This window comes from Hypanus sabinus, chromosome 14 (genome assembly GCF_030144855.1).
Source record: "Hypanus sabinus isolate sHypSab1 chromosome 14, sHypSab1.hap1, whole genome shotgun sequence".
Classification (NCBI taxonomy): Eukaryota; Metazoa; Chordata; class Chondrichthyes; order Myliobatiformes; family Dasyatidae; genus Hypanus; species Hypanus sabinus.
Window position 1 is genome coordinate 18,503,546 of NC_082719.1, and position 144,179 is coordinate 18,647,724.

General features: G+C 43.1%; 2 protein-coding genes across 2 annotated transcripts in view; one reads left to right on the forward strand and one right to left on the reverse strand.

Annotated features, from left to right (window-relative positions):
• Positions 1-26,468: 26,468 nt before the first annotated feature.
• Positions 26,469-99,281, reverse strand: LOC132405078 (uncharacterized; the record flags this gene model as incomplete). Its single annotated transcript, XM_059989812.1, has 5 exons — positions 26,469-26,566; positions 92,542-92,657; positions 92,722-92,831; positions 94,078-94,166; positions 97,145-99,281. Coding segments are annotated over 5 exons (2,550 nt in total), but the record flags the coding sequence as incomplete, so codon positions are not given.
• Positions 99,282-138,140: 38,859 nt separating this feature from the next.
• Positions 138,141-144,179, forward strand: part of LOC132405079 (uncharacterized protein C19orf44-like) — a 12,027-nt gene continuing 5,988 nt past the window's right edge. Inside the window, 2 exon segments of the mRNA XM_059989813.1 lie at positions 138,141-138,184; positions 142,323-142,900. Coding sequence (XP_059845796.1) covers positions 138,141-138,184; positions 142,323-142,900 — 622 coding nt within the window.

Below are 144,179 nucleotides of genomic sequence, written 5' to 3' on the forward strand. Positions count from 1 at the left end.
CCCCATTTCCAATACCTTTAACAATATTCACTTCAGCAGTTTTCGTCTCATCACCAAATCCCAAAACACTGTTCAATATCAGTGGCTGAAAAGCCCCAGTATCTCGCCAGACTGTCACTGGAACCGGAGTTATCCCCCTTTTACAGACACAAACACATCTGAGATGAACAGCTCAAATCCCTCTTGCACTCGGTCAGACCCCTTTTTTCTCTGTGGTGTCTCAACCGACTGAACGCAAGCATTTGGAATTGTCTCCTTTTTTTTCCTTTTCAGAGCAAAACAACTAGACACCACATGACCGGGCTTCTTATAAAAATGACAAGTAATACTGGAAAAATTTCCCTTTGACTGTTTTCCTTCCTCTTTCCTTTTGTCACTAGTTTTCAACTCTCTCTGGTTTAAACTGTGGGTTATCATTGTTACCGTTGTTACTCTTTTGGTAGCTCTTATTCGAGAAAAAAAATTAACCTTATGAGTTAAGGCATACTCCAATGCTAACTTAGCAGACTCTGTTGGGGTCGCAGCCTCTTTTTCGTTTAGACATGTCTTTATGTTATCAGGGACAAAATTTTTAAATTCCTCAATCAATATCAACTCTCAAGTTGTTAATATCCTCATTCGCCCCTTTTGAGGTACACCAACGATTAACATACACCTGTTTTTCATTAGCAAACTGCACACAACGTTTGGTTCCAAGACTTCCTCAGATCTCGGAACTTTTGTCTGTTCGCCTCCGGAACCATCTCGTGAACCTTAAGAACACATCTTAAGTGAACACATCTTTCACTGTGTTATAATCGTTTGCCTGTTCAAGTGTCAGAGCAGAATGTGCTTGCTGAGCCTTCCCCTGAATCCCACTTTGTAACAGAACAGCCCACAGATCCCATGACCATTTCCAATTCTGGGCCACCTTTTCATCAAATGGAGGAACCATTTGGTTTCATCAAATGGAGGAACCAACTTAATCTCTTGGCTGGCATTAAACTGTACCAGCTGCTCATTACCATGGCCTGCCACTTGATCTTTTCGCTGCCATTTCTCCCTCTCAAATTATCTCTGTTTCTTCTCTCTACCTTTACGCCTCTTATATCCCCTTTGCTGCCTCTTTAGCATCATACTGCCTTTTTCTTTATACTCGTATTCTACTTTAAGACTATCTACGTTTATTTGTTACAGTCGTAATTAGAACTCCTCTTTACCTAAAGGAAACCTCTTTAACTGCTCTTCCATAAATTGCTTCGTAGAGATATAGTATTCAACTATTGCCCGTCGAAGTTCTGCCTTTGTCATAACCTTCTTTACCTACCTAGTTTTCCCTCCCTTAACAACTTCCCACAATTCATCCGTTCTAGCTTTCTTTAAAGCCGCAGGGTCTGGCGATGCCAGAAATTTCCTAGCATCCATTTCTGCTGTTTCCATACAGGAGCCAATCAAGGGAAGATTAGCCAATAAGATTGATAATCACTCAATCAGCCACAAATTTTCATTCATATCCCGGACGCAGGCCCCAATTTTGGCACGTACCCCATAACGGGTTAAAAGAACCTACAGAAATGGCACAGACCTGGAGTCTGGTTTTCCTATTAATAATCACTATTTTATTATTAACTAATTAAGAAGGTTATATAAAAGAAGATACAACAGTTTAGCTGTGTTTATGCATATATAAGTGTGTGAATATAAAACCTAGACTTCTTCAAGCTTAGGTGGTAAGTGATACAGTCTGACAATGGTATATAAACGAAGTCAGTTCAGTTCGTGATGTTGAGTTGAGCAGAATTGAGGAAATAGAGAGAGGTGATTTGTTACCCAAGTAAGCTGATGCCATCAATCTTCCCGTTGTCCTCCAAAAGCCTTTTAAGGTCACTGGCTGTGACCACAATAAGGGTACCATCTTCACACGGTAAAGCTATCCACCCATGCAAGGTTTAAACAAACCGATAGCTTTGCACCAGTCACCCCTTTTTTCACACTGTGAGATCCACTGATCGATTGTCCTGATCGATCCTCTAAAACTCACCCTTTCGTTGGCACGCAAAGCTCATCCAGTGTCTGTTTCATCTGTGTCTATGTATCGCTGTGCACAGCATGAGAACGATTTTTGCGCTTTGGTGGGCTCATCATATCATTATCGAGACAATGAATAGAATTGGTTTCAAAGGCTAATGGAATGTTGGACAAAATAATTGCTTAGCGACGTTCACGTCTGGATGAATTCTCCTCAAGATGTATAAGGCACTTGAGAGGCCACACCTTAAATATACTGTACAATTTCGGTCTCCATATTGTGTGAGAGATGTAACACACTGCAAAGAGTTCATCCTGGTCTGCAGGATGTGAACTATGAAGGAAATTCAAAATAATTAATTATTCTTAGAGTAAGTTGCAGTAGAATGGCAAGAAATGTGTTAGAAGTGTTCAAAATCTTTATGGGTAAAAGTAAAGTGGATGTAGTTGCGACCTGAAAAATCAATCCCTCAACAAGCATACTGGTTTAATTGAGATTTCAGTCTAAAATCATTTCTTCGCACAGTAAGTCTTGGACACATGAAAGAAAATATCGAGTTGTGTAGTTGAGAGTAATAGAAACACAGAAACATAGAAAATAGGTGCAGGAGAAGGCCATTCGGCCCTTCGAGCCTGCACCACCATTCAGTATGATCATAGCTGATTATCCAACTCAGAACCCTGTACCTGCTTTCTCTCCATACCCCCTGATCCCTTTAGCCACAACGGCCATATCTAACTTCCTCTTAAATATAACCAATGAACCAGCCTCAACTGTTTCCTGTGGCAAAGAATTCCAGATTCACCACTCTGTGTGAAGAAGTTTTTCCTCATCTCGGTCCTAAAAGGCTTCCACTTTATCCTTAAACTGTGACCCCGCGTTCTGGACCTCCCCAACCTCGGAAACAATCTTCCTGCATCTAGCCTGTCCAATCCCTTTAGAATTTTATACGTTTCAATAACATCCCCACTCAATCTTCTAAATTCCGGTGAGTATAAGCCTAGTCTATCCAGTCTTTCTTCATATGAAAGTCCTGCCATCCCAGGAATCAATCTTTGTACTCCTATGGCAAGAATGTCTTTCCTCAGATTAGGGGACTAAAACTGCACACAGTACTCTAGGTGCAGTCTCACCAAGGCCTTGTACAACTGCAGTAGAACCTCCCTGCTCCTGTACTCCAATCCTTTTGCTACGAATGCCAACATACCATTTGCCTTTTCAGCTGCCTGCTGTACCTGCATGCCCACCTTCAATGACTGGTATACAATGACACCCAGGTCTCGTTGCACCTCCCCTTTTCCTAATCGGCCACCATTCAGATAATAATCTGTTTTCCTGTTCTTGCAACCAAAGTGGATAACCTCACATTTATCCACATTAAATTGCATTTGCCATGAATTTGCCCACTCACCTAACCTATCCAAGTCACCCTGCATCCTCCTCACAGCTAAAAGCACCGCCCAGCTTCGTGTCATCCGCAAACTTGGAGATGCTGCATTTAATTCCCTCGTCTAAATCATTAATATATATTGTAAACAACTGGGGTCCCAGCTTCAGAGTCTTTCAAATATAAACTCGACAAATTCTTTCCAATATTATTGAGAACTATGCAATTTACCTTTCATTGTTCTTCAGTACATATGCAGAGAACAATCAAACTGAATCCAATGCTGTACATTAATAATCAGATATGTACGTAGACACCTTGAACTGGGGGTCCAATTTCAGACTCAACGACTTTTGAAGTACTAAACCAACATCACCAGAATCGTTCAAACTGGAAACGTGCATAATGAACTTATGTATCAGATACACACAGCTTAATATAGTTCTGGAAAATGGAGTTGGAACAAAACATGTAGATAATTATATATGATGATTCAATGTCAGACTTTTGTAACAAATGTTAAAAAATAAAACCTATGAACCCTACACTTTCACACTATATCTGTCAGGAATAGGGCCAGATGGACCCACACGCAGGACGCAGACACTGAAGTACTAGGGGTAGGACAGGATAGGGATGCCATGGCATTTAAGGGTAGAGCTGGGATTCAGGTAGATAGAGTGTCAGGCGGGCAGAGTAGAGCGGGCTCCCGGAGTTGGAGTTCAAGCAGACAGGTCGCCGAGGTTCAGGCAGGCAGGCAGACAGGTCTAGGTGGCTAGATAAGGTGGCGGAGAACCCTCCCGTGTAGGGCCACCTCCCAGGCGGAAACACCGGAGGCCTGGGCAAGTCGCGGACCCCTAGGCGGGTGCGTGGCACAATCCCAGGGTTCGGGCGGAAGAGGAGGACGGGGCAGAACCCCCGCCGGGCAGTGGCAGACCGGCCGGGCCTGCCCGACGGAGGCAAGAGGTAGGAACGGGCATAGGTCTAGGGTGACCAACACAACAGCCATGATAGCAGGAAACTCGGGAAAGGCCGGCAGACAGCGCAACCGCGCAAACAAGCGGAGAAGCGGGACCAGCGCATGGGAAGAAAGGTGGGGTTGAAGACCATCCTGGCAGTACTGGTACGGGGCAGAGAAGCATGATGAGGAGTGGATCTGAGCCATGGCAGGATAACAGAATGCAGAGAAGAAGAGTTCGGAGCCGGCGGGGAAACAGAACAAAACAACCACCCGCCTGGTCCCAGTCCCAAGCTCAAGCTCCCTTATAAACACCTGCAGCTCAGTGAGTCACAGGTGTGCCTCCTTGAGCCAGGAGAGTCCTAACTAGTTCACGGGTGACGGGAGGGGCAACTGCAGGACCCGGAGTCCGGAGCCCACAGATCGGATCGAGACCTGGAACGTGGATTCCGGACCGTACCGGACCCTGACAGTATCAGAGACTGAGAGGACGGAATGAGCCCAATACGCTCACACTGTACTGGAGGCTGACAGGTTAAGAATGAACCCAACATATTCACACTGTATCATAGACCCCTGGTACAGAATGAACCCCACTCTCTCACACTATATCAGAAACTGACAGGTACAGAATGAACTCCACACACTCACACTGTAGCAGACACTAAGAGACAGAAGAGGAGTATCACAATCCTACATTCTACTCATCTGTCTCTGTCTGTCTGCCTCTTTCTCCTCTCTCTCTCTCTCTCTCTCTCTCTCTCTCTCTCTCTCTCTCTCTCTCGCTCTCTCTCATCAAACATTATATCTCACGCTCCTCTTTTTCTCGTTCACTTCCAGTCATCCTGCATCTTCTACTCGTTTCCCAATTTCGAGTATGATTCTTATTCTTTACCCGTTCTCCCACTCCTTTGCAGTTTGAAACATTTCTTCTCAATTTTCATTTGGCTTTTGATAGATTAGATTTGTTCATAAAAAAAACTATTACATCAGCAACATCACACACAAAATGCTGGAGGAGCTCACAAAGTTCATGTGTGTTGCTATGGATTTCCAGCATTTGCAGATTTTCTCCTAATTGTACATCAACAACGTGCTCATTTCACCGTTTCTATCCTGACTAGCTGTCTCCATTGTATCTCCGCTCGTGAATGTGTGTGTGTGTGTGTGTGTGTGTGTGTGTGTGTGTGTGTGAGAGAGAGAGAGAGAGTACGTCTATTAGCAAAACACTTCAGCGGGTCGTCTCTAGCGCACAGAAGATCATCGGGCACAGCTCCCAGCCCTGGAAAACACCTACAGTTTACGTTGCCAAAGGAAATCTACAAGCATTTGTAAGGATAATACACCCATTCATGCAATCATCTGCTTGAACTTTTTCCATCTGGCAGACGTTATAAGATTTTCTATGCCCGCACTTCCAGACAGAACAATAGATTTTTCCCCCAGAGCTATAATTGCTCTGAACCAATTGATCAAGCATCATCCATAAATTTATTATATTGCTACTTTTAATATTGGTTTTTGTAGCTATCATGCATTTGAGTTGCGCTTTTGTACTGCTGGACATTGGTTGTACTGGCTGGGTACTTGATTTTAGTTATTCTTTATTTATTTTATTTGTTGTTGAAAAACATTGAGTACGAGAGTTGCAAACTCATTTTCGCTGCATTGGTGCATGACAAATTGTACTATGCAATGACAATAAAGATATTCAATTCATTTCTTTTCAATTCATTTCATATTTGTGTGCAGCCAGGAAGGAGTTGAAGGACTGGATGACAGTTGAAAAACGGAAACTGCAGGAACAGAAGTAGGGCCAGTGTTGCTGGTCCATTTTTATAGCTGAGTAATTTCTCAACAAAAATATATAATTTGTATATGTAGACGCTCCGTTGGAAAGTTCAGTCTGATTAAAACAACCATTCTTATTTATCCCAAAGAATCTAGTGAGATAATGGCCGTCTTATGGTGTATTTAAGTCCAATCGTCCCAATATGTACATCAGAGACAATGGTGTTGAATTAAAGTGTTTGTTCAAGTGACTGTAAACTAAGAAAGTTAGTGAGGTCTTTCATCGTATGTCTGGAAACCGAATCTCGGTATAAATCAGGCATGCCGTGAAGCATCAGCTTAATGGCTGCCGGAGTGCAGGAGGAACAGAAGTCGGAAATTCTCTCTGAAATGATGCATCCCGCCGTGAGGCGAATACTAGAGGTTTACTATTCTTTTACTTCAGCATTTGTAATTCCCGGTAAGCGGCAGTGACAGCTGCGGTGAGTGGAAAATTATGTTTAATTCCAATGGTTTCTGTCCCTGTCACATTCAGGATCCATTGTTTCGCAATTCAGGGATGGAAAGGAAACACCAAAACTGTGTATTTTGAGATCTAGATCTAAAAAAATGGCACCGCAGGAATTTAATGAATCCACCAACGTCAATTGAATTGAACGGATCAGGAAGCGTTCTCCTAGCGGTTTCTGATCAATAATGGTATGTTTTGGTCTCTGTGCGTTTGGTCTTGTAGCCGCTACACTGCATCTGTAAATAATGTGTTTATACACCCTTCGAGCTTATAGCAACTGACTGTCTGTATTTGTATGTGACCGATTGCCTGAGTTAGGTGCAATAATCAAACGTTTGACTGGTAGTAACACATTCGCAAACGTGAAGAGTGACGTGCTGTAGCACGAAATGTTGTGGATGTTTTAGAAATGTGTTGGATATGACTGAATATAAGCAGTTAATGGACAACCTAATGAAATATTTGCTGAGCTCATTAACGCAAACTACGTGGTGCTTCATAGTTATCAACAGTGTGAAAGGTATTCTATTATATCTACATCTGACAACGTTACAAACATCTGATTACGGCACACAGTTTGTATATGGACATTGAATTCCACTTCCCGCTGCCTGTGATGGATTCAGTGCGAGGGGTCATGTCTGCCTGTGAGGTTGTAACCTTACAGGTACAGACCGCGCTGTATCAGTTGGAGTCAGTCAAAGTTCTGTTATAAAGTCAGTGAGGTGGCAAATGAAAGAATAGGAAACAAACTCGTGGAATGCTGGAAACACTAAGCCCTAAACAGCTTGTATGGAAAGAGAAATCAGTTAACTCGTGTCAGGTGTCTCTCTGAGAACAGTTGTAAGGAGAGATACTTCAACTGCTTAACCTTATTTTTTTGGGGGGGGGGGGACTGGATACCGTTTCCAGCATTTTCTGTTTTCATTCGGCCCCTCGGCTGTTCTGTCGCTGACGGGGATCACCATAGAAGTTAATAATTGTCTAATGCAAGAATCCCGCCATCAGCATCCAGATTTATTGATTTCATCCAAACCAGATGCAGAAGGCGTGGGTAAAAATATTCCATCTAGTATTGAATCTGCGAGGTGGTTACTCAGTTTTAAAATTCCGCTGCCACTTCACATTTCGGTCTGCATTAAGGATTCCGTGTTCAGATGGCATTGAATTTGCTTTACTCTGTCAACTCCTTTATTGTGTCTGTCAGCTCGGCGCCGTTCCTCGACTCTTCTACCGCTAAATACAACAATAAAGTGGAAATATTAGGATTCTCTCAAACTGCTGCATTGGCTTCTACTCAGTATTTTCTCCATTTTTTGTTCCCTTTCTCTTTTCCAGCGAACTTGGTGGTAAATGTGATCCTGTCCCGGGGAAAGTGCTGTCTCTCCAAATGTGCCACTCGCTACTTGGTGAGAATGGCAGCGGCCGATCTCCTACTCGCTATCTCGGATCCGCTGCTGAGGTGGACTGCTCGGATTTATTTTCGCCGAGCATTCCTGTTCATCACTCCTGTGTGCAGATACCGTTTATGGTTGATTTTTGCGAGCACTGCGATTTCAGACCGAGTGACTGTCGCTTTTACCGTCGATCGATTCGTGGCTATTTGCTGTGAGAAACTGAAAACAAAGTATTGCACTGAGAGAACGGTGGTTCCCGCGAAATTGAGTGTGCTAGCCTGTTTGAAGACTGTACCCTGGGGCTTTGTACTCGGGCCTGGAGAAATAATTGATGGTGTTCCCTGGTTTTGTGTTTGTACACAGCGCCTCAAATACTCTCCCTCATGGGCGGCACTTGAGTTGTTTAACCGCATTTTAACCCCTTGTGTCCCAATTATTTGTGATTTTGTTATATACTGACTGTCAAGCGGATTCTTGCGGCTATTCGAGCCCCCAGGGGCCTCCGGGGACAAAGAAGTAGAGACAATGACAAGGACCGGGAGATGAAAACCCGACGCAAATGCATCGTTTTGCTCTTCAGCATAACCAACAGTTTCTTATTGTTGTGGAGAACACTGCTGGTATTTTACATCTATTGACGAATTTCAAAGAGTTGTGTTTATTCTGTTACCGATCCCGTTACATCACACAACACACATCGACAATGCTACAGATTCTCATTTCCTGCGCCAACACAGGTATTTACGGCCTGACTCAGAGCAAATTCTGAAAGGAACTAAAAAATGTAGTGAAATATCCACTGAATCCGACTTTGATACTCATGAACCGTTGAATATAAATGCTGTAAAGTATTACAATTCAGCTGTTTTCATGGTCCCTATTCTATACCCCATTTGTGGGTAAATGGAAGCAACGTGATGAACAGAGTCTCAAAGGACACAGGAGAAAAAGTGCAGATGCTCAAAAAACAAAACAACACACACAAAATCAAATCCTGATGAAAGGTCTCGGCACGAAGCTTCTTTACACTCAAAAAGCAGGAGAAACTCAGCAGGTCAGGCAGAATCCATGGGAAAGAATTAATTATTGACGTTTCGGGCTGAGGCACTTCATCAGACTTCTGCCAATTATTCACTCTTTTCCATTTTGCGTGTGTTCCCGCCCAGTTAAATTGAAGCTTGAGGTGAAGCTGTTCCCCTAGTTCGCTGTTCTGACAACGCTGCCTGATCATATACTATAGGCTATCACCCTTAACAATAAGTACTCCTGTTTGAGTACTGCTGGGGGAAACGGCCTACTTGGGGGAAGCAACAGTGTTTGCGCCTCTGGCGCAGAGTCTGGCCATGTGGCTCAGAAGGGTAGGGAAAGGAAAAGGATGGCAGTTGTGATAGGGGACTCTATAGTTAGGGGTCAGACAGGCGATTCTGTGGACGTAGGAAAGAAATGCGATAGTAGTTTGCCACCAAGGTGCCAGTGTCCGAGACTTTTCTGATCACGTCCACAATATCTTGAAGTAGGAAGGTGAACAGCCAGAGGTCGTGGTAGATATTGATACCCACGACATAGGTAGGAAAGGGGAGGAGGTCCTGAAAACAGACTACAGGGAGTTAGGAAGAAAGCTGAGAAGCAGGCCCTCAAAGATAGTAATCTCGGGATTACTCCCTGTGCCACGTGACAGCGAGTATAGAAATAAAATTAAGTGGAGGATGCGCGGTTGAGGGATTGAAGTAGGAGTGAGGGATTCAGATTTCTGGATCATTGGCACCTCCTCAGAGGCAAGTGTGAGCTGTACAAAAATGAAGGGTTGCGTTTGAATCTGAGGGAAACCAATATCTTAACAGGGAGGTTTGCAAAGACTACTGGGGAGTTTAAACTAGAATTTCTGGGGGTGGGAACCGAACTGAAGTGACGGAGGAAAGGAGGTTCGTTCACAAATAGAGAAAGCTTGGAGACAGTACGAAAGGGAGGATAGGCAGGTGACAGAGAAAGGTCGCACTCAGACCGATGGTTTGAGACGTGTCTATTTTAATGCGGGTATTATGAATAAAGCAGATGAGGTTTAGAGCCTGGATCAGCAAATAGAACTGTAATGTTTTGGCCATTACAGAGACTTGGATAATGCAGGGGTACTTAAAGTGTCAGGTTTTAGATATTTCAGAAAGGACAGGGAGGGAGGCAAAAGTGCGGGGGGCGTGGCACTATTGATCAGGGATAGTGTCACGGCTGCAGAAAATGAGGAAGCCATGGAGGGATTGTCTACTGAGTCTCTGTGGGTGGAAGTTAGGAACAGGAAGGGGTCAATAACTCCACTGAGTGTTTTTTATAGACTACCCAATAGTAACAGGGACATTGAGGAGCAGATAGGGAGACAGATTCTGGAAAGGTGTAGTCATAACAGAGTTGTTGTGGTGGGAGATTTTAATGTCCCAAATATGGATTGGCATCTCCCTAGAGTGAGGTTTCAGATGGTGTGGTGTTTGGGAGGTGTGTTGAGGAATGTTTCTTGACAATATATGTAAATAAGCCTACAAGAGGAGAGGCTGTACTTGAGCTGATATTGGGAAATGAACTTGGTCAGGTGTCAAGTCTCGCAGTGGGAGAGCAATTTGGAGATAGTGATCACAATTCCATCTCCTTTACCATAGCTTTAGAGAGGAACAGACAAGTTAGCGAAGCGTTTAATTGGAGTAAGGGGAAATATGAAGCTATCAGGAAGGTAATTTGAAGCATAATATGGAAACAGAACGCTTAGGACAACGTAAAGGAGTGTCGCTAATGTTCAAGGGATACTAGCTTGCGGTTCTGCGTAGTTATGTTACAATGAGACAGAGAAAGGATGATAGGGTACATGAACCGTGTTGTACAAAGGCTGTTGTTAATCTCGTCAAGGTGAAAAGAAGAGCTTACGAAAGGTTCAAAAACTAGGTAATGATAGAGATCTACAAGATTCTAAGGCTAGCAGGAAGGAGCTTAAGAGTGAAATTAGGAAATCCAGAAGCGTCTATAAGAAGGTGTTCGCGGAGAGGTTTAAGGAAAACCCAAGGCATTCTACAAGTATGTGAAGAGCAAAAGGATAAGATCTGAGAGAATAGGGCCAATCAAGTGCGACAGTGGAAAAGTGCATATGGAACCGGAGGAGATGGCAGAGGTACTTAATGAATATTCTGTTTTAGTATTCACTACGGAAAAGGACCTTGGCGATTGTAGGGATGACTTCCAGTGGACTGAAAAGCTTGATGATGTAGATATTAAGGAAGTGGATGTGCTGGAGCTTTTGGAAAGCATCAACTTGGATAAGTCACCTGTACTAGGGTACTGTGGGAAGTGAGAGAGGAGATTGCTCAGACTCTGTCGATGATCTTTGCATGATCAGTGAGGACAGGAGAGGTTCCAGAGAATTGGAGGTTTGCGGATGTTGTTCCTTTATTCAAGAAAGGGCGTGGGGATAACCCAGGAAATATACACCAGTGAGTCTTACTTCAGTGGTTGGTAACTTGATGGAGAAGATCCTGTGATGCAGGATTTATGGACATTTGAAGAGGCGTAACATGATTAGACGTAGTTAGCATAGATTTGTCAAAGGCAGATTGTATATTTTGAGGATGTGACTGAACAGATTGATGAGGGTAGAGCCGTAGATGCAGTGTAAATAGATTTTAGCAAGGCATTTGAAAAGGTACACCATGCAAGGCTTGTTGAGAAAGCAGGAGGAATGCCATCAAAGGGGACACTGCTTTGTGGATCCAGTACTGGCTTGCCGACAGAAGGCAAAGTCTGTTTGTAGACGTGTCATATTCTGCATGGAGGCCGGTGACCAGTTGTGTGCCTCAGGGATTTGTTTCAGTACACCAACTCTTCATTATTTTTATAAATGACCTGTATGAGGAAGTTGAGGGATGAGTTAGCAAATTTGCTGGTGATACAACGGTTGGAGGTGTTGTGGATGGGGTGGAGGACCGTCAGAGTTTACAGTGGAACATTGATAGGATGCAAAACTGGGCTGAGAAGTGGTTGATAGAGTTCAACCCAGATAAGTGTAAGATGGTTCATTTTGGTAGGACACTCATGAAGACAGAATATAGCATTAATGGCAAGACACTTGGCAGTGTGGAGGATTAAAGGGATCTTGGTTTCCGAGTCCATAGGACACTCAAAGCTGCAATGCAGATTGGCTCTATGTTTAATAAGACATACAGAGCATTGGCCTTCATCAGTCATGGGATTGAGTTTAAGAGCCAAGAGGCAATGTTGGAGCTATATAGGACCTTGGTCAGACCCTACTTGGAGTACTGTGTTCACTTCTGGTTGCCTCAATACAGAAAGGACATGGAAACCATAGAAAGGGTGCAGATTACATTTCCAAGGATGTTGCCTGGATTGGGAAGCATGCCTTATGAGAATAGGTTGAGTGAACTCAGATTTTCGTCTTTGAAAGGACGGAGGATGAGAGGTGACCAGATAGGTGTGTACAAGATAATGAGAGGCATTGATCGTTTGCATAGTCAGAGGCCATTTCCAAGGGCTGAAGCAGAGTTTTAAGCAGAGGAAATTTCAGGAGTGTGTTGTGTGCGCTGCGGGCGGCGGTGGTGGAGGCAGAAACAACAGGGTCTTAAAGAGATTCCTGAATGGACACATTGCCTTTGAAAAATAGAGAGATTTGGGTAAGCCTAGGTAGTTCTAAGTTAAGGACTTGTTCGCCATAGCTTTGTGGGCCAAAAGGCCTGTATTGTCCTGTAGGTTTTCTATTTTTCTATATTTTCTCCAGTATCAACTACCCCAACTTTTGTCATAAGCCAACCTTCCCCTCACCCTCATTTTATTCTCTACCTATATGTTCGATATTTCTCTGCCACCTTGAACTGTCGTCGAATAACAGAACTTTTATTGTTTTCCAAAAATCAGCAAAGTACCATTAGCGTGTGTGTGTGTGTGTGTGTGTGTGTGTGTGTGAGAGAGAGAGAGAGAGAGACAGAGAGAATGAAAGATTGGTTTTGTGAATCCCAGAATAAAGACACGGTAGAGGTAAGTAGGAAATAATGTTGTCTAAACTGCTCCATATCAGTGTAATATACGGCTGTGCAAAAATTGAGCCAGCCCCGCACAAAGATGAGTGAATAACGGAATATTCTGGAAATGTCGTCTGCGAAAAAGGCAATCTAATAGATTGCATAAGGAGGAAGAAAGAGAACGAGAGAGAGTGTGACAGAGAGAGAAAGGGAGAGAGAGAGAGACAGAGAGAGCAAAGAGAGGGGAGAGAGAGGGGGATAATTGGCTGAGTGATATTTGAAGATCTGGGCCCCACTCCAACAATGAGCAGCTTGATTTAGGGAAGATATGTATTGTTTACATTTATGTACTGCTACCACTGTAGATATGTGTTTTTCTTTCTGTATTGAAATTGTACGAGTTCCAATAAAATGTTTTGTTTCAAGAAGTGGACAGTGCCTCTTCTGTTCAAGAATTCATATGTAAACATGCTGAGCTGAATCAAAAAAATAGCACTGAATGAATTTAAAAATATTCGATGAGCAGATGAATTTTCAAGGGATGGAACGATATGAATTGCATGCGGTAAGTTTTGCAGACGGGGAAAAATAGACAGCAGTGTTTGTGGAAATTAATGAGATTGCTGGATGGTGCGTTACCTGCACCATGTTAGGGCCAAGGATGTCCTTGAAAAAGTACAGGACATTTTGAAATGGCACCGTGAGCAGCCAAAGACCATGGACCTTATTAGAACTAACAGCAGAGAGACCAGGTCCTGCAAAGAGAATTTAAGGAGTTGTGCAGAAAATTAAGATATCTGAACTCTGGAGTCCAATCTCAGAATTATTTCCAATGTCACATGTGATTGAGGAAACAGATAGTGTGGCTAATAATCTGGCGTCGGAGGGAGGGCATTAGGTTCAAGGATTATTGGGTTCTCCTTGAGGATAGCTGGGTCTAGTGTAAGGAGAACGGATAACAAATCTGTAATAAAGGGGAAAGAATATTCTCAAGGGGAGTTTGCTGGAGCTACCCAGAAGAGTTTTAATACATGGCATGAATATGGGGGTGGGCAAGTAGCAAAAAAAGGAATGCAGATCCGTGGTCGAGAAATGCCAAAAAGAAGTGAAGATGGAGCATCTCCATTGAGCACAGTGGCACCGAGGGACTAAAATGTGTTTATTTGAGTGCAGGGTATAGACTAGTTAAGGCAAACTTACTAAGAGCCTGGAGTAGTACACAGTACATAGTAATACAGACATTAGCGAAATCTGGTGAAGAGGAAGGCAAGGATTGGTAGGTAAATATTCCAGGATACAGATGCGGTAGGAGTGGTTGTGGAGCTGTACTACAGACCAAGCAACATAACAAAAAGTCGAGGACATTCAAGAAGCTCATCATAGGCAATGTGCGTATAGCTCAAGAATAAGAAATCAAAAAGAAATTTTGAATCTCTGTAATGAGATTAAACCGTAGGCCACCAAATAGATAGTGAGAGAGAAGAACAGATATGTCAGCAGGTAATGGAGTGATGAAAAGAACAATGGAGTAGCTGTAGTGGGTGAATAATATCCCCAGAATGACCCAGACTCCCATTACCGCCTGATTCTTAGATGAGGTATTATTTTTTAGGTATGTTTAGGAAGGTTTCCAGAAACAGTATAAAAATAGTTCACAATGGAGGGAGACGTACCTCCTAGTCTTGTTAAATCAGCCTTGTGAAATGATTGAAGTTTTATTGGGAAAGAATGAATAATTATACTTCTCTAGGTTTTCAGATAGTTACTGATAAGGATACAACTGGACCAGCAGTTGGATGAATGGGCATTTGGAAAAGGCTAATTACAGCAAAACTGGGCAGGAAACATAGACAATAGTCTGGGAGCTGATGTTACTGGTTATGTCCATTTCTGACATGTAAGAGTTACTCACAGTCCAGCCAGTTGTAATTCAGGACTTCCTCATCCATTGAGAGAAGCATCTGGACATTCAGGAACATGGGGTGATGACAGAATATGTCTTGAGTTAAATGAATAAGAGGAGTGATATTTAAGATTTAGGAATTTTAAATTAAACAGGACATTGGAGGAACATATGGGGAACAAAAAATAAATCACACTGTGAATCAGGAGAGTGAACAGTGACCAAGAAATGTCCTCAGTGAGGTCAATCTACGAGAATCCCGAGGGATTTTATGCAGGCACTGAAAACAATAGTATACTGACCAGAGGACAGGACCACTCGAGGACAAAGGAAGGAGTTTCTGCGTGCAACCAGAGTTGACATGTGAAGTATAAAATAAATACTCTGCATTCATCTGTGTTCATTCAGGAGTAGGACAGGGAGGAAAGTGAGATCTGGATGTGAGTATGGTGACAGACCTAGACGTGTGAATAGGAGGTGTTGTTGCGTTTCTCAAAGAGCAGTAGGTGGGTAACTCCTCAGGGGAATTTAGTCTAGCGGATGAGACACATCACATGCACGAATGTTTAAACTGTCAGCACTACTGTAAGGACACACATCTTGTCAACATCTGGCTCATACTGCAAGGTGAAGGGTAGGGTCTATCTCTGGTATAAACATGCCTGGCATATGAGACTGTACAAGAAAAATCAGTAGTTAAATCTAGACTTTCGCTACCAGGACTCAGACCTATACAACTCTGTACTCTGTGCAGTGAGCACATAGACCTGTACGTAAACAGCAATGTACTCCACAATTAAACACTAGTACAGCCCCAGCGCATCAAAGACAGAGACCTGCACAACCCTGACACCAGACTGCAATTCACGGACACCGTCAATCACCTCACCACACTGGGCATCTTTCAGAATGTAACAGAGAGTTAATAATGGGGAACCCTGATATGTTGTGTACTTCAATTCCCAAAGGTTGTTGAAATTCCAGCAGGAGAAAGAGTAACAGAATGTAGGTAGGTTATGGGAAGTTGTAAAAGCAACAAAGTAGTGTGTGACTGTAATTTCCCCAATATTGACTGGGTTTCCTAGTATAGAGGCACAGAGGAGCCGAATTTGTTGGCATTCTGTAAATATTTACAAGCTTTTAAACCTACACAAAGTAAGCTCATACAGATTTAGCGTGTCATCGAAACTTTGACAAGCTTCTATAGGTATAGTGGAGAATATCCTGACTGGTTGCATCACCATCTGCTAAGGAAAACCCAATTTCCTTGAATGGAAGAACAATTGAAAAGTTGTGGATGCAGCCAGTCCAGCACAGGTAAATCCTTCTCCACCACTGAGCACATCACAGGAAAACAGAAACCATCATCAAGGACCTATCATCCATTTGATGCTTGCTTTTTGAGGTTGCTATCAATAAGGAGTTGTAGGAAACTCAGGTCCCTCAACACAAGGTTCAAGGATAGCTATTACCCCTCAACAATCAGGCTTTTAAAGCAGAAGGGATTATTTCACTCATCCCAATACTGGACACCCATTCAGGGAATCTGCAACTCATGTTCTTGACATTTGCCTCATAATTATTATTTTGTATTTCTTTTACTCATTTATTTTGCCTTTGTACATTGCAGTTTTGTCCATATTTGTGGAATTTGCTGCTAGGAGTGGAGATAGCGGCAGTTGCATTAGGGACACTTCAGAGACCTTTCATTAGGACATGATCCCTGCAATTGATGAACTTCACTGGTAGAAAATTTTGATAACAGTCATCGCTAATGAAAGACACAATCTTGGGGAAATTTGCTAAACTAAGGGCGAACTAAAGATCACTTTCCACCTTGTACTTCATCCTCACCTTCCTCATTCTTCTTCCCATGACTTGTCAGCTATTTTGTCCAGTCCTGATGAAGACCGTTGGCACAAAACATGCACACAATGCTGGTGGAATGCAGCAGTCCAGGCAGCATCTATAGGAAGAAGCACTGTTGACGTTTCGAGCCAAGATCCTTTGTCAGGACTAACTGAAAGAAAAAGAGAGTAAGAGATTTGAAAGTGGGGGGGGGCGGGGAGGGAATCCAAACTGATAGGAGAAGATGGGGGGGGGGGTGTGGGGTGAATCTGAGAGATGGAAAGGTGTTTTGCAAAAGGAATGCAGAGCTGGAAAGGATCATGGAATGGGAGGCGTAGGGAGAAAGAAAAAGAGGAGTGGTGCACCCGAGGGAGATGGAGAACAGGCAAAGAGTGATGGGCAGAGAGAGAGAGAGAGATAAAAAAGGAAGGGAGGGAAAAATAAATAAATCAGGGATGTGGTAAGAAGGGGAGGAATGGCATTAACGGAAATATCATTGTTCATACCATCAGGTTGGAGGCTACCCAGACGGAATATGTTATTCCTCCAATCTGAGTGTGGCTTCATCTTGACAATAGAGGAGGCCATGGATAGACATATCAGAATGGGAATGGGTCGTGGAATTAAAATGTGTGGCCACTGGTAGATCCTGCTTTCTCTGGTGGACAGAGCATGGCTGTTCAGTGAAATGTTCTCCCAATCTGCGTCGGGTCTCACCAATAAATAAAGGGCCGCAGTGGGAGCACCGGACACAGTATACCAGCCGAATCACAGGTGAAGTGTCGCCTCTCCTGGAAGGATTGTCTTGGGCCCTGAATGCTGGTGAGGGAGGAAGTGTAAGGGCAGGTGTAGCACTTGCTCCTCTTACAAGGATAAGTGCCAGGAGGGAGATCAATGGGAAGGGATGGGGGGGGGGGAGTTTGAATGGACAAGGGAGTCATGTAGGGAGCGATCCCTGCGGAAAACAGAAGGAGAAGCAGGAGGGGAAGATGTGCTTGTTAGTGGGATCCCGGTGTGGGTGGCGGAAGTTAGGGAGAGTTATACCTTGGACCGGGAGGTTGGTGGGTTGGTAGCTGAGGACAAGGGGAACCCTATCCTGAGTGGGTGGCAGGTGGATGGGGTGAGAGAAGATGTGCGTGAAATGGGAGAGATACGTTTGAGAGCAGAGTTGATGGTGGAGGAAGGGAGGCCCCCTTTGTTTAGCAGATGCAGCAAAGACGAAGGAACTGCGAGAAGAGGATGGCATTTTTGCAAGAGACAGGGTGGGAAGAGGAATATTTCAGGTAGCTGTGAGTGTCAGTAGTCTTATAGTAGATATCAGTAGATAAGCCATCTCCAGAGATGGAGACGGAAAGATCAAGAAAGGGGAGAGAGGTATCGGAAATGGACCAGGCAAATTTGAGGGCAGGGTGAAAGTTGGAGGCAAAGTTAATGAAGTCAATGAGCTCAGTGTGTGTGCAGGAGGCAGCGCCAATGCAGTTGTCAATGTAGCAAAGGAAAAAAGGGCGAAAATACCCATATAGCCTTGGAACATGGACAGTTCCACAAAGCGAACAAAAAGGCAGGCATAGCTGGGACCCATTCGGGTGCCCATAGCTACACCTTCGGTTTGGAGGAAGTGGGAGGAGCCAAAGGAGAAATTATTGAGAGCAAGGACTAATTCAGTTAGACAGAGGAGAGTGGTGGGGGTAGAGGATAACTGGTTAGGTCTGGAATCCAAAAAGAAGCGGAGAGCTTTGAGACCTTCCTGGTGGGCATGGAGTTTTATAGGGACTGGACGTCCATGGTGAAAATAAGGCAGTGGGGGCCAGGGAACTTAAAATCATTGAAAGTAATCAAAGCCTGAGAAGTGTCACGAACATAGGAGGGAAAGGATTGAACAAGGGGGAATAAAACAGTGTCAAGGTATGCAGAAATGTGTTTAGTGTAGCAGGAGCAAGCTGAGACAGGCAGGTTTGTGGATCTTGGGTAGGAGGTAGAAATGGGAAGTGCGGGGTGTGGAAACTATGAGGTTGGTGGTCGTGGATGGGAGATTCCCAGAGCTGATAAGGTTGGTAATGGTGTGAGAGACAGTGACTTGATGCTCCATAGTGGGGTCATGATCAGAGGGTAAATAAGAGGAGGTATCAGAGAGTTGTCATTGTGCCTCGGCCAGGTAGAGGTCAGTACACTAGGCTACAACAGCGCCCTCCTTAACGGCAGATTTTATAGTGAGGTTGGGATTGGTGCACAGTGACTGGAGATCATTCGGAAGCAGTGTGGCTGGAATTGGAACAAGGTGTGGTGAAATCGAGATGGTTAATATCCCGTCGGCAGTTAGCAAGGAGTGAGGTTAGAATTGGAACTGGGTGTGGTGAAATCGAGACAGTTGATGTCCCATCAGCAGTTAGCAATAAAAAGATCCAGACAGGCAGAAGACCAGAGCCTGGTGTCCTTGAAGAGGGAAAGGGTTGAAGATGGCAGAATGGGTCATCGGTGGGGCTGGGAGAGTCCTTGCCGAAGAAGTAGGCTCGAAGACGGAACCAGTGGAAGAAGAGTCCAGCATCATGGTGTAAGTGGAACTCGCTGAGGTGTGGGTGAAGGAGGACAAAGGTGAAGCTCTTACTGAGGACAGAATGCTCTGCCTCAGAGAGTTGAAGGACAGAGGGGATGGTAAAGACCCGGTACGGATGACTGCAGAGATCAGAGGGGAGACGGTGGCTGGTAATATCGGTGGAGCGGGGACGGTTGGGGTGAGAGGAAGATGGAGCTTCTGAGGGTCAGAGAGAGAGAGAGCGGATGCAGAGTGGTGGTGAGGGAAGGAGAGACGAGACTCACAATCGCAGCATGTGAAGATCCGGCCTGGAGTTCAACATCAATTGTTTTCTTTTCCATAGATGCTGCCTGGCCTGTTAAGTTCCTCCAACATTCCTCATGTGTTCCAAGCTAATAAGTGTGATGTTCAGCAGGAATCGAAGAGACTAGAAACTGGAGCATCATGACTGGATAAACTCGCATATGACACTTGGGAATTATTTGAAGACAAATGTCTCAGAATTCAGACTGTTTCTGTGAGGGAAAAGGACAATGATGCAAGATCTGAGTACGTTGGCTGATCAGAGACGTTGTAGATGCAGTCTGAAAGGAAAAAGAGTCACAAGGAAGTGGAAATTGGACAGGTCCCTTGATAAGCAGGAATATGCAAATTAAACAGAACATCAACATTGCTGTACGATGCTGGGGATGCAGAATGATTTTGCAGAGCAAAACTGGAGATAATACCAAGGCAGTTAGTACATACATTAAAAACAACAGGAGCCCTGTGAAGAACACAGGAATATAGGACAACTCAGCGGCAGAGGAAGGAACACATGCCTAAAGCCAGAGGAACTGGGAAAAGCACCAAATGAATATTTCATGCTAGTATCCTTCAAAGAGAAAATCATGGAGTATAGAAAGATCAGGGAGGATGCAGCAATATTCTACGCTATGTTCATAACAAGCTGATGGGAACATTTGGACTCTGAACGTACAATAAGGTGGGTAAATCACCAGGATTCAATGGGATACATCTCAGATTATTCAGTGAGTGAGGCAAGATTTCGGAGTGCTGGGACATTCACAGAGATCTTTTTAGCCATGTTTATAATTACATTTGGTCTCGTAGAGGAAACCAGATGAGTGACTATTCCTGTTTAACAAGGCCTATAGAGACAAACCAGGAAACAACACAAATGACACAAAACATGGTGTAGATGTGGATAGTGAGGAGGGTTGACAATAGATTCAGCAGAACATAGACCAGCTGGAAATGTAGGCAGAAAAATGGCAAGTGATGTGTTGCACTCTAGGAAGAAAAATTTAGAGGTTTTCTTCAGAATTTCTCTCCAGGCTGGAGTAGCAAGAATGACAGTTATGGCAGCGACATGCTCTGCTTCAGGATGTGGGAGATTAGGGAGTCTGACCCCGATAACTTCACATCAGTGAAGTGCACCAGCTACAGCTTCTGACTGAACTTGTGAAGGAAATAGAGGTGGTGATCAACAGAGCAAAGATTGGCTAGGACACAAAGACGAGATCATTAGTGCGGTCACACCTAAGTGCATGTTGCTTACAAGTTTGGTGACAACCACGAGAACAAAGAGGAAGAAACGGACAGTGTGGTTGCCCCCTTCACGTTTTGAATACTGAATGGGAATGACCTATTAGGGCACAACAACAGCAGCTGGACAGCTGACACCTACAGAGTCTGCAATGCCCAGCAGGGGAGGAAGAGTTCAGGCAGGACTGTAGGTGAGAGAAGACGCAATATTCTGTAGTTATAAAAGAGATATCAGGATGATGTGTTGCCTCCAGCGTACCAGGATCAGGAAAGTGTCAGAATGGATAAAGAACATTCTCAAGTGTTCTTGCTTCATGTAAGTGGGGAATAGAGGTCTGAAGCTCCTGCACAGCAAATATAGAAAGTCAGGAAATAACTTCCAAAGAACAACTCCAAGAGCAGCAATCTTTAAATAACACCTTGAGCACGTAATGGTGAGAATAGAAATAGAATGATGACTCAGGTGAATATATGACCAAGAGGCTGATGCAGGGAGCAGGATTTGTTTTTGGATCACTGCAATTTCTTCAGAAGTAGGGGGACTTTTACACAAGAGATGAAATGCTCCTGAACTGGAGGGGATCAATATCTTGCAGATTTGCTAGTGATGCTTGGAGTAGTGTAAACAGGAGTGGCAGGCAGTGTGCCCCGATGAGTGGGTAATACTGACAGCAATGAGAGAAAATTTGGTCAACAGTATAAACAGGAGCACATGCAAAGGAGGGGAAAGCCAGTTGGCTCAATCTGCATTTATGTCAATACAACAAGCTTGACAGGTCAGGTGGGTGAACTGAGGCATGACTGACTGGGGACTGCTGGATCACTTCTTCTCATGTTATAGGTGAATAATTTGGGTGACAGAATTAATGGTATTTTGTTTAAGTCGCAGATAAGTCCTAGATCAGTGGAGGGGCATGTGGTGTTGACGAAGTAATTAGTTTGCAGAATGATGTAGGCAGATTGGGAGAATGGGCTGATGGAATGCACTGCAGGGAAGTGTGTGGTCATGCATATAAGCTGTATGATATAAGCTATTTGCTAAGCGAGGTGAAAATTGAAATAAAAAGCAGAGCTGCAAAGGGATTTGGGAGCCCTGATGCAGGATTTCTAAAGATAAAGTTGCAGGTTCAGTCAGTGGTGAGAATGATAAATTTCATGCTACCATTCATGTCAAGAGGACAAGCATACAAAAGCAAGATGTAATCCTAAGGTTTGACAACGCATTTGTCACACCACACTTGCAGTATTGTGAGCAGTTATGGGCCACTAATTTAAGCACCAGAGGGGTCCAAAGCAGATTTGTGAGAATGATTGTGGAAATCAAATGGTTAATGTTTGAAGAGCGATTGATGACTCCGGACTTGTACTCGCTGGAGTTCGGAAGAATGAAGGGATCTCATTGATACCTATTGAATATTGAAAGGCATATACTGTGTATGTTTGGAGAGCATGATTCTTGCAGTGAAGATATCTAAAACCAAAGTGCACCATCTCAGAATAGAGGGGCATCCATTTAGGAGAGAAATGAAAGGGAATTTCTTCAGATAGTGGTATGTGAAACTGGGTTTGATTGCCACAGACAGCTGTGGAGGGAAGGTCATTGCGAAAAAATGAAGGGTGATAGTTCTTTCATTATTCAGGTCATCAAGCGGTTATGGGGAAAAGGCAAAAGAATGCTTTTGAGAGTGATAATAAATGGGCTATCATGGAATGGTGGAACAGACTCGATGGACTGAATGGCCTAATTCTGCCCCTAGCTCTTACAGTCCTATCACATTATAACAGAAACATGACTTTGCGAAGGGGAGAATGGACAGTTTAATGTTCCAGCATACAAAGATGCAGGTAAGATGGGAGGGAGTGTGGATCTCCAGATGGCAATTAACTTCTTAATGGTTGGTCGAAAGGGTATCATTCTTAGCTGAATCATCTAGTGAGGCCTTATGGATACCACTTAGATGTAATGAAATTCTGTTATAGAAACGCTTACAGTCAGGAGGAATTGGAATCTCTGATACGCAGAATCAAAGATACTGAGGCCGTGGTTGGCAAAGTGGCAATCATACAATACACGTGAAGAATTTTGGATGAGCTAATCTCTTAATAACTACTAATGTACAAGTGTTTTACATTTAAGAGGGTAAAATTGGATATGAAAATGATCTGGAAGACAAGGTAAGGCAAACGCCCAAGAGATTCTATGGGTTGTATGACATATTAAATGGATGGTCGAGAGAAAATGGGTGTTGTTAACGATCAACATGACCATGAGTGCATTGAACAAAGGAAATTGAAAGACTTTAAAAGAATATATCTCTTTATCTTTACTCTGGAGGAACTGATGGATGAGAAGAAAATACAGGAAATGAATACTGATGTCTTGGACCACACAGAAAGTATCAAGGAGGAGGTATTAGAGCATTACATTTTTTATGATGGATTAAAACCCCAGATCCCAACCAATTGGGACTTACTGGAAAACTGGTGAACATCTTTCAGAGTCCCTCAATGATTTTTGCTTCATATCTATCCACAGGTACGATTTCAGGCAATTAGAGGATGGCTAACAAACAACCACTGTTTAAAAAGTGTAGTGGGGATATAGCCAGAAAGGATTCCAAGGGAATGGATCAACCAACATATGGAGGAACATGGCCTGATTTGGAACAGATAGTTTGACTGTGTTTTGTGGGGTCATCTCTGATAAATGTCTTGAATTATTACGAAGAAGTAACTGGGATTTTAAAGAAGATAGCATGGTGGATGTTCTCTGTGTAGATTTTAGCAATGCCTTTGACAATGTCCCTCATGGCAGATTAGTCTTACAGGTTATATTGCAAAGGATTTAGAGGAGAGGACTGACTGGATTCGCAATTACTTCAGCAGACGGAAGCAGAGGATGATACTTGAATGTTATTTCTCAGATTGGAGACTTGCATTTATCTGTGAGCCAGGACCCAACATTTGGGCCACCGGTACCATCTGGGGTGAATAATTCTTATAGTGATTTTTGGCAAGGTATACACCCCTAGTGCTAGAAAATATGTGATAGCATTGCAGCAGTGGTAGCGTTCTGTGCATATAAAAACTGCTATCATACCCAACAAGATGATTGTACAAGTCAGTTCTTTATTCACCAAACTTGATTCTTTCATGCTATCTGGTGGAGTTACACTCCTGCAAGATTCTACAAGGAAGCACATCCGTAGGAGACTGGAATCTGATCTGAGCAATTTATTAGATATATTTCCAGATGACAAAGGAAAATTTTTAATGGTTCCTGAAAGTGCATCATTAAGGAACGTTGTCTTGGAATATCAAACTCTACAGAGTCTGGAGGGCCAAGGCAACTAATTTCAACAAGATCATAGATCAGACTTCATCATATATCAGATCAATCATTAGACAGGAGATGGCTGTGACTCCCTGGCCATTCCATCCATCTGATGTGAAAGATAGTTCTCAGACCTCCATACCGGTTCAACTAGAGTGGTTTCGTGTTGGAATGCTCACTGGAAATCCTGAAAACCAAGCTCAAACACAGAGGGTCACTGCTTCGGTTCAGTCATTTAGTCAGGAAATGATATATGCTGTGACATGTGGACAACATAAACTATCAAAGCACCTTCTGCTTCTTTATGCAGTAAAAACACTCACGGGTAACACTGAGCTCATCCAAACACTGAACAGGCTTGGGAATAGGGTGTCTTAAAACTTGAAGAGGACGGCACTACTCTGAGTCTCCAAAAGCTAGCAACAGCCTCCAACCAGAGAGTTCTATTGCCAGCCTCCATCAAGCCTCATGTCTTCACAAATCTTGTATGGGGTAATATCGATAGACTTGAAGAAACTCTCACTGGATAAGGTACATCACATAGAGTCAATGGCACAGGCCAATGTCTATAGACCACATCTGCCAAGTGTTGAGTTTCCACACAGTGAGACACTGAAGCAGAATCAGTCACCATTGAGGACCAAGAACTAGAAGTATATGTAGCAGGTGCATGCATGGGACCACAGTCTCTCCCAGCCAGGGAATGCTGTGTCCCGGAAACCAAGGAAGCTGCTATACTTGCCTGCAAGAAGAACCAGGTGTGGACACTTGTAAGACAAACAGATCCAGAGAATCAAACAATCCCAAGCAGGACTGGTTTTAATATCAGCACCAGGATATTAATTGCACAAGATATTGTTGGGTATCTGCCAACCATTAATTCAACAGCCACAGAGTTGATCACAGTATTTCAATTCCTCAAACAATCAGAGGTAATCAGGAAGGAACTTTATCTATGAACAATTGTGGCAGTAATGGATCAAGCACTCTACACAAGAGCCACTGAAATTGCCTGGAAGCAGAAAGACCGCTTCTCCAACATTTTTCTCAGGATGGGGCCATTCCATACCATATGTAATGCCGTAGACATCCTAGGAAAGCGATTTGGGGATGTTAATCCAAAAGGACGTAAGCATAGAGGCTGGAATTGTCACAAAGGGGTCCATCAATGGATTCTTTGATGGTAAACACTACGATCCTGCTGCCAGGGTCCACAAGTACATCCATGAAGCACTGATGAGACTCACATGGGCAGAGTTCACACCATGGGTTGAGGACAACGTTCCAATGAGGAGTGGGATGATCAAATCATTCTTAGACCATGTGAAAGACATGCCCAGTGACTTGAACCAACAGACATTGAACAAACTGCTGAAAATTCCACTCTTACTGAGCTGATAACACTGAGGACAGACTTTCTGGAACACCTCCGTCACAACAATGGAGAGTAATCCGCATTCTGGATATCATACATTGACATGGTAGAGAATGTACTACTTGGGCTTCTTCGTGCAACTCGTGACAGTGATGGGAGTTGCACTTCCATGCTATATGAACCATGATCCCAAGGTGTTTTGCCTATGATAATATTAACTATCTGTCCCCTTACTTTGTTCAGATGATGAACCTCCCAGAGAAGAATACTTCTGTGTATCTGGCCTTCAAGACAGGCCAATTCTCAGTTCAGCTGTCAAGTAACAACCCCTGTGGGCAGATCCCTGAAGACCAGGCTGTTGAATCGAGAGTGAACAAAAACACACAGACTCCTGGAGGGACATCACGGTTCAGCCTGAATGCTGGAGCTATCAAGAGTTACTACGTAACAGCTGAGCACCACAGTGCATTCCTGGGACAGTTAAGGGAGATGGTGCAAGGCAACAAATCAGAGCTTTGTCATGCAGAGCTACAGGAGCCAAGAATACAGAAAGATGAGGAAGCAGTTTCAGCAGAGGTTAGCCTCATACATGAATCGGTCAACCAATTTGCAGAGAGAAGCATCTCTACAGAAAAGGAAGCCCTCAATGGCATTGCCTCTGACCTGATGAAGGCATATGAGATTGGTGAGCAATGATATGCAACCTTCAAGGATGAAGGACTAGGGGAGGACCCACCAGCAAAGAAATCCCATGACCCAATGAAAACCAACAGGCTGAAAACATTCAGTGATATGTATAAGAAGAGAGAAGTGAAATCAAATGGGAGGGTGATCATCCTGAGAGAAGACAGGTCTTTTTTTTGGACGCATCATTGTGATGGCACAGGGGCGCAGTCTACGTATGGAGGATATCCCTTCTCATCCCCTTGGACCATTGCCCTGGGCACTGTGCACACCAGAAGGATTGCTGAAGAAGACAAATAAAGCTACTTTAGCCACAACCTTGCAAAAAAAAATGTAGCAGTAGAAGAGCAACTCACAGCAAGATCTGCTGCAATGGTTGATGGAATGAACTTGGTCCAAAGAGTGAAAGACCATCAAGTTACTTTCGGAGATGTTGCCACAACAATTCTAGGTATGGCTCTGAGGGAAAGCTGTCAGAGTAGCAGAACAGAAATTGTGTTTGACACATACAAGGAGAACTCTATCAAGAATAGTGAAGATCTCTACGGGGTAAAGAGACTGGTTATGAGTTGCAAAGTATCACAGGAGCAGAGATGGCGAGACACAGGAGGAGCTTCCTGACCAAGTTAGTAACAAAAACAGTACATTAGATTCATAGTCCATGAATGGAGGTAGGTGGAGTATGGAACAAAGCTACAGAAGGTTCTGCATGCAACTGTGAATGACAAATGTTACAGAATCACATCTCAAGATAGTGAGGAGGTGTTAGCTCAACAGTTTCAACAAAAAGAAGCATATGACCACCTGCTTCTCCATGCTGTCCCATGCCTTAAGAGATGAACACCAATTTGTAGTGATCTACTCAGAAGATACAGATGTCTTTATCATGTCATCAGCATTTTGTGAAATGATTGAGTCCCCATTGTTCCAGACGTGTGGCACTAGAACCTGTACAAGGCTTACAGACATAAGGACAGTTGCTGCTACTGTTGGCATAGAGGGTTGTTGTGCCCTCATCAGGTTGCACGCAAGATAGGATGTGACACTGTAAGCGCTTTTGCATGCAAAGGGAAGACAAGTGTCCTAAAACTTCTGACCAGCAAAAGGGAAACTCAGGACACATTCTTGGAGTTGGGTCAGGAATGGCACCTCTCCACAGAACTGATGGACAAATTGGAGGTATTTACATGTCTCCTGCATGCCCCATAGCATTGACCACCAAGGTTAATGAGCTTAGGTATCACATTTTCTGTGCCAAAAAAGGTGAAATCGAAAGTCATCAACTCCCACCATGCAAGGTCTGCTTAACAAAACATTCACAGTGAGCCAACTACCAGGCTGGTATATGGAGAAGATGCTTGGACAGGGACCCACAAGTGCCAAGCCCTGTTGGCAGAGGACGAAAAATGGAGAGAGAAGAGGAAGCTGAACATCTAGTGGTGCACTGGATGGAAGGTCCGATGCCATCCTGGATCAACTGGCCTGTAACTGTCCAAAAGTATTCACTCCTAAGATGTATTTGTGTTGCAAATGGCCTCAAGTGTACTGACATGTTTACACTGAGATGACATGTTTACACTGACAGTGAGAACCAGCCATCCACCTCAGAGAGTGTGGAAAGTTCAGATGAAGATGTGGAAGACTTAGAAAATTTTTATGATTATTAATAGGTTAGGAAAGTATGGAAAATAGCATATGGAAAGCAGTCTTTAATTAAATACAATCAAGACAAGAGGATAACTGGGGAGAGGGTAGGACCCCTCAAGGATAAAGATGGAAACATTTGCTTGGATGTGGAGAATATGAATGAAATACATAATAAGTACTTTGTTCCAGTATTTACCAAAGGTAAAAGATGTGCTGCATGCATAACAATGTTAGGGCATTTGGAGATCAAGGAGGAGGAAGTATTGGGTCTCCTAATGAGTATTTAGGTTAATAATATCCTGGGGCCTAAAAAGGGTTTACAGCAGGTTTTTGAGTGAAGCAAGTGACGAGATTGCTGTCGTCTTGACCAGTAGCTTCGTATCCTTACCAGGCACAGAAGAGGACCCAGAAAATGCATGAGTGGTGAACGTTATATTTGTATGTATGAAGGGAACAAGGAAAAATCTGGAGAACTGTAGACCGGTAGGTCTCACATCAGTACTGCGGAGATTGCCACAGAAATGTCTTCGGGATAAGATATATTAGATTTTGGAAGCCAGGGCCGAATTAGTGAGAGCCATTATATCTTCGTGTGAGGTAGGTCCTGTCTTAACAACTTGATCGAATTTTCTGACAAATTTACGAAAAAGATTGATGGAGGTAGAGCAGAGGATATCGTCTACATGGATTTTACTAAAGCACTTAACAAAGCCCCTCTTGATAAAAGACAGAGAGTAGTTTTTGAAGTGACTTATATGAGCTGGAGGTCTGTAAACAGTGTTGTGCAGGTATCTGTGCTGGGACTTCTGCTGTTTGTGAAATATTAAAATGACTGGGATGAAAATGTAGATGGGTGGTTTAGTAAACTTGTGAATGATACTGTGAGAGGTGCAGTTGTGGACAGTGAAGGAAGACTGACAAATAATGCAGCGCCATGTAAAGCATTTGCAGATAAAGACAGAGAAATGACAGATGGAGCTGAACACAGATAAATGTGAGGTTTTATATCTTGTTAGGCCAAAGGCAAGTCCTTAAAAAATAAAGGGAAGACCCTTAACAATGTTGCTGAGCAGAATGGTTTGAGGTAGAAGTTTATAGCTCCTTGAAAGTGACTACACAGGTGAATCAGCACACAGTTCTGGTTGACCCAGTATAGGAAGGATTTTGAGGTATTGGAGAAGGAGCAGATGTTTACCAGGATTCTGTCTGGTTTAAAGGATATTTGCTAACATAAGAAGCCTGACAACTTGGGCTGTTTTCTTTGGAGTAGCAGAGGCTGAGAGGAGATCAGATAGAGGTTTATGACATATGCGATGCACAGAGCGAGCAGACGAGTGTTTATTGCAGGGTAGAAATGTCTAACACACTGAAGGTGAGAGGGGGTAATTTGAAAGGAGATGTGAGGGGTATGGTTTTTACTCAGACAGCGCTGGACACTGTGTGTGGTGTATGGTGGTGGAGTTAAATACATTAGGAGCTTTTACATTAGTTGAGATAGGTACATGAATATGAGAAAAATGGAGTGAGATAGATTATGTGCAGGTCAGAAGGATTAGTTTTGCTGGGTTTACTGATTTTCTTTTCAGATGGTTGAGCCAAACTGTCTATTCGTGTGCTGTACTTTTCTATGATTTGTTCTATATACTGCCAGCCAGTGTGACAGAGCTGCGCATAGTCCAGCAGTGTACAAGTAGAAGGTCCTGATGGAGTACTTGGTAAGGCTCTGAAAATCTGTGCCAACCAACTGACGGGAATATTCAAGGACATTTTCAGCCTCTAACTGCTATGGGCAGAAAATTCTACTTGTTTCAAAAAGGCAACATTTACAACAGTGCCTAAAAAGAATAATGTGTGTTGCCTTAATGACTATTGCCCGGTAGCACCAACATCTGCAATGATGAAATGCTTTCAAAGGTTGTTCATGACTATTCTGAACTCCTGCCTCAGCAAAAACCTTGACCCGTTGCAATTTGCCTATCACCACAATAGGTCAACGACAAATGCAATCTCAATGGCTATTCAGACGGCTTTAGACCACGAGGACAACATAAATGCGTATGTCAGGATGTTGTTCATTGACTATTTCTCAGCATTTAATTCCCATAATCCTGATTGAGCAGTTGCAGAATCTGGGCTCTGCTCCTCCTTCTGCAACTGGATCCTTGACTTTCTAACCGGAAGATCACAACCTGTGCGGATTGGTGACATCTCGTCCTCACTGACAATCTACACTGGCAAACCTCAGGGATGTGCATAGACCACTGCTCTACTCTCTATATACCCTTGAGTGTGTGGCTTGGCATAGCTCAAATGCCACCTATAAGTTTGATGATGATACAACAATTGTTGGTAGAATCTCAAGTGGTGATGAGAGGGCGTACAGGGGTAAGATATGATAACTAGAGGAGTGGTGTCGCAGTAACAACCTGGCACTCAATGTCAGTATGATGAAAAACTGATTGTGGACTTCTGGAGCGATAATACGAAGGAACACATACCAATCCCCATGGAGGGATCAGAGGTGGGTGTCAAGATCTCTGAGGCTCTAACCTGGTCCCAACATATTGATGCAGTTTTAAAGAAGGCAATACAGCAGCTATGCTTCATTAGGAATTTGAAGAGATTTGGTTTGTCACCAAATAAATTCAGAAACCTCTATAGATGTACCATGGAGAGCATTCCCACAGGCTGCATCACTGTCTGGTATGGAGAGTTGGGGTGGGGCTGAGGAGTCTGCTGCACAGGACCGAAAGAAGTTGCAGAGCATTGTAAACATAGTCAGCTCCATCTTGATTACTAGACTACAAACTACCCAGGTCATCTTCAAGGAGCAGTGTCTCAGAAAGGCAGTGTCCATTATTAAGGACCTCCAGCGCCCAGGGCATGCCCTTTTCTGACTGTTAACATCTGGTAGGAAGTACAGAAGCCTGATGCCACACACTCGGCGATTTAAAAAAAAACCTTCTTCCCTTCTGACATCCGATTTCTCAATGGATATTGGATCCCTTGGATCATACCTCACTATACATATGTATCTCATGACTTTAATCTATTCAATATACATGTAATGTAATTGATCAGTTTATTTATTTATATATGCATGTTTGTGTGTATTTATGTATGTATTTATTTATGTTATTATATTATAAATAATATATTATTTTTTCTCTTCTGTATCATATATTGCTTTGAACTGCTGTTGCTAAGTTAACAAATTTCACGTCACATGCTGCTGATAATAAAACTGATTCTCATTCTGATAATAAGGGTAATGACACAATTGTATGTGGGACTTCAATATCAAAGGGATTTGGGAAAATCAGGTTGGTGTTGAATCACAAGAGAAGGAATTTGTTGATTGCCTACAAAATGGCTTTTTAGAGCTGTTTGTTCTTGAGCTGCTCGGGAAAGCCATGGTCTCATAAGGGAGAATATAAGTGAACCCTTAGGAGTCAGTAATCATAATATGATTGAATTCATACTGCAGTTTGGGAGGGCGAAGCACAACTCACATATATATGTATCGCAATGGAATAAAGGAATTTACAGGGGCAAGAGAAAGGACCTTCCTCAGGTGGATTGTTGGAGGATACTGACAGGGATGACAGCAGAGCAGATATGGCTGAAGTCTCTGGGAATAGTTCACAAGGCGCAGGATACATAGATATTTTGCACAGGGAAAGAAGTACTCAAATTCACAGCCATACATATAAAGCAGGATCCTAAAAGTTGTTTTGATTATATAAAGCGTAAAAGGTGGTGAGAGTTGATATTGAACAACTGGCAAATGATGCTGGTGAGATAGTAATGGCAGCCAAAATATAGCCGATTAATGGATTGGGTACTTTGCACTGCCTTCACTGTAGAGGATACTAGCTACGTCCCTGAGGTCTGTGAGTGTCAAGGAGCAGAAGTGAGTGCCAGCTAATAAAAAGGAAAAAGTTCTAGGTTAACTCAGAGGTCTTAAGAAGAATAAGTCACAGGGACCAGAGGGACTACATCTCAGATTCATGAGAGATGTTGCTGAAGAGATAACGGATGTATTGGTCATAATCTTTCAAGAATCAGTAGATTATGGCATTTTCCCAGGGCACTGGAAGATTGCAGATGTCACTCCATGCTTTAATAAGGGAGAAAATCAAAAGAAAGGGAAGGAGCGGCCACTTAGCCTAACCTCAGTGACTGGGAAGGTGCTGGAGTCTTATTAAGGATGAGGTTTTGAGGTACTTGGAGACTGATAATAAAATCTGTCAAAGGAATCTTCCTTGATAAATCTGTTCGAATTCGTTGAGGAAGTAACACACTGTATGGATAAAGGAGAGGCAGAGGATGTTTTCCTGAAGGTGTTTGATAAGGTGCCACACTTTAGACTGCTTAACAAGATAAAATCCTATGGTGTTATGGGAATTATACTGACATGGATAGCGGAATGGCTGCCAGGCAGGAGCAAAGTGTGAGAATTAAAGGGGCGTTTTCTAGTTGGCTGCCAGAGATTTGTGATATTCCTCAGGGGTTTCTATTAGGACCGCTACTTTTCATATTCTTTACCAACGATTTAGATAAACGAATTGAACTGTTTGTTGCACAGTTTGCGGATGATATGAGGTGCAGGGTAGGTAGTGTTGAGGAAGCAAAGTGTTTGTAGCAGGACTTAGAGAAATTGCAAGAATAGGCAAAAAAGTGGCAGATGGAATACAGTGTTGTGAAATATACAATAATGCATTTGGTAAAGGGAAAATTAGTGCAGACTATTATCTAAACAGGGAGAAGGTTCAAACATCAGAGGTGCAGACGGACATAGGATTCCTCATGCAAGACATCCATGAGGTTATTAGCTGAGTCTGTGGTAAAAAAAAGGTTGGTATTTATTTCAAGGGGTTTACTGTCTTGTTATCTTGTTAAGTTTTTCACACTGAGCGAGGTGAATGTGTGGAATGGTGGCAGTGGTGCAAGCAGACAATAGAGTCTTTTCAGAGAAATCTTTGGCAGTCTCTAGAGTAGGTTACAACTTTGTGGTCAGCACAACATTGTGAGCTGAAGGGCTGTACATTTCTGTGTTCTATGTTCTATGAGACTGCTCCTGTCCTGGATTTTGTAAGTGCTTATTCACACCCCTTCCTAATTAAAATGAGTATATGCTGATAATGGGTGGGGATTTTAATTGTTACTTAAATCACTCGATGGATAGATCTAAGACTAATCAGGTTCTTCCAAATAGATCGGCCTCTCTCATTAATTCCTTTATGGTTGATTCTGGAATTTTTTGAAACTTGGCAATTTTTGCATCCTAACCATAAAGAATTTTCATATTTCTCTCATGTTTATCATAATTACTCAAGAATTGACTATTTCTTTATTAATCATCGTTTACTTGCAGCCGTTACTGACTGTAGCTATGATTCTATTACAATTTCATACCATAAACCTTTGAAACTATCTATTAAGACAACAGATTCACCCTTAAGTGTTAAACCATGGTGGTTCAACGCCGCTCTACTTCAGGATTCAAATTTTCTCGATTGTATTAGACAACACATTGATTTGCTCTTTTCAACAAACTTTACAGAAGAGATTTCTAGTGGAATATTATGAGACACCATTAAAGCATTTATCCATGGACAAATTATTTCATTTTCGGCTGGAGTCAGAAATCAAATTAACACTGACATACTTAAGTTCGTTGATATGATTAAAGAAATTGATAAGATATACTCTATGACTCCTAGTGAGGAGCTTTATAAAAAGAGTTGACCTTCAAATGGAGCATAGTTTGCTATTATCCTATTCCATTGAAAATCAATTAATTAAAACTAGGACTCATTTTATATACATGGGGATAAATATGGTAAATTATTGGCGAATCAATTGAAAACTGTTTCGGTTAAACGTCAGATCATTAAGATCCGTAAATGCTATGGTACTCTGACGGTTGATCATAAAGAGATAAACAAAGTCTTTCAAGAATTTTATAACTCTTTATATCAATCAGAATTTTCAGACGATTCTTCCATAATGAATGAATTTTTAAGGAAACAGAATATTCCGAAGTTGACAGCCAAGGATTAGATACACCCATTATGGAAGCTGAAATAAAAGAGGCTATTTTTCAATGAATTCAGGTAAAGCCCCTGGTCCGGATGGTTGCAGTGCGGAATTTTAAAAATCTTTTTCTTCTATACTTTCTCCTTGGTTATGTAAAATTTTTAAGGATGCATTAACTGTAGATAAGTTACCACAATCTTTTTATGAAGCTTCCATTTCTCTAATTCTTAGAAATGTCAAAGACCCTATTGAATGTGCATCATATTGGGTTATATCTTTGCTGGATGTGGATTCCAAGATTTTTACCAAAATTCTGGACACCAGATTGGAAAATGAACTACCTCAAATCATTTCTGAGGACCAGCCTGGATTTATTAAAAATCGTTATTCATTTTTAACATTAGAAAATTAATTAGCATAGCTTACACCCCTTCATCTAGAATCCCAGAATGTGTTATTTCCTTGGAAGCTGAGAAAACGCTTGACAGAGTTGAATAACCATCTTTATTTAGTATGCTTCACAATTTTAATTTTAGCCCGACATTCATATCGTGGATTAAATTAATATATTATAAGCCTTTGGCTTTGGTTCTTACCAATAATCAAAGATCACTCTTTTTTTCAGTTGTTCCGTAGCACGAGGCAAGACTGTCCTCTAAGTCCTCTACTATTTGACATTGCTTTGGAACCTTACACTATTGCTTTTCGTGATTCACCTAACATTCTTGGTATTACTCATGGGGAAGGGACATATAAGCTATCATTACACACCGATGATTTGTTACTATATATCTCTGACCCTGAGAGATCTATTCCTGTTGTTTTATCTTTGCTTGCTCAGTTTAGTAGCTTTTCAGGCTATAAACTGAATCTCAATAAGAGTAAGTTATTCCCATTAAATAAGCAAGTTTCAATTTATAAATATCTACCATTTTAAGTAGTTACAGATAACTTCACTTATTTGGGTATTAAATTTACCAAGAAACATAAGGATTTACTCAAAGTTCATTTTCTATCTTTAATTGACTAGATCAAGCAACTGGTTACTAGATGGTCCCCAATGTCTTTGTCATTGTTTGGTCCAATCAATGCTATTAAGATGATAGTTCTACTTAAATTTGTATACTTATTTCTAGTATTACCAATTTTTATTTCTAAATCCTTCTTTGATATTGTTGACTCTAAAATATCTTCGTATGTATGGCAGAATAAAAATCCTAGATTAAGTATTAACAGAAGTCTAAGAAGGAAGGTGGTTTGGCTTTGCCAAACCTAAGATTTTATTATTGAGCAGTCAATATCCAATAGTTAATATTTTGGACACAGGACTGGGTGGTAATACAAAGTCTGCAATGGGTAAATTTGGAGTGTAAATCTGTACAAGGTTTTTCAATGGTCTTTATCTTAGGGTCTTCGCTCCCCTTTGTCTTTTCTAAATGGAATAAACAAATGACTAACCCTATAGTTATATATACATTACAAATATAGTTTCAATTCAGCAATTTTTTTTGTTGATTTGAATAAATTCATTTTATCAAGCCCTATTATATCTAACTTTCTTTTTCAGCCCTCTGTTATGGACCAAGCCTTTGTGCTATGGAAAATGAGGGGTATAAAATGTTTTCATGACCTATTCTTAGATAATTGTTTCATGTCCTTTCAACAGCGGTATAATAAATATATTTGCCCAGAGCCCATTTTTTTTAGATATTTACAAATTAGAAATTTTTGAATAATATGTTACAGTCCTTTCCGAATTCATGCCAAATTGATATTATGGGGGGAAAATCAAGGTTTAAATCCCTATCAGAAGGGTTTAATAGCTATCATTTATAATATGATCATGAAAATACAGCCAGGTGATATCAGATAAAATTAAGAATGAATGGGAAATAGAGCTTCAATTTCCCTTACGTACAGAGCAATGAGAGAAAATTTTACAGTTAGTTAACTCCTCTTCTATATGTGCCAAACACGCCCTAATACAATCCAAGGTGGTACATAGGGCCCATATGTCTAAGGACAAACTTGCTCAATTTTATTCCCATGTTAATCCAATCTGTGATAAATGTCATTCGAAGTAGCCTCTTTGACCCACATGTTTTGGTCTTGCCCTTGCTTGCAAAAATACTGGAAAGATATTTTTGGTATCATTTCAACATTTTTGAGAATAAATTTAAAATCTCATCCTATTACTGCAATTTTTGGCTTACTGCTGGTGGATAACAGTTATTTATACCCTTCAGCTCGGCAGATGATTGCATTTGTTACATTGATGTCTAGAAGATCCGTCCTATTGAGCTGGAAAGAAAAATCCCCCAACTACATTTTAATAGTTTTCCCAATCAACATCTTGTCTGAGTTTTTAAAAAACCAGAAGTGTCATTTTTGATCCTCTGGTCAAACTTGAAGAAACCTGGAGAACATTTATTCAACATTTTTATATGAGTTAAATTGACCTTTCCAGAACCTCTCTCTTAGCACCTTTAGTTATTTGGGTAGAGGTGTGAAGTTATTGACACTATTGTGCATACCTGTTATGATACAATAGCCCAAGTCGGTTAGGTTAACAGTTGCTTTTTTTGTGGGGGGTGGTAGTTTTTGTAAATACAGTATGAGTATGGGAGGTTATTATATTGTGTTATTAACTGTTTGTATTTGCATTCCGGCCTTATTAATTATGTACTTTCAGGCTCTCTGTATTTGTTGTTTTTTTATGTATTGTTTGAAAATTCATAAAAAAGAAAGAAAGAGACTGCTCCATTACTCTTGGCTTCCTTGTATCTGGCAAATCCAACTGTTGTTGAGACAGTGTCCTGGCAAAAGCTACACCATAAAGACAAAAGAACACTCCATGAAAAAGGTTATTGAAATGCAAGAAAACTGGTGTAGCACAAGGAGAACAGCTGTTCTCTGTGCAGTCTGCCTCAACTCAGCCTCTGAAGCAGTTAACTGTTCCCGAGGTGTCATATATCTCTTGGTGGCCTCCGTCACTAGTCCCTTTCTCGCACCATCTCTCACCTTTTGAGGACAGCCTGCTCTTCTCAGATTTACAGCTGTGTCATATACTTTTCAACAACTTATGTCATTGAACTGAACCCTTTGACACATCACAAAACATAGCTGTCCAGTCTGAGAAACAAAGTATCTAGTTATTTCTGTTGATCTTCATTTCATATCACTTGAAATCATTTATGCTGTGGCTTATCGACATAGAATCCAGACAAGATTCATTTTTAACAAATTGCAATCTATTGGCATTAGAACAATGACAACATTGGTTGCATATTTAAGATAAAAGCTGATGTATGTGGTAGGTGGTGATCCTGCATTTGAGGTTTGCATTGAAGCGGCAGAACAGCAGCATCTGGACTAATTCTTCTCCTGAGTTGTTAGATACGCAATCAAATGCAGCAATAATGTACACATGCAATAATGTACAATAATATAGATGCCTTTGAGCTGGATAATCATGATCAACAGGCTACTCTCATTTGATAATGCTCAAATTGAATTCTATGCAGAGAGGAGGAATTTAAAATATGGGTGTCTAGGGAATGACAAGAACATTATCACAATGGTCAGTGTTAAGGCTCCAGAGGCAATGTTATCATCATCGTCAACGGTGGTCGTGGAATAGTAATAACATCGTCAGGTTGGCCTGCAGTGATATCATCATCACATTTCAGTGATCTGAGATCCAGAGAAGCAATGGCACCATCAGAGTGGTCCGTGACGTGCTTTGAAAGTACAGACCATTTTACATATTGAATACAATTGCCCATAATGTTCCAGCTTAATGCTCAATGTGTCTGTTTGTGTCCTCTATTCTGCAGTTCCAATCCAGGGAGTGGATCTCCTGGAGGTCAGAGTCTGAATGTCACTCATGAAGATTTTGTTTAGATTCATCAAGTCTGTGTTTTTGCAGAGAAATCTTCCTTGGAATGTTTACTCCTATTGGAGCAGCAATTAAAATTATTCCAAAACCTTTAATAATAATGTGTCCTATTTTCATTTTATACCAACATGTGGCGTATCCCAGTTTTCTGCATGTGCTGAACTACAATGGGTTAACTACATCTATTTTGACTGTAATTAATCTGATTTGTGATGCACAATAATTTTCTTTGTTGTGCAAAGCCTGCTTGGAACAACGTAAACCTTAATGTTTATTTGGAGCATTCTTCACAATACTTTTGAGTGTTTAACTACATTATATGTATATTTATCTCCATGCGGGATAGTTTAACAATTATCTTTATTTATTATGTTTTTGGCAGTATGCAAGATCAGAAAAAGAAGAGGCGATGTAAAACTGTAAGTGATGGAGACCCGATATATTTATGATCGCCTGTGTGTTCCTTTATCTGCATCACTGAATGTAAGCTGCACCTCTTTTCATATTTAAGTACTTCATCCACTACTCCACTGAAAAATGTCCGGAATTATTTTTGTGCAGATAGACCAAATGAAGGAGATATAAGGTGTTCCTTCCCACCACTACTCTGCAAGTTACACCTGAGCATGCTTTAACCCCTGCTTACCGATGTATACTGGATATGGTCGAAGAACTTGTAGCACAGTCACAGACTGACTGTGTTGCCTGCCTATGCCCGGCTTCGGGGCAGCTTATCTGTCCTGTGGAGGAACTTTCATTGGGATGGAAATGCCGCAGTTGAAGTGGTGCATGTAGGTACCGATGACAGAAGTAAAATGAGGAAAGAGGATCTGCTAAGGGAATTTGAGCAGCAAATTTAAATGTAGAACATAGCATCTTTGCCATGTGCAGATTGGCATAGTGAGAGTTAAATGCCAGTTCATGAAGGTTATTATAGATTTATTTATTTTATATACTGCACCAGCCGCCGCTACTAGACTATAAACATGCAGGAGCAGTGTGTGGTTTGTGTGTGCTTTGCTCAAGGACTCACACACTTTGCCTCAGCTGAGACTCGAACTAGCGACCTTCAGAACACTCGTTCAAGGCCTTACCCACCTGGGCACGCGCCATATATTACAGGGAGACACTGATCATTTGAGGAAGCGGGCCACAGAGTGGCAAAAGGATTACAATATAGGTGTGCACTTTCTGATGAGGCTGGTGAGAACTGGACTATGCACATCTATACTCACAGATACACCGTGGGGTGCAAATCATTAACAAAACAAACATTATTAACAATAAAAGTTACAAGAATAGACTATACAATGCCTTTTCATTCTTTCCATTGAAAGTCAATGCTTTGAGCAGTGTTCTACATTACTACATGTCAATGAGTAGCACCGCTGCCAGTCATGTGACACACAGGGATGGTTTACAAGTGCAATCATTGAGCGGATTTCTCTCCCAACACAGCCACTCCCTTTCCAGTAGCAGAACAACGCTAACCTGTGATCGGCCACCACCGAACGCTTTCCACGGCTGCACCAAGCCTCAGGGTGTCCCTCAGCATGTACTGCTGCAGCCAGAAATGTGCCAGTAGGAGTCAGGGGGCAAATTGCTGATTTGATGTCTCACTGGATAGTAGCACACAGCACTTAAAGGTGACTGCTCCGCATTTTCCCAGTCATTTGCCTTCTTTACCTCCACCAAACATGATGCTGCTTCACTTAAATGGCTGCTCAGTGACAAACAGACTGCTGCTGTCTCCTTTTATACAGAGCACCTCGAACTGCCGGAGTAAGGTGCAGAGAAACAGACTTCGAAGGAGGATCAGACAGAATCAGAGTGATGGACTGCAGAGAGTGGCTCCTCGTCTTCAAGCTCCAAGTGCACTTTACACATCCACCAATATCCAATGGTATATGCACAACAGAACTGAAAGATAGCAAGCTGACCACACCGGGTCCAGACTGAAGAATTCCTTGGTTTTACTGTTAACTGCTCTGCTCAAGAATTATAAGGAATAATTTTCCACTCTGCAAGCAAACACTTGAGGAGTTGGTGAAAGTGATGTCAGTCCTTCCCCGGGACCAAGAACAGTGCAGAGCACCCTCCTCAGACACAGCAGCTGAAGAGGGAGGGTACAGTTGATCTCAGTGTAAAACCAGATTGTGAGGAGAAAATAAAGTGTGGTCACAGAAAGGAACTGCATATACCAGCAGATCTGTGCTACTGTAGCCTCCTACAACTCAATTAAATGGATTCAGGAAGCTAAATCTGACTGGAGCATCAATGAATAATAAGATAGCAGAAAGTTGTTCAAGCATGTGATTAGAAAAGCCAAAAAGGGTACATAAGATGTCCCTTTAACCAGGATCAAGAATAATCTCAAGGCATTTTAACTTTATTCATGAGAATGAGGGGAGATTTGACAGAGGTATACAAAATTATGATGGTTATTGATAGGGTGAATGAATGTATTGTATTGTGAGAAACATGTTTGATCTTATAGCTATTGAAGAGAGCTGATTGCAGGCTGACCAGGAAAGGGACCTCAGTTTTCGAACATATTCAATGTTCCAGCACTGTCCGAAGCCCGGATACAAATGGTGTACAGTTGGACATCCTAACCCCTGCAACCCAATTCCACAAAAACCAAGAGCTGCCAAAGATCCAAAGACTTCATCCCTGAGAAAGAATGCATCCATCATGAAGCCTGGCTACACCTGGGGAGATCCTGAAAGACTGGCACAGCACAGAAAACTCGGGTTAGTGGTCTGTGCTGCAGTGTGTGTGATGTGTGAAACTGACCACCGTCTGACTGAAAGACATGGAGCAACAGATTCTTATTCGATCTCTGCCCTCTCACCATCTGGTACCCTCTAGTTCCTGATTCCACATCCCTGTTAAATTGTGTTTGTGCATTCAAACTATCTGAGACCTTCATTGTTTCATACACCTCCATAATATTGCCCCTCATTCTCCACCAGTACAAGGAAAACAATCCTAAACTTCTCATAATTGAGTCATTTGTGTCCCATTATTGACCCTGTAAACTTCCCGTCTTATTTCCAGCTTAATGGCATATTTCTTGTCACAGTGTGACCGAAACTAAACATGATATGTCAATGTGACAACACATCTTATACACTGCAACACCACACCCCAACTTCTATCCTCAGTACATTGACTGATGAAGGCCAGTGTGCCAAAATGATTCATCACCAGCAAGTCTATCTTTGACCCAATTTGAGACCCTGTCAGCTCATTGAGTGAAAGGCAAATCAAGTTTGATTAACATGGAAAGAGTACTTCGAGATGTTAGAAGGGATCCTGTAGATGTGGTAGACTTAGATGTTCCAAAGGCATCTAAAAAGATGCCACATGAAAGGTTGTGCACGACACCAGAAATCACAAGACGAATTCACAAGGATAAAAGGCTGGTTTTCACACAGAAGACAGAAACTCAATGAACTGGTTTGTTTCAGGATGGGAGGATGTAACTACTGGAATATCACTTGGAACAGTTCTAGATGCTCAATTATATACTATCAATATTAAAATCATGGTGGAAAGGGCGGAGGTTGGGGTGGTATTGTTTTGTCTAAGGGAGGTGGGGTAAGCTGAGGGCCATCAATTATTCACAATCGATATTAATCGCTCGGACAAGGGAACAGAGTGTAGAGGGGTCAATGCTGACTGTCAATGATAGAGAATGTGTTGGGGGAAATGTTGTGATAGGATACTTGGTCTCTGCAACAGGATATAGAGAGGCTGGGTAAAAGAGAGAATACTTGGAAAATGGAGTTTAATGTGCTAAACAGTGATGGCGTGTTCAGTGGTGGAAAGAATCAAAAGGCAGACTATTATTTATATGGAGAGAACAGCACATTAGTGAAGTACACAGTGGTCCAGGTTTTGTCTTGTAGAATTACAAGACAAACAGACAACATACAAACAGCAGGCAAGTGTCATGAATGGTTGATGGATATTTATTTCTGTGTGGTCGGTGCAGGGAAACAGAGAGGTGTTGTTACAGTGTCAGGCAAGTGTACAGTGATGGATTTTGGGAAGTTAAAGCAGGCCAGGACATACACACTTCATGGAGCGTGTTAGTGAACAGAGATATCTTGGGATACAGGTACATAGCTCCCTGAAAGCCACAACACCGGTAGACAAGGTTGTGAAGTAGGTGAACAGCGTGCTTGCCTTTCGCAGCAGAGGAATTGCAACATCACATTGCAGTTGTATGAATTATTAATTACACCACAGCAGCAGTACCCTGTGCATTTCTAGTCCTCACAATAAGGAAGGAAATGATTGAGCTGGAAAGGTGAAGAAAAGATTCACAGGAATATTGCCTGGACTGGGGCCTTTTGTTGCAAGTAAAGATCAGACACATTCGGACTGTTTTCGCTGAAGTGAAGGAGGCTGAGTGGAGACCTGACAGAAGTTTATAAAACTATGAGAGTTGTGGATAAAGTGAACAGTCAGAGTAATTTTCCCATGAGGGAAATGCCAAATTCAAGAAGGTTGCTGTTAAAGTGACAGGGTAATAATTTAAAGTTGATGTTCAGGGCAAGTAGGAGATCAGTTATATTTACAGAGTGGTGGGGCCTGTTGTGGGCTGCCATGTGGAGTGATGGAATTAACTTTGTGTAAAATGATAAGAGATAGAACTTCTGAAGTGCATCCAAGAGAGCTTTTTCTGCCAGTATATTGATAGTCCTGGTCAGTATCGGGGAAAAAGTTGGATGAAGTGTCAGTGGATGAGGAGTTTGAGATGAGTCAGCACAGAATTTAAGATGTTTCACAAGTCTGGAACATGGACCTGATGTTGTAAATGTATAATTACTTGTTGAGACCTGGAAGTATTGTGCACATTTCTGTCACCCATTTATAGGAAAAATGTCATTAAGCTGGAAAGGGACAGAAAATTAAGAAGAGCTTGGAAATTAAGGCACATTTCATGACTAATGGAAGGATATGACAAGTGTGGATGTGAAGATGTTACCTGCAGGTATACCTACATTTGGGAAATGGGAGTCATTTCAGAGTGAAGTACTGAGAGTTCTGGTTCATCATATTTCTATCAGGGAGATGGGCAAGAACAGCAGATTCAGGGATTACTGGATGTGAAGGGGCAGTGGGTGTTTCACTGAAATAATAAGAAGCTTGTGGTAGGGAAAGAGCACCTTCAGCAGAACAGAGAGTGTAGGGCAGAGAATGAAGGAGAGTGGAGGAAGATATTAAGGGGACCTGAGGGACCAGACCTGGTGATGTTTATGTCAGAAAAGCTGCCAAAGAAACAGGTGGAGGTACTGGATTAAAAGATATTCCAATAGGTTCATGGATAGGACTGGTTCAGAGGGATATGGGTCAAATACAGGCAAATGACTAGCTTAAGTTGGCATGGATCAGTTGCGATGAAGGGTCTTTTTCTCTGACTCCAGGCAGAAGAGTGTATAACATGAGGTTAAAGGAGAGGAGTGTGTGGTTGAAGGAGCATCTGAGGAAGACTTTGCTCTTCCACACAGAAGGAGGTTACAATTTGGAAAACTTTGCCTGAGGTGGTGATGTGACCAGGTATTTACGGACCATATGGATGAGCATTGGAATCACCACGTCATCCATGCCAATGATCTGTTGATCTCAAATGGGTCCATTAGCTTTTATTACACACCTATCCCCCTCAGCCTTCCCTGTCTATGTACCTGTTCAAATATATTTTCAACCTAATAAATGAAAAGTAAACTGGTGCCTCCTGGTGCATATGATGTATAAACTCATCTTGACCTTCCAGCCGGGTCCAGTTACTTGATGAAGATGGTCTGGTTTGTGATTAAACATTAGTTAAAATTGACACCTGGACCCATCTGGAAGCCCGAGAACAGTATATGCATTGTAAATATACTCACATGTACACTTTCAGCTGACAGCTCATCCCATGGACCGACCACATTCGTGCAAAATAAATTTCTCCCCACGTCCTTTAAATCATTCTCATCTCATCACAAATCTGCTCCATCTAGTTTTAGATGGCCTTTGTTGTGCAATAGACTGTGACCATTTATCTTATCAACAATGCCCTTCAGGAGTTTGTAGAACTTAATACGCTCAACACTCAGCTTTCTACATTCTGGGAACACAGACCGAGGCTTTCCAGTCTCTCCTTGTAACTCAGTCCCTGTCACTCTTCCTGAATCTTTACTGCACTCTCTCCAGCAGAATCACAACCTTTCTGTTGCTGGGCAACAACCCAACTACAATCTCATCAACATATTGTACACATCATAACTCTTGTATTCAGTGCCCTGACCGATGAACCAGAGGATTTGTTCACAACCCATGTTTACACTGTCGCTACTATCAATGAACCACAGACTAACGAATCATTTTTGTCAACAAATAAATGAACAAGTATAATGTATTTTGTGTTTTTATTTAATTGGCTACTCTTTATCTAAAATTAGGAATAACCATAAAACCATATGACAATTACAGCACGGGAACAGGCCATCTCAGCCCTTCTAGTTCATGCCCAACGCTTACACTTACCTAGTCCCACTGACCTGCACTCAGCCCATAACCCTTCATTCCCTTCCTGTCCATATACCTATCAAATTTTACTTTAAGATGACAATATAGAACATGCCTGTACCACTCCTACTGCAAGCTCGTTCCACATAGCTACCACTCTCAGAGTAAAGAAGTTCCCCCTCGTGTTACCCCTAAACTTTTGCCCCCTAACTCTCAACTCATGTCCTCTTGTTTGAATCTCCCCTACTCTCAATGGAAAAGGTCTACCCATGTCAACTCTATCTATCTCCCTCATAATTTCAAATACCTCTATCAAGCACCCCCCCCCCCCAACCTTCTACACTCCAAGGAATAAACACCTGACTTGTAACACCCTGTAACTTAGGTGCTGAATCCAGGTAACATTCCAGTAAATCTTCTCTGTACTCTCTCTATTTTGTTGATATCTTTCCTATAATTCGGTGACCATAATGGTACACAATACTCCAAATTTGGCCTTACCAATGCCTTGTACAATTTTAACATTACATCCCAACTTCTATACTCAAGGCTCTAATTTATAAAGGCTAGTATCCCCAAGGCATTCTTCACCTCCCTATCCACATGAGATTTCACCTTCTGGAAACAATGCATCATTATTCCTAGATCACACTGTTCTACTGTATTCTTCAATGCCCTACCATTTAACATGTATGTCCTATTTTTATTAGTCCTACCAAAATGTAGCACCTCACACTTACCAGCATTAAACTCCACCTGCCATCTTTCAGCCCACTCTTCTAACAGGCCTAAATCTCTCTGCAAGCTTTGACAACCTATTTCATTATCCACAACACCACCTACCTTAGCATCAACTGCATACTTACTGACTGGCCTCCAACCTGACAAAGTTACCCACCACTACGCTCTGACATCTCCCATCCAGCCACTGTTGAATCAATTTTACTACTTCAATATTAATACCTAACGATTGAACCTTCCTAACTAACCTTCCAGGTGGAACCTTGTCAAAGGCCTTATTGAAGTCCAAAAAGAAAACATCCACTGCTTTACCCTCGTCAACTTTCCTAGTGACCTCTTCAAAAAATTCAATAAGATTTGCAAACATGACCTTCCACGCACAAATCTATGTTGACTGTTCCTAATCAGGCCCTGTCTATCAACATAATTATATATACTATCTCTGAGAACATTTTCCAATAATTTACCCACTACTTACGTCAATCTTACAGGCCTATAATTGCTAGATTTACTCTTAGAACTCATTTTAAACAATGGAAACACATGAGCAATACGTCAATCCTCCAGCACCAGCCCCATTTCTAATGACATTTGAAGTATTTCTGTCAGAACCCCTGCTATTTCTACACTAACTTCCCTCAAGCTCCTAGGGAATATCCTGTTAGGATCCGGAAATTTATCCACTTTAATATTCCTTAAAAGCGCCATTACTTCCTCCTCTTTAATCATCATAGCTTCCATAACTTCTCCACTTGTTTCCCTTACCTTACACAATTCAATATCCTTCTCCTTAGTGAATACCGAAGAAAATAAATTGTTCAAAATCTCCCCCATCTCTATTAGCTCCACACATATCTGTCCACTCCAATTTTCTAAGGGACCGATTTTATCCCTCACTATCCTTTTGCTATTAATATAACCGTGGAAACCCTTTGGATTTATTTTCACCTTACTTGCCAAAGCAACCTCATATCTTCTTTTAGATTTTCAAATTTATTTCTTAAGATTATTTTTACATTCCTTATATTCCTTGAATACCTCATTGGCTCCATGCTGCCTATATTTATTGTAGATATTTATTTATTTTATTGTGGATATCTCTCTTTTTCCGAACCAAGTTTCATTTTAAACTGTCGAAGAAATGACCGCCTCTTCTCAATCTGCTCATTTTTTAAATTCTCGTGCTGCCTCACGAGCCAACTTCCATGCGCTTGCACAGTTGTGCCCAGTTCAAACAGCTGAAGAAATGACATTTTTTAAAGCCCTGGTCTTTCAGTGGACAAATCCTTCAAAGTCAGATGCCTGTATTTCTTTGCTATTTGCTATTTCTTTGAGTTGGTGAAATTCAAAATTAGCTCTGTAAGTCCGTTTTGCTATTCTGTTCAAAACAGACACAAATCATTTGCCTGGGATTGTTTGCTCATACCAGATCCGTGTTGTGAGTGCTGTAAATCTATTCTTCCAAACTCATCAGAGAAAGTATCCAGTAAGCTGTGTTTCATGATATCCACAACATCCTCTGCATCACATTTTGATGCAGTTTCTCAAAGTTCTAATCTTGCTCTTGCCACTGTGAGCCTCATAAGAGACTCACGCTGTCTTGTGGTAATTGGAGTACTATGAGGACCTTGATTTTTTCTTCTCAACTCCAGGTAAAACTCTTGCAGTACTTAAGCTGCTTCAGCAGGTAACTTTGGACAAACATAATGATGCACTTATCCTACATATTTTCTTTGTAACTGATGAGGTATAGGATCAAGCTTTTCTTAAGGGAAACCCGTTAATCTATCGGATAAAGGTCTATCTGATGCATTTTCAAGAAAGTTAAATCTTGTGTGTTTTGACGAGATGCTGCGGCACCACTGAAGACCACATTCTTCCCAGCATGCAAGGCCATCACGTGCTCCAAAATAAGGTTGTTGTAATCTTCATTTGGAGTATTAAGCAGGATAAATACCAAATCAAACCCTGGAAGAAGGGTACTTCCCATTTTCAAATTCTCAGACACTGTTTTAGCTCCTACTACTGGATTTGCAGCTGCAGGGATTGAAGTTCTGGCTGGTGAATTGTGAAGATCTTATCACATTTAGATCATATATATGCAGAGTTAGAGAAAATTCTACAGTGTTTACAAATTTCTCTCACATCTGTATCTGTGCTGTGAGCCATTTGTCTCTCTGTGGCCCTCTTCCTCAAATGATCAGGAACTCCCTGTAATCTATGAGATCGTTCTTCACTACCAACATGTCCAAACTTACTGATCATGTCTTGTGCATTTGTAAGAAATTCTTTTATTAAAATAATGAAAGACTAGGCTCACAGCTTTGCCCACTGCAGCACAGCACGAATCTCCAGCCTGCAGTCTGAAAATGTTTTATTTACCTCTTCAAAAACTTCTGAAGATTCATTAACCACAACTTCCCACAGACAAAGCCAAGCTGCCTCGTGCTAATCAGACACTGTCTTTCCAAATACAGGTAATTTCTGTCCCTCAGATACCACTCCAGTAACTTCCGAACCACTGATGTCCGGCTTACTGACCTGCAGTTCCCAGGATTGTCCATTTTAAACAATGGAACAACATGGAGTAAAGCCAGATCTAACATATAGAGAGGCTTTGAGGAAAGAGCAGCAGAATAAAGGGTATAAAGGTAGTAAGGGAGAAGGGCTAAAGTGTGTGTACCTCAACGCAAGAAGCATCAGGAACAAAGGTGATGAACTGAGAGCTTGGATACATACATGGAATAATGATGTAGTGGCCATTACAGAGACTTGGCTGGCACCAGTGCAGGAATGGATTCTCAATCTTCCTGGATTTCAGTGCTTTAAAAGGGATAGGGAGGGGGGTAAAGGAGAGGAGGGGTGGCATTACTGGTCAGGGATACTATTACAGCTGCAGAAAGGGTGTGTAATGTAGCAGTAACCTCTTTTCAGTCAGCATGGGTGGAAGTCAGGAACAGGAAGAGAGCAGTTACTCTACTGGGGGTATTCTATAGGCCCCCTGGTAGCAGCAGAGATACCGAGGAGCAGATTGGGAGGCAGATTTTGGAAAGGTGCAAAAATAACAGGGTTGTTATCATGGGTGATTTTAACTTCCCTAATATCGATTGGCACTTGATTAGTTCCAAGGGTTTAGATGGGGCAGAGTTTGTTAAATGTGTCCAGGATGAATTCCTGTCACAGCATGTTGGCAGGCCGACTAGGGGCAATGCCATACTAGATCTAGTATTAGGTAATGAACCGGGTCAGGTCACAGACCTGTCAGTGGGTGAGCATCTGGGGGACAGTGATCACTGATCCCTGACCTTTAGCATTATCATGGAAAAGGATAGAATCAGCGAGGGCAGGAAAATTTGTAATTGGGGAAGGGCAAATTATGAGGCTATAAAGCTAGAACTTGCAGGTGTGAACTGGGATGATGTTTTTTGCTGGGAAATGTACTATGGACATGTGCTCGATGTTTAAGGATCTCTTGCAGGATGTTAGGGATAAATTTGTCCCGGTGAGGAAGATAAAGAATGGTAGGGTGAAGGAACCATGGCTGACAAGTGAAATGGAAAATCTAGTCAGGTGGAAGAAGGCAGCATACATGAGGTTTAGGAAGCAAGGGTCTATTGAGGAATCTAGGGTAGCAAGAAAGGAGCTTAAGAAGGGGCTGAGAAGAGCAAGAACAGGGCATGGGAAGGCCTTGGCGTGTAGGGTAAAGGAAAACCCCAAGGCATACTTCAATTATGTGAAGAACAAAAGGATGACAGGAGTGAAGGTAGGACCGATTAGAGATAAAAGTGGGAAGATGTGCCTGGAGGCTGTGGAAGTGAGCGAGGTCCTCAATGAATAGTTCTCTTCGGTATTCACCACTGAGAGGGAACTTGATGACAGTGAGGACAATATGAGTGAGGTTGATGTTCTGGATCATGTTGATATTAAGGGAGAGGTGGTGTCGGAGTTGTTAAAATACATTAGGATGGATAATTCCCCGGGGCCTGACAGAATATTCCCCAGGCTGCTCCATGCAGCAAGGGAAGAGATTGCTGAACCTTGGAACTTTATGCCCTTGTTGTCCACGGGAATGGTACCAGAGGATTGGAGGGAGTCGAATGTTGTCCCCTTGTTCAAAAAAGGTAGTAGGGACAGTCCCGGTAATTATAGACCAGTGAGCCTTACGTCTGTGGTGGGAAAACTGTTGGAAAAGATTATTAGGGTTAAGATCTATGGGCATTTAGAGAATCATGGTCTGATCAGGGACAGTCAGCATGTCTTTGTGAAGGGCAGATCATGCCTAACAAGCCTGATAGAGTTCTTTGAGGAGGTGATCAGGCATATAGATGAGGGTAATGTAGTGGATGTGATCTACATGGATTTTAGTAAGGCATCTGACAAGGTTCTATACGGTAGGCTTATTCAGAAAGTCAGAAGGCATGGGATCCAGGGAAGTTTGGCCAGGTGGATTCAGAATTGGCTTGCCTGCAGAAAGCAGAGGGTCATGGTGGAGAGAGTACATTCAGATTGGAGTCTTGTGACTAGTGGTGTCCCTCAAGGATCTGTTCTGGGACCTCTACTTTTTATGATTTTTATTAACAACCTGGATGTGGTGGTAGAAGGGTGGGTTGGCAAGTTTGCAGATGACACAAAGGTTGGTGGTGTTGTAGATAGTGTAGAGGATTGTTGAAGATTGCAGAGAGACATTGTTAGGATACAGAAGTGGGCTGAGAAATGATAGATGGAATTCAACCCAGAGAAGTGTGAGGTGGTACACTTTGGAAGGACAAACTTCAAGGCAGAGTACAAAGTAAATGTCAGGATACTTGGTAGTGTGGATGAGCAGAGGGATCTGGGGGGGGGGGGTACATCTCCACAGATCCCTGAAAGTTGCCTCACAGCTAGATAGGGTAGTTAAGAAAGCTTTGGTGTTAGCTTTCATAAGTCGAGGGATAGAGTTGAAGAGACGCGATGTAATGATGCAGCTCTATAAAATTCTAGTTAGGCCACACTTGGAGAATTGTGTCCAGTTCTGGTCACCTCACTATAGGAAGGATGTGGAAGCATTGGAAAGGGTACAGAGGAGATTTACCAGGATGCTGCCTGGTTTAGAGAGTATGGGTTATGTTCAGAGATTAAGGGATCTAGTGCTTTACTCTTTGGAGAGAAGGAGGATGAGAGGAGACATGATAGAGGCGTACAAGATATTAAGAGGAAAAGACAGAGTGGACAGCCAGCGCCTCTTCCCCAGGGCACCACTGGTCAGGACATGGCTTTAAGGTAAGGGGAGGGAAGTTCAAGGGGGATATTAAGGGAAGGTTTTTCACTCAGAGAGTGTTGGTGCGTGGAATGCCCTGCCTGAGTCAGTGGTGGAGGCAGATACACTAGTGAAGTTTAAGAGACTGTTAGACAGGTATATGGAGGAATTTAAGGTGGGGGGTTATATGGGAGGCAGGGTTTGAGGGTCGGCACAACATTGTGGGCCGAAGACCCTGTAATGTGCTGTACTATTCTATGTTCTATGTTCTATTAGCCACTCTTCAGTCTTTAGGGCAACCGTCAGTGATCAATGATGACGCAAATATCTTCAGAATGACCTCCACAATTTTCTCTCTCCTTCCACATAACTGTTGGTCAGGCCCTGAGGATTCATCCATCTTAATGCACTGTATGTCTGCTAATAACTGTTCGCTAGTAACAGGAACACTCTCCAAAGCAACTCCAGTAGCATATATTATCCATTGAGCAAACATGATATTGCACGCAGTAAACACAAAGCAGAAATATTCAGTAATAGATTCATGATCCCACCCAATCCCTGTGGCTCAAGACACGGGGACCCTGATGGTCCCTATGGGGCCTCTCTCTCCCAAGCCACACTGTTCATTTAATATAGCTATAGAACTTCTTGGTATTTTCCTGACCTGTCTGATCAATCACTATCATTGTTTTGTCCTCCTGTATTCCCTGTTAAGAGTATTCCTAATAATGTTAATTCTTATCAAGTGATTTGACCAATTATGACCTTCTAAACCCCGTGTATGTTTCCTTTATTTCTTGACCAGAACTTTACATCGCTCATTCACCACAGTTCCCTAATCATGCCAGGTTATCCTTCACACTAATAGAAACACCCTTCTTCTGGACAGCTGCAACCACATTTATATATATTAAAAAAAACTCCCATTTGCCATTCGTTCATGTTCTTTCATACAGATTCTCTCTCTCTCCACCTCTTCTAGATCCAGTCAAATCCACTAAAATTCACCTCTTCTCCAGAATAGATCCCTAAACTCTGAACCTGACCGTACATTCCTATCATGATTTTCAAACCAATAGAAAGAATGAAGTAGGTATTAACAATTACAAGTGTAAGATGTGGAAACACGAACTAGTCCTCTCAGAGGGATCAGAATAGCAGAGAGTGAGCACTTTCAAGTTCCTGGGAGTGAAGATCGCTGAGGGTATATCCTTGTCCCAAAATAACAATGCAACTATAAAGAAGATAAGACAACAGCTATATTTCATTAGAATTTGAAGAGATGTGGTTTCTCCATTAAAACACTGAAAAACCTCTATAAATTTGCAGTGAGGAGTATTCTGACAGGCTGCGTCACTCTTTGGTGGAGATAGGAGGCGATTACTGCACAGAACCAAAAGAAATTTCAAGACCTAGGAAAATTAGTCAGCTCCATCTTAGGTACTAGCCTCCGTAGGATCCAAGGGATTGTCAAGTAGCGGTGCATCAGAAAGGCGACATCAATAATGAAGGACCTCCATCACCCAGGACATGTCCTCTTCTCATTGTTAGGGGCAGGAAGGAAGTAAAGAAGCCTGAAAGCGCACACACCCTACGATTCCCAAACTTTTAAATTCGTGCCCTTTTGCTTTTTTTGTTATTTTGAAACTGTAAAAGATGGAAATAAAAAAAATTGTTCTGCTTAAAATATTAAAGAAATGTTTTATTTTTAACTTTATGACATTTGGAAATCACTTCACCTTGTACTCACTTAGTTATTCACAGTAACAGACATTTTGACCAGTATTGACCAAATTTTTGCATGCCACTGTATGTCACCATAGAGAACCCTGCTATTAAATGTCTTATCTACTCAACAAATATATAGAATAGTAACTGTTACCTATTCTATAGATAATAACTCTAACAGAATCAATGCAAAACCAGTCAACTAGCACGGTCAACCTGAGTGAAGAAGACAACCAACTGTGTAAATGCAAAAAGAAGAAACAATAATTAATCATGCAATACATTTTGTGGATATGAGATGAGGTGTCCTTGAAAGTAAGTTCATTGGCTGTGAGAAGATTTCAATGATGGGGCAAGTGAAGGCTAGTGAAGCTAACTGCTTTGGCTCAAAAACAAATGTAAATAGGCTGTTTTCACTTTCTCAACCGCGACCTCAGTATCTCTCATCATTTAGGGTTCCTGAAACCTGCCGGCCATGTCCTTTACCTGAAAAGAATCTTGCAGGTTCTGAACACATTACAGCACACTTCTAAACGACTCCCATGTAGCACAATCTTGCCCAGCCCCCCCCCCTTCTTACCTGCATCTTTATATCCTGAAACACTGAGCTGTCCATTCTGCTCTTCCCTCAGCCATGTTTCTGTTGTGGTTGTGATAGGTCCATAAGAAATTGGGGCAGAATTAGGCCATTCAGCCATCTACCATTCTATGATGGCTGATTCATTTATCCCTCTTAACACCATTCACTTGATTTTCCTTACAACTCCTTGATGCACTGACTAAGCAAAACCTATCAACCTTCACTTTTTACTGCATAGCTTGGTCTCCACACCCGTCTGTGTCAATGAATTCAAGTTTCATACCCACTTTCTCTGCAATTCTTTTTTCATTTCTGTTCCAGATGGATATCCCTCTATTCTTCGCCTGTGCACTCTGGTCCTAGATGCCTCCACTGTAGGAAAGATCCTCTCCACATCGACTCTATATAGATTTTCAATATTCAATAAGTTTCCATGAGATCCCCCGAATTATTATGAGTACGGCCCAGAGCCACTAATCACTCCTCAAACATTAACAGTTTAATGAGTACGGCCCAGAGCCACTAATCACTCCTCAAACATTAACAGTTTAATGAGTACGGCCCAGAGCCACTAATCACTCCTCAAACATTAACAGTTTAATTTCCTCAACCAACCTCATGAATCTCATTTCGACTCACTCCAATGCCCGGAACTCATTTTTAGATAATAAGCGCACAACGGCTTTCTGACCAATGCCTTGGAAACCTCAATGTCACATTTTGCTTTGATATACTTGTCCTCTTGAAATTAATCTAACGTTTCATTTGTCTTCTTTATCACTGACTCATATTGCAAATTACACTTGCCGCAGGAAGACTCCCAAGTTTCTTTGCACCCGTTTTTTTTTCTCAATTTTTAACCTACTTAGAAGAGTCTACGCCATTGCTGCTTATATGCATGACCATGCAGTTCCCTGCAGGATATTCCATCTTCCATTTAATTGCCCATTCTTCCAATCTATATGCCCTTCAGCAGCTTCCCTGCATCATCAACAGTACCTGTCTATCTTCGAATTGTCTGCAAACCTGACCACAAAGCCATTAATTCTGTCACCCAAATCACTGACATAAAAGGAAGTGATCCAGCATTCCCCAGAGACAGTCACACCTGAGTTCATCCACCTGATCTGTGAAGCCTCTTACACTGAAGCAAATGCAGTTTAAACCAATTGTCTATCCTATCCTTTGTGTGTGCTCCTGTCTATCCTGTTGACTAAATTTGCTCTCATTGGCAAAAGTATTATCTCCTGCTCAGGGCCACACTGACCACCATTCCCATTCACACCAGTCTGAGCATCACTTGCAAATCTACAGCATATTGGGAACCTCCAGTTCAGGAGCAATTCATCTCTTGAGTGCAAGTCTCCCTATCACAGAAGAAATTACAGTGATCCAAAAACTTCAGTCTTGCCCCCTGCATAAATCTCATCTAATGTTCATCAGAATCATCATTCTATTTCTATCCACACCAATATGTGGTACAGTGTGTGAACTGGAGATTAGTGTTTTTGAAGTAGTGCTTTTTAAGACCTTTCCTATTTCCCTCTGTTCACTGTGTACAAGCTCAACCCTCTTTTTACCAAATTATATTCACGACGAGCATCTTTAAGAATTTTCTGCAACTGCTCTGCCACGTTCCTGTCCCTCGTACTCAAAGGCAACACACCATTCTGCTATTTTTTTACAGCCACAGAATCTTGAGTGTTCTCTCACATACTGTCCAGACTGATCTCATCCTCCCCGACTGGGCATCTGAGACACTGTCAGTGCCAGCAGCCTGGCTCCTGCTGGTGTGCCCTGAGAGTTCATTCCACCAACAGAATTCAAAACGTGTGCATGTTGTGAGGGGAGCAGCCACTGGGGACACTGCGCTGTGCGACTCTTCCTCTTGTCTTCCTGGTGGTCAGAAACTTATCAAAATCTTTCAACTTAGGTGTGACCAACTCACTGAAGGATCTGGTCTCACTGTTCTAGATGAGCCCAGGCCTAGCGATCTCCACCTCCATTTCTTTCACATGGCCAGTCAGGAGCTACAGCTGGTGGATGCCCTACATGTGAATTTATATGGGACACTTACCGACTCTACCACATCCTGAAGCAGAGCATGTCACTGGCATTATTGCCATTCCTGCTACTCCAACAGTGAGAGTGATTCTGGAAAAAAATCCCTCTAAAATTTCATGCCTAGAGTACACAACCTCATAGGTCATTCATCTGCCCACATTTCCAACTGGTCAATGTTTTGAGAAATCCTTTGGCAATCTTCCTCACTATCGAAAACTGCACCAAATTGTTGTGTCAACTATGTAGTTTCCTGTTTTTTCACAATAGCCCTTTTTAACTGTGCGAACAATATTGGCTCATCTGCAGTTCTCTGCAGCAATATGTGTAATTAAAAATATACTACAAAGATCCCTGTGAAAGCCCAGGTAATCTACAATCTTGCCTTATTCACTGAATAACCTGAATGAATTCTATCCAGCCCTGGTGATCTATCCACACTCGTGTTCTTGGAGAGTTCCAATGCTCCCAGCAACTTGTTAGCAATATAGGTGAAATAGCAGCATATCCTTCCTGATCTTTCTTCCTGCCATCACTTTCTGTTTGTTGAGTACTGACATGAAATATTCATTTGGTGATTTGGTCACTTATTCTGGTCACTTCCACCACTGAGTTGTCTACATTCCTGCTTTCTCTGCAGTGTCCCTTTTCTTTTTAATGTATGTACAAGGTGTTCTGTCCAGGCTTGTTCAGCAAAATCATTCCCTCTCCTCGCCATCATTCAGCACTGCTGATTATCTGGTTAATTTGCATATTGCTGCAAACTCATCAAGGTCATTGTCTAATTTCCACTTTCTGAACTTTCCTTACCGTACCTTTTCCTTTTTGACTGCAGTTGTAACATGCAACATTCTTAGATCTGGATTCTTATCTTTCCTCTTCACATAAAGTTGAGTTGAGTGTTAAGGGGCACAAGTTTAGGTGTAACACGAGCGGGAACTTCTTTACTCAGAGTGTGGTAGCTGTGGGGAAGGAGCTTCCAGTAGAAGTGGTATAGGCAGGTTCGATATTGTCATTAAAAAAAATTGGATTGGTATATGGACAGGAAAGGAATGGAGAGTTATGGGCTGAGTGCAGATCAGCGGGACTAGGTGAGAGTAAGCGATAGGAACAGACTAGAAGGGCCAAGATGGCCTGCTCCATTCTGTAATTGTTATATGGTTATATATAAACCATTTAAATTTTGAAACACTCAGCTTTAAATAACTCACAGGTCAGTTATGACACAGCTGTTCCGAGTTTCTGCTCTCCCAAGGTCCTGCCTAATGTAATTCTCATCAGACTGCAACATAGAAAACGTTTGAGGAAAATAGTAAACTGTCAACATTTTGGACTGAGGCCCTTTAACAAGCCTGGGAAAAAATAGATGAGAGATCAAGATAAGAAGGTGGTGGAAGGTGAGGATGAAGTACAAGGAGGTAGGTGATTATTAGCTTAGAAAATTCTCCCAACATTGCATCCTTCTTTGAAGATGACTGTTATCAGAATGGTTTCCCACTGAAATTCATGAATTGCAAGGGTCGTGCCCCAGTGCAAGGTCTATTAAAAGGCCCTATTGCATCTGCCTTTACCACCATCCATATCAGTAAACTCCACATATTTTCTGTGTTTAAAAGTTACCTTCACACATCCCCACAGCTGCTACAATTTTCTCCAAACAACTTAAAATTATGCTTCCTTGTTTTAGCGTCTTCCATTTTGGGAAAAAATCTCTGGATGTCATTCGTTTGATGCCTCCTATTATGTTGTATACCTCCATCAAGTCACCTCTCATCCTGCCTCCTGCCAAACAGAAAACCCCTATCTTCCTCCACCTATCCTCACAAGATATTTTCTGTGAAATTCAATGTTGATAATAAACTTATTGTCAAAATACAAATGTCTCCATATAATTTTGTTGCGGGCATGTACAGTAAATACAAAGAAACACAGAGGAATCAAGCCAAAACTACACACATCAAAGACTGGCAAAACACCAATGTAGAAAGAACAACAAAGAGAATAAATTGTGTAAGTAAACAAAAAAAAAGTAAAATGATAATAAATATTCAGTAACTATCAAGAACAGGAGCTGCGGAGTCCCTGAAAGTGAGTTCATTGTTGCGCTAAGTGACATTATCCCCTCTGCTTCCAAAGCCAGATCGTTGAGGGGCAATAGCTATTCGTGAACCTGGTGCTCTGGTGCCTGAGGCTCCTGTAACTCAATCTTGATGGCAGCATTGACAAGAGAGCATCGCCTGGGTGATGAGGTCCCTGATGATGGATGCCACTTTCCTATGACAAACGCTCCTTGTAGATGTGCTCAGTGGTGGGGAGGGCTTTACCTGTGATGAACTGGCCGCATCCACAACTTTTCAATTGTTATTGCATTCAAGGACATTGGTGTTTCTAAACCAGACGAGTCAGGCTATTCTCCATTACAGATCTAGAGAACATTATCAAAGAGTTAGATGACATGCTAAATCTACACAAACTGACATAGTATAGGCTGTCAACGCTGGTAAATATTTCCAGGATGCCAACAAATTCCATTCTTCGGAGCCTCTACAGTAAGACGATCTCAGTCAATGTTGGGGAAATTACAGTCACACACTACTCTGTTGCTAAAAGAACTTTCCAAAACCTGCCTACGTTTCTGTTCCTCTTTATGCTGGCAGTATTTCAAAAATCTCTGTTACATCCTGAGGGATTGAGGTGATAGATTGTGTCCATGAGTTGTCACGGTTGTACAGTAATCTGTCCTTGGAAGTGATGGGGTTGTAACAGTGGAGTACAATGCTGGGTGTGTACAGGACAGTGTGCTCACTGCACAGTGCTGTGACTTTTATTGTTCTGTGTCCTGGTTGTGAAGATCTAGATATTATAAAGTTCACTGTCCCTGTAGTTAAATGTTGACTATTCTTCAGCAGATACATATGCAGGCCATGTTTATAACAGAGATAGACCATTCCCTTCCATTGTAGTATGGGTCAGATGTTGTTAAGATCCCTGTTCTTACAGTACTGTGCCAACAGTTTAAACATCATGCTTAACTGCAAGTGGTCTGTGTCTGACAAGGGACTAAATCTCCTGAAGGATTTACCCATCTAAATGGTTTGAGAGACCCAGCAACACCTCCTCTTTAATATCAACACGCTAGAGAATATCACCTCACCGCCTTTCTCGTCATGCTTTCATCCTTGTCCTTGTCCTTGTCCTTACTGAACACCAGTATTCATTTTCTACTTCGCATGCTAACTCTGGCTCTGGGTATAAACTCCCACCTTTGTTATAGAGTGGTCCTGTCCTCTCCCCACTCTACTGCTGTTTTCTGTGTATGCATAAGATGCCTTGGGATTTTCACTGTTCTTCCTGAATGAGGATATTTCCTGGTAATTCTTCACTTTCCTGATTCACAGTGTTGCTTGTTTCTTGCTTCCTGTATGTTCCTTCAAGACCGTGTCCAATTTCATCTCCCTTGTCCTTACATATGACTCCTCCAACATTCTTAAACAAATACAATATGTCTCATCACCTTAAGTTCCTGACCATCCCTGTCCTTCTCTACCTGCCTGACAGGGACAGGGAACTACTAAATTCGGACATGCTGGGCTGCACTTGACTCTCACATGTCAGACATCAGCTAACATCAGCTCCATCCAGTAACAACCAATAACATAAGCTCCCAGGCAACTCTCTATGACACCTGCCCAATTTTCCACAAATTTGCAATCATCGACCTGTAGGACGAAACATACTCTTATCAATAACCATCTGAAACGGATTTGCATCGGTTTTCCATCTCCCGGTCCCTGTCATTCTCTCCACTCTTTTGTACCCGGAGCCCCCTGCGGGCTCGATTGGCCGCAAGAATCCGCCTGACAGTCACAATATTGAACAGCAAAATCAGAAAGAATTAGACACAAGGTATTAAAATGAGGTCAAATATCTGAAATGCTGCCCACGAGGGAGAGTTTGTGAAGCTCGGTGTAACAACACAAAGCCAGGGAACACCATCAATTATTTTTCTAGGCCCGTATGCAAAGACCCAGGGGACGGTCTCCAAACAGACCAGCACACTCACAGTCCCGATAACCACAGCCACAAATCGATCGACGGTAAAAGCAACAGCCAGCTAGACTGAGGTCGCAATGCTCGCAGAAACCAACCATTGACAGGGTCTGCACACAGGAGTGATTCGCAGGAATGATCAGGGAAATAAATCCAAAGAGTCCAGCTCAGCAGCGGATCGAAGATAACGACTAGGAGATCGGCCGCTGCCATTCCCACCAGGTAGCGAGTGACACATTTGGAGAGACCTCGCTTTCCCCGTGTCAGGATCACAATCGCCACCAAGTTCGCTGGAAGAGAGACAAGGAACAGTAAGTTGAGAACTTACTGAGCAGAAGCTAATGCAGCAGTTTGAGGGAATCCTGTAATATTTCTACTTTATTGTTGTATTTAGTGGTGGAAGGGTCGAAAGAGGGTGCCGAGCTGGTGGAGACAGGGAAGGAGTTTACACAGTAAAATATAGTCAATATGATCTGAATACATATTCCTTACTGCTGACCGAAATGTGAAGTGGCAGCGGAAACATAAAACTAGGTAACTAACTCCACAGAGTCAATACTGGATGGAACATTTTTTCCGCGTCTCGTCTGGATGAAATGAATAAATCCGGACGCTGATGGCGGGATTCTTTCATTAGACAATCATCAACTTCCATGGCGATCCCTATCAGTGACAGAACAGCCGAAAGACGGAACAAAAACAGGAAATGCTGGAAACGCTCATCCAGGCAAAACAGAATGTGTAGAAAAACAGATGAAGTATCTCTCCTCAGAACTGTTCTCAGAGAGACCCCTGATACGAGTGTTAACTATTTCCATACAATCTGCTTGGGGCTTAGTATTTACAGCATTCCCCGAGTTTGTTTCCTATTCCAGCATTTGACACTTCACTGACTTTACAACACAATATTGACTGATTCCAACAGATGCAGCGCAGTCTGACACAACCTCACATACAGACATGGCGTCTCACAGGGAGGTAAGGGAGAGAAATTCAATCTTGGTGCCGTAGTCAGATGTCTGTAACTGTGTCAGATGACTGGATACACCATTTCAGTGAGAATCTGTGATTTCTGTTGCTCCTGTACTCACAGCTGCGGCAGATAGCTGATGCATTCAAAGCGGCCCTGATTTATACAGAGCATCTGTCTCCACCTCAACTACTTACTTAGTTAGAGTTGCTTGAACACTTTAATTCAACACTATCGACTCTATTGTAAATATCGGGGCTATTGGAGACAAATACATCAAAGTTCTCTGGCATTACCTCAGCAGTGTCTCTGGTGGAAATAGGCCGGTAGAATTACTTTCAAAGACCGAGCTTCGTCACGAAGCAGCTACACTTATAGATTTCATGCTTTTGTTGGCTAATTATTCATCTCTGAACGGAAACCAGCGACACTAACCGATTCCTACCTCTGTCCCTGCATTTTCCCATTTTGAACTGTCCTGCAGTCATTCAGCTTCTTCCTGGTGACGCACACAGTCATACAAACACACACACACACACACACACACACACACACACATACACGGACACACACAAACACACACACACTTGCAAAAATGTATTTCTATGTTATAGTGACTGTCCTATTGTACTTACTATTTATTTCCAAGTGACTATAAATTGCACGTTGTACATTTAGACAGAGACGTAACATAAAGATTCGTACTTCTCATGTATATGAAGGATGTAGTAATGAAGTCAATACAGTTCGAAATACGCACACAGATTCGAACGAGATGAGGATGGAAACTGTAAAAGGAGCACGTTACTAATGTACAAACACGAAAAAATGTGAAGATGTTGGCAATCCAGAGCAACACAAGGAACTCTGCTGAGTTCATGCGGCATTCTGTGTGTCTTGTTGCTGATGTAACAGTGTTTTATGGGTATCACAAATCTGTCAAAGTTCAAAAGAAATCGAGAATTTTTTTTTCAATCTGCAAAGGAATAGGCAGACAATTAAATAAAGCAAAAATACTGGAAACTGGCAGATGAGCAGGTGCATGACAGCTGGAAATGAAAGAGATAAAGACAAGCGTGAGGTAAATTGTTAATGGAGGGAGAGAGAGAGGGAGAGACCAATAGCAAACTGAAAAATAGACAGGTCAAGCAGGCAGAAAACAGCCAGAAACAGAAGTATAGATTGCAGGATTGTGATGTTTCTCCTGTATCTCCTAGTCTCTGGTACAGTATGAGAATGTGGGATTCACTCTGTACCTGTCAGTTTATGATACAGTGCGATACTGCACAGGACCGAAAGAAGTGCAGAAGGTTGTAAACCTTTTCAACCCTATCTTGGGTACTAGTCTACAAAGTACTCAGGACATCTTTAGGAAGCCATGTCTCAGCAGTGTCTCATTCTGTACCTGTCAGCCACCAATACAGTGTGAGAGTGGTGCTAATTCTGTACCTGTCAATCTATGCTTCTGTGTGAGAGTGTTGAGTTCATTGTGTATCTGTCAAATCATTCTGTAAAGAATTGCTTTCTGACGTTAGTCTGAAATTTTCCTTTAATCAGTTTCCACGTTTCCTTGTTGATGGAATAATTTTGAAGAGGCATTTGGCATCCTACTTACCTCTACCTTTAATGATTCTGAACACTTCTGTCAGATCTCCTCTCATTATATGTCAACTTAGGCTAAATCTATTTAATTCTCTCAATCTTCCTGCATAGCTCACACCCTGCAGTCCTGCAATGAGAGTAGTCGCCCTTCTCTAATCTCTTTCCAGTGCTTTCACATCCCTTACAATATATGGAGATCAGAATTGCACACAATTCTCAAGGCCCGGCCTCACAAGTGCATGAATCAGCTGATGGAGACGTGTCTAGCTCTGAACTCCTCTGAGCTCATTATATAACCCAACATTATACGAAGGGTGATAGAACAGGCGGACGAATAGTGTGAATCGAGCATACACGAGCCGATCTGCCCGTGAATAATCGATCTGTATTCTCACGTCTCTTTTTAAATACTGTACACTAAAGTGTAAATATTCGTATCTGATACTTAACCTGCTGTATCTTTCCTCACAACGCAGACCACCTCACAGCAGCCTTCATTAAATTCCATCTGCCATTTTTCAACTGATTTTCCAGCCATTCAATATCAATCTACAATTTCGGATAGAGTTCCTAGCTCTAACAACGCCTCCAATCTAGGATTGTCCGCAATTAAATTAAACCTTTCTTTCACAACAGCATCTCACAATCTGCAGATGTCTGCTTCATTGGTTGAAATAAATTTGCAGGAAAATGTGAACATCAGAGAATGCTTCTTTTTCTGAAATTGAATAAAGTCTCAGTGTATGGGACCATTATCACCCACATCTGGATTCCTTTGTTCTTTAGAGTATCTGAGGAGGATTTTCACTCGAGGAATTAACTGTATATTCTAAATACGCAAGTTACCGGCGACAGTTTTGAAGGAAGAAACGTTCGAGCTTAGATTTTTGTTTTGTCTTACCTGCGTATTTCGATTGCGTTTTTGGGTTTGTTTGTTTTGGTATTGATTTCAGAGGGAGACATAGATTCCACACTGGCTATGTAAAATCAAGGTTAAAGAGATCGAGATATGAGTTATCTATTCCGGGTACGATAAACCCGCTGTTCAAAGACATTAAGACAAATTCATGTGTACTTGAATTGGGAATTTGAAATTCGCATTCCGGGAGGCTGGTTCATTTGGGGAGTATCAAAGGATGCTGCTGAATATCTTAAAATGCTGCTTTTGAGTTGCAGGGTTCTATTGGGAAAAAATGTTTTGATGTAATCGTAGATCCTGCCCTGTAATAAGTAAACGTGACGGCGTGCAAATTCGGCAGCGTCGGAATTCAGTAGTTTGCCTTCAAAATCAGCCCTAACTCAGTAAATTATCCAGGTCCTGCAGGATGGTCAAATTCATGTCAGTCTCTCAGAACACTATACTAGCAGAGTCTAGATATAGTTGTAAAGTGTACTGAAGATTATACCTTCCTTGCGGAACATCACTAGCCACTGCCCTCCAGGCAGAATGCACTCCACCCACTACCTCATCGGCCTTCCCTTGGTCAGCCAGATCTCAATCTATGCAGCCAGGTTTCACTAGATCCCAGGCCACCTGACTTTCTGAACCATAGGGTTATAGTCTAATAGCTTACAAAATTAATATATCCCACATCGACTCCTCTGTCTTCATTTGCCTATTCTTCACATTTCCATGGAATTTATTCTAGCTCATAAGGGACACAAAACCATGCTGACTAACCCCAACTAGAATACGTTTCTCCGTAAATTCGGTCTCTAAGAAGCCTCTCCAATACCTTGCCCACTACTGGCCGAAAACTCACTGGCCTGTAATACTCAAGACTATCCCTATTACATTTTGAATAGAATAGTAACATTTGCCATTCTCCAGTCCTCCCGTACCATTTCTGTGGCAAGTGATGACGCAAATGTAATTTCCAAAAGCGCAGCAATAACGTCACTCACTTTCTCTAATTACCTGGAATACATCCCTAGTAACACCGGGGAGTGGTTTATATTTATGTTTTCCCAGTTTCCAGCTCGTAATTCAAAGTGTATGTGTGCCTCAGCACATCTGGCTTTTTTCGTTGCATTCACATTCATCAAGGTCGTACTCACGGGTGAATACCGAAGCAAAGTATCAGTAAGGACCTTCACAGCCCCCTTGCACTCCAGAGACATGCTTCCACTTTTATCGTTGATCTCTCCCACTCACTCTCGTGTCATCCTCCTATCTTTCACCTACAGTAATGCGGCTCTCAGGGCTTCTCATGTCCTCTTCTATCTCTTCTAAGTTCATTGTTAAATATTTCCTGGCTACATTGTGAGTTTCCATAGCCCTGCTTGATCTTTTCTTCCAAAACCTTTAGTATTTTTCTTTCTTTTTCTTGAAGATGTGTTCCATATCTCTTGTCAACCAGCGTTATTTTACGGAACCATCTGTTCCCCGCCTCAATAAAACAAGCAAATTCTGAACTCCAATCAAGTGCTGCATTAACAATATCCATATTTCTCTTGTGCATTTGAAGAAACACATCACTTACCAAATTCGGCTACCAAGTTCAGAATAATGAACTTGCATCGATTACGTATATCCCATGCTGTCTCCTCCTATCTCAGTAAAGGTACTGTATTAGTAAATAATGAATAGCTGTACTCTATCGTTCTGAAATGCTGACCCGGGAAGAGATCAGTTACCTGACACATTTCACTTTCTAGTACTAGAACAAGATAGACTGTTCACTAGTCCGCCTGCCCGCTTATTGTACCGGGACTCCTTCCTGGCCACATCTGAGAAATTCTGTCATATTTAATCCTTTTAATCTGGGGAAGTGCCGATGAATATTACGGGGATTAATTTGCCTGTGACAACAGCCATGTTAATATGGCTCTTGCCCAAAGAATATCTCAACAACAGTTCCTCGCTTCTTCGTATGTTATTTTTTTTGGTGATAGGGTGCGGAGGAAGAGGGTGGGGGTGTGGTCTCTACAGAATACTCCCAAATGAGTGATTGCTCACTTTCTGCTTCTGAGAACTACTCTCAGCCTGTTAACAGAAAATCTTTCCACGGTTACTTTCCTTTCTGCTGCAGTGTTACTATCATAGTCTCCCTACATTTAAATGACAGTCACTTTACCCTCTTTTATCCGACTCTGTCCACGTTGAAACATATGAACCCGGAGAAGTCCAGAAGCCGCTGCTATCCTTGTGATTGTTAAGTCTCTGTGATAGTTTGGAGTGTACTTCAACAAATATAACGATCACGCCAGCTCAGTGAACGTTTGCCCAATGTCTTACCTTAACTGCATGAAATATGCAACCTTCCGTGGATTTCGAACTTTCAGAATGACCAGGAAATGATCATTTGAATGTAACACTTGCCCAACAGGCTGGTATATGTCTAGGGGAAAAGGAGATCCAGCCACACACCAACCCCACCTCCCGTACACGCAGGTGCTGTGAGGATCGAGTTTATGCCTCGCGCCCGCCAACAGTATCAAACCCACAACAAACACCGTTATGAAATACACTTTAAACAGTTCACTAAAATTAAATGAGTACAAGGCAATACAATATATATGCAAGGAAAAAAAAACAAAAAGGCGCCAACTTATCAAAGTTCAGTCAGTTTAGTGCACATCGTTGGAGCTCAAACATCGAACCATTCGACCCCTCGTCGCTTGCCTCCGACCTCCACGTCTTCGCACCTAGGACCACCCCCGGTGGTCTTCCGAGCAGTGCAGCGCACGTCCACCTTCCTCGACGTCTTCCTCCCGACCCTCCACCAAAAGCCCGCGAAAAACCCCTCCCCCAAGTTCCCAGCCTCACAAGACAAAATAACATTCCCCATTGGTTAACAAATGAATACAATTACCATATCAACAAGTATAAAGCAAAACAACTGCGAGAGAAACACTTATCAGACAAAGGAGCATTCCTACTCTTAACAAACCAAAAAAAAACATCTTGAGTAACATACACAGGACATTGTACATGAATTTATAACAAACCTAGTCATTTATAAAGCTGTTTTATTCGAAAACTTCGCTGAATTGCAATTGGACGTAGGCGTTATCTACAGAAATGGTCATTTAAAGTAAACACATACTTCATTCCATTCTTTAGTTCCTTTCTGAATTTCCTCTGTGTCAGTGTATAGATACAAGTATTGGTACACATACTCAGAATTTGTAATATGTACCCAAATTGTTGTAATATATATATGGGGGAACTCAAATATCTGTTCTGATAAAAATAGTTTTGATTTTGCCATTTCAGGGAACGTACTACATAGGGCATCCAAAATAATATGAAATTAGCTGATATAGCAAACAATAAAATCATCGATTTTCTGCGTTTTTCAACCTCAGCATCCTTCTGATTATCATTGCTGTTCCGAAGCCCTCTGCGGACTCTATTTACCGCAATGATATGCCTTACTGTTAATCCATTGAACAGTAGAATTAAGCCGATTGGTAACAACGGTGTTAAAATGCTATCCAGTATTTCGAAACCTTTCCACACAGGTAAAGTAGCGAATTCATGTGTGAAGGAGCAACGCCACGGCATGTTGTCAATAATCGCGTAAGGTTCAATGGCAAAGTAAAACGGGATACTTTTCCCGCAGCTCATTATAACCATAGTCACCATAACGACTGTTGCTGTTCTCTCAGTGCAGTATCGTTCCGCGAGCTTTCGACAACATATTGCGATGAAACGATCGAAGGTAAAGCTGACCGTAAACCAAACAGAACAGTCCATCGTCATAACCCTAAATACAAGTGTCAGAGCGCATACAGGAGTGATCAGCAGGGATCTGGAATAAAGGTAGATGTTGTTGGTCTGTTCCACTAAAGCAACAACGATAACCACCATCAGATCCGCTGTTGCCATTCCAACCAGGTAACGGGTGATGCATTTGGAGAGTCCGCATTTTCCCCGAGACAGGATCACAATCGCCGTTAAATTAACTGGAAGAAATTTGGAAAAAAAATGCAGTATTATCGTTAGCTGCAACTGAATGAATGCCCACCATTCTTTCAATGCCGGTTATGTATTTTGAAAGTGAAAAGCAGAAATTCAATGTGTGCGAGCTCCGTTGATGCATTCCGGCTGGAGGACAAAAAAACTTCCCGACAGTTTAGAGCGAGGCAGTTATTTGCAGGACTCAGCTATCGGTGAGCGGTCGATCGCTCCGATATACGTCAACAGGAGCGATGTAATTTTCATGATTAGAGGTGAAACAGCGAAGGGATTTAGTAACTTATGAAAGAACTGACCCTCGTTGCGAAATTCGACTTGCCGGTCATTTGAATAAGTTGCCGATCTGGAAAAGTGACGGCTTGGGAAGTGGAAAGCAGAAATCTAGCGCGTGTGAACACAGTCGGTACAATCCTTCTGGCGGACAATAATGGAATTGTGTGGCAGTGGGTGGGGGACCTTCAGCCAGTTTAGAGCGAGGCAGTTATCAGTCGATCTGATTTCCAGGACTCACGTACCAGTGAGCAATCCATCGCTCCTTTACACAACAGCTTTTCCATTATTAGAGGTGAAACATCTGAATTATGATTCATAGCGAAATCATGAGATTTAAAGCATACGTTATAATTTACTGACTTGTGGAGGAAGAGACCTGCGTGTCGGAAGTGGACTGGCCGGCCAGTTGAAAAAGCTGCTATGTTGCTGTAAGGTAGAAGTGACTGTATTGATAGAGACACCGACCTTGAAAAGCATAGAACAAGTATCCCCTCAGAAAGCCGAGCAAGGTTAAACTACGACAGTATGGCAGTATCGGCCAGAACGCAATTGACAAAAGATAAACAAGCATCAAATCGAAAAAAATATGGAAACTGAATTTAAAAAAAAACGATAAAATGCTTGAATCCACAATTCTGGAAACACATTTCAGGTGCAGCGGAACAAAATCAAGAGTTTGGCACCATACACAGAGTGACCAGCTCCAGTATCTTACCAGGGACACTGATGGCTACAATTGCAGGATAGAAAATGGCCGCGATGTAGTAAATCGCTGGAAATCCCATTGCCCGTCAGAAGCAGCGTTCAATTGTACTTAAAGTTCCAACTGCTCGTATGGACAGGTAATCGATTTTACAGAGTTATATGCAAGTGAGAGCAACTTCACTGAGGCAATTAGTGTTATTATCACATCACAAACACTGACATTACAATGTTTATTTTTCCTCACTGCATCTCCGTGCTATAAATTCTATCCCCAAGGGATGTTACAAGTTATTAACTTTTAAAAAAAGTTAATACGAACGTTGCTAATTAAATTTCCAATACACTTGGCTTCAGCGGCTGAAATGGGATATTTTCTGATCAGTATTGTTTCTAACATAGGCTACCATCTTGAACAGATGACAAACAACTTCAGAGAGATATATTTCATCACATCGGCGGAGCACATTCACTTCCAATATTGAGAGCATGACATTAGCTTGGCAGGTGAAATGGAGTCCAGTTTATTGAAAGGGGAGATAGGATCATTTTTCCCTTTCGCTCGTTCTGGTCATTTCAAGTCATTTGAATGACGAAAGTCACAGTAACAGCTGATGACGTATCACAATAAAACATGATGTACATATGTTCTTTTGAGCATATAAAAGAGATCGAGAGTGATATTCCAGGGATCTTTGATAATAAGATGTTACACACCCGCACGAATTTAGATGTGACTTGTCGACGGATTGATGAACGTTCCTTTGTGGATTAACAGAGAGTGCCTGGTTGAGTGTGACGAGTTTACTACAGGATTGATGTTAGGTCCGTTGTTATTTACCATAAATGTTAATGACTTGGATTTCAATGTAGAAACCTGAAGCTGGCCTGGAGTTACACACTATAGAAACATAGAAATCTATGAATGGGATAGATAAAATAGAGACAGGAAAGTTGTTTTCATTGGTAGATGAGACTAGAACTTAAGAACATAGCCTCAAGATTCAGCGAAGTAGATTTTGGACGGAGCAAAGGAGGAACTGCTTTTCCCAGAGAGTGGTGAATCTGCAGAATTTCTCTGTCCAATGAAACAGTGCAGGCTACCATAGGAAGGTTGGATAGATTTTTGCATAGTCAGGAAGTTAAGGCTTATGGAGAAAAGACAGGTAGGTGGAGAAGATTCCATGGTCAGATTGGCCATGATCTTATTAAATGGCGGAGCAGACGGTGGACCAAATAACCTTCGCCTGCCCCCATTTCTTACGTTCTTCTGTTTGTTTTTTGCTTGCCGCTCATACTGTATCATTTGGTTAGCTCCTCTAGCGGTACCCTCTGCTAACACCCAAAAGTAACTAAGAAGATACTTTAATTCTTCACTTGCTCCTCTACCCTAGTATTTTCGGTAAAGTCGAATGTTAGGAATGCAATTCTGAGGCTTTATAAAGTTACTATGCCTTTTGGTATGTTCGCATAGTAGCACAGTCCAACCAGTTTCCTTTCTTCTGCGGTTCCTAGACGTTACAGAGATCTCTGGTGATCAGTTGCCTGCAACAGCTCTCTACGATTATCCGCGGGCAGTGATGTTCCAATATCATAATCAATATCTCTCAGATGCTGATGTACAAATAATGTAGTGCATGGTATATTCTTCATTCAGATTCCTGCCCCTGGTTCCTGCCATTGCGATTATCTCGCTGGTGGCAAATGCGTAAGGAGGTGAAAGTTGTGACAATAGTACTAGGTTATTGGTTTGTATGCTGTTAGGAGATGTTAGGAAATAGGCTGATTATTATCGTCATAGCCACACGGAGATGCGTCGCTACCTCCAGCACGAACGACTAGTTTCAAATCCAGTCCCTGTTTGCTATTTCTCCTTGAATGGGGATGTTGGCCCAGCAACTTTTCTATCCACTATAGACACTTAATTGGATCTCCAGTGTTAAGTTTTTTTTCTAATAATAATTTCTACATTAAATTCAAAATGGGAATAAATCATAAAATATTTCACTCAATCATTCCACTTCACTACAAGCTAAACTCCTTCTTATCACTCACTCTTTTCTTTCACAAGCCTTCAAAAATTGATTTAAATGCATTATTTACCCTCTCCACGCAACCTGCAAATATTTTGCCTTTTCACTAAGGTTGACAGCTTCTCTTCAGGACGGGTCGCTACATTATGGCGATCATGATAGCTGCTTCTAATCAGTCCCTCTGTACTTTAGCTTGTTGCTGCAATTCTCTCCATTTCTCAATTAAACATCCTTTCGCTCCGGCCTCGTTTAAATTCCTCGCCTCACATTGTCGCATGGGTAATCATCCAAACCCGTATCACAGCGTTTCATTTTCCTACATACATCCAAGAACAGCGATATCTCCACCCTGAGGAGAATTCCACGTTACCGTGTAACAATCAGGATAGAATTTTGAGTATCGAAGTTGTTGAGCCTGTCGGTGCCAAGTTATCATTTTATTTTTAAACGAGAAGTTTAGTCAATTAAAAGAGTAAATTAAATTTGATAAAGGCAAAGGGTGCGCAGATGCAGCTAGGACTTCACAAGGTAAACTGAAAGGAACTGCTTGACTTTGAGTCAGTTGTGGAACAATGATGTCGAATTAAAACTTTTGTATATGCTGTGCAGGAAGCTTTAAAACCCAAGGTCGTGAGAAGCGCAAGGAAAACAACAGATCAATGCTGCAAGTTCAAAGTAAAATTTATTACAAAGTTCGTAAAACATACAACCTGAGATCTTCTTTCTTCTGCAGGCGTCCTTAGAAAATATATAGACGAGTATATGGATGAATAAAATAGAAGTAAAATATTGAAGAAAAGACAGCTATAAAAGGAATTGAGAAAAATAGTAATGATGTTAACCGCACGGCATATGAAAGCGAGATAATAATAGTTAAGAGTTAAATTCAGATTGATAAAATACGGTTTCAATAGACAATAGACAATAGGTGCAGAAGTAGACCATTCGGCCCCTCGAGCCTGCACCGCCATTCTGAGATCATAGCTGATCATCTACTAACAATACCCGGTTCCTGCCTTGTCCCCATATCTCTTGATTCCCCTATCCATAAGATACCTAACTAGCTCCTTCTTGAAAGCATCCAGAGAATTGGCCTCCACTATCTTCCGAGGCAGTGCATTCCAGAGCCCCACAACTCTCTTGGAGAAGAAATTTTTCCTTAACTCTGTCGTAAGTGACCTACCCCTTATTCTCAAACCATGCCCTCTGATACTGGACTCTCCCAGCAACTGGAACATATTTCTTGCCTCTATCCTGTCCAAGCCCTTATTAATCTTGTATGTTTCAATCAGATCCCCTCTCAATCTCCTTAATTCCAGCGTGTACAAGCCCAGTCTCTCTAACCTCTCTGCGTAAGACAGTCCAGACATCCCAGGAATTAACCTCATGAATCTACGCTGCACTTCCTCTACAGCCAGGATGTCCTTCCTTAACCCTGGAGACCACAATTGTACACAATACTCCAGGTGTGCTCTCACCAGGGCTCTGTACAAATGCAAGAGGATTTCCACGCTCTTGTACTCAATTCCCTTTGTAATAAAGGCCAACATTCCATTAGCCTTCTTCACTGCCTGCTGCACTTGCTCAATCACCTTCAGTGACTGATGAACAAGGACTCCTAGATCTCTTTGTATTTCTCCATTACCTAACTCTACACCGTTCAGATAATAATCTGCCTTCCTGTTCTTACTCCCAAAGTGGATAACCTCACACTTATTCACATTAAACGTAACCTGCCAAGTATCTGCCCACACACCCAGCCTATCCAAGTCACCCTGAATTCTCCTAACATCCTCATCCCATGTCACACTGCCACCCAGCTTAGTATCATCAGCAACTTTGCTGATGTTATTCTCAATGCCTTCATCTGAATCGTTGATGTAAATTGTAAACAGCTGTGGTCCCAATACCGAGCCCTGTGGCACCCCACTAGTCACCACCTGCCATTCCGAGAAACACCCATTCACCGCTACCCTTTGCTTTCTATCTGCCAACCAGTTTTCTATCCATGTCAATGTCTTCCCCCCCAGTGCCCTGAGCTTTGATTTTACCCACCAATCTCCTATCTGGGACCTTATCAAATGCCTTCTAAAAATCGAGGTACACTACATCCACTGGATCTCTCCCGTCTAACTTCCTGGTTACATCCTCGAAAAACTCCAACAGATTAGTCGAGCATGATTTACCCTTGGTAAATACATGCTGGCTCGGCCCAATCCTATCACTGCTATCTAGATATGCCACTATTTCATCCTTAATAACGGACTCTAGCATCTTCCCCACCACCGATGTCAGGCTGACAGGTCGATAGTTCTCTGTTTTCTCCCTCCCTCCTTTCTTAAAAAGTGGGATTGCATTAGCCATTCTCCAATCCTCAGGAACTGATCCTGAATCTAAGGCACATTGGAAAATGATTACCAATGCATCCGCATTTTCCAGGGCCACCTCCTTTATTACCCTTGTACACAGACCATCTGGACGTGGGGATTTGTCAGCCTTCAGTCCCATCAGTCTACTCATCACCGTTTCCTTCCTAATGTCAATCTGTTTCATTTCCTCTGTTACCTATGTCCTTGGCCCATCCATACATCTGGGAGATTGCTTGTGTCTTCCTTAGAGAAAACAGGTCTAAAGTACTCATTAAATTCTTCTGCCATTTCTCTGTTTCCCATAACAATTTCAACCAATTCATTCTTCAAGGGCCCAACATTGTTGTTAACTATCTTCTTTCTCTTCAATTACCTACAAAAGCTTTTGCTATCTTACTTTATATTCCTGGCTAGCTTGCGTTTGTACCTCATTTTTTCTCCCCGTATTGCCTTTTTAGTTAAGTTCAATATAAACTTCCCAATCATCTGTCCTCCCACTTGCCTTAGCTCTGTCATATTACCTTTTTTTAATGCCATGCAATTTCTGACTTCCTTTGTCAAACACTGTGGCCCCTTTCCCCCCTTTGAATCTTTCCTTTTCTGGGGGATGAACTGATTTTGCACCTTGTGCATTATTCCCAAGAATACCTGCCATTGCTGTTCCACTGTCTTTTCAGCCAGGCTATCCATCCAGTCAACTTTGGCCAGCTCCTCCCTCATGGCTCCATAGTTTCCCCTGTTCAACTGCAACACTGACACCTCCGAGCTGCCCTTATCCTTCTCAAATTGCAGATAAAAGCTTATCATATTATGATCACTATCTCCCAATGGCTCCTTTACTTCAAGATCACTTATCAAATCCTGTTCATTACATAACACTAAATCCAGAATAGTCTTGTCCCTGGCCAGCTCTCGTACAAGCTGTTCCAAGAATGCATCCCTTAGGCACTCTACAAACTCCCTATCCTGTGGTCCAGCACCAACCTGATTCTCCCAGTTCACCTGCATGTTGAAATCCCCCATAACTACTGCAACATTACCTTTGCCACATGCCAATATTAACTCCCTATTCAACTTGCACCCAATATCCATGCTACTGTTTGGTGGCCTGTTGACAACACCCATTTGGGTCCTTTTGCCCTTACTGTACCTCAGTTCTATCCACACACACTCTACTTCTCCTGATCCTTTGTCCCTCCTTGCAAAGGACTGAATCTCATTCCTCACCCACAGGGCCACCCCACCCCCTCTGCCCATATTTCTGCCCCTACGATAGCACCTATACCCTTGTACATTCATTTCCCAGGTCTGATCTCCCTGCAGCCATGTCTCGGTTATCACAACAACATCATAGTTACCCATTCGCACCTGAGCTTCAAGCTCATCTGCCTTATTTCTGACACTTCGTGCATTCAGATATAGAATTTTTAGCCCATTTCTCCTCTCTCTGTTTGAATCGCTGCCTATTGTGCTTAACCCAGCTCCCCGAACTCTCATCGGGCTATACGCCCCTAAAATTTTGTTGCCCTTCCTAAATTTACTTATTCTTTCAACCCATTTAACTCCATGTTCCGTCAGACCATCCCTCTGTACATGTGACCTCCTTATCACTTGTTCCGCCCCACCTTTCTCTACTACACACTTAATATTCCGGAACCGTGTAACTCCTACCTGTCCTTTATTCTTCCTCTCGCTATCCTCTTTCACATTCTGGATCCCCGCCCCCTGCAAATTTAGTTTAACCCCCCCCCCAAGAAGCACCAGCAAACTTCCCTGCAAGAATGTTAGTACCGCTCCAGTTTAGGTGTAAACCGTCCCTTTGGAACAGATCCCACCTTCCCTGGAACAAAGCCCAATTATCTACAAACCTGAAGCCCTCGCTCCTGCACCATCCTCTCAGCCAAGTATTAATCTTTATAATCTTTCTGTTCCTTGCCTCACTCGCATACTCACTTTCAGAAGTATGTTGTCGAGAATGCTAAGACTAACCGCAATAGATGTTCTTTGAGCAGTAAAATAAAAGTTAAGGAGTAATTTATGTGTGTAAGGACTAATAGTCGGGTGTTAAATCATGCAGAGAAGTACATATTGGATACTCTTAGATCATATTTGCCACCTTATTCATCTGCGAAGTCCATAGCAATATGTCAGTAAGTGTAGAGATAGATAAGGCTGTTTTAATATTGGCCAGTAGAAATTACAGTCTAATCAAGGAGAGCAGTCAAACCAGTTGTCCTTGTATACACCCCCGCCTCCGCCGCCCCACCTTTTTGTTCATTCTGAATTGATTTTTCCTCTTGGATAACCTATTAAGAGCAATTGAACGTCGATACAAGAAGCTTCAGGTAATAAGCTGGTAAACGTGTGACGATTCCAATACAGGTAGCTATTTGTTCTAAAAAGAGCGTGGCATCTGAACTGAATCTGGTTCTGCGACAAACTAATTAGAGCAATTGAAAGTCGACGCAAGGAATCTCGGGTAATGAACTGATAAATGAGACCGTTCTCGGAGGAGTAGCCACTTATTATGTCAAATGCCAGACCTGCCAAAGTAACAAACCCTAACCCGTTAGGCACTGTCTGTGTTGCCTTATTTGGAGGACAAAATGCTGGAGTGGGACAACGCTGGCTGTAGCCCTGCATAACGACTAGTATGAAGCTGATCGATGTAGGTCAGCTGACTTTCATCCAATGGAATGGAGAGCAATTGATGAGGATCACGATAGTCTCAAGATGACGCTCACTTTATGTTTTGTTTTATTCCCCAAAGCGTTTCTCTCTGGAAACAGTTTCTATTTGTTTTTTACCTTTCTAACCAGCTGCATCTCCCACGCTAATTTTCGGTTTTCTTCTCATATTTTGTCTTTGTATGAAGGCAATATCAAACCGATTGTCAAACACAAATACAGGGGTGCTCAGACGCTATTAAACGTACTTATTACAACAGGTTAAAACAAACGTAAATAACATAGGATTACAATAAAGCAGAATTGGAAGAAAACAACGAAACAATATTTTTCTTTGGCTACAATTTCGATGTTATTCGACAGCGAGTGATTTTGCATTAAAATACCCCTCCCCAATGCAGAACCTATTTTACCAAAAAATTTCGTCATTTAGTTCCGCATCACATCAAAAATTCTTGAGGAGCTCAGCAAGCCAGGCAGCATCAATGAAAAAGAAGTACAGTCGACTGTTCAGGCCGAGAACCTTTGGCAGGACTGGAGAGAGAAAAAAAAATGAGCATATTTAAATGTGGGTGTGTGGAGAATGGAAGACAAGGTGATAAGTGAAATGAAGAGATGGAGGAGGGATGAGGTAAAGAGCTGTGAAGCTGATTTTTGATAGAGATACAGGGCTGGAGAACGGGGAGTCTGATAGTAAAGAACAGATGTCCATGGAAGAAAGAAAGGTTATTGTGCTGAATGTTTTCTACGTTCTATGTTCTATGTTCTATAAACCAGTTTCATGAAAATTCTCTGGACTTTCTCCAATATCAGCACATTCCTTCTGAGATATGGGGCCCAAAACTGTTGACAATACTTTAAATTTGGCCTGAGTACTGTCTTTAAAGACTCAACATTATCCCCTTGCTGTTATTTTATATTTTATTCCCTTTGAAATAAATGTGAACATTGCATTTGCCTTCTTTACCAATCTATACCAGCCTATACCAGCCTATACCAACCTATATTCTTTACCAGCCTCCTGGGCATCCTGTATGAGGACTCCTGAGTTTCATTTGACTTCTGAGGTTTTGAATATTTACCCTATTAAGGTAATAGCATGCACCTTTGTTCCTATTACTAAAATACATTGTCATACAGTTCCCAAAAATGCATTTCATCAGCCATTTTCTTCTAATTTTTCCTAATTGTCTATGTCTTTCTCCAATTGTTTTGCTTCCTCAATTCTATCGGCCTTTCGACTTATCTTCATATCATCTGCAAACTTTGTCACAAAGCCCTCGATTCCATGATCAAAACCAATGGCAAAAAAGTGAAAATTTTTGGACCCATGCTGATCCCTGAGGAACACAAGTCTCTGATCGCCAACCACTAAAGGACCCCTTTATTTACACTCGCTACCTTCTGGGTGCCTTATACATTCACAGCCAGATCATTCATATAAAGTTTAAACACTAAATATTGAAGAATTGGCCCCTGTCACACATGAGTAAATGCAAGACTCCTGAGACAAACAACTCTCTCTCTCTCTCTCTCTCTCTCTCTCTCTCTCTCTCTCTCTCTCTCTCTCTCTCTCTCTCTCTCTCTCTCTCTCTCTCTCTCTCTCTCTCTCTCTCTCTCTCTCTCTCCTCTCTCTCTCTCTCTCTCTCTCTCTCTCTCCCTCTCTCTCTCTCTCTCGCTCTCTCTCGCTCTCTCTCTCTTTCTCTCTCTCGCACTGGTGTTTTATCTATCTTAATCGACTGTAAGGATCTAACACGCCTTCTGGCTAATTAACTTACGATAACATCACTGCCGATTTCACGTTTTTACTTCACTTCTATCAGTTCTGCAACGTCAAAATGAAGAGACATTAATTAGAAATATTTCTATTTCCTTTTGTAACACACACAGGTGGCCATGCTGATCTTTAACATAACACATTTTATCCAAAACGACTCTTTAATTCGTCATGTCATATTATAGAATATCTTGAGAATTTGTCTCATTTTGACATGCAGACCCTTCTAATATCCACCGTTACTGCCTAGCTTTAATAACATCTGTATTTATCAAGAGATTAACTACTTCTAAATTGCTTATTCGCAGAATATACTTCCCCATTTCCACAGACTCAGTATGTGTCATCACCCAGCGCCCCTGAGTCCTGCCAGTCTTATTTTTCACCCTAACAGGAACATGCAGGTCCTGAACCCTTGAGGTACCCTCTTCACATCACTTTTAGAGGCTTCCAGTTTGTCAGATGCATCTTTCCTGAAAATACTCTTGCCCCGCCATCCACTGCAAGATCCAGCTTTATTGCTCGAACATCATTCTGGTCCTGTTCAGGAATCTAACCCTTACATACTGTTCATATTCAATACCCTCACAGTATGGTCCGGGTCAATTTTGACCCGGCCCAAGAATCCCCTCAGAACAAGTGTCTATACCAAATTTTGAACTACAGATCTATTTAGAATGGATAAATAGCCTATCTGACATTAATAAATGGGTGATTAATCCTTAATTCATGTTTCAAAGATCTAAAATCTACTTCAGTAGATACGGATTGTTTGACCCGGAACACCCTCAATATAAAAAAAATTGTAGCTCCTGGACAAAAGCATAAAATATTTAAATATTTTCATTTTTGAACATTTTGGGTCACTTTCGGAAAAGTCATAAAATTTTGGCTAAAAATGGCATTGAGGGTGTTTTTACTGCTGTCAAGTATCAAAACGGGTCAAATTTCAGCTGAACAATATGTATAGGTTAACTTTTTAGCAGATTAAATTGTTACCCACTACTATTTTAAAACTTTCTGTATCCTGTTCATTTGAATCAATGTGCTCACTGGCAGACCCTTCCGCCATTTACCCTACCTAATTTCTCAGGAGCTGGTCCAGTGTTGTGCCCTCTCAAGCAGACCCCTGTTATCTTGAGGAAGGACGCCTTCTTGAACACATTTGACAAATTCAATTCCATGTTTTTACACTATGATAGACCCTATCAATTGAAGGGAAATTCAAATATCTTACTAATACTACCTTATTATATTTACAAAGTGCTGCAGTTTCTCTGTCTATCTACGATTCCAATTCCTGCTGACTGTAAGTGTTTCTATAATACCGTCTTGTTATCTCCAAGTAGTATCGATATGGGCTCAGTAGACGATTTAAATAAGAACGATGACCTCTGTACTGATCATTATTATGTCCATTGGCATCAAGTGGCTAATTCTCCTCCCCCCCCACCACTTCCGGCATTTGTGCATCCCGGAACATTGAGCTGCTCATTCTACCTTTGCCAGAGAAGTCTCTATGAAGGTGGTGATCAATCCATAAGTAATAGGCGCACAGGTCTGCCATTCAGCCTATCGAGTCTACTTCATCAATCTATGATGGCTGATCTATGATTCCTCTCAACACCATTCTCCTGGCGCTTTCCCCATAATCCTGTAATGCGCTGCCTGACGGAAAATTATTATTTTTTTATACCCAATGACCTGGCTTCAGCAGCTGTCTGCAGCAATGAATTTCAGTTTCCCTACCCACTGGCTGACAAAATTCCTCCTCGTTTCTGTTCCAAATGGATAATCCACTATTCCGAGACTGTGCATTTTGGTTCTGGACTCATCCACAATCAGAAACAACTTCTCAACATCAATTTTATCTAGGCTTCTCAATATTCAATAGGTTTCAATGAGATTCCCCAGATTCTTCCGAACTCCAGCGAGTACAGTCCCAGGGCCATCTATCGCTCCTGAAAGGAGAACTGTTTCAATTCTGCTATTATTCTCACAAACTCCCTTTGGACTCTCTCCAATACTGGCATATCTTTTCTAAGATAAGGGGCCCACAACTGTTTATAATATTCTGAGTGCGCTCTCACCAGATCATTATTAAACCTAAGCGTTACGTCTTGTATTGGATACTTGTTCTTTTGAAGTGAATACTAACATTTGTATGCCATCCTTACCACCCACTGAGACTATATGTTGATCATTAGAAATCCTGCAGAGACTTCAATATTGCCTTCTGTATCAGTTTCCCCGCCAAATATTCACCAGAATCATCATTATATTTCAATCCTCATCAATACTTGGCTCTGGGAGTAATCTAGAGTTACCGCTTTTGAGATCATTCTTATTTACATTCTCTCTATCCTCTCTATATTCACTGTTTCTGAGCCCAAACCCCTTTGTACAACATTTTTCAGCCGCCCTGAGCCCCTGAGAATATTCTGCAGACGTTCCAACGCTTTCCTGACCCGAGAATTCAGCGCACTATGCTGGGATCTCTTCTGCAGCCAAGGACTCGTGTCTTCTGCCAAATACAGTCCCGTCCAATCTCTTGCTCCCCTGCTGTGCAACATATACACTCTCACTGCCAGTAGACTGGCTGCGCCCTGATAGATAATCCCGCCATCAGAGCTCAACAAGTGTACTTGTTGTGAGGGGAGCGGCTACGGGGGGACGACGTACAGTCGGCTCGTTGCCTCGTCTCTCCTAATGGTCACCAAACTTATCAGCATACTGCACCTTAGGTGTGACCAACTCACTAATAATCAGATCTCAGCATCCAGGACAATCCTTGGTCTCTCGATCTCCAATTCCATTTCCTGCACAGGGTCAGTCAGTCAGGAGCTGCATATGGTGCACGTCGCTCATGTGAAGTTATAGGAGACACTGACCATCACACTGATCCCACATTCACTATTGCAGCTACTCCAATAGTGAGTGAAATCTGAAGAAAACCTCTGCAGTTGGAGATCTCTGAGAAAAACACATAATCTGCCATTTAATTGCCCGTATTTCTAGACGGACTGTGTTCTGCTAAATTCTTTGGCAATCTTCTGCACTATTCACAACTGCACTACTTTTCTGTGTCAACGATGTTGTTTCCTGGAGTCTCTCTACTGCAGCCCCTGGTACACAGAGAGTTATATTCGCTATGTAGTCCCAGTGGTTTATCTATCTTGGTGTTCCTTGAGAGTCCCAACGCTCCCATCAGCTTTTTATCAATGTGCCGTGGAATATCAACATATAATTCGTCATTTTTCTATCCTCCATTACCTTCATTTTGATGCATACTGACGTGAAATGTTTATTTGATGTTATGCCCGCTTCCACTGCTCCGCTGCCCTGGAATTGTCTTACATTACTACCTTCTCCGTATTGCTTTTTTTTAAATGTATGCACAATGTGCCCTGGCGCTCTCTCCAGTCTCAAACAGCGAAAGCATGCCTCCCTGGCCCATCATCATTCAGCACTAGTGACTCTCTTTTTATTTGGCATATTGCTAAATATTTATCAAGGGTCTTTCCTAATTTCCTCCTCCTAAACTTTCCCAAAGGTTCGGATTCTTTTTTTGACCACATTTGCTGCATCTCTGATCCAACTATGATCTCAGAACTCACACATTTCCTTTCGCCCTCACAATAATTGTTGGCGGTCTGAACCACTCGTCCTTCAATTAACACCCACTGGTCAGTTGTGAATTTTCCCTGTCTCAGTTACTCCTCGTCTTTACTCTGCACAGTTACTGCCTAACGTAAATTGCACCGAGAGCAGATAGGAGGAAGCGAGGAAGAATACCAGGTGGTTGGTGACAAACCGTTTGCCCTCAGTTCAACAAATTCCCCCAAGATGGTGTCCTTCTTTGGGGATGAATGTGATTAAACTGATGTCCCACTGAAATTCATCAATTGCAAGGCTTATGCCCCAATGCATGTTCTCTTAAACGTCTATTATGCATCTGCCTCTACGAACACACATTGTCTGCGTTTAGAAAATGAACCTAAAACGCCCTCTATTCTTCCGCCAATCACCGTAAAATTATGTTCCCTTGTTTGAGCCACTTCCAAATTCTCTGGCTGTTTACTCGAATATGTCTCCTATAATCTTGTCTAACTCTTTCAAGTCACCTCTCATCCTGCTTCCCTCCAAACAGAAAATCTCTTACTCTTATTCAACCTATCCCCACAAGACATGCTCTGTAACGTTCAATGTTTAACATAAATTTATCGTTATTTACTACACTGAGATTATTTTTGCGGGCATACACAGCAAATACAAAAAGGCACAATGAAATCATCGAAACACTGCACACAACAAAGACGGACAAAATGCCGGTGTACAAAGACAACAAAGACAATAAACTGAGGCTCCTGTAACACCTTCGTGATGACAACATCGAGAGGCAAGAATGAACTGGATGATGGCGGAGGGTGGTCCATGATGATGAAAGCTGCTTTCCTCTGGCTTCCCTCCTACTAGATGCTCTCTGTGGAGGGGAGTGGTTTACTGTGATGGTCTCGCTGCATCCATAACTTTTCATTGGCTATTCTGTTTAAGCACATTGCCCTTTCAATAGCAGACCATGATGCAGGCAGTCAAGATATTCTCCACTGTACATCTTTAGAAGCTTGTTAAAGTTTAGATGACATGCTAAATTTGCACAAGCTTACATATTATAGGCTGTGATTTGTGGAAACACTTTCCAGGTTACTGCCTACAAATTCTGCTCCTCTAAACCTCAGCACTATGCATCGGAGTCAATATTGGAGACACTAGACACACAGCACTCTGTTGCTTTAACAACATTCCATTACCTGCCAACATTTCTGTTACTTATTCTGCTGATGGCATTTCAAAAACCTTTGGAAACTGAAGTGCACAACATTTCAAGGTTACCCTGTATCAATAGCCTGGAAAATGTCCCAGTGGGAGGGAAGTAATTGATAGTGCCCATGAATTACAGTCCAATGTCAGGTTTGTACATGTCTCAGTCTTTGCTTTGCTGGGGTTGTATGGTGATATATGGTGGAGTACAGTGCTGGGTGTGTCCAGGTCTGTGCTCACTGCAGAAGGCTCAGAGTTTTATTGGTCTGTGTGCAAGTAGTGAATGTCTGTATATTGTAACGTAAATAATCCCTGTAGTCAAATGCTGACTGTTCCTCTAGGATTTCATATGCAGAGCAAGTTTCTACCAGCGATACACACTGCAATTTCACACCATGCTGATTTGTAGCAATTTGTGTACCTGTGGTACTGTGCTTAGGTTCTACTTGTCTACCTCCCTGCTGTGCAGTGCTGGAGCTATGCTGAGCAGTATCTGCGCAATCTTGAGCTATTTTTGCAGATCTGCATTATTCCAGTTTTGCTGAAGTATAGTATACAGTGGACTGACTATTGTCTGCGTTGGCATGTGTCTTCATCGTGCAATGTGTGGTTTTTCATTTATGTCTCTGTACAGCAAATAACTGGTGATGGAAATCTGTGTCACGACAGAGCAGTGATGGTTTTGTTGGGATTTGTATTCCTTGAGTTTGGTTCTGTGCTAAGTCAGCTCTGTGGGTTTGACATGGAGTGCAGACTAGAGTGATATTTGTCTTACTCTTAAATTTCTGTTCATTGCAGGGATTATACAGGTCTCTGTTCAAACCATGCAAAAAGCCAGTTTATAATAAAAATGTTTGCCCTTCCAGAAGTGCTCCATGATTGCGCAGGTGTTTATCTGACCAGATGTTTTAAAGGCCTGTCTCCTTACAGCATGCTGCCAACAGTTGTAAAGATTGGGGCGAGTTGTGAAGAACTGTATCCTCACAGTACAGTACCTGCTGTTACTGAGACATATGTCCTTACAGTCTGGTGCTAACTATTGGAAAGATCAATGCCCTTTGTCTGGCACCAGCTGTTGTAATGGTCTGTGTCCTTACTGTAAGGTGCTTGGTGTTATAAAGGCCGTGCCCTTTAAATACAGTGCTGATAATGGTCATAATTTCAGCATTACAGTGCAAAACTAGGCTTGTCCAGATCTGGGTCATCAGTGTCATGTTTTGAGAAATTTCTATCCCTGTATTAGAATCTTTTACTAGTGACGCTCTTCACTGGCCTGTGCTGTGTTCTGGCAGCTCAGTGTTCTTGAAAAGCACTACCAGCATTTTGACAGAAGTGTGTCCTTATTACACAAACAAACCGAGGTATGTTTGAAGTCTCCAGGAGAGCAGACTGAGTTTTTACTATCATTAGTGGGCCATCAAATCTAATCGAGCTACTGGTGCAACATTCTCTCTGTCCCGTCCCCCACTCTCTGCCCACAACACGGAAGGCTAAGGATCCCAAATGACCTGTCAATTTCCCCTTTGAACAGTCTGACTGGTTTTTCACTTCACCTCTGTAGGTAGTCTGTCTCAAATGAGAACCACAGTCATTGTGGAAATAAGAAATTCGTTGCATGGCTGTCTGAACATTTCTTCACTAGGTGTCAAATTATTGACCAAATAACAATGAAGAGTATAGCAGAGGAACAGTCCCCACTCCTCACTGTCTGTCTGCTGACCAAGATGACAAATTAAACTGCAATGTTTGCCTGCATGCGGTCTGAGTCTCCCAAACGACCAAATCGAACAAAGGATTGACCCACCTTAATGCTCTTTGACAGCAGACCACCTCTTCTTTATTAACAACACATCTGTGAATATCACCATGCCCCCTTCTTAATCTTGGTTCCTCCATACCCTTCTCCTTAGAGAACAGCAATGAAAGCACAGCATTCATTTTGTTTCTCACATGCTAACTCTGGCTCCAGGGATAAACTCCCTTCTTTGTCCGTCAGTGGTACTGTGTTGTCCCCAGTTTCGTGCTGTTTTCAGTATATATGTAAAATGCTTTGGGATTCTCCTTAATGCTCTCACTGAGGATATGTGCTGGACACTGTTTACTCTCCTTATTCACAGTATACTTCTTCCTTAGTTTCTAAATGTTTCTTCAGGACCCTGTGAAATTTCTGTTTCCTCATTTTTGATTCATCTTACTTTTTTAAAAAATATCTGCAATATCTCTCATAATCCTAATGGTGAATTTCTCCAGCCTTCTCAACTTTACTCAGAGGGACAGAAACGTTCTAAATTTTGACCAGCTGGACGTTAACTGACACTCACATGTCAGACCTGGACTTCACCAATTGCATCGGTACCTTAACTACTATCTACGATTCCTTCCCAATTATACAGTAATCAGCCTTCCCCGAATTTACATTTATCCGCCTGCAGGTCTCGTCTTTTCCTTATCAATAACTATTTTGAAAGCCTCCAGAATTATATTCCTTAAATATTTTCCAAAGGAAATTCAATCATCTTGCGAGACTTATTTCCCAATTCTAAGTCCGCCCCTGGTCGACCATCTACATACTGTTTCAGGAAACCTTCTTGAACACACCAAAAACACAAAGCCCCATAGAAGCCTAATTCTATCAGGGAATTCCAGTCATTCTAGAGAGATTGTTCACCGACTGTAGCTGCCCTATTGTGCTTTTTTTTTAACCAGTATTCTTAGAGGTAGTATATATAATTATGTGGATAGAGGTCTGATTAGGAACAGTCAACATGGAAGGGGAAAGTGCGTGGAAGGTCATGTTTCACAAATCATTGAATTTTTTGAAGAGGTTACGAGGGAAGATGACGAGGGTAAAGCAGTGGATGTTGTCTATATGGACTTCAGTAAGGTCTTTGACAAGGTTCAAAGGAAAGTTCGTTAGGAAGGTTCAAACTTTAGGTATTAATATTGAAGTAGTAAAATGGATTCAGCAGTGGGTGGATGGTAGATGCCGGAGAGTAGTGGTGGATAACTGTTTGTCAGTTTGCAAGATGGTGACTAGTAGTGTGCTTCAGGGATCTGTATTGGGTCCAATGTTGTTTGTCATATACATTAATGATCTGGATGATGGGGTAGTAAATTGGATTAGTAAGTATGCAGATGATACTAAGGTAGGTGGCGTTGTGGATAATGAAGTAGGTTTTCAAAGTTTTCAGAGAGATTTAGGCCAGTTAGAAGAGTGGCCTGAACGATGGCAGATGGAGTTTAATGCTGATAAGTGTGAGGTGCTACATTTTGGTAGGAATAATCCAAATAGGACATACATGGTAAATGGTAGGGCATTGACGAATGCAGTAGAACAGAGTAATCTAGGAATAATGGTGCATAGTTCCCTGAAGGTGGAATCTCATGTGGATAGGGTAGTGAAGAAAGCTTTTGGTATGTTGGCCTTTATAAATCAGAGCATTGAGTAGACGAGTTAGGATGTTATGTTAAACTTGTACAAGGCATTCGTAACGCTGAATTTGGAGTATTGTGTACAGTTCTGGTCACTGAATTATAGGAAAGATATCAACAAAATAGAGAGAAGATTTACTAGAATTTTACCTGGGTTTCAGCACCTATGTTACAGAGAAAGTTTGAACAAGTTAGGTCTTTATTCTTTGGAGCGTAGAAGGTTGAGGGGGGACTTGATAGAGGTATTTAAAATTATGAGGGGGTAGATAGAGTTGATGTGGATAGGCTTTTTTCCATTGAGGGTAGAGGAGATTCAAACAAGAGGACATGAGTTGAGAGTTAAGGGGCAAAAGTTTAAGGCTAACACGAGGGGGAATTTCTTTACTCAGAGAGTGGTAGCTGTGTGGAACGAGCTTCCAGTAGAAGTGGTAGAGGAAGGTTCGGTATTGACATTTGAAATAAAATTGGATAGGTATATAGACAGGAAAAGAATAGAGGGTAATGGGCTGAGTGTGAGTCAGTGGGACTAGGTGTGAGTAAGCATTAGGCACGGACTAGAAGGGCCAAGATGGCCTGTTTCTGTGCTTTAATTGTTATCTGCTTATTTGAAGTAAAATTGGATAGGTATATGGACAGGAAAGGAATGGAGGGTTATTGGCTGACTGCGGGTCAGTGGGACTAGGTGAGAGTAAGCGATCCACACAGACTATAATTCGTGCTGTAATTTTTATAGGGTATATGGTTAGCCCACTAACTCCCGATCTATCTGTTCCTCTCTCTTACAGGTGACAGGTGTCACCCATCACAGCAATTGCACATTTCTTATTGCTGAGCACGACCCGCATTGTATTACTGTCTGAGCCCCTGGAATGACCTTGCCCCTGTGACATACTGCCTCATCAGCAGTGCAGCTCCCCATTCTCTTTGACATCCGTCCGGACTGTCTGAATCATCTGAATCCTGCTGTGTTTACCTAGGGCACCGCCCTTCTCTCAACCCGATATATGTCATGGCTTTCACTGCGTCTGTAATAATCAGGTTCTCAGTACATCTGCCTTAAGTGTTACACACGCTTTACTGAAATCTACTTAATTCAGGTCCCGGTGGCACCATGCCCATTAACATGGCCGCCTTTAGACTTCCTTTTGATGTTCCTTAACCTCGTCTCTACTTTTTCGTCAATGCTACTTGCTGACCTGTAGCTCTAGTTCCCAGATCCTCGACCTCCCCCCCCACCCCACCCCCCAACGTGACAATTAGCAACATCAAATTAACACAAGCCGAATTGCAGGACAATTTACAATGTCCATTTTTTCACTTGGGAAAAAACCCGCAAGTATCACACGGATAACATGCAACCTCCTTCAAGTAAAAGCAGGAATTAGAACCATAGAACACTACAGCACAGTACAGGCCCTTCAGCCCTCCATGTTGTGCCGACCCAGATAATCCTTTAAAAAATTACTAAACCCACACTACCCCATAACCCTCCATTTTTCTTTCATCCATGTGCCTGACGAAGAGGCTTTTAAATACCCCTAATGGTTTAGGCTCCACCACCATCCCTGGCAATTAATTCAAGGCATTCACAACCCACTGTGTAAAAAAACTTACCCCTGATGTCTCCCCTAAACTTGCCTCCCTTAATTGTGTACATATGTCCTCTGGTGTTTGCTATTGGTGCCCTGGGAAACAAGTACTGACTATCCACCCTATCTATGCCTCTCAGAATCTTGAAGGCCTCTATCAAGAGCCTCTCATACTTCTACGCTCCAAAGAGAAAAGTTTCAGCTCTGCTAACCTTGCTTCATATGACTTGTTCTCCAAACCAGGCGACATTCTGGTAAATCTCCTCTGCACCCTCTCCATAGCTTTCACATCCTTCCTATAATGAGGTGATCAGAATTGAACACAATACTATAAGTGTGGTCTCATCAGAGATTTGTAGAGTTCCAACATGACCCCTCTACTTTTGAACTCAATCCCCCTGTTAATGAAGCCCAGCATCCCATAGGCCTTCTTAACTACCCTATCCACCTGCGCAGCGACCTTGAGGGATGTATGGATTTGAACCCCAAGGTCCCTTTGTTCATCCACACTGTTAAGTAACTGACCATTAATCCTGTACTCGGTCTTCTGGTTTGTCCTTCCAAAATGCATCACCTCACACTTATCCGGATTGATCCCATCTGCCATTTTTCTGCCCAACTCTGCAGCCTGCTATATCCTTTTGTAACATTCGACAACCTGCAACTCCATCCATAACTCCTCCAATCTTCGTGTCATCCACTAACTTAATCACCTATAGTAATTCATTTGTAATCGTTTTCTAGTTAAAGTTAAGGTTGTTTAAAGTAAATACGTTGTCTGTGATATATCGCGGCATCCGATGACATCACACCCGGTTTCGCTGCGTCCTGTGGGAAAATACCGGTTTGGAGAAACGGGAAGGAGGGGGCTTATGTGTGCAGGATCAGCGCGAGAAAAGTTTTCTTTCCATGCACTAGAAACATCAGTGAAGCAACGCCGTAAGTTCCTGAGATAATCGATATGTTGAAGTAAAAATGTTAACGCTAATTCTGTTAAAAGTAATGACGGTTAATAAAGTTTGTGTTCTTTGTTATTTAAAGAGTTGCGGGAAGTTTGTGTTGATGTACTTAAAGCCAGTCGATGGTGTAGGTAGATTCTGACTGCATGCTGCACTTTAATGTAATAAAGTTGTTGCAGTTTTACTTTTGCAAGTATTTATGATGTAAATGTGATGCCAAGAAGGAAACAAATACTGTATATATTTTGTATTGTTTTATTGACAGTTTTCACCATACGTTAATGTGGAAGGGTGAACAGTAAACGGTTAATCTTACTGGGACTGCCTCACTGACCAGTTTATACTTGGTGCTTAGTTCAGAGTTTTTTATACCTGTGCGAGAACACTACATGCAGTGAAACATCGTATATGCCCCCCATGATCGAGAGTTTTTGTAATTCCGTGAAAGAACACCATATCAGGGAACACCATCAAATATTTTTCTAGGCTTGTGTCTTAAGCCCCAAGGGACAGTCTCCAAATAGGCCAGCACACTTACTGTTGCTATAACCACAGCCCCGTCTCCTGCTGCAATATTTTGTTTTTTCAGTTTCTCACAGCAAAAAGTCACAAACCGATCGATTGTGAAAGCGACAGTCAGCCAGAGAGAGGCCGCAGTGCTCGCAAAAGCTTACCATTCGTGAAGGCTGCACACAAGAATGATGTCCAGGAATAATCGGGGAAAATATTGCCAAGCAGTCCACCTGAATAGTGGATCCGAGATAACGACCAGGAGATCGGCCGAAGCCATCCCAACCATGTAGCGAGTGACACATTTGGAGAGACCGCACTTCCCCCGAAACAGTATCACAATTGCCACAAAGTTCGCTGGAAGGGAGACAAGGAACAGAAAGTTGAGAAAATACTGAGCAGAAGCCAATGCAGCTGTTCAGACAATCCTGTGATTTTTCCGCTTTATTTTTGCATTTAAAAGTGACAGAGTCGAGAGACGGTGCAAAGGCGGCGCAAAAAAAGGAGTTTGCACCATAGACTGAAGTCAATATAAGCTGAATCCTGTTTCCTTACTAATGACCGAAACGTGAAGTACGGGCGCAAAGCTATAACTGTGTAAGAACTTCTTCAGAGTTAATAGCGAATGGAATATTTTCTACCAGCTCCTTCCTCGTCTCCTGTGGATGTAATGAATAAATCTGGACTGTGATGGCGGGATTCTTCCATTAGACAATCATAAACTTCCATGGCGATCCCTATCAGCGACAGAACAGCGAAGACGGAGCAGAAACAGGAAATGTTGGAAGCACCTATTCAAGCAAAGCATGTTACGTGGGGAAAAAAAACAGTTAAAGAGTCTCTTCTCAGAAGTTTTCCCAGAGAGGACCCTAACATGAGTGTTAACTGGTTTCTCTTTCCATACAAGCTGCTCATTGCTTAGTGCTTCCATCACTCTCCGTGTTTGGTTCCTAATCCAGCATTTGCCACTTCGCTGAGTTTAAAACTGAAGATTGCCTGATTCCAGTATGACAGAACCTCACAAACAGACATGACACCTCCTACTGAATTCATTTCAGGGAAGCAGAGAAGAGGAATTCTACGGCCTGCAACTAGCTCGGTGCCGCAGTCAGATGTATCAGGTGTAGATACAATATAATACATTCCACAGTATTGATAACTATGAAGCAACATGGCGGCTGTGATAATCGGTTCAACTACAACTTCATTGTGTTGTCCATCAACTGCTTCACATTCGATCACAGCGCACACATTTATTAAGAATCCACAAGTTTCATGCTGCAACATAGAACTCTTCACATTTGCTAAATTGTTACTAGCAATAGATGGTTTGATTGTTACTCAGACAACCTCTCAAATACAAATGCAGGCAATCAATCGATATGATCTTTGCTGGCTCTATAACCACAATATTTGTAAATACAGTCCAGCTGCTACAAGACCAAAAGCACAGAGACCCGAACATCACATTATTGAGCTCAAACATCTGGAAGAACACTGCCTAACCCGTTGATTTCCACAGATGTTAGTCGATTCGCTAACTTCCTGCAGCAGTTTGGTTTCAATACAGATCCCAGAATCCACATTCCTGGTGTTTTCATTCCGTTCCTGAAATGCGGAACACCCGGACAGGACAAGTGACAGTGGAAAGCAGCGACAGAAACAATCACAACATTGGAATTTAACTTCAATTCCCTCCAACGGCAGCTGACACTATAACTGACACTATAATTCTAAAGACTGAAATAAAAGGAAAGTAAACTTCCTGTATTCGTGAGATGACCGGATACACCATTTCAGTGAGAATCTGTGACTTCTATTTCTCAGGAATTCACAGTTCCAGCAGACACTCTGAACTGATGCATTCAAAAAGGCCCTGATTCAAACAAAGGATATGTCTCCAGAGACATGTTTTCACTCCCGACTAATTTTATTCGTTACAATTACTTGAACAAACACTGTAGTTCAACACCATTGCCTCTGATGTAAAGATTGGGCTGAATAATGACAAATACATCAAAATTCCTGGGAATTATATCAGCAGTAATTCGTCTGGTGGAAAGAAAGCCGGAGCTCCGATGATAAAGACTGTGCATGGCCACCAAGCAGCCACATTTACAGATTTCATGTTTTTTGATTACTAAATATACATCTATAAACGGAATTCACCGACACTGGCTGCCTGACCACAAAATCTGCTTTTGCGGTTTCATATTTTGAACTGTCTGTCCTTCATTGCTTCATCTCCTTCCTGGCCACATACACACACAAATGCACAAGCACATTCATAGACACACAGACACACAGACGGAAACACAGACAAGAATAGAGGTACAATAGACAAACCAATGTCGTGTTACCAACAGTCAAATAACCACGTTGGTGATGTACAAACACAAAACAATTTGCAGATCCTGGAAATCGACGGCAACGGTCATAAAGTGCTGGAAAATTTCTGCTGAGTTCCTCCAACATTTTCTGATGTTGCTGATGTAATATAGCCTCTCAAATCTGCCAGAGGTCAAACAAAATTTGAGAAGATTTTTTTTCAATCTGCAAAGTAAAGGACATACCAGTTAAGTAATAAAAAAACAGTACTCCAAAAGTGGGAGATGATTAGATGCATAATGGCTGATAGTGAATGAGAAAGATCAGAAAAAAATGTTAGAGATGTGTGTGTGTGTGTGTGTGTGTGTGTGTGTGTGTGTGTGTGTGCGTGCGCGCGCGCGCGCGCACGCGTAAGCGAGAGAGAGAGAGAAAGAGTGAGAGAACGAGAGAGAGAGAGAAAGAAAGAGAGACAGACAGACAGACAGACAGACAAACAGATTTACACTGGCACTAGCTTCACCGGCCGCGTCACACAGCCGTCTGACTTTTACTTTTACTACCTTATTTTCGTTCTCCTACCCATAGGGATAGATTTCTTTCAAATCCGATATCCGCTCCTCTCCAACGACAAAGTATAGAGCAGCTGCTCAACTCACACACACGTTGTGTTGTGGAGCACAGAGAGACCGACAGCTCATCAGTTCCACAGACTCAGACAGTAGAGACATGCAGTTCCACAGTGAGCCCAGGATTTAGATACACGTTTCCGAAACAACTGTTACACTGAACCACAGACAGTCAATCCTTCCGTTGTATTCTGAATCGCCTACAGGTAGAGACACAGACACAGGCCCAGATCTCACAACCCTACCCATGGAGATGGGACGAGTGCAACAACAGCGTTGGCAGAGTCATTGTGAGTTCAGAAAAGGAAAACAAAGGTTGGAAAATTCGGAACTATTAGGTATGGTGTAGGTAGAGTTTAAGAAAGTTTATGATAAGCACGTTGGATTGTGGTTAATGTATTTGTGTGGATTCAAAATTAATCAGCAGGTCAAAAGCAATGAACAAATCAACAGACCAGTAGAGTGACACTGGGATTTCTCCGTCTACAGTGCTGTTTTGGATGTTGGACTACATTTGTCATGTTCATCTCTGCTGCTGTTACAGAGCTCCGTGGAGGGTCAATAGTGAGAAGAGTGCAAAGAGGGTTTGTGGATGCAGACAGAAGTGCATGAGTTAGGATGGACAGAATGTGAGGCTATTTCAATCCGAGAGAAACAAACTGGAATAGTCATTTTAAGATGGTGGAATAGCGAAACGCTCAGAGTGATTGGGTGTCCTGACAAAGAAACTACTGAGTTTACATTTAGCTAAAGCAGCTAATTAGGAAGACAAAGGTGATGCAGGAGGATTTGAGAAGAGGGGTAGAGTTACCTTTGTGGGAGTTGTCTTGCCTGCCTCTGGTGAGTGTACACTTCGAATATTATTTCCAGGTCAAGGCATATTTCCTCAGGAAAGTATCCCTACAGCAGAGAGAGTGCAGACGCTATTCCTGACACTGACAAGACTGGTTCCAGGCTGGTTGTGTGAGGGAAGCGTGAGTGAGCTGGGCCTTTAGACGCTGGAATTCATAGGAGAATTATTGGATACTTTCAGACCAATTGCAGGAAGGATGTTTCCCCTGAATGAAAATTCCATTACGAAGGAACGCAGACCTTGAATGAATGAAAAGATATTTACGATGGAGTGGAAAATGTTAATTGAAAATCACTCCTTGTGATAATGGTGAGTGAGGTACAGAGAATCTGTATTTACCAAGTAGCAACTTATTTTGTCTCAACGAAAAAGTACGTGGATTCACTGTGTGCACCCTAACAGAATCCCTGTCCCTCTAGGATCAGTCAATGAAGAGAAAAGTGATTACCCAGAAAAGGACTCTTTGGTGACCAGAGTCCCGATCTCCACGTGTCAGTGGGATCCTCCTAATTCGCTATGGTTAGTCTCTGATTGCTGCACGGTTATCGTCCCTGTGTATTTGGAGCTCCTGGCTCTTGTAGTGTTTCTCATCAATTGAATTGCTGGATCTCCATCCCATTGGCTCAATGTCACCTGACACACCTTCTTACTTGATATTTTACAGGGCTACAGCTAATACGTTCTCATGGCTCTGCCCACCCCGGACTTGAAAATTTGTGTCTTTTAACTCTGACTGGTCCAAACCAGTTAAAGAGGCAACACAGGCAGATTCTAATGAGATTGCAGGTTGCTTCTTTGGTGGGTCTGGCAGTTTTTACATAATAAGTAGTTACTCCTCCGAGAATGGTCTCAGATTTAGCAGGTCATTACCTGAAGTTCCAAGTGACCACCTTCGGTTGCTTTGATTAGGTTGCCCCAAAGCAAGAATCAGTTCAGATTCCACGTATTCCAAAGACGTGACTGTGGAGGGAGCCCAAGTGCTGAACACGGGCACGGAGGCAGGATTGAGAGGTGTTAGCACAGTCGCAAGCGTGGAATATGTATCCAGGACAGTCTTGACATGGAGACAAGGTTCACGTAGAGAATCCAGGAAAATGATGCATAACTTAGAACCGACATTTCTAAATAACCATGAAATGAGGTGACACATACAACAGCCGACCAACGAACTGGAAGCTCCTTGATGTGAATCCAGAGTTTTTATCCTGCGTTTACTGATGGAAAGCAGTTGTGTGTAATTAGTGGAACTGGGAATGATTGGAGATTTGACGAGGGGATTGAAGCCCAGTTACCAAGGTAATAGCAAGATGGGGAATTGCCAGACGGGACAATGCCAATAGCCCCGCCCCCTTCAACGGGAGTCTCCAGGCGATCCTCCAGGCTGGTCTGGCTGGTCCCGATGAAAGTCCTGAATGAGGGAAAGGTTCAGGATGAATGAGCTGGGGACCCAGGAACGCTCTTCTGGACCATACCTTTCCCAGTCTACCAGGTACTGGAAACCACTATCCTGACGGCGCAAATCCAATAGTCGTCCGACGGTGTATGCCAGGTGGTTGCCGATCATACGGGCAGGTGGGGGAGTCTTAGTCAGAGGACACAAGGGGCTGATGAAAACTAGTTCTAATTGGTAAACATGAAAGGTAAGGTGGATGCGCATAGATCTTGGCAGTTTGAGTCGGACTGCTGTGGGATTGATGACCCTTTTGACCTTGAATGGTCCCAAGGGCTTTTGGAACGCTGGCCTTTATAAATCAAAGCATTGAGTACAGAAGTTGGGATGTAATGCTAAAGTTGTACAAGGCATTGGTAAGGCCAAATTTGGAATATTGTGTGCAGTTCTGGTCACGGATTTATAGGAAAGATATCAATAAATTAGAGAGAGTGCAGAGACGATTTACTAGGATGTTACCTGGGTTTCAGCAATTAAGTTACAGAGAAAGGTTGAACAAGTTAGGTCTCTATTCATTGGAGCGTAGAAGGTTGAGGGGGGATTTGATCGAGGTATTTAAAATTTTGAGAGGGATAGATAGAGTTGACGTGAACAGGCTGTTTCCATTGAGAGTAGGGGAGATTCAAATGAGAGGACATGATTTGAAAGTTAGGGGGCAGAAGTTTAAGGGAAACACGAAGGGGTATTTCTTTACTCAAAGACTGATAGCTGTGTGGAATGAGCTTCCTGTAGAAGTAGTAGACGCCAGTTCAGTTGTGTCATTTAAGGTAAAATTGGATAGGTATATGGACAGGAAAGGAGTGGAGGGTTATGGGCTGAGTGTGGGTAGGTGGGACTAGGTGAGATTAAGGGTTCGGCACGGACTAGGAGGGCCAAGATGGCCTGTTTCCGTGCTGTGATTGTTATATGGTTATATAAGTAGCGAGGGGCGAGTTTCTTATGCTCATTTTTGAGCGAGATGTCCTGGTTGAAAGCTACACCATCTGCCGCGGTTGGTACTCAGGCGCCGGAGTACGGTGTCAATAGGCGGTCATCTTATTGCTATCTGCTGATCTGAGTAGGGCAGTGCGTGTCTCCTTCCAAACCTTAAGGCAACGATCGATATGGTCCAGAACAGACGGCGCCACAATCTCTCTTTTTGCGCGGGGAACAGCGGGGTTTGGTACCCAAAGGAGCACTGGAAGTGAGATCTTCCAATGGCAAAACTGACAAGAGAGTTGTGAGCGTACTCAGTCCATGGGGGATGGTCGCTCCAGGTAGACGGGTTGTTTGCCGGCTAGTCCTGATTGATTCGGTCCGTCTGCCCGTTCGTCTGAGGCTGCAAGATGGATGACAGGCTGACCGATGCACCCAAGGCTTGATAGAAGGCCTTTCATACCTTGATCGGGCCCCGATCGGAGACAGTGCCCGTGGGGATTCCTTGGAGGCGGAAGACGTGGCGAAAGACGTGAGAAAGTCTGCGATTTCCTGAGCGGAAGGGAGTTTAGGGAATGCAACAACCGCCTTGGAGAACCGGTCTACCACCGTGAGGACAGTGGTGTTTCCGCGGGAAGGGAGTAGGCTGGTGACGAAGTCTAGGGCGATGTGCGACCAGGGACGACCAGGGACAGGTAGAGGACGAAGTAACACAGCATGTGGCCGATGACTGGCTTTTCCACGGGCACAGACGGAGCATGTTGAGACATAGGAACGGGCATCCGCCTCCATGGAAGGCCAGCAAAAGTGTCTTTTCAGGAGAGCCTGGTCCGATCACTCCCAGGGTGGCAGGTGAACTGAGATGTGTGCCCCCACTGGAGAACCTGAGATCTGACAGTATCGGGTCCATTGCCGGGGTCAGGGTGGTCCCGCTGGGCTTCCTTTATTTAGGATTCGATCTCCAAAGTGAGGGTGGCAACCACGCAGGATAGTGGGAAGATAGTCGCTGGGCTGGAAGAGCCCTCCTTGGAGTCGTATTGGCGGGAGGGCGCGTTCCGGCTTCTCGTTCTTAGACCCCGGACGGTATGTGAGGGAAAACTTGAACCGTCCAAAAAATGACGTCCAACGGTCATGGCGGGAGTTCAAATGTTTGGCGGTCTGAATATAACACAGGTTCTTATGATCAGTCCATACAACCAACGGATGTTCCGCCCCCTCCAGTCAGTGCTTCCAATGCTAGTTTGATCGCCAGTAGTTCCCGATTCCCCACGTCGTAATTCCGCTCGGCGGCGGAGAATCAGCGATAAAAGAAGGCACGGGGGTAAAGCTTATCATCCGAACTTGACCGTTGAGACAGGACTACTTCTATCCCGGAGTCAGATGCGTCCACCTCAACAATGAATTGGTGGGAAGAGTCCAGATGGACCAGGATGAGAGCGGTTATGAACCTCCTCTTCAGGCCAGTGAACGCCGAGCTAGCTTCGGAGTCCCAACAAAAGGCGAGATAAGGCGGGTAAGAAGGGCCATCGTTCGACTGTAGTCCCTGATAGATCGGTGGTAGAAGTTCGCAAACCCCTGGAACCACTGAAGCTGCTTTCGGGTCGTTGTCCAAGGCCATTCTTCCACCGCCTGGGTTTCTCGAGATCTGCCGTCACCTGCCCGCTCTCAATGATATAGCCCAGCAAGCTGACAGAAGGAACGTGGAACTCGCATTTTTCCGCTTTCACAAATAACTGTTTTTCCCACAGTCTTTGGAGGAGGAAACGCATTTCTAGTGAATGTGTTCATGGTGGCTGCCAGACAATATCAAGAGATCATCGATGTAAATGAAGACGAAGGGATTAATAAAGTCCGCACATCAGTCCGCACATAAAGTCCGCACATCAGTGATTAGGGCTTGAAAAACGGCAGGAGCATTGGTGAGGCCAAACGGCATGACCAAGTATTCGAAGTGGCCCAGAGACGTATTAAAGGCCGTCTTCCTCTCGTTCCCTTCCTTCATCCTGACCAGATGGTATGCGTTACCAAGGTCCAACTTCGAGAAGATGGTGGCTCCATGCAGTGAAATGCTGAACTAATGAGGGGTGGTGGGTACTTATTCTTAACTGTTATATTGCTTAGGCCTCAGTAATAAAACAAAGACGAAGCGATCCATCCTTTTTTTTCTACCAAGAAGAAACCGGCAACTACCGGGGAGGATGAAGGTATAATAATATATGCCGCGAGGGAATCATTAATGTATTTCTCTATGGCCTCCTTCTCTGGTCGGGATAGGTTATAATGATGACTGGTCGGTAGTGAGGTCGATGGCACAATCATACGGCCTGTGCGGAGGCAGGGAAAGAGCCCGTTGTTTACTGAATACGTGTCCCAGGTCATGGTTTTCTGCAGGGACTCTGGACAAGTCGTGGGGTTCCACGACAGGCGGGGTCGCGGCAGTCTCCCTGGGAGATGGGGCCGACCGCAGACAGTTGGCATAGCAAAACGGGTTCCAGCTGGCTGTCTTCCAGGTCGACTAGTCGATGTGGGGATTGTGGTGGTTCAGCCATGGGTATCCTAGAACTGCAGGGGCTTGGGGCAAATGGATGAGATTGAATCGTGCCTTCTCCCGGTGATTTCTGGATAGAATCAAGGTCAGGGGCGTGTACAGTGGGTCACCCGAGCCAGCAGTTTTCCGTCCAGTGCCCGGGCCTCCAGTATTTAAGGATCCCGAGGTATTCCGACCTTGGAGGTTAGGTTATGTCTTCTTCCAGCAGATTGCCCTCGGCATCCGAATCCTCAAAGGCGGATGGGGACTGGGGCTGTTTTAATAATACGGTAGCCGGGATCTGCATCCGGATTTGGGGGACTGAAGGGATTGTCGTTTGACTCACCAGAACAGCAGGAGCGGGAGCTCTGCGAGGAACAGAGGGGAGAGAGAGGTTAGTGCTGGTAGAAGATGGTAAGGTGGGACCTGGGCCGACCCGAGGTCTTTTTTCTCAGACGCTCTCGAAGTCGATTATTTAGCCTGGTGGCTAGAGGGATCAGAGAGTCCAGGCTGGCTGTACCATCCCTCGCTGCCAATTCGTCTGTTATCTTATCTAAGAGGCCATGTCGGAACACCTCCCATAAGGCCTCGTCATTCCGAACCTCGATGGAGTACTTCGCTCCGCGAACCCTGAATAAGAGTCTGCAAGCGCCTTGCGGTGTCTCTGCCGTGAATGGGCTGTGATGCACCATCAATAACTCACACTGAGACGTAGGCGAGATATCGGCTTTTATTGACTGGAAGAAGGAACCAGGAGTGAGTGTCTATCATACAAGGTCCTGGAGACTGAGGCCGATCTTCAGGCCGCAGGTCTCCTTTATACAGGGGCCTGTGGGAGGAGCCACAGGAGCAGTCAGCAGGGGCGTGTCCCGACAGGCACATAGTTCACCACATTCACCCCCACTTCGTTTGAAAAAGTCCTCATGTAGCGAAGGTTCTTACAAGTTAAGCCGATCAGGCGGTCGAATCTGTCGCTGCGATCTACGTAGCACCGGCTGTGACCGCATAGGTGCCGGCAACATTGGCGATTGCACAGGGGACGGGGGTTGCGCGTGTTCTTGCCCACTAGGCGCCGGTGATCCCTCATGCATGTGCGAGGCGCCTGGTATAAATGCGTACGAAACGCCCGGTATACAAGTGTCGTGAGGAGTCTGTGTAGGGCCTGGTGAGTACGGTGTCACCTCTGGTGCAGGGTTCACAGTTACCGGAGAGCCTTCAGGGTAGTGGTCTGCTGCACCTGCGGGTGCCAGGTCGCGGATGGAGACCGTGTCCTCCCGCCCATCAGGTAAGACCACGTAAGCATACTGGGGGTTCGCATGGAGAAGGTGAACCCTCTCCACCAGCGGGGAGTATTTATTGCTCCTCACATGTTTCCGGAGCAGCACTGGCCCCGGGGACGTCAGCCAAACTGGTAGGGTGGTCCCAGTGACAGACTTCCTGGGAAAAGAGAATAGGCGTTCGTGAGGGGTGGCATTGGTGGACGTACATAACAGAGAGCGGATAGAGTGCAGTGCCTCAGGGAGGACCTCCTGCCATCGAGAGACCGGCAACCCTTTGGACTTAAGGGCTAAAAGTGTGGCCTTCCACACTGTGGCATTCTCCCGCTCTACCTGGCCATTACCCCGGGGATTATAACTCGTGGTCCGACTGGTAGCAATGCCCCTAGCTAGCAAGTACTGGCGCAGCTCCTCACTCATAAAGGAGGACCCTCTATCACTGTGGATATAGCAGGGATACCCGAACAGAGTGAAGAGCTGGCGCAGGGCTTTTATGACGGACGTGGCAGTGGTGTCGGGGCAGGGGATGGCAAAGGGGAACCGTGAGAACTCGTCAATAACACTGAGAAAATAGACATTGCGGTCAGTGGAGGGAAGGGGGCCCTTAAAGTCAACACTCAGGCGTTCAAAAGGGCGGGTGGCCTTGACAAGTTGTGCCGTGTCAGGACAGTAGAAGTGCGGTTTGCACTCGGCACAAATTTGGCAGTCCCTGGTCATCGTCCTGATGTCCTCCAGGGAGTACGGCAGGTTCCGAGCTTTCACAAAATGGTAAAATCGGGTGACCCCCGGATGGCAAAGTTGTGCATGAAGGGCGTACAGCTGGTCGAGCTGTGTGCTAGCACATGTTCCCCGGGATAGGGCATCAGGGGGCTCATTGAGTCTGCCAGGCCGGTACAGGATATCATAGGTGTAGGTGGAGAGTTCTATCCTCCACCGCAAAATCTTATCATTTTTGATCTTGCCCCGCTGTTGGTTGCTGAACAGGAACGCAACCGAGCGCTGGTCGGTCAGCACAGTGAATCTTTTGCCAGCAAGATAGTGCCTCCAGTGCCTAACAGCCTCCACTATGGCCTGGGCTTCTTTCTCCACCGCGGAGTGCCGAATTTCAGAGCCGTGGAGGGTGCGAGAAAAGAATGCTACTGGTCTGCCTTCCTGATTAAGGGTAGCAGCCAGAGCAAAATCGGAGGCATCACACTCCACTTGGAAGGGAGCGGTCTCGTCCACTGCATGCATCGTAGCTTTGGCAATGTCCGCTTTAATGCAGTTGAAGGCCGCGCAGGCCTCAGCAGAGAGGGGAAACGAGGTAGACTTGACCAGGGGGCGAGCCTTGTCTGCGTAATGGGGGACCCATTGGGCGTAATAGGAAAAAAACCCCAGGCACCGTCTGAGGGCCTTGAGAGTGGTGGGAAGAGGGAGCTCTAACAGGGGGCGCATACGTTCGGGATCAGGCCCAATAACCCCGTTTTCCACGTCATACCCAAGTATAGCAAGGCGGGTGGTACCAAAAACACACTTGTCCCTGTTATAAGTAAGGTTCAGAGCTGCGGCCACTTGGAGAAACCGTTGGAGGTTGGCGTCGTGATCTGGCCTGTCATGACCACAGATGGTGATGTTATCCAGATAGGGAAATGTGGCCTGCAGTTGGTACTGGTCCACCATCCGGTCCATTTCCCTCTGGAAGACAGAGACACCATTCGTGACACCGAAAGGGACGCGCAGGAAGTGATAGAGCCGGCCGCCCGCCTCGAAGGCGGTGTAGGGGCGGTCCTCTGGGCAGATGGGGAGCTGGTGATAAGCGGATTTCAGATCTATTGTCGAGTACACCTTATACTGAGCAATCTGGTTGACCATATCCGCGATGCGGGGTAGGGGGTATGCGTCAAGCTGCGTAAACCTATTGATGGTTCGACTATAGTCCACCACCATCCTATTTTTCTGCCCAGTCCGAACAACAACCACCTGGGCCCTCCAAGGGCTTGTGCTCGGCTCAATGATCCCCTCCCTGAGCAGCCGCTGCACCTCCGACTGAATGAAGGCCCGGTCCCCCGCGCTGTACCTCCTGCTTTTGGTTGCCACAGGTTTACAGTCGGGGTTCAGGTTGGCGAACAGCGGTGGGGGAGGGATCTTGAGAGTGGAGAGGCTGCAAGTGTCGGTAGCGCAGCTGTTGGCCTGGTTCTGGATGGGATGTGTGTGTCCGTGTGTGTGTGTGGTCAGTAGCGGGGTATGTGAAGAAGTCCCACAAAACTGAGGATTCTTGACAGTGAGTGGTGGGAGGGGCCCGTCGTATACCATAGTCACACTTTCGAGATGGCTCTGGAAGTCCAGCCCCAATAGCACAGGTGCGTTCAGATTAGGCATGACCAGCAGTTCAAAGTCCCGATATACTGTGCCTTGCACCACCAAAGTCGCTACACAACCCGCCCGGATGTCTGCGGACTGCGACCCAGAGGCCAAATGGAACCTCCGACTGACCGGCCGCGTTGCAAGTCCGCAGCGTTGCACTGTGTCCGGGTGAATAAAACTCCCAGTGCTGCCCGTGTCAAACAGGCATCCAGTCCAATGCCCCTCCACCTGGATGTCCATCATGGATCTTGCAAGCTGGTGTGGGGCGCTTTGGTCGAGAGTCACAGTGGCCAGAGTTGGATCGCCGTCGGGGTACCCGGTCAGCATCGGAGGGTCGGGGGCGGGGCATGCTGACGCCGACAAAGATGGCCGCTCACATCCGGGGTACCCGGTCAGCATCCGAGGATCGGGGGCGGGGCGTGCTGACGTCGACAAAGATGGCCGCCCACATCCCGGCATGCAAGATGGCGGCCCCCACGTTTCACCCGCAGCGCTGCACTCCGCTCGAGGTTGAGACTTACAGACCTTGGCGAAGTGGCCCCGCTTTCCGCAGCTGGAGCAGGTCGCTTCTCGCGCTGGACAGCGTTGTCGAGGATGTTTCTTTTGGCCACAGAAATAACAAAGCACGAGTTTCTTACGGGCCACAGCCGTGGTCTGGGTCGGGGAGCTCGTGGAATGGCGACTGGCGGCGGCGTTGGCGAATTCGCTCCCGGGAGCCGGCGGTGGCGGGGTCTGAGGCGTCCACGAAACCGGCGGGGAATCGCGCGACTGGACAGCGTCGGCGTTATGCCGCGCAGCTTCTAGAGCGTTGGCCTTCTCTATCGCCGAGCTTAAGGTAAGATCCGAGTTCTCCAGCAGCCGCTGGCGCATGTACACTGACCTCAGTCCCGTCACAAAGGCGTCTCGCACCAGCAGCTCCGCATGCTGTTCTGCCGTGAGCGTCTTGCAGTCACAAGCTCGGACGAGTGTCTGTAGTGCTCGGAGAAACTCAGCGCACGATTCGCCAGGCCGCTGTTGCCGGGTAGCTAAGCGATGTCTTGCGTAGACGGTGTTCACCGGCCGCAGGTACTGTCGTTTGAGGGCGTCCAGTGCCCCTTCGTAGGTCGGCAGGTCCCGGATAAAGGAGTAAACTTTGGAGGAGACCCTCGAGAGTAGGATTCTGTGCATAACGGCGGGTTCAGTCGCACGAAGCTCCGCCAAGTACGATTGGAAGCATGCAAGCCAGTGTTCAAAAGCGAGAGCTGCGTCAGGGTCTTGAGGGTCCAAATCCAACCGGTCCGGACGCAAAACGGGTTCCATGTTTTAAAACTTCCAGTCAATAAAATTGATGCACCATCAATAACTCACACTGAGACGTAGGCGAGATATCGGCTTTTATTGACTGGAAGAAGGAACCAGGAGTGAGTGTCTATCATACAAGGTCCTGGAGACTGAGGCCGATCTTCAGGCCGCAGGTCTCCTTTATACAGGGGCCTGTGGGAGGAGCCACAGGAGCAGTCAGCAGGGGCGTGTCCCGACAGGCACATAGTTCACCACAGGCTGTTCGAAGACTTTCTCATTTCAGAGACAAAGGACGGGAAGGAGGAACAAACTTCTGGTCGGTTATCCCATATTGGGGTGACCCATGCTAAGGCATCCCCTCGTAACAGCCCCATAATGTGCACGATCTTTGATTTATCCGAAGTGTACGTACATGGCTGTATCTCAAAAGACCAAAGAGCAATAGAAGGCCCGGCACCTCCCTCGGACCCCTGCGTAAGGTTCCGCCTCGGGTACGTACGGCTTGTGGGATTGTGTTGCTGATCCCAGGGGCGTAGCTATTCTTGGCTGTGCGGTTTGGTCAGTCGGGGTTCTTCGAGGGGACGGAGTAAGGGAAGCGGATACCCGGTCCACTTGTTCATTGACGTTCCTCACATTCGTGGTTAGCGTACAAAGGTTTCAGTGACCTCCCTGAGCAGTTGGTTGTGGGCGCTCAGTAAGTAGCCCTGGCTGGTGAAGACCTATTGCATGGAGTCCGTGTCCGCTAGATTCATTCTTGGCCAGTTCGTTCTGTTGCAAAGACGTGGCTGCGGGGGGAGTCCAAGTGCTGGACACAGGCACGGAGACAGGATCGCGAGGCGTTAACACAGTCGCGAGCGTGGAATAGGTATCCAGGAGAGTCTTGACACGGAGACAAGGTTCACGTAAGGAATCCAGGAAAACGATGCGGAACTTAGAACTAACAGTTCTAACTAACCAGGAAACAAGGTTACTCATACAAGATTCGACCAACGAACTGGCGGCTCTTTGTGATTCCAGGGGTTTTATCCTACATTTACTGATGGAAGGCAGGTGTGTGTAATTGGTGGAACCGGGAATGATTGGAAATTAGACCAGGGGACTGAAACCCAATTTCTAAGGTAATAGCAAGGTGGGGAATTGCCAGACGGGACCATGACACCACGCCATTTACATAACAAGTAGCTACTTGTCTGAGAATGGTCTCGGGTTTAGCAGGCCATTACATGAAGCTTCTTGTGTCCACATTAAATTGCTCAGATTACAATATCCCATAGCAAGTATCAGTTCAGAGCCCACCAAATCAGTGCAAACAAAGACACCGGATTGTCTGCTTCCCATGTCCTTGATCACACTATAGTTTCTGCTGTCTAACATCTCAGTCCTCTTGAACCAAAGATTTTCATTTAGGAATCATTATTCTGTTCTCATTCGGACTGACATGGGACCCCAGTCGATGGGAAAAACGTTCGATAAAAATATTAATCTTCACTAACTAAATTCACCCGCTTTATATTGACAACGATCTCTGCTGTTTTTTGAAAGCATTATCCTCCTTTTATTTCCATTAGGAACATAGAAACAAAGAAAACATACAGCACAATACAGGCCCAAAAAGCTGTGCGAAAATGTCCCTACCTTTGAACTACCAAGGATTTGCTAATCACCCTTTATTTTCCCAAGATCCATGTAGCCATCCAGAAAACCCGATCGTTTTTGCCCCCACCACCACCGCCGGCAGCCCATTCCACGCACTCACCACTCTCTGCTTTAGAAAACTTACCCATGACGTCTCCTCAGTACCTACTTGCAAGCACCTTAAAACTATGTCCTCTTGTGCTAGCCATTTCAGCCCTGAGCAAAAAGCCTCTGAATATCCAGACGATCAATCCCTCTCATTATCTTGTACACCTCTATCAAGTCACCTCTCATCCTCCGTCACTCCAAGGAGAAAAGACCGAGTTCACTAAACCTATTCCCATAAGGCATGCTCCCCAATCCAGGCAACATCCTTGTAAATCTCCTCTGTACCCTTTCTATGGCTTCCACATCCTTCCTGTAGTGAGGCGACCAGATCTGTGCACAGTTCTCCAAGTGGGATTTGACCAGGGTTCCATATACCTGCAACATTACCTCTCAACTCCTAACCTCAATTCCACAATTGATGAAGGCCAATGTACGGTATGCCTTCTCAACCACAATGTCAGCCTGCATAGAAGCTGTGACTGTCCTATGGACTCGAACCCCAAGATCTCTGATCATCCACGCTTACAAGAGTCTTACCATTAATGCTATTTTCTGCCATCGTATTTGACCTAGCAAAATGAATCACCTCACATTTATCTCGGTTGAACACCATCGGCCACTACTCAGCCCAGTTTTGCATCCTATCAATGTCCAGCTGTAAACTCTGACAGCCCTGCACACTATTTACAACACCCTCAACCATTGTGCCATCAGCAAATTCACTAACCCATCCCTCCACGTCCTCTACCAGGTCATTTATATAAAAAAAAATCACAATGGGTAGGGGTCCCAGAACAGATCCCCGAGGCACACTAATTGTCACAGGCCTCCATACAGAATATGACCTGTCTACAACCACATTTTGCCCTCTGTGGACAAGCAAGTTCTGGATCCACAAAGCAATGTCCCCTTGGATCCCATGGTTCTTTACTTTCTCAATAAGCTTTGTATGGAGTAAGTTATCAAACGCCTTTCTGAAATCCATATACACTACATCTACTGCTCTAACTTAATCAATGTGTTTAGTCACATCCTTAAAAAAATTCAGTCAGATTCGTAAGGTTGTGGTCGTAAGCCTAACGTCAGTCGTGGGGAAGATGCTTGAGTCCATTAGTAAGGATGAAAGAGTGGCACATCTTGATGGCAGAAATAGGATTAGGCCAAGCCAGCATGGATTTACCAAGAGCAAATCATGCTTGACTAATCTGTTGGAGTTTTTTGAGGGTGTAACAAGGATGTTAGACGAGGGTAAGCCAGTGGATGTTGTGTACCTAGATTTTCAGAAGGCATTCGATAAGGTGCCACATAGGAGATTGGTGAGTAAAATCAGAGCTCATGGCATTGGGGGCAGGGTTTCAACATGGATAGAAAACTGGTTGGCAGATAGAAAGCAAAGGGTAGCAGTGAATGGGTGTTTCTCGGACTGGCTGGAGGTGACTAGTGGGGTACCACAGGGCTCTGTATTGTGACCACAGCTCTTTACGATTTATGTCAACGATTTAGATGAGGGCATTGAAAACTATATCAGCAAGTTTGCTGACGATACTAAACTGGGTGGCAGTGTGACATGCGAAGAGGACGTTAGGAGAATACAGGGAGAATTGGATAGGCTGGGTGAGTGGGCAGATACTTGGCAGATGTCATTCAATGTGAATAAATGTGAAGTTATCCACTTTGGAAGCAGGAACAAGAGGGCAGAGTATTGTCTGAACGGTGTAGAGTTAGGTAAGGGAGAAATGCAAAGAGACCTAGGAGTCCTAGTTCACCAGTCAATGAAGGTGAATGAGCAAGTGCAACAGGCAGTGAAGAGGGCAAATGGAATGTTGGCCTTTGTTACAAGGGGAATTGAGTACAAGAGCAAGGATGTCCTTTTGCATTTGTACAGGGCCCTACAGTTTTGGTCTCCAGGTTTAAGGAAGGACATTCTGGCAATTGAGGAAGTGCAGCGTAGATTCACTAGGTTGATTCCTAGGATGGCAGGGCTGTCTTACGCAGAGAGATTGAAGAGATTGGGCTTGTACACGCTGGAATTGAGGAGATTGAGAGGGGATCTGATTGAAACGTTTAAGATAATTAAAGGATTTGATAGGATTGAGGCAGGAAATATGTTCCAGATGTTGGGAGAGTCCAGTACCAGAGGGCATGGATTGAGAATAAGAGGTCAGATATTTAAAACAGTGTTGAGGAAGAACTTCTTCTCCCAGAGAGTTGTGGAGTTGTGGAATGTACTGCCTCGGAAGACGGTGGAGGCCAATTCTCTGGATGCTTTCAAGAAGGAGCTAGATAGATATCTGATGGATAGGGGTATCAAGGGATATGGGGACAAGGCAGGGACTGGGTATTGATAGTGAATGATCAGCCATGATCTCAGAATGGCGGTGCAGACTCAAGGGGCCGAATGGTCTACTTCTGCACCTATTGTCTATTGTCTATTGTACGACATGCCTTTGACAACGTCATGCTGAGTATTCCTAATCATATTATGATTCCACAAATGCATAAATCTTGCTTCTCAGGATCTTCTCCATCAACCTACCAACTACTGAAGTAATTCTCACTGGCTTATAATTTTCTGGGCTATCCCTACTCCCTTTCTTGAATAAGGGAACAACATCTGCAACCCTCCAATCCTCTGGAACCTCTCCCGTCCTCACTGATGATGCAAACCTCATTGCCAGAGGCTCAGCAATCTCCTCCCTTGCTTCCCACATTAGCCTGGGGTACATCTCGTCTGGACAGGTGACTTATCCAACTTGATGCTTTCCAAAAGCTCCAGCAAATCCTCTTCCTTAATATTTACATTTTCAAGCCTTTCAGTCCACTGCTAGTCATACCTACAATCGCCAAAATCCTTTTCCATAGTGAATACTGAAACAAAGTGTTCATTAGGTACCTCCGCCATTTCTTCCTGTTCTATACACACTTTTCCACTGTCACACCTGATTGGTCCTATTCCTAACTTCCACCCACAGAGACTCTATAAATAACCCCTCCATGACTTCTTCCTTTTCTGCAGCCGTTACACTATCCCTGATCTACAGAGTTACGCCCCCACTTCTTTTGCCTCCCTCCCTCTCCTTTCTGAAGCATCTAAAGCCTGGAACTTGAAGTAGCCATTCCTACCGTTGTACCATCCAAGTCTCTCTGATGGCCACCACATCATTCCTTCAGCTTTTGATCTTTTCAGATGATATACATTGAGCAATACAATTATCAGGGTTCATAGCAGTTGTATTACAGCAGCTTCTGATATTACTCTTACCCATGGATGTAATTGAACATTTGTCCCTCAATTCCAAAAGCTCACTATTTCGTTTGCCTTATCAGCGTGTGTTTTAATCAGTTTTGTGTGTTTAGTCCATTGATCTATTAAATCACTTGTTTCCTCCAGAACACATGCAGTCTGCAGTCAAGTGGAGGATTTCTGGCAACTCAGAACAACATGTTCCCACGGATCATCATCTGTTTCCGTGCGTTGGATCTGGGATTTTCCTTTCATCACTCTGTATAATAAGAATTAGAGTCCTCTTTTTCTCCTTTGTTAGACAATATTAACCGTGTCCGTTGATGGGATATGTGTTGCTGTTCACAGAGTGTTTTCCGAGAAATTGCATCACTGCTGACACATTTGTCTGCTGTACTGGCTCAGGGACAAACTGCCCATGGCCCAGTCATGGTAAATGACATCACAACAAAAGACAACATTCTCTTCATGGTGAGTTAAACCTATAACACACAAGTGTGATATCTGCTTTTAGTTCCAGCATAAATCTTAAATGATTTTAAATCCATATTTTCTAATTGTTTATCTAGGCGATCCAATCTGGACTCTCAGTTGTCTTTGGACTCATGGCGTCCAATTAACCTCACCCAATTTTGCTTCGGAAATATCCAAGAACTTGGATATTTTCTTTTTCCCTTTAATATTTCAATAAAGCTGCCCTTGTTCTCTGGGTAATGGAACTGACAATTACCCCATTGATAGTAACTGTTCCAATCTTCTAGGAATGTCGTCAAGTCTCCCAATTTTCTGATAAGGACATGGGATTGCTGGTAATCTAATTTAGTGAACTCAAAAGTAATCTGCACGCTAAAGGAAGAGAGACGGGTCAAATGGGTCGATTTCGATGTTGGAAGGCGTGACCAGTAGGGTTACACAGGCATTGGACCAAGTTCCCAGCAATTTTCCGTATAGAGAAAAGCAATCTGCGCTGGCTAGACATTCTTCGCGCTCTCGATCTCCAGGTGTCCATGGGCTCCTCCTTATAAACGATGGTTGGTCTCTCGTTGCTAAAGCATTATCGTCCTGACTCTTATAGTGTTCCTTATAATTTGAACTGTTGGATCTCCATCCCATTAGCTTCCTGTCACCCGAGCTATCTGGGTCACCTTCTCACTGGTCATTGTACAGCGCTAGAGCCAACACTGTGTCATGGCTCTGCCCACCCCTGCTTGCTTAGTTGTGTTTGTTTTAACTCTCACTAGTCCAGACTAGTTAAATGAGGACACCAGACAGAGTCTAACGAGATTACATATTGCTTCTTCTGGAGGTCTGGCAGTTTACATGGTAAGTAGCTACTTCTCTGAGAGCAGGTCATTACCTGACATTCCTTTTGAACACATTCAGTTACTTTGATTAGATAACTACTTGTCTGAGGATGGTCTTGGGTTTAACAGGTCATTACATGAACCTTCTTGTCTGCACGTTAAATTGCTCTAATTGTATTATCCCAGAGCAAGTATCAGTTCAGAGACAACCAAATCGGTGGAAAAGAAAGACAACCTGATTTTTTGCTTCACGTGTCCTTGATCAGACTGTCACTTATTCTAGCCAACATCTGCCTCCTCATCATTCAAAGGTACTTATCTTGGAATAATTTTCCCCACTTATTCAGTTGACTGCCCAGAGAACTCCCATGGACCCCAGTAAATGTGGAACAATTGCATTTTATATAAAATATTAACGTTCACTAACTAAACTCACATAATTTACACTGTCCGCTTTCTCTGCTAATGCATGAAAGAATTATCCTCAATTTTTTCCGTTAGTTCTGCCTTCCATCTTCTCAGCTGATATACATTGAGCAATACAATTATCAGGGTACATTAAATTAGTATTACAGCAGCGTGTGTTACTATACTTCTCTACGGATATATTTGAACACTTGTCCCTGAATTCCAAAACTTACTCCAAAATCCTCGGTAGCTGAGCATTTCATTTACTTCACTAGCTGGTGTGTTAATTAGTTTAGAGTTTTCTGCCCGGTGATTATGTCCCTTGCCGTCTGCACAACACGTGTCCAGTCTTCAGTCAGTTAAGAGATTGGTGACAACTCAGTGGCAACATATTCCCAGATATTCACCTGTATCAGTGCATTGGATCTGGACTCATTCTCCTTCATTACTGTGTATAATATAAATTTCAGTGCTCTGTTTCTCCTTTGTTAGATCGTATAACCCGTCTCCGTTGAGAAGATCATTTTTGCTGTTCACTGAGTGTTTTCCAAGCAATTATATCACTATTGACACATCTTCTGCCATACTGTCTCTGGAACAAATGTACTTTGGTTCAGTCAAGGTTAATGCCATTGCAACAGCAAAAAAAAACAACATTCGCTTTATGTTGAATGAGAGCAGTAAAACACAAGGGTAATATCTGCTCTTATTTCCATTGAAAATTATTTTAAGTCCAAATTTCTATTTTTTACTGGATCATCCAATCCGGACTCTCAATTGTCTCTGGACTCAAGGCGTCCATTTTTCCTCACCCAATTCTGTTTCGGAAAGGGTGGACAGGCATTCGGATATTCTCCTTTCCCTTTGATTTTTGACAAAACTGCCCTTGTTCTCAGGGTGAGGAAACTGACAGAACTGACATTGATAGGATCTGTCCCAATCTTCTTGCTACAGTTGTTACAATAGACAATAGACAATAGGTGCAGAAGTAGATCATTCGGCCCTTCGAGCCTGCACCGCCATTCTGAGATCATGGCTGATCATCTACTATCAATACCCGGTTCCTGCCTTGTCCCCATATCCCTTGATTCCCCTATCCATAAGATACCTATCTATCTCCTTCTTGAAAGCATCCAGAGAATTGGCCTCCACTGCCTTCCGAGGCAGTGCATTCCAGACCCCCACAACTCTCTGGGAGAAGAAGTTTTTCCTTAACTCTGTCCTAAATGACCTACCACTTATTCTCAAACCATGCCTTCTGGTACTGGACTCTCCCAGCATCTGGAATCTATTTCCTGTATCTTGTCCAATCCCTTAATAATCTTATATGTTGCAATCAGATCCTCTCTCAATCTCCTTAATTCCAGCGTGTACAAGCCCAGTCTCTCTAACCTCTCTGCGTGAGAGACATCCTCAACTGTCCCAAATCAGGGCCATCACTTTAGTTTCTTCTTTCCTTCTGGTTGGCTGCCACATAATTGGCCTATTTCACAGACTCTACCATCGTTGTACCCACTTTTCTGACACAATCCCATCGACTTCGTGTCTGACAAGTTTAATCCTAACAACTCTAAACCTTTCATGTCCCTTCTAGTCATGAGTTTCTAAAGGGTGTAACCTGTTGAAGATGTTAATGCATTCCATATTATCATCAAGGCAAAAGGAAAAGCTACAAGCCTCTTTGTTCCCTGATGTTGCACCACTTTTGCAATCATAGGTTTTTCAGTGTTCGATTCATTGTTCCACACTTTCTCTTGATAGTGATTTACAGAGTTTATGAAATCTCTGCTTGATCCAAAAAAAGCCATGACATTTTCCATTATGTGGGCCGTGAAATACATGCCTTAATCCGTTTTGATATTCCGTGATAGTCCACAGCAAGTGAAATTCCTTTCCAAAAAGATTTTTTGCAGTGACCTTTGCTGTGTTTGTCTTAGCTGGGAAAACATTCACACACTTCATAAAAGTATCTATTAGTACCAGATTATATCTGTAGCGTCCTTGGGTGGGCGGTATCATCAACGACCAGCTGGTATACACCGTCCGAAGACTACTGGATGTGCCCCATAGGGGCAGGGGTTTCTAATACCTGGTAGACTGTGAAGGGTACGGTCCAGAAGAGCGTTCCTGGGTCCCCGGCTGCTTCATCCTAGACCCTTATCTCATCCAGGATTTTCATCGGGACCATCCAGACAAGCCTGGAGGATCGCCTGGAGACTCCTGTTGAGGGAGGGGTACTGTCATGGTCCCATCTGGCAATCGCCCACTTGATTATTTTCCTCAGGAATTTGGCTTTAATCACCTCGTTTAGTTTCCAATCATTCCCAGGTTCCACTAACTACAAACACCTGCTTTCCATCAGTAAATGCAGTATAAAGCCCTGCGACAACAAGGAGCTGCCAGTTCGTTGGTCGAGTGTGCGTTGTGCGTAACCTTGTTTCCTGGTTCTTAGGACTGCCAGTTCTAAGTTTAGCATCCCTTCTGGATACCGACTCCACGCTCCCTACGTTAATAACGCTTCCTGACTCTGCCTCCACGCCCATGTTCTGCTCTGGGTGTTGTTCCGAAGCCTGTTGGTCCTGGCTTCTATGCTGTAGTACCATTTCCCGGGTGACTGTCAAGTCTCTGTCATGTTAGGATGACCAGTCACAAGATTATTTGAATTTATGACATATTTGTCAAACCTAAAACTTAATTCCAACTGTTTTATTCTCCGCTGAATTGCAATTGGAGTGGGCGTTATCTACACAGATGGTCATTTAACGTAAAAATATACTTCATACCATCCTTCAGTTCTTGTCTCAATTTCCTCTGAATCAGTATATAGATACAAGTATTAGTGCACACACTGATAGTTTGCAACATGTACCCATATTGCTGTAGTATATATACAAGGGAACTCAAATATCTGTCCTGGTAGAAGTAATTTTCCGTTTGCCATTTCAAAGAATGAACTCTATAGGGCATCCAAAATAATATGAAATTAGCTGAAATTGTAAACAATAAAATCATCGATTTTCTGCGATTTTCCACCACGGCATCTTTCTGTTTTTCGCTGCTCTTCCGAAGCCCTCGGCGGACTCAATTTGCCGCAATTGTATGTCTTACTGTTCACCCATTGAAGATGAGAATTAAGCCGATTGGTAGCAACGGTGTTAAAATGCTCTCTAGCAATTCGAATCCTTTCCACACGGGTAAAGTAGGGTATTCATGTGTGAGAGCGCAACGCCGCGGTATGCTGTCAATGATGACGTAAGGTTCAACAGCAAAGTGAAACAGGACACTTTTCCCGCAACTCACTATAACCATGGGCACCATAACTACCGTTTCTGTTCTCTCACTGCAGTATCGCTCCTCGAGTTTTCGACAACATATTGCGATAAAACGATCAAAGGTAAAACTGACCGTAAACCAAACAGAACAGTCCCTCATCACAATATGAAATAAAAGTGTCAGAGCGCATACAACAGTGATGAGCAGGGATCTGGAATAAATGTAGATATTGTTCGTCTGTTCCACTAAATCGAAAACTAGAACCGCCATCAGATCCGCTGTTGCCATTCCAACCAGGTAACTGGTAACACATTTGGAGTGCCCGCATTTCCCCGAGTTAGGATCTCAATCGTCGTTAAATTCACTACAAGAAATTTGGACAGGAAAAAAAATCAACGCAGTTACCTTTAGCTGCAAATGTCTGAATGCCCACCTTTTATTCCAATGCTACGCAGGGTATGATTTTTTTTTTGGAAGTGAAAAGCAGAAATTCAATTTGTGCGGACTTTGTTCGTGCCCACCGGCTGGACAATAATGGACAGCATTATCAGTGGGTTGCCGACTTACCGGCAGATTAGAACCGGGCATTAGTTTTCCACGACTCACGTACAGGTGAAGTTCAATCGCTCCATAAACAACACCATTTCCGTTATTTGAGGTGAAATAGCTGAAAAGTTTACTTGTAGTGAAATCATGATACTTAATGCATAATTTAACGTTTTATAGAAGAACAGACCAGTGTGTCGATATTCGGCTGGCCGGTCAGTTGGAAATGCTTCTTATCTGGAAATGCGACCACCAGCGGTTCAGAAAGCTGAGCGAGGGGAAACTATGGAACTATGGCAATTGCGGCACTAACGTCATTGACAAAAGTAATAAAAAACATCACATAGTAAAAATATGGAAGCTGAATAACAAAACTTGAAAACAAAAGATGCTTGAATCCTCAATTCTGGAAACATATTTCAGACGAAGGTAGCATCTATGCTCAGTAAAGGTCCAAACAATGCAGCAGAACAAAATCAAGTTGACGAAGGCACCATACATTGAGCGACCAGCTCCAGTACCTTTCAGGGATACCGATCGCTACCATTTTTCGATAGAAAATGCCCCCCGATGTAGAAAATCGCCGCATATCCCATATTCTGTCGGAGGCAGCGTTCAGTTGTACGGAAAGTTCCGACCGCTCATATGGACTGGTGGCAGGTTTTACAGAGTTATATGCAATTCAGAGTAATTTCACTGAGGCAATTAGTGTGGTAATGACATCTGTTGAATGAGGGACAACCAGCTACACACACATACATCGAAGTGTTTTTCTCACTCTGGTACCGTGCCATGAATTCGTAATCCCAAGGGATGTTAACTTTTAAACAAAAGATAATACGAAAGTTACCAATGTACTTTCCAAGACATCTGACATCAGGTGCTGAAACGGGACATTTTCTGAACAGTGTTGTTTCTAACATAGATAATCATCCTGAACAGTCAACATGGAAAATCAGCTTCAAACAGATTTATTTTGTCCCATTCAGCGGAGTACATTCGCTTCTGACATTGAGGGCTGTGCATCAGCCCGGCAGGTGAAATAGGGTACAATTTATTGAGCAGGGCAGATAGGATAATTTTTTTCTGTCGCTTGTTTTAGTCATTTCGTATCATTTGAATGACAAAAGTCACAGTAACAGCTGATAACATCTATCAAAATAAAACACGTAGTACGTATGTACTTCTGACCATTTAAAAGCATTCGAGAGTAATATTACAGGGACCTTTGATAATAAAAGGTTTCGCGCCCGCACGAATTTAGATACGGTTTGTGGACGGATTGAGGAACGTTTTTTTTTCTGGATTCGCAGAGAGTGGATAGTTTATTCTTTGAATGTGACAAATGTACTACAGGGATTGTTGCTCAGCCCGCTGTTATTTGCCATGTATGTTAATGACTGAGATGTCGACGTAGAAAACTGAATCAGAAGAATTGCGGACGACTCTAAGTTGGAGGCGTTGTTCTAGCCAGGAACTCTATCTAAGCTTCCAGCTTGATGTTGTATGGCTGGGAAATGGGCTGAAAAATGGCAGATAGCATTTAATGCAGACAAGTGTGAGATGGTCTGCGTTGTGAAGAAAGATACAACAGGTTTCGCAGCACATATTGAATATTTAGACTTTAGTATGCAGCATTTTAAAAGAAACCTGGCGATACAGATCGATAATTCAAGCAACACGGGCAGATCGGCTCGGGCTGAGCTCTGATCACAGTGGCCTTCACAATCAGATCACTGAGTACACGAGTTGGGACGTTATGCTGATGCTGAACAAAATGTTGGTGAGACCGTAGATAGAATATCGTGAGCTGTTCTGGCCAGCTACCAACAGCTTTGAAATATCAATAAGCTTGAAAATGTCCAGCGAAAATTTAAAAGAATTTGGAAGAGTAAAGAATCTTTATGTTCCTGTCAGGTTGAAAGGAAAGGTTAAAAGTTTGAGAGAGCCATGGTTTTCAAGGGATATTGGAAACTTGGTTCGGAAAAAGAGAGAGATCTACAATAAATATAGTCAGCATAGAGTAAATGAGGTACTCGAGGAATATAAAGAATGTAAAAAAAAATCTTAAGAAAGAAATTAGAAAAGCTGAGAGAAGATATGAGTTTGCTTTGGCAATAAGGGGTAAAATAAATCTAAAGGGTTTCTACAGTTATATTAATAGCAAAAGGATAGTGAAGGATAAAATTGGTCCCTAAGAGAATCAGAGTGGACAGCTATGTGTGGAGCCAGAAGAAATGAGGGAGATTTTGAACAATTTCTTTTCTTCGGTATTCACTAAGGAGAAGGATATTGAATTGTGGAAGGTAAGGGAAACAAGTAGGGTAGTTATGGAAACTATGATGATGAAAGACGAGGAAGTACTGGCGTTTTTAAAGAATATAAAAGTGGATAAGTCTCCGAGTCCTGAAAGGATGTTCCATAGGACCTTAAGGGAAGTTAGTGTAGAGTGCAGGGTCTCTTACAGAAATATTCCAAATGTTATTAGAAACGAGTATGGCGCCGGACGACAAGCATATTGCTCATCTGTTTCCATTGTTTAAAAAGGGTTCTAAGAGTAAACCTAGCAATTATCGGCCTGTAAGTTTGACATCAGTGGTGGGTAAATTAATGGAAATATTCTTAGAGATGGTATATATAATTATCTGGATAGACAGGGCCTGATTAGGAACAGTCAACATCGATATGTGCATGGAAGGTCATGTTTGACAAATCTTATTGAATTTTTTGAAGAGGTTGCTAGGAAAGTTGACGAGGGTAAAGCAGATAATGTTGTCTATATGGACTTCAGTAAGGCCTTTGACAAGGTTCCACACGGAAGGTTAGTTAAGAAGATTCAATTGTTAGGTATCAATATTGAGGAGTAAAATGGATTCAACAGTGGCTGGATGGGAGATGCCAGAGGGTAATGGGGGATAACTCCTTGTCGGGTTGGAAGCTGGTGACTAGTAGTGTGCCTCAGGGATCTGTACAGGGTCCGATGTTTTTTGTCATATACATTAATGATCTGGATGATGGAGTGGTAAATTGAATATTAAGTATGCAGATGATACTAAGATAGGTGACGTTGTGGATAATGAAGTAGGTTTTCAAAGCGAGCAGAGAGATTTAGACCAGTTAGAAGAGTGGGCTGAAAGATGGCAGATGGAGTTTAATGCTGATAAGTGGGAGGTGCTACATTTTGGTAGGACTAATCAAAATAGCACCTACATGGTAAATGGTAAGGCATTGAGGAATGCAGTAGAACAGAGTGATCTGGTAATAATGGTGCATAGTTCACGGAAGATGGAATCTCATATGGATAGGGTGGTGAAGAAAGCTTTTGGTATACTGGCACTTATAAATCAGAGCATTGAGTACAGGTGTTGGGATGTAAAGTCCCAGGTGTTGGGGTGCGCTCTGGAAAGTCCAAGGAGTTTCTAGTGTAGGTTGCATATTTGACACAACATTGTGGATCGAAGGGCTTGCAAGTTGCTGTCGATTTCTATGTTCTGTGTTCTATCCTTTGAGTGAAACTTTAACTAGAGTTCATGGGCTTGGCGAGACAGTTGAACTACAGTTTGTATGCAAGCAGTGTATGTAATAGAAGTTATTCACTCAGAGGGTTGAGCGGGTCTTCCACCGTCAGGAACACACATATATATATATATATATATATACTACATTTTACCCACTTAAAATACTCCCTATCATTAACAGAAAGCTATTGAGCTCTGCAAAGATCAGATTTGATGTTTATTTTGTGCACGTTGTACATGCTATGAAAGTTACTAATTATTAATGTTTCTCAAATTAGCAGCTCAAGTTTCGTGCCAAAATGAGATCCCCAAGACCCTTCATTTAAATATGTTACATTCAGTAACTCACACGCGCTAACCAGAAGCCATGAATGACCGCGGAGGTGCGTGCCCTGCTGCGGACCCGTGACTCCGCCTTCAAAACAGACGACAAGGAAGCCCCAACAACAGCGAGAGCCAAGCTGTCCCGGGCCATCAGAGAGACAAAGCGTGCACACGCCCAGCGAATCCACAGCCACTTCCAGAGCAGCGGCGAGACACAGCGCATGTGGAAGGGCAGCCAGGACATCACCAAATACAGGACAATTTCACCTGACTGTGCGGGTGATGCCTCCCACACAGATGCGCTGAGCAACCCCTACGCTGGTTTTGAGGCGAAGTATGACGTGGCCGCGAAGAAGTTCACCCCTCTTCCGACTGACCTGGTGTTGTGCATAATACGGCCGATATGAGGAGAACCCTGTGCAGGGTCAACCCACGGTAGGCTGCTGGACCAGACAATATTCCTGGCAGAGTGCTTAGAGGATGTGCAGACTAGCTAGCAGATGTTCTCACTGACATTTTCAACATCTCCCTGAGCAGCGCCACGGTTCCAACGTGCTTCAAGACGGCCACCATCGTCCCCGTGCCGAAGAAGTCATCAGGAGTGTTTCGAGAGGCTCGTCATGAGGCATATCAAGACCCTGCTGGCCCCCTCACTGGCGTTCGAACGCTGTTCATAGACTTCAGTTCCGCATTCAACACAATCATCCCTCAGAAACTGATTGGAAAGATGAGCCTACTGGGCCTAAACACCTCCCTCTGCAACTGGATTCTAGACTTCCTGACTGGGAGACATCAGTCAGTCCGGATCAGTCCGCATCTCCAATACCATCACACTGAGCACGAGGACCACCCAGGGCTGTATGCTCAGTCCACTGCTGTTCACTCTGCTGACCTACGCCTGTGCTGCAACACGCAGCTCCAACCACATCACCAAATTCGCCGATGACACGATCGTTGTGGGTCTCATCAGCAAGAACGACGAGTCAGCTTACAGAGAGGAGGTGCAGCGGCTAATGGACTGGTGCAGAGCCAACAACCTGTCTCTGAATGTGAACAAAACAAAAGAGATTGCTGTTGACTTCAGCAGGGCACGGAGCGACGACCCTCCGCTGAACATCGACGGCTCCTCGGTAGAAATCGTTAAGCACCAAATTTCATGGTGTTCACCTGGCAGAGAATCTCACCTGGTCCCTCAACACCAGCTCCATAGCAAAGAAAGCCCAGCAACGTCTTTACGTTCTGCGAAGGCTGAGGAAAGTCCATCTCCCACACCCCATCCCCATCACATTCTACAGGGGTTGTATTGAGAGCATCCTGAGCAGCTGCATCACTGCCTGGTTCGGAAATTGCACCATCTCGGATCGCAAGACCCTGCAGCAGATACTGAGGTCAGCTGAGAAGATCATCGTGGTCTCTCTTCCCGCTATCACAGACATTTAATAACCATATAACATATAACAATCACAGCACGGAAACAGGCCATCTCGGCCCTCCTAGTCCGTGCCGAAATCTTAATCTCACCTAGTCCCACCTACCCGCACTCAGCCCATAACCCTCCACTCCTTTCCTGTCCATATACCTATCCAATTTTACATTAAATGACACAACTGAACTGGCCTCTACTACTTCTACAGGAAGCTCATTCCACACAGCTATCACTTTCTGAGTAAAGAAATACCCCCTCGTGTTTCCCTTAAACTTCTGCCCCCCAACTCTCAAATCATGTCCTCTCGTTTGAATCTCCCCTACTCTCAATGGAAACAGCCTATTCACGTCAACTCTATCTATCCCTCTCAAAATTTTAAATACCTCGATCAAATCCCCCTCAACCTTCTACGCTCCAATGAATAGAGGCCTAACTTGTTCAACCTTTCTCTGTAACTTAAGTGCTGAAACCCAGGTAACATCCTAGTAAATCGTCTCTGCACTCTCTCTAATTTATTGATATCTTTCCTATAATTCGGTGACCAAAACTGCACACAATATTCCAAATTTGGCCTTACCAATGCCTTGGACAATTTTAACATTACATCCCAACTTCTGTACTCAATGCTTTGATTTATAAAGGCCAGCGTTCCAAAAGCCTTCTTCACCACCCTATCTACACGAGACTCCACCTTCAGGGAACTATGCACTGTTATTCCTAGATCTCTCTGTTTCACTGCATTCCTCAATGCCCTACCATTTACACTGTATGTTCTATTTGGATTATTCCTGCCAAAATGTAGAACCTCACACTTCTCAGCATTAAAATCTATCTGCCAACGTTCAGCCCATTCTTCTAACCGGCATAAATCTCCCCGCAAGCTTTGAAAACCCACCTCATTATCCACAACACTTCCTACCTTAGTATCATCGGCATACTTACTAATCCAATTTACCACCCCATCATCCAGATCATTTATGTATATTACAAACAACATTGGGCCCAAAACAGATCCCTGAGGCACATCGCTAGTCACTGGTCTCCATCCCGATAAACAATTATCCACCACTACTCTCTGGCATCTCCCATCTAGCCACTGTTGAATCCATTTTATTACTCCAGCATTAATAACTAACGACTGAACCTTCTTAACTAACCTTCCATGTGGAACTTTGTCAAAGGCTTTGCTGAAGTCCATATAGACTACATCCACTGCCTTACCGTCGTCAACATTCCTCGTAACCTCTTCAAAAAATTCAATAAGGTTTGTCAAACATGACCTTCCACGCACAAATCCATGCTGGCTACTCCTAATCAGATCCTGTCTATCCAGATAATTATTAATTCTATCTCTAAGAATACTTTCCATTAATTTACCCACCACTGATGTCAAACTGACAGGTCTATAATTGCTAGACTTACTTCTAGAACCCTTTTTAAACAATGGAACCACATGAGCAATACGCCAATCCTCCGGCACAATCCCCGTTTCTAGTGACATCTTAAAGATCTCCGTCAGAGCTCCTGCTATTTCTACACAAACTTCCCTCAAGGTCCTGGAGAATATCCTGTCAGGACTCGGAAATTTATCCACTTTTAAATTTCTTAAAAGCGCCAGTACTTCCACCTCTTTAATTGTCATAGGTTCCATAACTTCCTTACTTGTTTCCCACACCTTACACAATTCAATATCCTTCTCCTTAGTGAATACCGAAGAGAAGAAATCGTTCAAAATCTCTCCCATCTCCCTCGGCTCCACACATAGCTGACCACTCTGATTCTCTAAGGGGCCAATTTTATCCCTCACTATCCTCTTGCTTTTAATATAACTGTAGAAACCTTTCGGATTTACTTTCACCTTATTTGCCAAACCAACCTCGTATCTTCTTTTAGCTTTTCTAATCTCTTTCTTAAGATTCCTTTTACATTCTTTATATTCCTCGAGCAATTCCTTTACTCCATGCTGCCTATATCTATTGTAGACATCCCTCTTTTTCCGAACCAAATTTCTAATATCCCTTGAAAACCATGGTGCTTTCAAACCTTTAACCTTTCCTTTCAACCTAACAGGAACATAAAGATTCTGTACCCTCATAATTTCAGCCTTAAATGACCTCCATTTCTCTATTACATCCTTCCCATAAAACAACTTGACCCAATCCACGCTCTCTAAATCCCTTCGCATCTCCTCAAAGTTAGCCTTTCTCCAATCAAAAATCTCAACTCTAGGTCCTGTCCTGTCCTTCTCCATAATTATATTGAAGCTAATGCTATTGTGATCACTGGACCCGAAGTGGTCCCCAACACATACATCTGTCAGCTGACCTATCGCATTCCCTAACAGGAGATCCAACACTGCCCCATCCCTAGTCGGTACTTCTATGTATTGTTGCAAAAAACTATCCTGCACACATTTCACAAACTCTAAACCATCCAGCCGTTTTACAGAATGAGCTTCCCGGTCTACATGTGGAAAATTAAAATCTCCCACAATCACCACCTTGTGTTTACTACAAATATCTGCTATCTCCTTACACATTTGCTCTTCCAACTCACGCTCCCCATTAGGTAGCCTATAATACACTCCTATCAGTGTTACTACACCTTTCCCATTCCTCAATTCCACTCAAATAGCCTCCCTAGAGGAGCTCTCTAATCTATCCTTCGAAAGCACCACCATAAGATTTTCTCGGACAAGCAATGCAACACCTCCTCCTCTGGCCCCTCCTACTCTATCACACCTGAAGCAACTAAATCCAGGAATATTTAGTTGCCAATCACACCCTTCCTGCAACCATGTTTCACTAATAGCTTCAACATCATAATTCCAGGTATCAATCCACGCTCTAAGCTCATCTACCTTTCTTACAATGCTCCTAGCATTAAAATAGATACATTTAAGATACTCTCCACCTCCTCCTCTCTTTTCATCCCTAACAATGCATTCAAATTTATTATCCTTTTCTTCCTGCTCCCCTACTTCTTCGGGCTGAGCGCATCCCTTCTCCATCACCTGCCTTTCCTCCCTCACACAGTCTATTTACTTGCTCTACTGGTGAACTAATCTCCTCTCCCAAAGTTTCCTCAAAATGATTCCATTTGCACAGCACGGTGCATTTACGCAAAGCAAACAGCAGCATGAAGGACCCATGCACTCCTCATACAAACTCTTCTCCTTCCTGCCATCTGGGAAAAGCACCGAAGTGTTCGGGCTCTCACAACTAGACGACGTAACAGTTTCTTCCCCGAAGCTATCAGACTCCCGAATACCCAGAGCCTGGACTGACACCAACTTCCTGCCCTCAACAGTGACTATTGTCTTGTTTATTAGTTATTGTAAGGACTGCACTGTTTCGTGCACTTTATGCAGCACTGGGTTTTTCCGTAGTCTAGTGTTGTTGTTTTTTTTCTGTGTTGTTTTTACGTAGTTTAGTCTAGTTTTTGTACTGTTTCATGTATCACCATGGTTCTGAAAAATGTTACCTCGTTTTTCTGTGTACTGTACCAGCAGTAATGGTCGAAATGACAATAAAAAGTGACTTAACTTGACTTGAATTATTTGCACCTCTGATGCCTGACTTGTCGTACTCTACCCAGAGGCAGTTCGTTCACTTTTAGTCCCCTCCTGACACCCAGCTCTTATCTATGGCTGCGAGTAACTGTCTGCAACTGACAGTTGGAACCCCTGGTCGGGCGCTTCGACGGACGGGCTAAACCAGGTGAGAGTAGCTGGGAAACTTGAACCCCCGTGTGTTCGAGATTTGCTTACCCCAGCACGTGAAGCCAGTTCCCGGACTCGGCCGATGAGATCAGCTAAAAGAGCCAACAACCAAGAAGCCGGTGCAACAACGCTTCATGCAGAGCGAAGGGCAAAACAAGACACAGGAGGAGTCACTGAAATGCACTACAGCCGAGAAAGTCTCCGATCTTGACGTTCTATCCTGCCGTTGGACCAAGACGTTTGAGGCCGAGAGATTGGAACTGCCCCAGTGCAATAGATCTTTCACAATGAAATCCTTCCTTCAAATGATACGCTATCGTCTGAAACGACGGACAATCAACAGCCGAAAGACCTGTATTGTGCTGTACGTTTTCTATGTTTCCCTGTTTTTATCAATAGTGGCATTTATAGTACCATGTAGAGTAGGAGATGGCTTTGTAATGTGGACAAAATTCTCGTACAACTATAGCTATGAACCTGATATTACCGGTTTTACAGTTCAGAGGAGATACTGTTCGGTCAATGTACCAACGAGTGACAGAAACATCAGTGGACATAAAGATTTTTAACTTCGGCTTTTGTTGTTATTTTCGTATTCATACGTATCTGGTGTGACCCAGCGGATAAGAATAAATATTCACTCTTTTTTTCTATCATCAGATTTGGCAGTGCTTATATTTCGAGGCAACGGCACATTTTTATTTTTATATGTCTAAATGAAATTCTTTGTTATTTATATGCAAGTCCCGTTACGCTCTTATATTTAGTCAGTCCGCACGAAAAAAATCCGGACGTTGTTTACTGGGTTCGCAGATAAATAACCGCAGTGACGAAAATAGATGTAGCTTGTGTTCAGTAGGTTCAGATAATTGAAACCACAGGGGAGCATAAGAATACCGAGCTTTCATCACCTTTACACAACCGATGTGATTTCCTCTGAAGTCTCATACCAGGAATAAAATAGTGAATATAATTGTTAAAATACCCTGCATACGTGTAAACATATGTTACGTAAACTTAGCCTTTATAAATGAGCTGTTTGCCGCGAATAAATGTGTATGATTTTGTTGTTTTAAACAGGTGGTGTTGAACAACAGTAGAGGATTATTGCACATCACTAGTCAGATTAATTACAGTCAATGTGAAATATAGTTAACCCGTTATGAATCGGCATTTGCAGAATAACGAGATGCGCTCAGTTGTATGCTCGTGTAAGATAAAATTAAGACAGTTTTTAAAGACTTTGAACTAATTTGTAAATATTGTTCGAATGAGATAAAGCATTGCAAGGAACAGAATGAACTGATCTCTGCAGGATGAACAGCAACCTGAAAAACAATCGGATAAATATGCACAAGCTCTAGAATGTGGGAGATGAAAACAGATGGAGGAGATATCTCTCTTGTTCAGCTCTTTGCCCTTTTCTCCTGTCATTTCCAGCTTTGGAAACTTATTTTCATTTATAAGACTAAACGAATTTGGTGCAATTACCCTGAAGGCCTCTCACATTCATTATTGTGAGCTATCGGTTCTAATTTAAATCTGGACTCGTCTGCGTATCACTGGAAACAGAATCGGGATTTGCATAAAAATGTGCCACTCGTATTCAGTGGCTCTAGGTAATGGTCCCGATCTGGAAATTGAATAGTATTCTCACTGAATTGCTTACTGTGCAATGATGGGTAGATCTTTATATTGCATAACCGAACTTTACTGCGGTTTCCCATCATGAAGAACGTTTTTATTGCTGTTTCTCCAGAACAACTACTGCACATACACTGACAATGTCTTTGCTGACCATGATGATGACGATATTGTTAGTCCTGGCACATCACTGACCAGACTAATAATACTGTTTACTCTGCAGACTTACCAGTGACAAACAGTTAATTTGCAGAGACTAATTTGCTAATAATTTGCTAACAGAGAATAATTTGCTAATGGACATTGATTTAAGGCGACAAGGGAGAATTAATAGGAAATGACCAGCTTTGACCAGCTAAGTGGGAAAGTATATGGAGAGAGGTACCCGAGGATGTGTTTGAGGTATACACTTTCACAGCATTCATAATGTAATTGGACATTCCACAGAAATCTACCAGATGCTTGAATCCTCCATTCTGGGAGACGTTTCAGACGAGAGTAGAATTTGTTCTGGGTAAATGTCCGAACTGTGCAGCGGATCAAAAGCAAGACGATGGCACCTCACATATAGTGACCAGCTGCAGTATCTTATCACGGACACCAATTACTGAAATTGCAAGAGAAAAAATGTAGCAAATCGATGAATATACCATATTCTGTCAGTAGCGGCATTCGGTTGTACGAAACGATCCAAATGTTCATCTGGCCTGGTGCCAGGTTTTACAGAGTCATCTGCAATTCTGAATAATTCCTCTGAGGTAATTAGTGTGATTATTACATTAGTCACATTAGGAACAACCAGTTACACAAACACTTATATTAAAGTATTTTTCTCACTCTGTCACCATGCAATAAAGTCGTCTCGCCAAGGTATGTTACGTTATTAACTTCTAAACAAATGATAATATGAACATTGCCAATTTAATTTCCAAGACATCTGACGTCACATGCTGAAATAGGATATTTTCTGATCAATGTTGTTTCTAACATAGACAATCCTCCTGAGCAATCAACGTGGACAATCAACTACAATCAGATTTATTTTGTCACATGCATCGGAGCTCATTCGCTTCTGACACAGAGGGCGGAACATTAGATTAGCAGGTAAAATGGAGTACACTTTATTGAAGGAGAAGATAGGATCATTCTCTCGTTCTAGTCATTTCGAATCTTTTGAATGGCGAAAGTCACAGTAACTGCTGATGGCATGTTTCACAATAAAACACGCTGTACGTACGTTCTCAGCATTTAAATGAGATCGAGAGCAATATTCCAGGGACATTTCGTAATAAAAAAGTTACGCGGGCCTCACGACTTTAGCTGCGGTTTGTGGACGGTTTGATGAACCTTCTTTTCTGGATTAGCAGAGCATGGTTGATTGATTATTTGACTGTGACAAGTGTACAGCAGGGATTGGTGTTAGGTACGTTGTTATTTTTCATATATGTTAATAACTTAAATTTCGATGTAGAAAGCTGAAGCAGAAAACAATTCGAAGGAATCCTAAATTGGGGGCGTTGTTACACCCAGGAACTCCATCCAAGCTAGTGGCTTGATGTTTATGGGCTGGAAAATGGGTTGAAACATGGCAAATAGAATTTAATACAGTCAAGTGTGAGGTGGTCTCCCTTGCGAGGCAAGATTAAACAAGTTAAGAAGCACACATTGAATAGGTGCACTGTTGTGTGCAGTATTTAAAACAATCACCCACGAATACAGATCGACAATTCCGGGAAAGCGGTGTCACTGGCAGATCGACTTCTATTGAGCTCTAATCACATTGACCTTCACAATCACTTCACTGAGTACAGGAGAGGGTACGTTATGCTGAAGCCGTACAACACTTTGGTAAGGCCGTAGGTAGAATATCGTGGGCTAATCTGGTCAGCTACCTACAGTTTTAAAATGTCAATGTGCTTCAAAGTGTGCAACGATAATTTGAAAGGAAGATTTCGGGGACTGAGGACAAGAGTTAAAGGGCAAGTTGAACAGGTTATGAATTTGAACTCCAGGCCGGGTCTTCTCATGCTGCTGTTGGAACACCCGTCTGCTTCCCCCACCACCACTCTGCAATCCCGTCTCCCTCAGATCCCAGCGTCAGCTCCTGGGTCCTCAAAGGTTCCATCTTCCTCTCACCCCAACCATCCCCTCTCCGCTGACAATGCCAACCTGCCTTCCCCCTTGGATTCCAGCTCTCATCGGTGCCGGGTCTTCACCATCCCCTCCGGCGTTCCGCTCTCTGAGGCAAAGTACTCTGTCCTCAGTAAGAGCATCACATTTGTCCCCCCTGCTCCCATACCTCAGCAAGTTCCGCGTGCGCCATGACGCTGAATTCTTCTTCCGCCGGCTCCGTCTCCAAGCTTACTTTTTCGGCAAGGGCTCTCCTAATCCTACCGATGACCCCTTCTCCCGTCTTCAATTCTCCTCTTCATGGACACCCCGCTCTGGTCTTCTGCCTGCTCTGGATCTTTTTATTGCTAACTGCCGATGGGACATCAATCGCCTCGACTTCACCACACCTTGTTCCAATTCCAACCTCACTCCTTCCGACCACTCCCTAAGCACCAATCTTAACCTGACCATAAAATCCTCCGATAAGGGGGGCGCTGTGGTAGTGTATTGTACCAACCTCTACCTTGCCGAGGCACAGCGACAACTCGCTGATACCACCTTTTATTTACCTCTCATTTTCGGGTACAGTTGTAACAATGCACCAGATGCCCAATATGTTGACTCCAGCCGCTCTTTTTGCTAATCTTCAGCGTCCCGAGCATGTCTAGCAGCGTCCGATTAAACCTCTCCGGTTGGGGATCACCCTTTGGATGGTAGGACGTAGTCCTTGATTTCTCAATTTCCAGCATATCCAATAATTCGTAGATGAGTTAACTCTCAGGGTTCCGTCCTTGGTCACTACGTCTCCACCGGGGAAGGCCATAATGCACAAAATACTTCTCCGATTGCACTTTCGCCACCTTAGTCGCCCTCTGATCCTTGGTAGGGAACGCCTGACCAGGGAAAGTTTTAACCTTTCCTACTTCAGCCGGTTAAGCACTTTCATTAGCCTCGCTTCGAGTTCTTCCAAGGTGGATCCAAATACTATCAGGTCGTCAGCACTTTAAGGAAGTTCATATCCCCCACGGTCTTCTCCATGACCCTCTGAAAGGTGGCAGGGGCTCCCAATATGCCGTGGGGCATCTTTCCGAACTGAAAAATAATCCCAGAGGACATATGAAGGCTGCCTTCTCCTTATCCGACTCACTCATAATCCCCCAGCGATTCAGACAATTTAGCCTTCGCTCTAGACGGAAAAGTTACTCAGAAAGCTTTTCCCCTTTCTCCTGACGCAGGTTCCGAATTGCCCCTAAAAGCTCTACCGTGCTCCACGTCAGAACAAAAGCCTTCTCTAAGGCGTTTAGACACTTCTTCCAAGAAGCCAAGGGCTCGTTAACTTTCACGCCTTTTACTCTTTCAGCTGCTACCCCTCTCAAACTTTCTCCCAATCTCTGTCGCTTCTCTTCCTCAGAACACTGCCACTCACCTAGTAGCTGGGAGGTCTGTTTTATCCAGGTCTCATAATATTCTTCCCCTTCGGGGGTGGGAGTCCTCCCTAAGAAAATGCTTAACTTCTGACGCGGACCCACCGCCCTGTTCACCTGGGATTTAATGGCTGAGGCCAACTCAGAGCCGTCCCCTTCCGTGGGGAATGAGAACTAATTAAATTTTCCATAGCTGATCACTCCCTTCATCATTTTTCAAGAAATGATTGGACCCGCTGTCTAAAATCTCCGTCCCCAGCTCCCAAGGAGCTTAGAAAGGATCTTGTGTTCGGCTGGAAATATTGGCCGAGGTTTGAGACCCCATAGGGATTACTGCTTCTCATATTGTGTTATGTTCTAGCGTAATGTAGGGGAGTGGTCGATGAAACGAGTCTGAAACAGGACACGCCGGTTACTGCTGGGAGATTTAAATTCAAAAGATTAGAGACCTCCAACTGGAACCGGAGAAATGCCTCAGTGGGATCGAAGTGCCGAGGGTACGTTATGTGGAATCGGAATTAGTATTCGGACATGTGCCGATATACTGTGGGCAGCTTCACTTACATACTGCTCACGCCATTCAAATCAGTATACAGTTCATTGAGGCAAAGCAAAGGAAAACAACCAGAGGATGGAGAATGAGGAGTCACAGCTACAGCAATGCAGTGCAGTTAAAACATAAGTTGGAAGATAAAAAGGCAGTTTCTCTCCTCAGGGGAAATCCCCGTAGAACGGTTAGTGCTGGACATTTTGCTGCGAGCGCAGGAAAAGAATAGATAATAAGAGGTAATTAGGGTGCCATCCATGATAAAATTAACTTCATGTGTGTGGGTCATAGACAGGAGAGAGAGAGAGAGAGAGAGAGAGAGAGAGAGAGAGAGAGAGAGAGAGAGAGAGAGAGAGAGAGAACGTCGGAATTGGCGTGAGGCAGAGGGAACGAGGGAGAGCTTGCGAGGTAAAGGTCGTGAGGCAGATGACGCGAAGGTCAAGAGAGAGGGCATGTGGGAAAGACAGAGAAAGATAGAATAAGAGAGGGATCGTGAAGCTATTGAGACATTGTGAGTGAGACAGGGAGAGAGAATTATGTACTGCTACTACTGTAGAAATTTGTTTTTCTTTTTGTATTAAAATCGTACGAGTTCTAACAATATGTTTTCGTTCAACACGTGTGCACGCTCCTTTATTTACGGGTGCGCAAGTCAATGCTCATAACTGAATCGAAAAAAACATACAGTAAATGAATTTTAATACAAATTTCATTACAAAGAGGCTATTTGAAGGCATATGAATAAACAGAGATGGAATGCTATGAATCACATACAGCAATCACTTTAGCCTGGGTGGTTGTGGAGGGGGGTAGTCATATACAGGAGTGTCTGTGGAAATTAGTGAGATTGCAGGAAGGAATGTTATCTCCATCACGCCAGGGACAAGGATGTCTCTGAGAAGGTACAGGCCATTCTGAAAGGGAAGGTTGAGCAGCCAGAAGTCGTGGTCCTCATTAGAACTAACGACAGAGTGACAATGTCATGCAAAGTGTATTCAGGGAGTTAAGAAGTAGGAACGCTGGGCTGGTGATTTCAGGATTTCTTCAGTTGCCACATGCTTGCGAGTTGAGATATGGTAAGTTGGTACACCAAAGTGAGTGGCTAATAATCTGGTGCAGGGAACACAGAAAATTAGGCTCTCTTGCAGAATAAGTGGGGCTGGTGTAACGAGGATGGGTTACACTGAAGGGGAACTAATGTTCTCACAGGGAATCTTGCTGGAGTCACCCTGATGATTTTTATCATGTGGCATGTGGAGAGTTTGTTGGGATCCAGAGCTACAGGTCAGTAGGTAACATTGAGCGGAAGGTAGAGGTGAGGTCAAAGAACCCCAAAAGGAAGTAAATCTGGGGCCACATTAATGAGCACAGTGCCACCGAAGGGCAGAGTTTATTTCAGTGCAAAGTGTAGAACAGTGAAAACAGGTGTACACAGAGCCTGCATTAGTAACGCCACGCTGATTCATCCTTTACAGAGATCTGGTTGAGAGAAGGGCAGGACTAGTATCTGAACATTCCAGGATTTATATGATTCAGACAGTCCAGAGGGTGCAAAAAGAAGTTGGGGAGCTGTACTGCTGATCAGGCAGTATTCCACAAGTTTGAGGTCATCCCAGAGGCTCATCCTGTAAGACAATTTGGGTAGAAATCAGGAATAATAAAGGTGAAGGGATTATACTGCAGCCCTTAAATACCCAGTAAGATGAGAGGAAGAGGTATGGCAGCAGGTTATGGAATAATGTAAAAAAAATAGTGTGTGAATAATCTCCCCAGAATGACTGGGGCTCCCTTACTACCTGAGGCTTAGATGGGGCATTATTTGTGAGGTGTATTCAGACAGGTTTCCAGAAACAGTGTATAGTTGGACTGCCAGGGAGGGGAACATATTTGACATAGTGTAGGGAAATGATTCCAGCAAAATAATTGGAGATTCATTGGAAAAAAAATAAGGATGGTAATGCAGAAAGTTTTCAGATGATAATTGATAAGGATAAAAATGGACCTGCAAGTGGATGAATGTAAGCTTGTGAGACAAGTTACAGCAGAACTGAGCTGGAATCATAGAGAGTAGTCTGGGAGCTGATATTACTGGTTACAGCTAATGTTAATTGATGTCTGACATGCGAGCGTCACTTACAGTGCAGACAGTCAGAATTTAGGAGTTCCCTTTTCCTGTGAGGAAGGTAGAGAAGGACAGGGTTGCTCAGGAACTTAAGGTGATGAAAAAAATATTGTATTTGTTTAAAAATGCACGAGGAGTCATGTGTAAGGTTGAGGAAGAAAAAATTAGATAGGGTCTTGGAGGACCATACCGGAAGCAAGAAACAAGTCACACTGTGAATCAGGAGAGCAAACAGTGACCAGAAAATGAATACATTGAGTTTATGCCTGGAGGCATAGTTAACATGTGAGGCAGAAAATGAATACTTTGCATTCAATGGCGTTCACTAAAGAGAAGGACATGGAGGACAGCGTGATCAGGTGGGGGTATGGTGATCTTCTCTGGCATGTTGATACTAAAGAGGAGGTGCTGTTGGGACTCTCAGACCATTTAGAAGGGTTAATCCTTTGGGTTATTTAGTCCTTTGGGATACACAGACCACATGCAGTTAAATATGATGTTTAAACTGCTGGTACCGTAGTGTAAGGAGACAGAACTTAACAACATCTAGCCTGTACTGCAAGGGGAAGAGGAGAGTCTATCTCTGGTGTAAACATGCCCTACATATGTGACTGCTCAAGAAAGGCAGCAGTTGAATGCAGGGACAATGAACTTTACAGTATCTAGACCTTAATTACCAGGATAATACTCACAGCAGTTTGCAGTGAGCACATGGACCTGTACTTACCCAGCACTGTACTCCACCATTAAACACTTGTACAACACAGGCACAAAAAGGACAGACACCTGTACAACCCAGATACTGGACCGCTATTCATAAACATAATCTATCCCCTCCCTCTCACTGGGCATCTCCCGGGAAGTAACAGAGAGTTGATAAAAGAGAACCTTGAATTATGTGTCCTTCAATTTCCACGGAAAATAGCGTCTATGGCAAGCACTGAAACTACACCCCTGTCCAAACATCTGACACCCATCTTTTAGATAACATTACCATAATATCACCTGAAAAACACAGGTCAAGCTCATTAATCATTTAATTAACAAATTATGGCACTACATGAAAGATATAACTGCGCCTTCCTTGCTTTCACTAATGCAAATTGATCTATGATGTGATCAAAGTCAGTATTTTTCAGTTTCTTCTCCTTCGAGGAATAATTTCTCGGCTAACGACTCATTGTCGGTGTGGAGAGGCCTGCAGGAGGTCACTGGCTACAGGAGACGCACAGCACCCCCTGCTGAGGTAACAAAGCTTTGGCTGATGACCTTAATACCTTTTACTGTAGATTTGAGAGGGTCCATATTACACCTGTCCCTCCCCCCTCTTCGGTCTCTCTTCCTGCCTTCCCTCGACCATCACTCACTGGTACTCATCCCCCAATCACTGCAATCACCTCCCTTCCATCTCTGCCCAGCCCCCCTAGGTCACAGCTTAGAATCAGCAAAGGAGAAGTATGTCGACTGTTCCAACGGCTTAAGACCTGAAAATCTCCAGGCCCAGATGGGGTCTCCCCCTCCTGTCTACGAGCCTGTGCTGATCAGCTGGCTCCCATCTTCACTCAGCTCTTTAATAGATCTCTGGAGCTGAGTGAGGTTCCGACTTGCTTCAAGCGCTTTACCATCATCCCGGTCCCCAAGAAACCCACCATCACAGGACTGAACGACTACAGACCTGTCGCATTGACATCTGTGGTCATGAAATCCTTTGAACGTTTGGTGTTGAACTACCTGAAAACCCTCACCAGCAGCCTGCTGGATCCCCTGCAGTTTGCCTACCGGGCAAATAGGTCAGTAGACGATGCAGTCAACCTGGGACTGCACTATATCCTGCAACATCTGGATCGTCCTGGGACCTATGCTCGGATGCTGTTTGTGGATTTCAGTTTGGCGTTTAACACCATCATCCCTCATACCCTCTGCTCCAAATTGTCTCACCTCACTGTGCCATCTGACCTCTGCGATTGGATTTACAACTTACTGACCAACAGAAGTCAGCAGGTAAGGATGGGACAGGTCACCTCGGATACTCGAATCACCAACACCAGCACACCCCAGGGGTGTGTCCTCTCTCCACTGTTGTTCTCCCTCTACACCAATGACTGCACCTCCTCCAACCCCTATGTGAAGCTTTTGAAGTTTTCAGATGACACCACTGTCATCGGACTCATCCAGAACAGTGATGAGTCTGCATATTGACAGCAGGTGGACTAACTGGTACTCTGGTGCAGTCGGAACAATCTGGAGTTGAACAAGCTCAAGACAAAGGAGATGATATTGGATTTCAGGAGACATCTCCCCATTATATCCCCCCTCACAGTCCTCAGCAGCCCTGTGTCCACCGTGGAGAACTTCAGGTTCCTGGGAACCACCATCTCTCAGGATCTGAAGTGGGAGCAGAACATCAGCTCCACCCTGAAGAAGGCCCAGCAATGGATGTACTTCCTGCGGCTCTTGAGGAAATATGGTCTGCATCAGGAATTGCTGCTGCAGTTCTACACTGCAGTCATTGAGTCTGTCCTGTGCACCTCCATCACTGTGTGGTTTGGAGCCGCCACCAAGCAGGATAGAACCAGACTACAGCGCACAGTGAGGACTGCCGAGCGCATCATTGGAGCCTCCCTGCCCTCTATTGTGGACCTGTACTCTTCCAGGTTGAAGAAGAGGGCGGGGAACATCATAAAGGACTCCTTCCATCCTGCGCACGGACTGTTTGAACTGCTTCCATCTGGTAGGCGCTTCAGATCCCTCCAGACTAAGACTAATAGGCACTGGAGTTTTTTCCCTACTGCGGTCACTTTTCTGAACAGTTAACTGCTGGTTAACTGTTGGCTAACTATCACTTGGATTGCACTACTTGTATGTATAATCTATATTTTCATTTATATTTATCATTATTATTGTTATGAGCAGAGAGACAACATCTGCCGGAAGTAAATTCCTTGTATGTGCACAGGTACTTGGCGATTAAAGTCTGATTCTGATTCTGATTCTACACTCAGCAGAGCAAGAACACAGAGTCTGCCTTGACCCATGGAGGTTCTTAAATAAAAACGTATTAGTTTTAAATTGCTGAATGATCTCTTAAAGCTGGCGATGGAAATTGCGATGATTAGCATTAACTGAACAGCAATATGAAGATTGGGGAAGATGCTCTCATCTCCATACTGAACAATAAATTCAAGAAGCTTCATATTTTCACCTTGACCCGCCTTGATAGCAACATACTGCAATCCAAAATTCCTTCATATAGCTGCTGTCCATCAACAACAAATTCACCCAAATTTTTGCACTTCTCCCTAGGTTGTTTCTATCAGTGTCGTAACAGTCCCTCAACATCCAGAAGCAACCCAAATTTGGCGACACTGTTGTGCAAACGAGCAAACCATTCATCAATTTCTCTGTAAAGATGATCGAGTGTTGCCTTCATGAATCTTTCCAATTCCTCCATAGCTGTTAACCCAGTGTTTCTCGAGTTCTCATTAGCCATTCGTTTCTTTGGTCTCTGACCTCTTTCAGCTCCATTTTCCCTCTTCTTCATGAACCATAGAACATTATAGCACAGAACCAGGTCTTTTAGCCCTTCTTGGCTGTGCCAAACCATTTTTCCACATAGTCCCACTGACCTGCACCTGACCCATATCCCTCCATACACCTCTCATCCATGTACCTGTCCAAGTTTTTCTAAAATGTTAAAAGTGACCCCACATTTACCACTTCATCTGGCAGCTCATGCCACACTCCCACCACTTTCTGTGGGAAGAAAACCCCCCCTTAATGTTCCCTTTAAGCTTTTCCATTTTCACGCTTAACCTCTGCTTTTTTTTCTCCCTTAGCCTCAGTGGAAAAAGCCTGCTTGCATTCACTCTATCTATATCCATCATAATTTTATATACCTCTATCAAATCTCCCCTTATTCTTCTGCTCTCCAGGGAATAAAGTCCTAACCTATTAAACCTTTCTCTGCAACTCAGTTTCTCAAATCCCGGCAAAATCCTTGTAAACCTCTGCACTTTTTCAAACTTATTAATGTGCTTCCTGTAATTTGTCGACCAAAACTGCACATGATACTCCAAATTTGGCCTCGCAAATGCCTTATACAACCTCACCATAACATTCCAACTCTGAAACTCAAAACTTTGATTTATAAAGGCCAATGTACCAAAAGCTCTCTTTAAAACCCTATCTACCTGTGATGCCACTTTTAGGGAATTTTGTATCTGTATTCCTATATGCCTCTGTTCTCCTGCACTACTCGGTGTCCTACCATTTACCTTGTATGTTCTGCCTTGGTTTTTCCTTCCAAAGTGCAATACCTCACACTTGGCTGTATTCAACTCCATCTGCCATTTGTCAGCCCATTTTTTCCAGCAAGCTTTGAAAACCCACCTCACTGTCCACTACATGCCCAATCTTTGTATCATCAGCAAATTTCCTGATCCAATTTACCACATTATCATCCAGATCATTGATATAGATAACAAATAACAGTGGACCCAGCACTGATCCCTGTCAGATGCCTCCACTCAGAGAAGCAATCCTGCTCTACCACTCTCTGACTTCTCCCATTGAGCCAATGTCTAATCCAATTTACTACCTCACCATGTATACCTAGTGACTGAATCTTCCTAACTAACTTCCCATGTGGGACCTTACTGAAGTCCATGTAGACAATATCCAATGCCTTCCCTTCATCCACTTTCCTTGTAACCTCCTTGAAAAACTCTAATAGATTTGTTAAACATGATCTACCTCACACAAAGCCATGTTGACTCTCCTTAATAAGTCTCTGTCTCTCTAAATACTTGTAGATCCTATTTCTTAGGACTCCTTCCAATAATTTCCCTGCTACTGATGTCAAACTGACTGGCCTATAATTTTCTGGAGTACTTTTAGGTCGTTTTTTAAACAACAGCACAACATGAGCTATCTTCTAATCCTCCAGCACCTCACCTGTAGATACCGACATTTTAAATATATCTGCCAGGGCCCCTGCAATTTCAGCACTAGTCTCCTTCAAGGTCTGAGGAAATACTTTATCAGGTCCTGGGGATTTATCTATTCTGACTTGCCTCAAGATAGCAAGCACCTCCTCCTCTTCAATCTGTATAGGTTCCATGACCTCACTACTTTTTTGCCTTATTTCCATTGACTCCGTGCCAATTTCCTTAGTAAATTAAGATGCAAACAAGCCATTTAAGATCTCCCCAATTTCTTTTGGTTCCATACATAGCCGACCACTCTGATCTTCAAGAGGACCAATTTTATCCCTTCCTGTCCTTTTGCTCTTAAGATACCTGTAGAAGTTCTTTGGAGTATCCTTCACCTTGACTGCCAAAGCTACTTCATGTCTTCTTTTAGCCCTCCTGATTTCTTTCTTAAGTAGTTTTTTTGCACTTTTTATACTCCTCAAGTACTTTATTTGCTCCCTGATTACTATACATGTAATATCTCTCTCTTTTCTTCTTTAACAGATTTCCAATATCCCTTGAGAACCAAGGTTCCTTATTCTTATTTACTTTGCCTTTAACACTGACAGGAACATAGAAACTCTGCACTCTCAAAATTTCTCCTTTGAAGGCCTCCTACTTACCAACGACATCCTTGCCAGAAAACAAACTGTTTTTTAGATCTTTCCTCATTTCTTCATATTTGGCCTTTTTTCAGTTAAGAACCTCAACCCGAAGACCAGATCTAGGTTTATCCATGAGCAAGTTGAAACTAATGGTGTTATGTTCACTGGAACCAAAATGTTCCCCTACACACACTTCTGTCACCTGTCCTAACTCGTTTCCTAATAGGAGATCTAATATTGCATATGCTGTAATCGGCACCTCCATATATTGATTTAGAAAACTTTCCTGAACACATTTTACAAACTCAAACCCGTCTAGACATTTAACAGTATGGGAGTCCCAATCATTACGTGGAAAATTAAAATCCCCTACTATCACAACTTCATGTTTCCTGCAGTTGTCTGCTATCTCTCTGCAGATTTGTTCCTCCAATTCTTGCTGACTCTTGGGGGGAACTATAATACAACCCCATTAATGTGGTCATACCTTTCCTGTTTCTCAGCTCCACCCATATGGCAAATCTGCCCTCTAATCTGCCCTGCCTGAGCACTTTCCCTGTAATTTGGGTCCTCAAGACCTAGCAACATCTTTGTAATTTTTTTCTGCACTTTCAGTTTTATTTACATTGTTTTTGAAGGTACATGACCAAAACTGCACACAATACTTGAAAATAGGCTTCAACAACATCTTGTACAATTTCAACATAACATCCCAACTCCTGTACTCAACACATTGATTTATGAAAGCCAATGTGCCAAAACCTTTTTTTAGAATCTATCTACATGTGATGCCACCTTCAAGGAATTATGGATCTGTGTTCCCAGACCTTCTGTTCTACTGCTCATCGTGCAAGACCTATCCTGGGTTGGTCCTCCCATAGTGGAACACCTCACACTGGTCTATATTAAATTTGCAGATGAGTTGTTTGAACTCATCTCAGGCTGATAAATTTAGAGTCATAGAACACTGCAACGTAGAAACAGACCCCTTGGCCCATCTTTCATTCCTCTGCACACCTTGTAGCACATCAGTTGACAACCTTAACATTTCTTTAGGATTTGTCTGTTTTTTTAATATATATAAGCTGAATTGCTAGCTCAAAACTCAACCCAGCACGGATGAAAATCATGCAAGGAGCCAGCTGGATTTTGACCCGGGATCACTCGCCTTGAAGTCTGGTGCAGATGCCCCTATAACTCCGGCTACTTGGCCCATCTAGTTGGAGCCAAACAGTTAATTTGCCTAGTCCTGAAAACCTGCACCCAGACTATTCCCCTCCTGACAATGTATTTATCCAAATTTCTCTTCAGTGTTGAAATCAAACCTTCATCCACCACTTCCACTCATTCCACACACTCACCACTCTCTGAGTGAAGATGGTCCCTCTCATGTTCTCCTTAAATATTTCACCTTTCATCCCCTAGTTCTAGTCTCCCTCAAACTCAGTGGAAAAAGCCTGCTTACATTTACCCTGTATATCCACAATCAGTTTGCTGGAGTCCTGCTCAGCCATGCCATTGACTGTTTCCCATTCTCTGGACCTAGCAGAAGCATGTTTACATGAATGTGTATGCTTGCACTTCCATCCCATATTTGGACTGATGTGAGTGTTCTCACTTCTTGCCGAAGCATGATCCAACCAGTTACCTTCCACCAACATACTTATTTATCTGGCTGAAATTGCTCTCACGTTGAACAACATTTCCTTTAATTTGGGCTACTTGGAAGCACATGATAAAATAGGCTGAAGACAGCATGGGTTCCTTAGGGGGAAATTTTACCTAACTGAAATGTTGGAATTCTTTTTAAGGAAATGATATGTAGAATAGACAAAGGTGAGTCAGTGAATGTTGTTTACTTGCATTTTCAGAAGGCCTTTGACAAGGCGCATGCATGCAGTGAGTAAACACGATAAGAGCCCATGGTATTACAATAAGGTTACTAGCATTGGCTGACTGGCTGGAGGCAAAGAATGGGAATACAGGAGGTCTTTTCTGATTGGCTGCTGGTGACTAGTGGCATTCCCCAGGGATTAGTGTTAGGACCACTCTTTTCAACTATTTGGATGATGGAATTGATGGTTTTGTGGCCAAGTTTGCAGACAATACAAAGATAGGTGGAGGGTCAGGTAGTGTTGAGGAAGCTGGGAGTCTGCATAAGGACTTTGATAAATTGGGGGAATGGACAAGGAAGTAGTAGATGGAATATGTATAGGGAAGTGCATGGTCATGCACTTTGGCAGAAGGAATAATGACATTGACTCTGCACTATGTGCTGCCATGGCTTCACATGACCCCATACCCCACAGGCAATGTTCCCTCTAATTTTTAGTAGTCAGTGTGTGCAAAAATCTTATGTTGTGCTAATTTTTTTCCCGCGACAATAGTAGGTGCGCACTGAATGCACACATGGCACAGTTTGTGTAGGTTTACAAAATATTTGACATAAAACTGCACAGAATAACAACAAAATAACATACATATTTAAGTCACTCAGTCATTTTTCTCTCTCCTGTCTTTGGCATTTACCCATTATTTGTGAACTTTATCTATCTGGACTATTATCTAGACTAGTGGTCGCCAACCCATCGATCGCGATCGACTGGTCGATCTTAGAGACTTTCCCAGTAGATCCCGGAAAAAAAAAAGAAAAATAAATACACAAATACTGTTGAGAGATTGTTTCCGGGTTGCGGGGTTTTATTTCCGTTCTCTCTGGCCAGTGTGCATGCATGTAGCTCCCCTGCCACACACTACACAGTGTAATTCAATGGTCCCCAACCACCAGGCCATGAGGAAACAATATGAGTCAACTACACTTTTCCTCATTCCCTGTCATGCCCACTGTTGAATTTGAACGCACGCGAGGTCATCAGTCGCCTAAATGCAGTGACACCCTCGAGCCAGTGTTCACCTGACGCAGCCGGCGAGAACTGCTGATGCTACTGGCCTGGAGCACGAATAGATGAGTGCCACCTCTAAACCTGTTCACTGCACCGAATGTTCGTGGGGAAGCTGGTGCTAAAATATTTGCAGACGACCTAATTCAGGCTCAAGGTTTTGTAAGTATCAGAGCAGGTACCGCGCTGTGATCTACTAAAACAAACTTTTGTCGGCCAATAGATCCTACAAGGGGGGAAGGGGGCCTGTCACACTGCTCGCTCGGTTGGTCGCTTTGTCTGGACTGTGACCGCCGCGGCCCCAGCACGGGAACCTCTCCAGCCCTGACCTTGTCCTGTCACCCCACCTGCGACCACCTGGCCAAGGCGTCTAGTGGCGGGCTTGCGGAGGCTGCAGTTCGGGCCCAGAGGCTGTCTAATGAAGCAATGAAGCCCTCAAAACAGCTTCAGTACCTTGAGTCCAAGCACCCTGTATTTAAAGACAAACACGTTGAGATTTTTCAGCGGAAAAAAACGTGAGCAAGCGGGACAGAAACTAAGTGCCGAGAGCTGCGAAAAAATTGCGGAATAGCCTAGACATAAGGTACCTGTATCGGTGTATTCCAGTCGTGTTTAACACCAACCACACGCCCCGCCACCGTTGGCCAGTCCGCAAGAATATTGTCAATATTAAACAGGTCCGTGGTGCAGAAAAGGGTGGGTATCCCTGGTGTTTATACATTATTTCTACTTCCGGGCTGTGTGGTTTTACTTCCGGTCTTTTCTTCCCCGGTGCACATGCATGTAACTAGTCGATCTCGCCTTTCACAGACCGAGGTAGGGGATCTTGGGCTTAAAAAGGTTGGTGACCACTAATCTAGACTATCTATCTAGACTAATAGAACTTCCATCCAATTGATAGCTTTTGATTCTCATTAACATATTCAAATGACATTCACCTAAATGGTTTCTCTGCTTGTTTTTGAGTTGATTCATTCGGCTAAAGCCTCTCTCACAGTCTGCACTAGACGCAAGAAAGGTTCCCCCAATGTCCATCAACTGTGCAAGGTTGCAAAACTGTTCATTTTGAAGTGCAAATGCCACCATTTGAGCAAAGTTTGAAATCAGTCTGGATTTAATTTTTTCTTACATGGAAAATTTGAAGTCATTAAACTGTCTAATTATTACAGTATTTTTAGCTAGAAAATCCTATGATATTTTAGACATAAAGCATTAACTTGTTCATTGCCAAATGTGAAGTTTACGATATGAACACCGTCCACCAAAAATGGCTGCCACCATGATGCAGCTGTACAAACCGGAACAGGAAAGGTGAGGTGGCGTGCATTATGGTATTTGAAACATTGAGCTAAAAAATTATTTTCAATAAGTGTAATTATTAATTACTACATTATTTTAGGTAACTAACCTTTTGTACACACATTAATTTCCTTTGTGCACTGGTTGAAAAATGTGTGTGCGCGCAAACACGTGCACAGCTTAGAGGGAACATAGCCCACAGGTGCTGCTCAACCCACTGAATTCATTCAGCAGATTGTTTGTTGCTCTACAACTGGAGATATTATTCCAGTAGCTGTGCTATTTTTGTAATATACATCAGTAGTTTAAATACAGTATGCTTTCTAACTTATTCTTTGTCTTTTTCAGAATTCAAACTAAATATTTTGACTCTGGAGGATTTGATTCCAGCTGTAGAACAGAAAAGTACAAAAATATCACCAACTTTGAAGGTGACTTCTTTGAACATTTTTATTATTCCTAGGCAGGAGATTGGGGCTGAGAGGGAAATGGATCAGCCATGATGAAATAGTGGAGCAGACTTGATGGGTCAAATGGCCTAAATCTGCTCTGAAGTTGCAGGAGGCAAGTAGCTGGGTGACTGTCAGGAGAAATGGAAATGTGATTAGGCAGCTAGCGCAGAGCACACTTCAAAAATAAGTATACAGTTTTGGATATTGTTGAGGGGATGATGCCCCAGGGGAATGCCATGGAGACCAGGTTACTAGCACTGAGCATGGATCCTTGCTGCAGAAAGGAAAGAGGGAAAAGAAGGGAGCAGTAGTGATAGGGGACTCAATAATCTCAATAGACAGGAGATTCTGTGGACGTGAATGAGATACCCGAATGGTATGTTGCCTCCAGGTGCCAGGGTCAGGGACATCTCAGATCATGTCCACAACATTTTGGAGGGGGAGGGAGAGCAGCCAGATGTCTTGATACATATTGGAACCAATAACATAGGAAGGAAAAGCAAAGAGGTCCTGAAGGGAGAATTTAGAGGGTTAGACAGAGTAGATCTGGAAAGGATGTTTTCCATGGTGGGGGAGTCCAAGACAAGAGGGTACAGCCTCAGGATAGAGGGGCATCCATTTAAAACAGAGATGCAGAGAAATTTCTTTAGCCAGAGGGTGGTGAATATGTTACCGCAGCCAGCTGTGGAGGCCAGGTTTTCGGGTGTATTTAAGGCAGAGATTAATGGTATTGATTGACACACATTCAAAGGTTAGAGGGAAGAAAGCTGGGGAGTGGGGCTGAGGAGGGGAGAAAAGGATCAGCCATGACTGAATGGTGGAACAGACTCGATGGACCAAATGACCCAATTCTGTTCCTATGTCTCATGGTCTTGTGGGTTTTATTATATCTTAGAGCTTAGGACATAGGCTATTTGGCCCATTGAGACTGCTCTGCCATTTCATTATTATTCCTTTCAACCCCATTTTTCTGCCTTCTCCCTGAAACCTTTGATGCCCTTACTAATCAAGAACCTATCAACCTATATACCCATTACCTTGGCCTCCACAGCTGACTGTGGCAATAAATTCAACAGATTCACCACCCTATATTTAAAGAAATTCCTCCTCATCTCTGTTCTAAGGTCACATCCTTCTATTTTGAGGCCACTATAGGAAACATCCTCTGTTCTTACACTCTATCTTGGTCTTTCAATATTAGATAAGTTTCACAGTGATTTCCACCCCCCCCCCCCCCCCGCCCCACCATTCTTATAAACCCCAGCAAGTACAGGCTCAGAATCATCAAACATGTATTAACCCTTTTATTTCTGGGATAATTCTCATGAACCTCCTCTGGACCCTCTCCAAGGCCAGGATGTCCTTTCTTAGATAAGGGACCAAAACTGCTCACAATACTCCAAGTACAGTCTGACCAATGCCTTATAAAGCTCATCTTGTCAAATCCATTAGAAGCTTAAAAATTTTTGAAATAACTTGCAGTTTCTTTAATCTACTAGTCAAATATATTTTAAGAGCTCACTTAAGTATTACAATGAAGCTTATGCTTATAGCAGCACAGGATCAGCACTCAAGATTCTGATCAGGCAGGAGTTGTGTATTGCATTTTCTTATAGTCTGGTTTTCCTGATCTTCTTTCTGATATGCTTGGAAAAGTTGAACAATACATTTCGCTAATATACAGTACACTGATGATCATAGAAGGATGCAGCAATAAGTTTCCTGAAAGTTATTGAGAAACCAAAGTTAGTGAATGGCTGGATATTCTGTTCTGAGCTGGAAAATGGCAAGTTCAAGGTTGCACTCCAATGTTGGACCTCACAGAAAATCAACCTGAAATCTGACACTGAATCTGCACTAATTTAGACTTGGCACAGAACCTGCTATCTAATTGATTTGAACTGAGAGGAATGGCTGCAAGATGGAAGATTAATCACAATGTTTTTTTGTGTGAATTACTTGGATCCAGCTTTGTTTTTGGATACAATATTGCACAATATTAATTTGACTTGTAAGTTGATGTTTTTTTCTTGGTTGCCCATAGTAATAGTCTCAAAACCCAGCAGAATAGAAGTGAATGCAGTTAAATACACTTAGTGACTACACAGTTATAAGCAACTAAATGTGGAGTTTATTCCTCTATTTCAGGTATAGCTAATGTGCTATATTTTTGGAAGATTTATGGCAAATTCTATTTCCACTAATTTTAAGCCGATTTTTATTTTCTGAGTCTGGACAAAAAGTGCTGTCTATACTCGTCGTACTCTGACTTGACAGACCAGGCAACATTGTAGAAAGGGAAACACAATTAACTTCTCAGACCAAAGATCTTTGGTCAGAAATGGCAAAGAGAAAAAGAAAATTGGCTTCAAATTGCAGAGATGGTGAGGGAACAGGAAAAAAGGAATAACTGTGATGAAATAATGCTGAGATAAAACAAGCTGTAAATCTGGTTTGATGTATCAAGGGGGCAGTTAGAGAACTTGAACATGGGGAAAAAAAGGGCTATGAAATATGGACTATTTGAGAGTAAAAACTATAGGACATGCCAGCAAGACAGCAAGTGCAAAAGGAGAGAGAGAACTGGAGATCACGGATGAACAGGCCAGATCCAATAAGACAGAGAAAACAAAGTAAATTGAGCTTGAGGAAAATTATTTTGTTTTGCTCTGTTGTCTTTTGCCCTCCCCTTTTCCAGTACTTTGGTTGACAGTGCTATCAATTGAATTTATTTATTTGAGAGTGGCATTAAGGTGGTGAAAATATCATTTAGCATGCTAGCTTTCATTGGTAAGGGCATTGACTGTAGGATTTCAGACATCATGTTACAGTTGTACAAATTGTTGGTGAGCTGCGCTTGGAGTACTGTGTACAGGTTTGGTCATCATGTTATAGGAAAGATGTGGTTAAACTGGAAAGAGTGCATAAAGTATTTATAAGGATGTTACCATTACTACGGGGCTTGAGTTATAGGGAGAGCTTGGCCATGCTTAGTATTTATTCCTTGCAACATGAGGAGAGACCTTGTAGAAATGTTTAAAATTATAATAGGCATAGATAAGGTGGATGGTAATAGTCTTTTCCCCAAGAGTATGGGAGTCTAAAACTGGGCCATAGTATGAGGGGAAGGATTTGAAATAGAACTGAGGGGCAATTTCTTCTACACAGGTTCTGGTGAATATATGGAACAAAGTGGTTGAGGCAGGTACTGTAGTGTCATTTAAGAAGCACTTGGATATGTACTAGAGGGATATGGGTCAAATATAGCATGCAGGCACTAGCTGGAGTCTCATTGTGGTCATTGGACTCATGAACTCATTGGACTGAAGCCATGTACCTATGCTGTGTTGCTCTATGAGTGTATTTGTAACACTATGCTTTTGTGGCATTATTGACTAATTCTGTCATTTAAATTGGGAGTGAGATTGACTGATTTTTAGCTTTTTCTCCTTCTGTTGATCAGCTGATAAAACAAATTATAATCTCATTCAAGAACTTCTTGAGTGTAAAAGACTCAATTCACTGGTCATCAGTGTATTTAGCACCAAACTATCAAAGAGATACAGTATAGCTTATGATAGTCATGTTCAAGGAACTAGTAGCTTAAAATATTGTATCTCTAATTACTTATTTTTACTTTAATCTCTTGCAGTGTTTTATAAAAGCTCAGTTTGTTAATATGTGTGTTTTTTTTTAAGAATGAAGAGGGACAGGAACTTGAATGTTCCAAGCACGCAGTCAACTTTTCACAATTTAAGGTCAAATGTGGCAAATGAGCTTGTCAGGTCATGTCTCCAGTCCACTAAACTTTCAAGAGAGAAAGATACAAATTACTTGGAAAATGAGATTTGGTCAAAATCTGATGCAACTGGAAGTGAAATCTCTGAATACTTAAATGGAGATTCTAATGTGTCAAGGAAGGATAGAAAATCTTCAGAGAAGTTGTCTGAACAATTAGAAGAGGATGATCTGAGCACTATGTGTTCTGAATATTCAGAAGACTTTGAAACTTCTAATTGAGCAGTGTCCTCAGTAAAATTGGACCAGGGTGAATCACATTTTGAACAGTCATCTGAAGAGGAGTCAAAGGCTGATTATTCTGATAACACCTCCTACTCAACCTCCTCATCCCCAGTTCCAGACCATTCCAAGTTGGCAACCTGCACAGAATCTCCCTGTTCGGATAGAGAAGTGCGGAAGTCACTATCTAAAGTGACTGTGAAAGATACAGCAATACAGACACAGCTATCCAGTTTTCATTACACCTGGCACAAAGGTTTATCTATGAATATTTTTATTTGCAGATTAATTGCCCTGTTTCTTCTTTCTTCTCCAAACTATTTCAGATCCTCTGAGGTAAAGGTCACAATACTATAGAATTCTATGTGCAGTTTGATGGTGAACACCAAAGGACCAAAACCACAGAGTTCAGCATTGGGCAGTTTTAATGGTATGAAGGTGAACTGGGAAAATAAGCTAAGAGACAGAGCAGTACTCAAGTGGCAGATACTCAAACAGCAAGTCAATAACACTCAGTAGGAATTTAACCTCATTAGAAAGTTTAAAGTACAAAATTAATTTATTATCAAAGTACATATAGTACTGTGCAAAAGTCTTGGGCATAGAACTAGAGTGCATCAGACCTTTGCATAGCACTGTATTTATGAATGTGAAGCAGAGGGCGAATTTGTAAATCTGGCAGGATCAAAGGATATTGGGAATGGAAGGTAGAGCACCAAGGGAGGGGTGTGGGACAGGTGGCAGAGAAGGACTGCTGGGGGTGGAGGGTGGGATGGGTGCAAACACCTCCAGCCCTGAGACAGCAGGCAAGGTAATTTGATTCCAAACAATTGGTCTGATTATTACAGAATGTCTTTCAGGTGCTTCCTGCTCCCTCCTCTCTTTTCTTCCTCCTCTCCCAACCATAATTCCCTTCTCTCTGCCTCCTTTCCACTCAGTCTACAATAGAGATCAGTATCAGAATTAGATTTGTCATCGCTCACGTATGTCATGAAATTTGACTTTTTTTTGTTGTGGCAAATTATAGGAAAGATGTCAACAAAATAGAGAGAGTACAAAGAATATTTACTAGAATGTTGCCTGGGTTTCAGCACCTAAGTTACAGGGAAAGATTGAACAAGTTAGGTCTTTATTCTTTGGAGTGTAGAAGGTTGAGGGGGGACTTGACAGAGGTATTTAAAATTACGAGGGAGATAGATAGAGTTGACGTGGATAGGCTTTTTCCATTGAGAGTAGGGGAGATTCAAACAAGAGGACATGAGAGTTAGGGGGCAAAATTTTAAGGGTAACACGAGGGGGAATTTCTTTACTCAGAGAGTGGTAGCTGTGTGGAACAAGCTTCTAGTAGAAGTGGTAGAGGCAGGTTCGGTATTGCCATTTAAAGTAAAATTGAATAGGTGTATGGACAGGAAAGGAATGGAGGGTTATGGGCTGCGTGCGGGTCAGTGGGACTAGGTGAGAGTAAGCGTTCGGCACAGACTAGAAGGGCCTCTCAGCCTGTTTCTGTGCTGTAATTGTTATATGATTATATGGCA